General features: G+C 34.9%; 1 protein-coding gene and 1 long non-coding RNA gene across 5 annotated transcripts; one reads left to right on the top strand and one right to left on the bottom strand.

Moving 5' to 3' along the window:
- Positions 1–26171: 26171 nt before the first annotated feature.
- Positions 26172–130809, bottom strand: Sp1 (transcription factor Sp8). 4 transcript variants are annotated; one of them, XM_089634375.1, is made up of 3 exons: positions 130424–130809; positions 118476–118571; positions 26172–28197 (listed from the first exon to the last, which is right to left on the bottom strand). In XM_089634375.1, the coding sequence occupies exons 1-3, from the start codon at positions 130502–130504 to the stop codon at positions 26950–26952; spliced, it is 1425 nt and encodes a 474-aa protein (XP_089490501.1). In that variant the 5' UTR covers positions 130505–130809; the 3' UTR covers positions 26172–26949. The 4 variants fall into 4 exon arrangements, with proteins under 4 accessions (XP_089490501.1, XP_089490502.1, XP_089490503.1 ...); XM_089634376.1 differs by lacking the exon at positions 118476–118571; XM_089634377.1 differs by lacking the exon at positions 118476–118571 and having other exon boundaries at positions 26172–28194.
- On the top strand, positions 52887–54097 carry LOC149421401 (uncharacterized). Its single transcript, XR_016302498.1, has 3 exons — positions 52887–53014; positions 53259–53405; positions 53590–54097. It is a non-coding gene; the product is annotated as an uncharacterized LOC149421401 (long non-coding RNA).
- Positions 130810–144179: the final 13370 nt, after the last annotated feature.

Genomic DNA, 144179 nt, shown 5'->3' with positions numbered 1-144179 from the left:
CCCAAAAGATTTTATTTTTTACAAGATTTTTTTTATCCATATTATAAAATGTGTATTTCTTTTGTTTTTTTTATAATTTTTTTTTTAATCTTGACAAGTAAAGTCAGATTTCGTATTTTTTGTAAGGGTTTAAACTTTTTCCTTTGTCAAGAAAACATTGTTTACTAACTAGATTTACTAATATAATATCCCATGATTTTCAACGCCATTTTCCAATTATATTATAAAAGAAAATACTCTTCAAAACATGCCTCAAGATGGCAGAAACAACTTCGTACAATCATCATTATTATTTCCTAGATTACTAACGCCATCTATGTAAAAGTAGCGATAACAACGCGCCCCCTTTAGAAAAACTAGGCACTAGAGAAGAAAAAATATTCTCTTTTCTTAAACATTTTTTGAATAGATTGTAATGCTTATAACATCTTGATCAAAGCCTTCTAACTTGTCATGGTATTTGTAGATAGAATATGAATGCCAGCTTCCTTTGACTGTGGCGCAATTAGAATTAGCATTGAATTCAACTCGGAGCGCCGCCGTCGGTTTTGAATAAACCGAATAAGCTTTGACAGAATTCGGGCGCCGCGACGCGTGTCACTACGAATTACATTATTCAACGGATCACCAAAACGTGGATCTAATCGAAGCTACTCGCTACAGAATGTTTTGGTATACTCTAATTTTTTTTAAATCATTTTACGATCTTTTAATTTGTCTATCGCATTAAGTAACTAATTGACTAACTAACTAACCATCACGCCGTTTCCCCGCAGGGGTAGGCAGAGAGGACGGACCGCCAAACAACTTACTCTTGGCACACACATCTTGCTTTATTCACATTCGTACATACTCTTCTATTATTCTGACTCTTGATATGGCCCGACTCAAGTATCTGATTTACTCTGACTTCTGCTACCATTCGCATTTGCGTCATTTATTATACAGTGCCAATTGCGTTCAGTCCTACATTAATGAAGTTACCTGCATTTACCCTCCATTCAATATCTCTGTCAACCTTCCCATCTTTCGTAAACATACTTCCTAAATACACAAACTCATCCACCTGCTCCAAGTATTCCTCATACACAACTATATTGCACACTGTTTTTGTACTTGCTCTTTCAAACACCATGACTTTAGACTTATTTACATTCATCATTAACTCATTCTTCGTACATACATCTTTCATCCTAGACACGAGAGACTGTAGATCTAAGTATGTTAGATAGATTTCAAAAATATTTAAATATTAGAGAAAAAATAAGCTCAAATCGAATAAAATACAAGGTTGTAGTTGGGCCTACGTTTTTTATTAATTCTGTTTTTCATTTACCTGTAACTAACTTAATAATAACGACGGATCAAAACTTCTGAATCAAAATGCCATAAACATAGTTAGTAAGAATTGAAGAGTTATTATCTACCGTTTGTTTTACTAATGTTTTAGGGAATGGATTTCTCGAAGGATTTACGCTTTACTTGGGATTCTCCGTCAACTCCGACACATTACGAGTCATTTATTTCCCAACACAATTTGTCACTTTAAAAAAGCAGACGTCATATTTTTAAGACCGGAGCGTGTCTGCTTTGACTCCTCACGCAGTATTTGTATTTTGATTTCTTAATTAAGTATTTTTAGAATTGTTTTGAGTGGCGTAATTTATGTATTTACATTTCGTCGGCGATATTTAGTGTTTAGTTTCCAGTGGGGTAGCTTGTTAACGTTGAAATGATTTTTTAATGATTGTTGTTTCCTGAAATTATTTTGTAGTCAAATGATGAAAATACTAATATTATGCTAAAAATGTTATTATTTTTGTCGTTTTAAAACCAAAATAATATGTTTGGTAGGTATATTCCGAAAGCAGGTGGTAAGGCTTAGAAATTTTGCGAGTAAGTTAATTAAACTAATTTTTCTGTAAAGGACACGTGATTTATGTTAGAACAAATTTTTTTTTTTTCTTTAATAAGAATTAAACTTCGATATTTTTTTTACCTATTTAGAAAATTCTTTCTAATGTAACTAAAATATTTAAAAAAAAGCTCTTTTTTATATAAACCTCTCACAGAAGTCCATGAGGACAAATGTTTCACATGAGTGCATGCGTAATTTGTAATTTTTTAAATTTTATATTGTACAAGAGACTCAAAGTGTCTAGAGCCAGCGAGACTATGGGATATGTGATATACCAATAATGATATGTTGTGAGGCTGAAGGTGGTGGAGAGGTGAAGGAGATGGTAAAGATGGTGGGTAAGTGGTGGCTATTCAGATCTGGTTACCAAATACGGCTAAAGCCATTTCAAGCAACGTTTCAATTCTGAATGGTGGTTTTACACAAGGGCGATACTGTATGTATCTTCCAGTCTGGAACGTACCGCTATTATGCTATATCTTTTAAAATGGGTAAATTTCGAAATAACACAAATAAAATCATCATCTAATGATTGTTATGTTTTACCAGCGGTGTTTATTCGAAGTGTAATAACACTAATAACCATTGTCAAACCCCGATTTGTTATTTGCGCTAACAAAAACTGTATAAAGAAGCGATGCTAGCAATCCACAATGGAGTGCTGGTATCTACCCTGATGTATGGCAGTACGGCGTGGGACTGGAGAGGAAAGATGAAAGTAGATAGAATGCTGTAGAAATAAGATCAGTGTGCTAATACCATACATGTTGTGAGAAATGTGGAAATCCTCAAATAATTCAAGGCTGATATAAGCTTAATGAGCAAGATTAAGAAAGGAACGCTCAGATGCTTTGGGTATGTAGATCGAATGATCGAAGAAAGGAGACGATATATGACGCAAATGTGATGGTAGCCGAAATCGGAGGCGCTCGAGGATTACACGGCACGATCAAGTGAATCTGGAGTCGGGCTATGTCAAGAGTCAGCATAATAGAAGAGTATGTATGAGACAATGCATGAATGTGTACCAAGACAGAGTTGTTTGGCGGTCCATCCTTTCTGCCTCTCCCTGCGGGGAATCGGCGTGATGGTTAGTTTGTTAATTAGTTATTGTGATTAGGTATCTTAGAAGGTGAATTCTTAGTTGGGTTATTATCCGCCCTAGTTAGGTTTTTACGGTTTAAGTACCTACTGTTAAAAATATTATAAAATTAAATAAAAAGTGATTCAATTCATCAAATTTCTTTCATGTTCACTTCTTTCATCCCGCATGCTGTTATTTCACGCATGCCTGCACCGCGGGTAACACGCCGCAAGCCGACACCAACAGCGAGAGAGCGAGGAATGAGGAGTGTGGAGTGATGAGTGATGGTCCATCATCTCACACGCGTCCGCAGCATCAGGCGGGTGCCAGAGGAGGAACGGTCGCAGATGGCGGGGGAAATGGACCGCGGGACTTTGATCTGCCAGTGAGCTACAGGCTAGAGCAAGCGCCACGGGAACACGGCGACACTTCATTTGGCGGGTAAGTTATGAAGATTCGGCGACTTAATGTGTGAATAATGTAATGATTAAATCATTTTATCGTTGCGGTTGTTGGTTACTTGAATATTTTATTTTATTTTTTGTGACAACACTAGAGAGAGCTGTTGCTTGGCAAATTTAGGTATCTGTTTCAACATTACATGAATATTCTGCATATGCGAAAACTCAAAGCTACTCAATTACTCAATTCTTCAATCCTTCCTTCTTCATAGTTCTGTCTCCCGTTTATTTTTACATTATCACTGGTCGACATTTATTTTTTTATGTGCTGTCCCTTAAGCATAGCTAATTTTTTTTATATGTATTTAGTATCCATAAACACGAAATGAAACAAAAAAAAAATTAATAGGTCAGGTTTTTTTATTATTCAACAAAGTTTTTTTACATAATTCTTCCATAGTATGACGGGTACCTACTTACTTAACAAAATTTCAAAACTAATTCAATTTAATTTTTTTTGCTCCTGATTTGCGCTTGTGAGTATTTCGAGAGTCTCTCTGCAGGGTTCAGCAAAAGTCTGCTAGCATAGATGGACTCCACTTTCCTTGGTATCAATTTTCCATATCCGCAATGTCCTGGTGAAATCGTTCGCAGTGCTCGTCACTGACATCTCCCATATTTTCGGGGAAAAAATTCAAATGAGAGTGAAGGAAGTGTATTTTTAGTGACATGTTACATCCCATATTTTTATAGACTATGAGCATTTCAGATACAATGCTGATATAGTCTTCACTTTTATGACTTCCAAGAAAGTTCTCGACAACATTCTTGAAGGCTGACCAAGCGGCTAGCTCAACTGGTCTCAACACTGTTATAAAATTCGGATCAGTCAAGACCTCCCTTATTTGTGGTCCCACAAATATTCCTTCTTTAATTTTTGCGTCGCTGACCTTAGGAAACTTTTGCTTTAAGTAAATCATGCCATTTCCATCCTTAGAGAAGCCTTTTGAAAAAATTTCACCAAACCCAATTTAACGTGTAAGGGTGTAAGTAAGATATCTTTAGATTTTACTAAGGGAGCATGTTGAACATTCTTCGTGCCAGGTTTAAGGTGCTTTCTAGTAGACCAGTCCTTCTTGGCATAATGGTTTTTCCTGTCTCTGCTGTCCCACTTGCACAGAAAACAACAATACTTTGTGTATCTCGCTTGCAGTCCTAGTAGGAGCCCTATTATTTTTAGATCACCACATATTTTTCATTCGTATTTTACAAATTTATTTTTTGTTAACAGCAGCTTCATGTTGTCATAGTTCTCTTTCATGTTTGCAGCATGACCAAATAGAATGGATGGTCAAAAATCAAAAAATTAATGATAACTCACGAATAAAAATGAATTAATACACATTTTTATTAAAACTTAAAACCCATAAAAACCTGACGTGATAGAAAAAAACTAATCACATATCTGAAATCAGCGTGAAATTTCCTGTCAGATTTAGCTACTTTCGTTAAAGGGACAAAAAATGTGTTGACCAGTGTTATCTGTCTTATAAATTAGTAAAAATATTAAACAGTTAAGCATTTCTAAGCTATTTAAGATCATTTCTTAAAAAAAATTAAGAAACGGACGCTCCAGTGGTTCGGGCATATAGAGTGAATAAACGAAGAAAAAAATAAGGATAATATATAACGCAAATGTGAACGGTATAAAAAGTCGGGGACGCCAGAGGAAGACATGGCACGATCAAGAGAATCAAATACTTGAGTTGGATCATGTCAAGAGTCAGAATAATAGAAGAGTATGTATGAGACGATGTATCAATATTAAATGTACTTTACTTATTCTTAATTGGGTTGACAGTGCGAAATAGGATTTACTAATAAGCCTTATTTTTTTTGCTTTATGTTTATGTTGTACAATAAAGGATTTTTGTTTTAATTTGGAGGCTCTTTTTAAATAGAGAAAGGAGATCAAGTTCTGGGAAGGGAAGGGGTATGAGGGGTGGTTAGGAGTCTGGGGGATAGAGTGTCCAAGAGTGACAGACGTATGAATCCATCCCTCCTACTGTGGTGCCAGGCGATGGGCCGAGAGAGTCCGGCTGAAGAGGTCAAAGGATCTTCCTCAACCGATCTTCTCACTCGCCACCAAGACCTAGACAACCCCCCCCCCCCGGTGTTAAGATATAAACTCCTCCCAAATTGAAAACCCACTTTCTGGAAAGTCAAAGGACCTGGAAGTCTGCACGAACGATCGATTAAGCCCTATGTCTATACGATGTTGACTAAATTTGTCATCTATGGTCAGTTAGCGATATTTGCGAACACGGTCAACGATAGACAATAGACAATTTTTAGCGCAACCTATATAGTATCTGGCTTCGGTTAACTGTCAATACACACATATTTTAAATATTATCATTCGTTATTCAAAATTGCTGGCTTATTAACGAACGGAGTTGATCTAGCAAACCTCCTAATCACTCGAGTGCTCTCGTCAATGTTCAACTGGAATATGAGTTGAGTGATTGGCGTTGGAGTTGGAATTTTTCGACCACTATGCACTACGACATGTAATATTTTAAATTGAGCCGCTATCAATAACAACCCTTACGTAGATGGCGATAAGGTTTAAATTCCCGTTTATCACCATCCGCCTGTTTTGATTTATGCAAGAAAAAAACATGGCCAAAAAGTGCCTTTTATTTTATTTTGGGCATAAATATTTAATTTTTTTTCGATCATTTTATAAATAATTTAATTTGCCACATTATACAATAAAATCATAACCGAAAATGGGTTCTTAAGTGGGAGATTTTGAACTTTAAAGCAATTTTCAAAGGCCTTTACATTATTTTTTTCTGGGCTTATAAAAAGACTTATCTAAAAAATACTCGATTATTTCAAAGGCCAAGATGTATTCTACTCGCAGTATTTAATTGAAGCATCTGAAACATTTCGAAGCGACCAAATTTTCAAACCAAAAACACATGATTTATCATTAGTACGTATAGCATTGCCTTAAATAATTAACTCCCTGTTTTGTTTCAAATAATAAATTCAAATTGCCAATGAATACTGTTAGTATTTCAATTCAAAATTTCATTGTCAATATCAGTCTGGCTATCAACAGCGCAACCGTGCTCGGGATATCGGTAGTTACACCTATCGATGCGATATTGTAAAGTTATTGATTTCATTGTGCTAGACCCAACGTTTTATTTCCCCAACATGTTATTATCGTGCAAAAACTTTAAAACATTTAGTTATATAAAGCGTTGTGTGTTTCTGGCTGCGCTCTGCAATGATGCTGTGATCTCCGTCTCCGGCCAACACTTGCAGCGTATGACATCTCCACGCCAAATAAATCACCCAGTAATGAAATACGGTGAGACCAGATACCGGAGAGCGTTTAGTTTGGTCGCTGCTGAAAGCGGAAGTTCTTTTTTAATAACACCTCTGCTCTCTGCTTAGCAAGATCATTAAGACGTTAGTTACAGTCATTTGGTGGTTTGATGTTTCAATCACAAACTTGTGCTCGCTATTATTATATTATAATTATAATTAATAAAACACGACTTATTTCTACGAAGATAAATATACGATTCTGATCAAGTGTTTATATCACACACATCTCTATATACCCTGGGACTTTTTCATGTGAGTACATTGAGAAAAATGAGTGTTGGTAATTTATCAAGAATCTCTTCAAGTTATTGATGATCCGGTTAAAAATTGGATTGCAGGCTTTAAATGAATGAATTAACAGGTTTCCTGATAAGCTTTTAGTGTGCTGCGAATGTATTATAACGATATGAAATGTACTAAAAATTTATCAGAAAACCTGTTAATTCTTTCATTTAAAGCCTGCAATATCAAAGATAAAGAAGGATAACATAGCAATTGCAGTAATTTAATATAGTGTAGAGTCACGTGGGGTAACCGTGCGCAATTTTTACATTGAGATTTTTGTATTAAAAAGCTTTTGGTATTTTACTATTTTTTTTGTTTATTAATATGATCGATTATTAAGGCATCTCAAACAACAATAAAAACCTCAAATGGTTCATAAATCAAACAGTTATATAAAAAAGTTTACATGCATGTCGATTGCGTACACTTACCCCGTGTGCGGGGTAAGTATACGCATACCGTAGGGTAAGTGTTCGCACCGCAAAGAGTTACCCCCCATTGCAATTATCACACTTAAATTGCCCCTTATCGTAGTCTGTGCAGTTCTCATGCCACCATGCTTTACACACAATACATTCTATCCAATCTTCTGTTGGTAGATCTCGATATTTCTCCTTGCATTGTGGGCAGAAATAGTCCTTAGAAGCCTGTTTTTGTGCGCTCTTTAAACAGTTATACACGCTGGAATTTCCCGCCTTACGCTTTGTGGTGATTCTTTGTGGTTTGGCTTTCTTGAAAAGAGGTGGTCGTCCGATTTCCGTGGTTTTAAATATTGGTTTTCGGACGATTTTTGCATCTGCATCTGTCTGCTTCTGCTGAAGTTTCTTTTTATAGGGACTTGAGCTAATTATTTCAGACTTGCAAGCATTTTTCAGTTTGCGTAAAACCGCCGAACTTGAACAACGTTAAACCCAATAGCTCTCGCAATACTTGTGGGAGTAGTCTGTTTTAAAGCTAAAACAGGGTTACGTTTTAGAAATCCATACACCCAATCCTTGCCAGCCGTTTTTGTAATGTTGTCAAATCTGTTCTCGATCTTGTTGATTTCAGCATACTCGTAAACAATTGTTCTCATTGTCTGCAAGTCAGGCCGTAGAACATTTTGTCAGTTTTTTTACAATAATCAACGATTTCGGCCTGAAAATAAATAAATAATTATTAGATCAATAGTTTCACAAAAAAATGATATCTGCACGATAAATTGAGTATCTATTTATCTAAAAATCTACCTCTTTAACTGGTATAAATGTCGGATGATATCTCCCCATTGAAGTTGCTATTAATTTTAGTTTTAGGCGTTTACGCAGAGTGGCTTCACTGATCCCAACAATATCTGCAGCAGCCCGCTGACTCTTCCCCTCTTCCATAAGCCTTTTTGCAGTTTCTTTTTGCTCTTGAGTGCAAACTGACCTCTCCGGGTGCTTTCTCACGTACACACGTGGCATATTTCACTGTAAAAAAATAACGAGAGTTGAAATATTATGCTATAAAATCAATTTTGTCTATCGGGGTAAGTGTTCGCACCCGTCCAACTGCGAACGCTTACCCCAGCACACTTACCCCATCACACCAAAATTCAATAAACTTTAAAAATCAGATTAGTGGTTGTCTTTATTAGAATTTTCACTTTGCACCCGTCAAACCAACAATATTTCACTAAAAATTATAATAGACCACGTCGCTCTGACACAGCTGGTTACACAATAGCACACATCGGTAACAGAGATGAAAAATTTAAGAAAAGCACGAAAAAAAGTAATTTGCCTACCAGTTTTTATTGACAAATCAGCATCCACTGTACACATGTCCTGCTTCGGCGCGATCCAGAAGGCTACTGAATTAAGGAACGCGCGGGCGCTTAACAGGCACAATCTTGTCGGAAACATCACTGCGAACACTTACACTCCGCGTACGGTTACCCCACGTGACTCTACTGTGTCCTGTGTCCTGTGTCCTGTGTCCTGTGTCCTGTGTCATGTGTCCTGGTGTTCTGTGCGTGCAAAATCGTATCTTCTGCAAGCTTAAACTTCCCATCAAAACACTTTTTGTCTGTATAGTATATTTTCTACAACTGTTTGTAAATAATTAGATGGAGTTTAGGAAATCAAATTTGTACAGCGCCCGTGAGGCAATTTTTATTTTTATTCTATTTTATTTTTTTCTAAAAAATACAAATAAATCCGGGTTAAATCTTCCCCACAGGAAAATTTAAACCCTTCCACACACTTTTCCACAAATGATCATCTAGTCAATCCACATTATGCAAGTGCATTATATAAGCATAATAAATACAAAACAATACAAGATCAACAACACGTCGACTCACCAGAGATCAAATGGGAAAATAATTCACTTATACAAATTATTATTAAGTTCTTTATCAAAATCAGACGAAAAATTCATTATGATGTACCCATTTGAGGTCGTAACAGCACTAAAATATCATCCCATTCTGTCTTCCTCCTTCAAAGTTCCTAGAATGAGTGTACACATCGGTACAGTAGGTACAGCGTATAAACGTATGGCTGCTATAGAATATGGTAAGTAGGCAAGTTGTGGAGGGGAAGCCCGACTCATAATGTCCCCTAATAGATTCCAGATGCTAACCAGGCCACATTAGAGGACAGATAAAAAGCTCCTCCATATAATCCCGGCCCCTGATGATATTTTTGCGCGTCAAAAAAAAGCTCTATAAGAGACAATATAAAAATACAGCTTAGTTGTGATTTTTTGTCACAGTGGCTGGATCGGCCCTTTTAGTATAAAGTGGTAGGCATAGGTACGAAAGTACAGTTCTAATATTGATCCTGTTTGGATGCGTGGGGATAACATTTACCTTAGCCTAATCCAAAAAAATTCTCTTAAATTTCGATACTATGAATTAGTTAAAACTAATTAAAATATTATTCGGTCGTTTGCAATCATAAGGGAATACTTTAAAAATAATGTCAACGTCTTTATTTGGAGAATCTTGCCATTTGAAAGAAATTAGGTAGGAACCTACCTTATATTTATTTATATAAATACATTGACTAATGTAACTACTAGGTATATTGAACACTGAATGATTAGATTGTGTAATAAATTTATGACCTAATGAAAATTAATATTCATGCATTATTTTGTAAATAGTACAAAAACACTGTTTATGAGGATGAAAACGATGTACATATTTTTACCATATTATTAGATTATACACCAATATATCATGGAGAATATTATAAATTTGAGGTACGTCAAAAGGCAGTTGCTGAACTGTCTGTAAGTGATGTTCAAAATGTCGATGGTCAAAGCAGAATGGTTAAGCAGTTGAGTCGTTCTGTTAATTGGCGTGTTTCAATAGACAGAAGTTCTCGCTTTCAGAGCATAAAAAAGTACATATGATCTTCCATGAGTATACTTGTTAGGCAGATACAAGTTAACCTCTTTCAGCATGGGTGAATTAAGAATAGTTCCAGAGATTAACTTGTAAAATAACTTTAAAAAATTCGGCGGTATTCTAATGTGTTGAAATCAAGCATTCATGGTAAGAACAAGGATAGATACAGGAATAATAATAATAATTACATTTTTTTAAAGTTTCTTATTTCAGTTAAAAGAAAATTACATTTTCACTTATGTAACTAGAAACAACTATAATAAATAAACTTTTTAATCTTATTACAAATAATTACATTATTCACATTCAGTGTTTTGTTTTGAGTATGTGCATCTACAGGTACCGCATAAACACCTTTTGTACTTTTTCTATTTTTAGGTTATGGTTTTATTCAGAAGGTGCCCAAATAATGGAGTTATATTCCAGGATACTGCGAACAAGTGCTTCATGTGTGTTCTCCGTGCAAAAGCAGTGCATCATGCAAAAGGAAGGTGGTCCGCTCTCTGGGTCGAATGGTTTTTAACCATTATCTTATAACATAATATAAGATAGATAGGTACCTAAACAAAACAACAAATTTTTCCATCTACCTGACTTATGTTGGTATAGTACAGCTATACTGAAGATTGTTTAATAATCACCAAAAACACTTGACTATTCGCATGAGTTAACGTCAAAAACTCGTTTTAGTAGAACCACTGTTTACCATAAACGAATTGAGGAATAATAATGCTACCTAAATATTATTAAAGTTGAAAAAATTACCTTTTTTATAAAGAGGTAAATCAATAAAAAAAATAGCGAAATATGTGGATGTGTACTACGAGGTGCCGTATAAAATTTCTTAAATATAATATAACCTTTAAGGTAATATAATATAACTTGAAAATCAACTAAAATTGATGAATTGTTCAAATTTTATGAAACTACCCGTCCTTATTGATAAATAATGATTTTGACTTTCACAGTAACACTTATAAAAATTAACATTTTTTATATTGTTACAATTAGTGTGAGTTCAATAAAAGTAAATTTTTAAAGCAAACTTACGAAGACTGGCCATAAATTAACAACACACGTACATCTGGATGTACGTGTGTTGTTAGTTGGATGCTGGGATCCAACTAATAACTCATAATCGCTAAACCTTTCTTCTCGAGGGCACGTGATACATGAACGTCATGCACAATGTCACCCGCACTGTCCGAAGACACATCATTCTACGGTACTTACTGGATAATAGTTTTGTGAGTATAATATGTTTTTGGAAAATAAAATTAAAACGAATTAGGAGTCTGGCTATTACTGCGAACCTCTGAAAACACTGAAAACAGTGGTTTATTTGAGTTTATTAGTGTTATTTTCCGTCGTTAAGTCCGCATCGTTTTCTAAGACAGTGGAACCCGCCTGCCCGCGCCCGCCCAATGTTTATCATTCGTTTGCGCAAACTATGAAACATAATACGACGGGGCCATAAATCACCCGAATATTATTTCCCTTACAATGTCTCAGCATATTTACGACCGAATTTTGGGCGAATATCGCATGCGAATGTCGGCATTGTTTTTCTAGGAAATGTTTTATCACTGCGGCTGCTCAAAGAGGCCCGGGAATGAATAACACGTGTGGCGACCAATATGCTAACATTTCTAATTCAACACTAAATAGTTACCTAGTAGGTACCTACCTGCTCACACAGATTTATATCTAAAGTATATGTGTGTACACGTAACTACACATAAAACAGAACGCTGAATCTAGGATAAAATCACGGTGAGCTCGTGATTTCATTAATTTTGCACAGCTTTTTCTGTCCATGTAATAACGTAATTTCTATCGTGAGTTAAGGGGCTTTGAAATATGACTCAAGACGAAACAAGACACAAAATAGTAAGATGTTTAATTTTTGTGTTTGTGTTGGTCTATGCCGTCTATGGCACCCCTAAATAGAGTATGTTGTGAAGTTGAGTAGATTGGGGAGGAAAAGGGGATGGGGAAGAGGAAAGTTGGGAAGTACCTGACTATTCAGAGCAGTTCACCAAACACGGATAAAGCCATTTGAAGCAACATTTCGATTCTGAATGTTCTTTTGTCACTTGCGCCCTTGAGGTGATTTTGCACAAAAACGGTGCTATATAAATCATCCAAATATTATTATTAGAGTGATACAGATAGTATCTAGCAATCTGGTTGTTTTATAAATCTTACGGGAATTGAATCACAATTCTAATTCTATTGACAATGTATTATATTTTAATGATAAACTAATGTTTGTAAGACAAGGTTTTATGCATAGCATAAAGGATAACAAATCATTATAAGCAATAATTAGTCGCCTGAAATATCAATACAAATTGAAAATATCTCCCGAGTAAAAATAAATGCCGCCAACGGGAATTGAACCCATGCCTTCTGATTTCCGTTCATGTGCTCTGAAACCACTGCTCTATGTCTTAGTTTTTTATTTCCAACTTGTTTGCTTATTTCCAACCCACAAACTAATTCAATATGTACTAGTACCTCAATCAACAATTACTGCTTATTATATTTTTCCACCTGTAAACAACCAACTTTATTTTTGTGGGGAAGGCTTTGTTAATGCTAAATTTCTCACTAGATGGCGTCGAGACAAATTATATCTTCATTTGTTGATGAAATATTTATGACTTGTCAAATATTATTATTTTTTAAAAGTAGTAATTGTTGAATGAGATACTAGTACATATTGAATTAGTTGGCGGTTGGTTACTATTAAAAAATAATAATATTTGACAAGTCAAAAATATTTCACCAACAAATGAAGATATAATATGTCTCGACGCTATCTAGTAGGAAATTTAGCATTAACAAAGCCTTTCCTACAAACATAAAGTTGGTTGTTTACAGATGGAAAAAATATTATAAGCAGTAATTGTTGTACTGTGGTACGAGTACAGATTGAATTAGTTATTGCTTATAATTATTTGTTTTGATGGTTTGAAACAATCTTTCTGAGCAATTCAGATCTGGGCACAAAGTACAAAATCACAGAACTCAAAATCAGTCGGAATTAAGACAGATTTGTATTTATCTCTCATTTAACCAGACTGAGACTCGAGTATGGTTTTATTTTTGCTCCTTTCGTTGTGAAAAGGGAGACCAGAGTTATGAAGGGTAATTTATAAGCTGAGAGACGACAGCTTGTGGAAAGCTGATATAATATAATGCGCTCCGTTCCTGACCAAATGTTCAATTAACTCGGTTAGCTGGTTCAGATTATTATTTACATAGGTCTGAATGCTTGAGATAATAATTATTTGCTTCTCGAAAACAATTTGTCTGCTTCAAGACTCTCAGTCCTGCATACACCAGGAATAGAAATATTAATATCATCGATTAAACAAATTAATATTATACGTGCCTTCGTAATAATATTATGGTTTGTATACAAACTGCAGGGCAGGATCGAGAGAGGCAGGTTGAGGGTGACACAATGAGCACAGATTCATACGAAAACCTGAAACCTTTTTCCTTACTAGAACTTGCTCTCCTTTCTTTCCTCAGGGACTCCGTGTAACATTGAACACGATACGTAATAACAAAAAATAAAAGCAAGGATTTAAATTAATAACTTTGGATAGAACATATTATATAATAATATAACAATGTAACACAAAACAAATGATAACACACTGCACTTTCATTGGACCTCGTACTTATGATCTTTTACCGAAAAATATTCAAGTGATTACTAAACTTCCTCAACATTTAAAAGAGTTAAAATTATGGCTTTTCGATAAAGCAGTTGAACCTTTTTTTATTTAATTTGTATCAATTTATGTTTCTCATAAAATATTCACCGTATATATCACCATAAATAAATATCACCATACTAAACTCTTATAACGTCACTGTTTATACAAACCGCTTAGACAAAATGTAATCTTGTTTTTGTTTTATATGCCCACAGTTTGTTTATTTCTAGGTACAATAATATAATAACTTAAATATATTACCCACGCACAGGTTGCGCCTTAGTGGATTCCCATTATTCGTATTGATTTATATAATATTGTATATAATTAATGTAAAAATTGGGAAAAATAAAGGAAAAAAATATATAAAAATAAAAATAAAAAATACTTCCTCCTAGTAGCTTGTAGCATCTCCATCTCTCAACCCGGTGAGCATCCAACGCGGTGCTTGGCTTTGAGCCGAGAGATTCCGGCTGGAGAGGTCAAATGGTCTCTGGTGGGCAGAAGCATCTTCCACCAAGACCCGGACAAATCTCACCCTACTAAGTGGCTTTAGTTTAGTTTTAGTCTTGAGCGATGACGTAGCATAAAAGCATTCATGACTTTACGATTTTGGTTGAGAGCAGTTCCACAAAGCTGTGTTCTGGGCTGCAGCCAGCAGAATTTCCCCGATGAAAGCTAACCTCCAATACGAGAAGGCACGAGAAGAATAAAAAAATATATAAAATTCCTAAGGATCGTTCACATTTCTGAATAATACTCGCAATCATGTGACAAAAATGTAGTAAAACCCACCTAGTGAAAGGTTTATTTTAGCAGAAGGGTTGTCGACCCTTCGCTAATAAGCAGTGCCTGATATCACAATGCACAATAGTGGGTGGTGATGAAACTAAGGGACTTTCATCCCTCCGTGGAGAGTAAATAAATAATTCATGGGGCCATTTAGATAAAGCTGTATCCAACATACCATGAGACATCATCTTGATGGAGAATTGAGTTGCCATTTGTCACAGCGGATTATTTTTCTAGCTTTTTCCATGGTTTCCATTGATAATTATTTTGAATTATTAATTAGGTTATAATTTTTCTTGGGTTTACATGACTTTCCACCTTCCGAAACAGCAAAATTTCCCCTGCCCTTATTCTCTCCATATTCGCAATAGGCTTTCTGTAAATGTACGCGTATTTGTAGTAGCAGGTTGTGGCAGCATTAAATTAAGTAGTAGGATATTTACATCGGTTTACAATGTAAACACGACAACTACGATTACATAATTATTCAGAGTGTATCGACACTATTTGGGGGGCGGTTTTTGGAACTACCGACCCCGGGAACCATTCTTTGGATAGCCAACACTTCTGCAATAGGTCACCACAAGTGTTCCATTACGTTTGGTGATGTAGCAGGAGTGTCCGGATTTGTGATGTGAGGTTTGTCCAGATCTTGGTAGTGGATGCATCTGACCACCAGTTGCGTGGCCAGATCGGGAGAGCCTGGTTGAGAGAGACCCAGATTCTCTCGACCCATCGCCTTGAACACAGTGGGAGGGATGGATTCGTAGGTCACTTCTAGACACACTGACACGCAGATTCTTACCCATCCTTCATACCTGATTCTTTCCCAGAACATCCTCTCCTTCCTTCTCTTAAATCTTAGGTAAGAAATTGACATATATTTGACGTGGGAATCGAACCAACGGTCTTTCTTTGATCTCGTGGATAGTAACTAAAATTTTGTGGCTTAACTTCTAAACAATGTAATCTATTGTATCAACGAGAATCAAATCAATTACCAGGATAAATAATACAACAGAACACACCATTATCTCCGTAAAGTGATTATAAGATTAGACCTCCCTCAACAAGGCTTGGAATCCACTTGGTCCATTATTAATACTTTGCGGGATGATTTGATAAAGTTCAGCGAGCCCCCAAGTGTATCCAAACAAAACCCATATAAACATAAACTATAAACCGAGGGATCTAATTCAATTTGTCGCCACCGAGTCGTTCTGCTATCGTTCGTAAGGACTTAATGAATAAATATTCCGTAGGGTGTTCCGTACTCTGGGAGTAAAGATGAATCTCGTTAGATTTTTATAAGGGGCCTTTATGATAATCTGCTTTATTGTACCACATTTGTATGGAGGATGTTTGGCTTTGAACGTATAGTATTTACTTATCTGATATGATCATATTCTTTATACAGTTTTTCAGATATATAATAATGAATATGGAGTATTGGTATTAGACTTTTGTGTTCTGAATTATATTTAATTTGGGTAATTGACGGCAACGTGGAATTGGATACTGGACGCGTATTTTGAAGGTATATACCAGCGGTCTTCAAACTGCGGAACAAGGATGTGCGCTACTTTGAAAGTGTCAGGCGAGCTACTTATATGTATTCCTTCTTTATGATTTTCTCGTATTTTTGTTTATCGTACCATACATAATATTATTATATTACTTCAAATAAATTAGAACATCACAAAGGTATACCCAAACGCACCCATGGTAATTAGTTCTAGCGCTGTTTTTTTTAATTAAAAGAAAATATTGTTTAAAAAAAAGGAAATAATATAATATAATAAGAAAGAAATAACATTGAAAAGAGGAAAATCACTATTTAAAAAAAAATATATATTTATATTTTTCCAATTATACATATATAGACACAATATTGTGCTACCTATTTTTTGGTTCTATTTTCATCTTTGATGTTTTTTTTATTAATTATGTATACATACATAAATTTCTTATGTCTATGATTAGAAAAATAATTTTATATATTATGTACCAATCCTAAATTTAAAAAACATTGTTATTGAACCTTTTGGCATACTGCTAGCGGTTTAACGGGAGTCTAATGTAATTATTTTGTAATACTTGAAAAAAATATATAAAGACATTAAAGTGCTTTATTTTTGGGGTTTTATGCCGTGTTACGCTACCTCCTGCTTTAGCCAACGTTACGGAGAGCATTGCAGTGTCCATTATCAGGGCAGATGTGTAAAGATTGTTGTGTAAAGTGTGTGCTTAGGTATGTAGATGTGATACCGTGAAGCCAACTCCAATTCTCTAAGAGCTGGTAATAAATATAGTTTTAGATGGTTTTTTGCGTTTAGTTTTGGTGTAGCCGTCAATTACTGGATACCAAGAACTACTGAGCTTAACCCCGTCGTCTTTATTAATTATTAATACTAACGGGATTTTTGTGAATTTCAATTGCCTTCGTAATTAGGCGTGCTATATGCGTTTTAATCTCTTCCCAGGACTTCAGAAACAAGTCCATAGTAATGGCCGGTTTCAATTAAATGCTCGGCAATTGCCGATTTGTCAGGATATCCGAGTTTACATGCTCGAAAGTGTTCTGATATATCCTTTTTGAGATCGTTCATCCATCTATTACTGCCCAATTCATAAGTAAATATGAGTGAATAATATAATCATTATATAATGCTTTAATAATTAATCTCTTGACTGTAATTATGAACTTCAAACGAATACACAACATTACAAACATTTGTATTTATACTAAAGTATATTCTAGATCTCACAACTCCAAACTGAAAACTAATGATAATTTGAGGAGAGCCTTATTTACGAGTGCGCAGGGGTTGTGATTTGTGGTTTGTTGTGTGTCTACTGTGACCATAAAGATGCTTTGATTAATAATCTGGGTAGTTTATTACACATACATTCTCCCCTCGCCACCAGATCGAGCTAGGGGATGAATTGAGGGTGGCTTGGTCTATCCCTAATGGGGTGGGCCGGGGGGAGGCGGAAGTTTAAAATTTATTGCCGAATTAGTCGCTAAAAGGTTTTCGTGCGTTTCCATCGGGGAAATTGTTAATCGTTAGTCGTAATGTCTCATCCGAGAGCACGCTGTAATTTTATATTTAGGTCGTTAAGGATAAATTGAAAAATCTCCTTCAATATCGGAAGCGGTCGTTAGGACGGGAATGGGCTACATGTACACAAGTAATCTGAAACTGTTCATAATAATTTTTAAATAAGTATCATCAAGTTGATTGGTAATTAAGCTGTACGGACATATTTTTGTTTTTAATGTGCGTTTTATATGGTCGTATCTGGGTACAAAAGATAAATCTAACATGTTCAATTTTTTAATTTTTTTTGTTTTTTACATACTACCTAATACCTAATAGTATACTCACAGTCCTCCCTCACTATGGATTTACGTTTCGAGGCAAACTATATAGGTTGTTGTGTTAGTATTAACCACTCGAGTGATTTTCGGCATATTCGGCACGTCATAATTTGCCATTTTTATTTACGTTTTGTAAAACACTTTGAATTTTCTCAAATATTCTCACTTATAAAAGTTATCATTGATTTAACTCTGATATAATGCTTTACTATTTTATCAATAGATATCTAAATTTTGCCGTTTAATTCTTATTGAACTGAAGTTTTTTTCGAACGCGGCTGTCAAAATGATGCAAACGATTGTTTTATTTAATTTTTAACACATATTTACACATTTGTCATTGAATTACCCATCTTTCTAACTTGTTTTTAACTCATGTGAAGTGGTTTGTATTCAATATTTATCTAATCAATGTGGGAATTCTTTGCTACCTGTCTTTTACAGTGTAAAATGTCATATAAATGGCTGTCTGTATAAAACTTTTTATCAAAGTAAAATTATTCTCACTGAAAATTGTAAACAGTGAACGAATGTTTCTAAAGAAATACCAATTTTTTGTCGTGAAAGTATTTAATATCCCAATTTAGTGAATTCAATTTTGACGGTTCGCGAACCCAAGTTGACACAATGTTTCTTTAAAATATTTTTTCATGAATAGCTGTTTATGATTCAAAATTGAGTCTTCTAATATATATTTGTATTTGTGATTATTAAGTAGCCATAAACAATATACAGAAATAGGAAATATTTAAAGTTTACCTAGATAAGTGTTAAGTACGGCAATTTTAAAAGAACCAATATACAGAAATCGCGTACTTATAAAGTTTTTGATTTCTTAATAATTTTTTTATATATACTAAAATGTGTATTCATTGGCTATGTAGCACTACAATCAGTTTATATGTCTCCATATTAAAATTCAGAGTTGTGATTTTATAATGAGGGTGGGAAATTCCCAAGCCGAGAGCTTAAGAGGAATCTACAAGCCAAAAATGTGTATATTCTTGCTATACCTTATATCGTAGGTAATAAGCATTAAAATCGCTTGACAAACGGAGTATAGAAAGGTTCGATTTCAAGCAAAAATCTGGTTTTTATTTATTTTGTAAATAATTTTATAAGAAAGAAAAAAAGTTAATCAAATGAAACTGTCACAGATAATCTTGGCTATAGGACTGTATTTTTTTAAAGTTGTTTCCATTATGCGTTCATACATTTCTATTGGAAAAAGATTTTTTTAGTAGTTTGCATTTATATTTTTTACTGAGCAATTTATTTTTTTATTTGTAATCTAATCAAGCGAAGCGATAGGAAAAACCTTCAATTTATCTAACACATATTTTTTGGTATTCATAATGTACACCAATTCGTTATAAAGATTAATCAAAATAGTGATTTGGCATTAAGGTGACCATGTTCGTAAATCTCACCTTCGTGTACAATGATTTCCTAACAGTCATGTTTGTACCTCATCTTCATGTTTGTTAATTTCTCGATATTCATTTGTATTCCTCACCTTCTTGTTTACTGGTTATTTGCTCTGTTCCGGAAACGATTAGTTTTTTTATTCTATTTATTTCTTCCGAGTTAGGTAGGTAAAACATATTTTATTTAGTCTAAGAAATTATAATTGGTATTTATACCCTATTTTTAAATGTCTTTTTAAAGGTGTTTTTTTTGGTTTTACTGAGGATTGAATCTTCCTACACAGGCAATCTTCCTGCACGTGCGTATGCGTGATTGCCACCAAGGATGAGAAGAATGCATTGTCATCAACAACGAGTCTTTCTGTCCAGTTTCATCTCGATCGGATATCGGGAATTGGATTAATTTTCGCTTCCAAATTTGCATTCATTCATTAACGATAAAGTGAAATTCATGGGATCACTATCAGATTTCAACTGTGCACAATATTGCTTTATAACGATTTAGCTATCTTTAGTAACCAGATCAGAATAGCCAGGTTCTCCTCTACCATTTTTTCTTAGCTTTCTTCTTCCTTCTTTTCCACACTACCGTATATTAATACGTACTAATGCAGGATCAATAAGACTCCGAATTTTGAAGTAGAATGCTTCGAAATCAGCAATCGTACGTTGATCAAAAACCACCACACCAAAGCATTTTTATATTTCAGTACATGTAAGTATTCTTGAAAATGAAGCCAACGCGTAAAATATTTTTAAATAAAGTTTTAATTATGTAAATTGAAAATCTCAACGTGTGTTACTTTTGAAATAAAATGAAAGTAACGCAAATTTCCATTTGATTGCAACTGGTTTCAATGTCCTCCCTCAAGTGACAATAAAACTTTCATCAACATCAATGGGCAAACATTTGCCTTTACGAGGGATGATTCTCTTTCATCCCCGGCTTACACGATACCGCATCTAGGATATTATCCAACAGGGCCACAGGGGTGACAGGGAGACGGGGTGACAGGGTGTAGTTACCACTCTGTACGGCGCGGGCGAGTGGAGCTATCATTCTCTGCAGCGAGGGATTTAGGGGAGGGTTTTCGAGCTTCATGGAGGGTACAAAAACGTTATTGTATGTTGTTAAGTTAACATTTTTTAATCAAGACCAAATGTAGTCCTTTAAACCACTTATAAATCAGGCTGGGACTAACGAACCCGCTGTTTATGGTACACATTTGGTGGATATCTAACAATTTTTTTTTTTAAATAATAGGCAATATTTTTTTTCTTTATTCATCCAGTTCTGTCAACGAGAAGATATTAGATTACAAATTATTTATTTTGTTGTTAAAATTTCATTTTTTAAATACTTTTTTTTTTAAATTTCGTATTCTATGATTTTTCGCGAATTTTTCGTACAATTCTAAAATTTAAAAAACAATGTAATTCTTATTATTTTAAAAGGGTGGTGATCTTATGCCGCCGTTCTTACAATAGTTGATTGGTGTAATGGTCAGCATAGTTGCATTCCAAGCATTTGATCTGGGTTTGATTCTCGGCGAGGCATTTTTTAAAATTTAAAATTTTAAAATTTTTACTTTTGTTCTTTTGAAAGTAGCTGTAACTTTGTCGTTATCCATTATAAATAAATGAAACAAGATAATTTTGTTTGAACCACCATAAATTTATTTTTTAATGAACGCCGACCGGTTTCGGAACAACCGTCCTTCCTCAGGGCAAAATATATACTGAATTTTGCCCAGTATATATTTTGCCCTGAGGAAGGCATGGTTGTTTAGGAAACAGTAGAAAAAAAATATAAATAATGGTTTAAATAACGTCACCTTGTTGTATTTATTTTTACTTTTGTTTTTAAAAAACATTTTCATTTTAATATTCTGGTGGTCTTTCACGGGTCTGCACTATTTTATTATTTCGTTTGCTTTTATTTATACGAAATTGTTTATTAGATTGGATCCCATTAAAATCAGTAATTGTTTCAATAAATATATTGCCATAATTAGACCCAACAATTCAAAATCGCAATGATGAGCGATGCTTGAAATTGCTTCAGCTCTATCTGATAGGCAGATCCAATATATCCGTCACCGGCTCCTTTTTCCACTTCCCTAAATCCTTATTAATACCTATTTATTTGACTTATACCTCATTTTATCACCGCATATTTTTATTGGCTTATATGTATAATTGCATAATGTGCGGTGATAAAAAGAAGATAATGTTAGTGGTTCTTATTCGAAGTATGATACAGTTAAATATATACAAGGCGAGTCCTGGGTTCGACTCCTAGATGTGACCGCATCCTTTTCTGATTTAGAATAACTATTCCAAAAATAAAGATAACATCTGATTACACATAATTACTGTCCTCATTTGCCTTGTACCTACAATATTTCCTGCGTGTACCAATTGCAATGTAAATACAGATGCCCAATCCACATCAAGAAATACGTTCCTGAGTTTTTAGATTATTTTATTGTCATACCTTTTAAAAGGAAGCTACAGGCCAAAAATGTGTACATTTTTGGTATACCTTATATTGAAGGTAATAAGCATTAAAATTGCTTGACAAACAGAGTCTAGAAACGTTTGATTTTAAGCACAAAACTGGTTTTTATTTATTTTGTTAATAATTTTATAAGAAAACAAAAAAGTTAATCAAATTAAACTGTCACATATATCCTTACCTATAATACTGTATTTTTTTTAAGTTTTTTTCCTTTTCCTTTGCGCGTTCCATACATTTCTACTGAATTTTTTTATTTTTTGTAGTTAACATTTATATTTTTTATTGAGTAATTTATCGTTTTATTTGTATTCTACTCAAACGAAACGATAGAAAAACCTTTAATTTATCTAAAACACATTTTTTAGTTTTCATAATGTACACAAATTCGTTATAAAGATTAATCAAAATAGTGATTTAGCACTAAGCTTCGCCTTAATAACGAACACACCTTTTAAATTTTCAGAAAACCCTGATTTAACTTACCATGTTTCTTATTGAAGTACCTAGATGTGCTGATCCTGGATAGAAGTAAATCCTCACACAAACTACTTACAGTTTCTTCCCACAATATTTCCTGCATTTATAAGGCTACCAGGGTGGCAGGAAGCAGTGGGGGTGGGCGGGGAGAAGCACCGCCCGCTTTGATTACATACAAATGGTCTCTAGTTTTAATCAGTGGACCACCCGCGGCCAACGGCCGTACACACACCCTAATGATCGAAGCACAGAACCCTCCAACTGCTTCAAAGTAACTACAAGCTTGTGAAGTTGTATTGAACATTATTTTGAGCAATAAGTTGAAATGTTTAAAATTATATTGTGCTTTATACTAATGTATGATCATATTTACCTATTTATATGACTATATTTTTTTTGTATTAGGCAATTCACCCTAAAAAGAGTGCTATGTGCCGTTAAAGTTAAGGGAGATGGTTATAATTTTATGGGAAATCTATACGGGAATAGGAAATCCTAAATATTGAAGTCATTCAATTGTTGAGAGAAAGTAAATAAGGAATACTAAGGGGAGATTGGTGGGTGATTTTTATAAGTAAACGATAAATGCCTTTGAAAGATGAATGATTTTTACAATTAAAGAAAACATGATCAAGAGTCTCATTTTCCATGCCGCACTGGCAGAGTGGACTATCTAGGACCCGGATTTTAAACAAATGGGATGCAATGGAGCAATGACCAATTCTCATTCTCGAGATACAGGATATAAATCTTTTGGATTTTTTCTTGCCGTGGAACCAAGGTTTACTTGGAATATGATTTTGTATTCCAGCATAAAAAGCACCAGTTCGGATTTTCGTATTAGTCCAATTTTCTTCCCAGGAGCGAATCATGTTGGATTTAAGAATTGGGATGACGTATGACTATTTTATTTTTGATTTATATTTTAATTTTATGTTTAGGTACCTGCCTAATATTTTTTTTTCTTTGTTTTATCTTATTTCCATTTTAATAATTTTTTATTGTTTCCCTGTTTTACTGCATTTCATGTAATATGGCAGACTGGGATTGCACTATCCTCCCAGTCCTGCTGGATTAAAACTTAAATAAATAAAACAATAAAATTAATATATATTATTGTATTGTTTCATTGATATTGGTAGGGAAGGGTAGAAAGATATTATTTTACATGCCCACCAACTTATATAAATATCCCTGAAAGTTTATTCTTTTCAATGCAAAAAGTTGCCTTATCCGCTAATCTCCTGCTAAGGAGACGACTGTTCTACAAAATGGGCTGCTTGGTTAGGGTTATCCCGTCATTAGTTTATAAACTACATATATATTTTCAACTTCCCTCCATGTAACAAACTCTTTATCAATAACACTACTTTCTAATTATTGAAGACATTATAAGCATTCCTCAAACTAAATTTTAAAACAGAAAAATCATAAAAATATACGGTCGTATCTTGTACTTGAACCAAAACATTCTAGATCACAAGGCCGGAACACTGAATCAAATCAGTCTCAACTTGTATGGGAACCTCCAAAAAATGTTATTATTTTTTAAATTCAATTTTTTGATTAAGAATATAGAATAAATTTTGATTGAATTAAGAATAAATTGAAAAAAATTAAAAAAAACTTTTTTCTGTAAAATCCTATACAAGGAGGCTGCTTTGAATGAGTGCCCCAGCGTTGTTATCTAGAATCTAGGAGGTTTTGCTGGAACCCAGGTCCTTCGCCTTGCCGGGGAGCTCCTCTACCAATTGAGCTTATCCAATTTGAGTTTTTACTCATCAAATTATTCCAAAAATAAAAATAAAAACTGATTTTGTTTATCAATAAATTATTCACAATTAAAATTTATAAAATTGGAACCGTTTGTTTTAATTCAGACAAGCGATAAAGTAGCTACCTGTCATCAGAATTCTTTTATTATTAAAAATATACATAAATATATCTGTAACTCCGAGTTAATGAACTCAAAAACTTGGAATTGCTTTGAATCTAAGTATAATTTTCAATTTTTTACTGATTGTGGGAAGAATTTAGACAATCGATGAGTACCACAAGTATTATATTATTTAAAAATTCTGTAAGTATTTGAATTGCGTTTTTCCTTTGTTAAAGTTTTTGAAAGATTTCGTAATTTTTCAAGTTACTAACGGTGTTCATTCGAAAGGTAAAATTTATAATGGTCTCTGATACTAAAAATTATGGTTATTTGATAACTTGACCGTTTAAATATTTTATTTTATGCCTTTTAAGCCGTTAACAAAAATCTCCACAAGGGCGTTGTTCAAACATGTCTTCCTAGGTTCTGTATAATTATTTACTGACCTAGCAGGTCACTTAAGATAAACACAGAGGACACAAACACTGCAAGTTGCTATATTATATTCCATTACTTTTGATATCACATTTATTAGATATCCCTAATTTGTCAACACAAAAATTTGATTATATTATAAAATTAATTGTTTGTAATATTTTATATTTGATGTGTATTTTTTAAATCTTAAAAATCATAGAAAAATATTCTAAATTATTATAATATACACATGCCTTTGTGAGACTTTTTTGTTTACACTATTTTTTTCTGCTTCCTCGTATTTTTTTCTATTGTTTGCATTTTCATTTTACAACTGTTCCAACGTATTAATAATTATAACAACGCGTATTTGGTTTCGAGAGGCAGTCCTGTGGCAAATAGTTCCAGCTTCACAAATCCTATGATAAATTATTAATATCCCCTGGATTTTTCACGGACTAGTATTGAAATACTAATAATTTTGGTTATCCTAAACGGTTATCACTTTATGATGCCATTATTTATTTTATTAAAAAGACAAATAACTTAGTTTACATCTTTTTATTTTTTATATAAACAGCCTACATGTTTTGCGAACGATGTTCGCTTAGTCAGGAGTAAATGCATCTGGAGTAAATGCATAAATACATTAGGAGTAAATGCATCAGGAGTAAATGCATCAGGATTAAATACATTGGGAGTAAATGCAACCAGAGTAAATGCACCAGGAGTAAATGCATCAGTAAAGTGATGTAAACTAAGATATTTGATTTTTAATAAAATAATTTTGCATATAAGTGGCTAATGTGTAATTTAAAAAAATCTTTTCACCATTGCTTCTTTGATATCTGACTTTCCGTGACTTTTCCTTGCCCTTAATAAATTAAATAACTTCTTTTTTGTTAATTCTGCTCCTTACAAATTTCGGAGAATTTTTATTGATTTATGAATTCTTGGAAATGGAACAATAAACTATGCATAATAATAATAGTAGGGATTGCAGAAGAAAACAATTTATTCTTAAAGATGTCATTTTTAATAATATAAATGATTTTTTCACAAAAGCGTAAAATTATACAATTTATTTTTTGTTCTTTATATATGTACTTATAAGTTTATAGACAGAAATAATGTTTGTATTACAGACATACCGTTTTATAAATTTAATATAATATTGTACAATAATCTACAGATTTGCTTAGCATTGCAAAACTCATAAAATTTAGAATAGAAAATTAAAATATGATTAATAATAATATTTATTAACAACCGGATTAGTGTCGATGATCCAACTAAGACTTGTTATAAAACTCAATCACAGAATCCCATCGCTGTTTGCTTTTCCTTAAATACAATTAGTTGTATAGATTTATTTACAAACAGAGTTAAGTAGCATTTGACTTAAACTAAGTGTTTATTTATTGTACGTGTTAGGCCCCGTATTGTACAATAAGGGCGTGTTTAAATAACTTAATCTTCCCTCTTCCTTAGAACTTACAATTAGCATATCTTACATGTCACCTCTCATCTCCAACACCTCACTTCTAACTCCCACCAGGTGTGTCCGGGAGCACCAGGATCACTCCGGCCTAGAGGTATTTACGAATAGTCAATCACTAGATTTTGAATTTGATATGTTAAGTTTTCAATATTTACAAATAAAAAACACTAATAATCACAAATATTTGTTAGCAGTTGGTCGGTTGGTTGTTGGTTGGTTTGTTTGTCGCGTCTACAAGTAGGGGTAGTAGAAGGGCGGCTGCGGGTAGGGCAGGGGGGGCTGGGCGTAGTACTGGTAGGCGGCTAGGGGCGGTACTGCGGGTAGAGCAGGCCCGGCCCCCACCGGGCTCACGCCAGGCCCGGGGGCTTCACGTCCAGGGCCCCCAGGCCCCCCAGGCCAGACAGCTCCAGGCCCAGGGGAGGCGAGCGCGCCCCGCGGCCCCCGGGGCCCGGGCTGCCCGCCATCTCCCCCTGGCTGTTCTCCTCGCTGTCGCTGCACGACTCGCTGGAGCCCTTCTTGCTGCCGCCCCCGTTGTGGGTCTTGACGTGCTTGGCGAGGTGATCGGACCGCATGAAGCGCTTGTTGCACACGGGGCAGGCGAACCGTTTCTCCCCCGTGTGCGTGCGCAGGTGCCGCTGCAGTTCGTCCGATCTGGTGAACCTCTTGCCGCAAAACAGCCAATTGCACACGAAAGGGCGCTCGCCTGTGTGCCACCTCAGATGCGCCTTCAAGTGCGACGTTTTCCCATACACCTTACCGCATCCTGGTATGTGACAGCTGTGTATGTTCTTCTTGCGCAGGTGGACCCCCGCCGGGCCCAGGCGCTCGGCCTCCTGGCAGTTCGGGCAGTCGCACGTGGCGCGCCCGGTGTAGCGGCGCTGCGAGCGGGGCGAGGGCGCGGGGGGCAGCGCGGGGGCCGGCGCGGGGCCTGACGAGTGCAGCCCGAAGCCCTGCGAAGGCAGCATGGACTTGTACGTGTCCTGCAGGAGGTGCTGGCCGGAGGAGAGTAAGTGATGGGCCGTGTTGCCGGACAGAGAGTGTCCTAGAGAGGAGTAGTCTGACCCCGCGGCGTAGTTGGCGGCCATCTGGGCGGCGTGCATGTTGGCAGCGCCGCCCACGTCTAGCCAGCCTCCCGCCGCACCGTGCACGTCCCACCACCCGGCGCCGGCATTCACGTCTCCGCCCTTCAATACTCCGTGGTGACCTCCTCCAGTAACCGCATTGAAAGGCCAGGATTCGTAAGGGTGTCTGGAGTACATGGAACCTAGACCGTGAGGTTCCACTTTGCCTAGGAGAGCTTGATGGTCTGCGGGACCTCCCCCCGATCCGGGGAAGTATATATCACCGCCGTACGTGGTGGCGGAGGGTGCGGCACATGAGGCGGGCGGCCTAGAGTAGCAGGGGGCGGAGGAGGTGGGGGGCGCCGTGCGGGCCCCGGAGCCCGGGCCAGGTGAGCCTCCCTGAGGGCTCTTCTTCCAGGGATGGAATCCCTTGCCTACCGCGGCATCAGCCAGTGGAGGGGGGGACTTGCTGGAGAGCTTGTTGCACTGCGCCGCCAACATCGCAAGTGGCGTCCCTCGCAGGCTGGGGTGCTCCTGGGGACAAACAAAAGAGGATGGTTAGTTTAAACGCATCATTTCAAGAACGATTTGGGTTATAATTGGAAGCTATTAGTATTATTTATTAATGATCTCAGCTGACCACAAGTTCGATTTCCTGTGATCCTTTCTATAATTTTATGAATGAAACGATTACTTGCAAAATGAAACGATCCTTAATAGCATTTCCAAAAATATCAATTTGGTGTTAGAAAAGTTTAAGTGTCAGATATTAAGTTTGCCTATTATCTTATTAGCTATGTCTGCCATATTTAAGATATTGTTGATTCTGTGGATGCTGACTTTAATGGACCGTGGAGATCTATTGTTAAAGGGACCGAAGGGCCAGGGACACCGACAGACAATAAAGGCGGGCCGGTTGATCAATGAAAATTAAGCGGTTATTTAAAAAGATTTGCCGAGCTTCCTTCGAGAAGGTTAACGACTGCAAAAGCTCATCACAGAGTTTGTAAAAAATGCGTTTCGCCTGTTTTTGTGGCGCTTTGGTTGAAAATCGATTAGGTTTTGCCAACCGGACAGGAAATCGTTAGGGATCTAGAAAAAACAACAAAGCGATATACAAGAAAGCAAATAAACATTAGGTGTATGTTCAATTTTTACAGGCAAATATTAATGTGCAGGTAAAGTGCATTGTTATATAATTAATTTAGTTAGGGTGATCGATTAGTAAAAACCAATAATTCTGCTAAAGTTGACCGTGGTAACATTCGACTAGGGTTTAAATTAGTCCTGGGTCTATCGTGAATGATCCGCTCATTGAAACCCGTTCATTAAAACCCGCTCAAGAGCTTCCAAAGGCGTTTCGTAATATATAACTAATTAACCACAGCTCATTATAATTTTTTTTCTACAAGTTTCATTCTACGTTCATCTATTCTTAAATTTGTTCATTTGACGTTTATCCTTGATATTGGAAAACGTCGATTATTTTGTTGTTTGTACAAAGTTGGTTAGTTAAGCATAAGTGATTTATTAATATTTTCAGTAAATACCTATACATTAACAAAATCAATTGTATTAGGCTTGATTGCGGATTTTTTTCTGTTTTTCCCCTATTTTTCAACAGATGTCTGTTTCATAGTAAATATTAAAGATACCATAAAAAGTAGCTCTTCGTGAAATATACCTACTTGAGCGAACTTGATCTAATTAAGTACTGTATAGTTTTGCCATCAATTAGGAGTCCTGTAGGCGGAACTTTTAGAGAGATCGTCCACTCTACAGACTGCAGATCATCACCGTTCAGGTAGCCGCATTAAGGGAATAATTACCCCGTGATGACTGGCCCAGGAAATTGCCGTCTGGGCTTATTATTTGCGGGCCCTAGGACGGGGAACGGGGCGCCCGGCCCGGCCCTAATGGGATGGGCCCTGCGTAATTTGATTTCGTTATTATTAATAGGAAGTTTGCGCAATTTCGGCGTGTCCCTTTGCGCCAAGCCTTCGACATGAGACTGTGAAATTGGTCAAAGGCGGTCGACGGTAATGAAACAACCCATAACTACCGATGGCACCACAACACATTATTTTCTAAAGAAAGCAATTTGTGAAAAATTAAATTTTGATCATTTTAACGAGGTGAGGTTGGACCGGACGAAAGAGGCAGGTCTTTACTTAGCTGCATTAGCTACCAAAAAACAGTTTACTAACTGTAAATCTACTTTTCCTGATTTGCAGATATAGAAGCGAAGTCCTGTTTAATTAGACCGTTTCATTTCGTCTATCTGTAATTTGTTAGAACGTTCTTTAAATATGGTGCCCGTTTTAATGGTCAATAAAAGATTCTTTTTTCAAACGTGAAATCGTCGTGTTTATTTCAACTTTTTAATTCGCATTTTTTTTTCAATATTCTGGTACCTACCCACCTGCCTGAAGAAAATTTGAAAAAAGAATTGTCATTGAGATAACGTTTCTTTGGACAAATTGTATTTTTATTTGAAATAAAAAAGAATATTCCATAAAATATATGGTTGATAAAATCGTTGAAAAATTATATTTATTTATTGCTTCTCACTGTATGTACATAAATAATATTTTTTCTCATGAAAATCATCCTCATTAGGCCTAAGCTTGTATAGAGGTTAACTAGATGACTTTGCAATTGTAGCCTTGGAGGCTAAATTAAAAATTTTATCATTAAATTTTAGACGCTTTCTTAAATTGAGGATATTATCAATATTCAGAAAGGAAGACAATAAAATTTTAGACGTATAAAATCCAGATAGATTGCGTGGGTAGGTACTTTCAACTGAACATTTATCAGATATATACTATATAAGGCATTACAAGAGAAAATCAGCAAAATGATTCATACTTTTTTTGAATTTTATATTTATTCGACCTCTTTATTTATTTATTACGTATTTATTTTATTCGTGTACATAATATTACAACATTACAGGTAACATAACAACACCTAACAGTAGTTTTTTCTAACAGTACCGTAGATACATTTAAAATGCATGATGTACAAACAATCTTGTAAACTCTCTTGAAAGAATTCGTCGAATTTTTCATCCGCCATTTTGCTGTGTAAATGTGTATAACTAATTATATAACAGTCAAACGGTTATAATAGGAACGCTTCATTTCAGACTCATGGCCTTGGTCGTTTATCGGGTCAACCTGGGGGCGGACAGGGGGACAGGGGGTGGTAAAGTGGGCGGGAGGGAGGTCCGAGGGCGGCCGAGAGCAGCCGGAAGCCTTCAGCCAGCCCCGCCCACACTCGAGCTGGACCGGATACGGAAACTGGACAACTATTCTGAGCGGAAGCACGTGGCAAATCAATTCACCGGGGTTACTAATCTTGGTAAGATTTCTTGTTTTGACTGCGCCAATATTATTTATTATTGCAAAAGAGTACCTATATTATTTTTTTACAGTTTATAAATATGTGTAACGATAAACGGAGAAAAATGATCCTGTTAAAAAAGTGATAGCATGCCAATTTTCTGATAAAATCAAGAACACTTGTTCGTTTCCTAACACATATCACATTGGAATGTGACAATGTCAGTATGTCAATATCAATATCAGTATTTGTATGAACACGTGTTCCGCCATCCTCATAACACATTCGCTTTTAACTGTTACTTTGTAAGGAACTTCGTTCGATTCGTTAAAAGCCTGCAGTTCCGTTTTTAACAGGAAAAGGAATAATTTGAAGTTTTCTTCTTGTGGAAACAATTTTTATCAGTTTTTTGACTTCCAGTGAAATATGTAGGTATTATGTTTATCTTAAGAAAAAAATCCATTATTTCTAATAAAAAATTAAACACAGGTAACAAAAATAAGGATAAAAAAAAAAATTACACGTAAAACCGTAGGTTTTTTTACTATAATAAGTAGATACATCTATTTTCAATTTTCTATCTAGTTCAACCCATCTCTTCAGTCGGCTAGTGGCAAATTTTAAAGAAAAAACTTTGTTTGACTGAGGATTGAACCATTCTCCCCAGAAACTGGAGTCAACACCGCTAACACCTAAGCCAAATCCTAAATATCCATTATCCTAGCTATCCAGCTATCCAGCTATCCAGCTAATCCTAGCTATCCAGCTCCAACATTCATTTTGTATATGTCATTTTTAAATAACGCACCAATGCACCAACAACGAGTAAATCTACCGAGATTCAGTTCGATCAGAAGTCTGGAAGTGAGTTAGTTTCCGCTTTTAAGATTTGCATTCATTCATTAATTAAGTACCGAAAATAATATTGAAATACAAATAGAAATGAATAAAAGCGATTTGATCGATAAATTTTATCAAAAAATTAATAGCGAGGCCATAAAATCTATTTTAGTTAATTAAACAAGTTAAAAATTTAACGGTGGCTGGTTTTGTATAGACCCTTAGAACCCGTTTGGATCGCGGATCGGGTAAAGAAAAAAATAATCGATTCATAGCGCAGCCTCCGCACAAAGGGTGCCGCTCTCAAGTCAAATACAGAAGTCATTTACACATTAAAATAATAAGGGATGACTGGCGAAACAGGGTGCTGGGTGCTCTCTGTTCGGTCAATTAATGGCCCCGAGATAACAGATTTCATTTAGTGAATGTTGCACAGGTTGTCGGGGCTTAATGTGAGGGTGGGAAGTTAGGGGAAGAACGAAAGCGTGGTGTATTTATTATTGAGGCCATTCAGTATATGGCTGATCGGTGAATGATTAGATACGGTAGGAAATATTCGTATAAGCCAATTCCAGCAACATTAAACCATAAACTAAGAAACTCCGAAACTTTCCATATTCCCTTACAAAGAATCAACATAACCTTCTCCTGTGCAAGTTTGTTGACTAAATTATAGCATCCTCTCTAGTGGCAAGATTTCGGACACATTTAACGATATCCCCCGAATTTTCTCGATTCTCTTGTTTTCACTTAACTTCACCTGACCCAAAGTTTACTGTCTTTTGTTTTTTCGTTGTTGTACACACTAACAGCCTTACTAGTTAACGTATTTTAAATTAAACACATCTGATCAACAACCATTAATGTATCGTATACGAAAGATAATGATAAAAGAAAAAATTGTTATAAGATTCTTACTGCTCGGAGTCTTTATATATATATGGCTGATCGAGGAATGGTTTGAGACGCTATGAAATAAGAAAAGAGCAAAGGTAGCTCTAGCAAGTACCTGGTTGTTCGGGTAAGCCATTTCTAGCAATTACACTTTATACAAAACCATTCATATTTCGTTAACGGTGTTAATTTTAAAACACGTTTAAGGCTGTTATTTTTTTCTTCTTATTATTGTACATAGTTATTTGATGGTTAGTATTTATTCTTTGTTATTTTTTTACTTAGCCATCTGTCCGTTCTTTACACTAAAAATAAACATAGGCATGTCCCAAACCTTTACTTTCCCTCCATTCTCTCTCTACATTCTCCACCATCAACACCTCCCCCTGGAAGAAGCCATATTCTCAATGACTCCAAGCTGTTTGGTTTCTTGTGTGATATCACTTTAAATAATATTTTATAAGCAAGTTTTAAATTAATAATTTTTATATTTCACTTTAAACGTGGGAGAAAACGCCTATTTCTTAATAAATATCTACGTAAATATTTGTGCATTTGAAGTACGCCGCATTGCAAAAGGCCTAAACATTATTAACTCTTGACAGGCCAAAATTCCGAACAAAATATCCATAACCAAGTGGGTCTTCCGACGACCCCATGCATTTATCTATCTTATAGGCTTTTGAACTACAGAAACCATAATTATTCAGTCAATTATGAATGGTAACTTATGTATTTGCGCAGAAATACGTAAAATACTAAAATGATAATATGTTAAGTATTAAAACTAATATAACGAGGATAGAAATTTTGGGTACTTCCTACTCCCCCACTGGATGCGGGATAGTTAAGATAACAGCTAAATTTAATATTGTAATATCTAGTGTTGTAGGTACATATGAAGGTTAATAAATAAACTTTTAACAAATATATTTTTTTAAATAATATGCTGGTAGGTGGTAAGGTACTTGTATAATTTTAATTTTATTTTTTTTTAAATGTATAAATTCTTAAATTATAACATGGGGGCCTCAGCACGGGTAAACAACCCAGTGAGGCCAACATTACTAAATTGAAATATGAAATATTGTAAAAAAAAATGTATCAACAATAAAAAAAAAAAATAATAATATTTTCGGTTTATTGATATTTTCTATAATTAACGGTGAGATATTCTCTTTGCCTTAACTCCTTTATGTTGTACTTTCCACTAATTAAATAGTCACGGAATTATTAGAATTTCTATTTTTAAAATACACAAAAAAAAATTATTTCAAAATATTATATTATTGGTAGTTTCCTACTTTATCGCTTGTCACACAAGCCGTTACAATTTTGAAAATGCAAATTTGAGTTCACTGAAAGTGAATATATTAACGAAGGAATCACGCACATCACGGACAACCGAAATTAGTATGTTTGATGATAAATGTCTAGAAATTTTATACATCGATTTTATAGAAATCTGTAGTTATATCCCAGACTATGTCGGTCTATAATTAAACCTGTGCGGGATTTATCTTGGTGATGCAATTGATTCAGTATGAGTAAGTCGGTTCTTAATTAATATTGTTAATACTACTGGATTATTCACTCTGTGGTTTGTATAAACTACCAATCAGTATTTCCTCTCACACGGTGAACTATAAAGGTAACTGATAGTTTTAATGAACTATGCTTCTACATCGCGATAGCCTTGAAATCATATACCTAAAAATGATTTGATATTTTGAAACAAGTGATCGATCATTTATTAGATTTTATAATTGAATTAGAAGATGTCGTTAACAAAGTGATTTGTTGAGAGGATATGCTATTTTTTATTTATTTAATTTATTATACGACAGATTAATTATCATAGATTTTATCATTCATAACATTTGGGAAGATAGTAATACAAAAAAGTTTTAAAATTATTTAAAGGAGTAATTATGTACATCCACTGTTTTAGAAATTTTTACAATAGCACCATTCCTCTTGTCATCTTCCTGTGCTATAAAATCTGTTCTGCCGTGCGGTATCTTGAAAAAATCATGAGACGAATACGACACAAGTATTACAAGTTTTCAGGCATAAGCCATAGCATTCCAAGAGGAATAGGTCATCAATAGCGAGGACCGGATAAATCATCAAAATGATAATTCATCACATCTTTAAAAAGTTATATAAAGTCATGGAAAGTGATGAAATAAAAACTTTATTAATTGGTAAGTAGGTTAGATAGGTTAGGTTTAAATTTAATTTTTTTTCATCATTTCTAATGACTTTATATCACTTTTTAAAGGTGTTTTGAATTGTCACTGTGTTGAGTTATCATGGAACCATCAATAGCATATACGCGCTTTTCCCGTAAAATGTGTAGGTACAAAGGAACGACATACGACTCTGATATTAAACATACATGCGTCTAAGAAACAGTGATATCTATCTACAAAATGTCAATTTGCAAAAACTGTTCATATTTGATGAACAAAACTATTCATTGTTAACAAAAAAAGAACACTTAACTTCTGTTTAAAAATAGGCTGTTAAAACCGTCCTAACACCTCGTTCTCGTTACCATCATTATTTTCCACATAATAAATTGAGGAAAATCAAAGGGTTCTTTGGATTATATTTCACAAATGAATAAATAAAGTGGATCAATTTAGAAATCACCTGTGTTATTCATTTTACCGACAGAAACGGGCAAAATCCTTCCGTTGATTGGTTCGTTAATCATAAAAGGTGAAATCACCCTTCACTAGGGCTGCTGGTTGTTCTACGCCAATATTATTTTAAATAAAAAAAAGATTTATAAGTCAACGTTTGACCGATGAGAAATTATGTGATTGGACAATATTAGATATCTTCTGTAAGTTGTAAAATCTATACATAAATGTGGGTATCTAATTTTAAAAGAAATTAGTTCAAATCAACACGTGCTTCATTTACTAATTCTGTGAGAAGAAAAAAAAATTGGTCCCCTTCAATTTTGTTGGCCAAGTGAAAATTATATCTAAAAATACCAGTTATTCCAAAAACTATCGGTGCTTAGAGACAACAAGCCAATGTATATTTAACGTTTCGGCAAAAAAATATACGGTTTTTACTGTTAAGAAGAGTTAAAAAGTTAACCATGACGCGACAGAAAACACTATTTTATGGATTTTTATATTTATTCAGCTCGCAATTGAAAATATCCACTTTTGATATAATATTATTGTAAATTAGATAGTCTGTTCAAGCGAGAATTTTTTAGGTATATTTTTTTGCATTGATCCACTTTGCATAGGAATGAAGAGCGTATGGAGCGCGCAGCTATATTAAATTGAATCATATTTAGCTACTCCGGGCGTTGAATATTATTGTTAACTAATTTACACTGGAATAATAATAATTCATCTACATGTGATGTCTTCGTACACTCAATGAAACAATTGTAAAGTACATTAAAGTGGGTAGATGATGTGTAAATGTGTGCTATTTCTTATCAAATTAGAAATATGTATTATTTTTTTATGATCCTTGCCAGCAATAGGCATGACCCTTATGCCAGCTGATAGACTTTCTCACGGCGTGAGGCAATTCCTCTCCTTCGCAGTACTGACTGGGCAGTAGACAGTAGGCAGTAGGCAGTATAGGCTAAAGGCGGTAGGTAGTAGGTAGGTACCGGTCAGGCCTGAGGGCGTTATTAATATTCAAAGCTACCGGTCTGCGTTTAATATGTTTTGGTTCGTTTCTTAAATTGTGTTACGTTCTTATTGTCCTTTCACAAACACCAGACAACGATCCGGGGCTCCCACGTGATCTGACCATAGGTAAGTAACACCTTCACACTTCGCCAATATCTTTGAAAATAACAAATTAAAAAATGCACTATAATTTTGTTGAATTCACCGAAAAGCAGCTCGTAATGACCGTTTTTTTCTGTTCGGAGTGAATATCAAGTAAAAAGAATGTTTCAAATCAATATCTAATTAATTGAAATAGGGTGACATAAGGATACGAAATTATCTGTAACGTTGCAAACCAGAAACTAAAGCTGGTACCTACCTATACAGTGCATTTTTTGAGATGTTCAAACGAGTTGTTCTCAATAATGCTGTTGTGTCAAAGTTTCGAATAGCTTTACAGTTTCCTCCATCAGGATAATTTTCTAATATTTTGAGAAACACAGCGGTTTATCGATAAGAAATTAACAATAGTATTTCTAATATTTTAGAATCTGGTTTAAAACGGGATTGCAGGCTGTTTTTGTTTGCGACCTGCATTTGTCTTCATAATATATAATGACGAAATGCGAAAATATTATATTTTTTATGAACACGTGTTCCGGCATTGTGATAATACATTCCTCTTTTACTAATAGTTTAATAGGAAGCCTATCAATTCATTCGTTAAGGGCCTGCAGTCGTTAGTTTTCTCTGCGTATACACGTCATCATTTATCAGTTAAATTAATATAGTGGTTATTACAAGTTACCAGGTATTGGTTTAGTAAAAAAAACGGGAACAAATTATTCGGCCTGCATCCTGTTAGATTATAGCCAACCTCCGATAAGAAAGAGTACCGGAAGAAGTATTGCAAAATCATGTTATTATGTGTCAATATGTAATATCATCCAGCCACAATTCTAACAAAATGTAGTATTTTGGGTATTAAATTTAAACAGGCGTGGTCTGAATGTGTTGAATCCCTGGACGATATTTAGATGAGATTAATTAAACAGCCCGGCCCCGAAGTGTTATTTATTATCAATCCTCTCCCAGGGTTGTCCAAATAACTATTGATGACCGTCAAGTTGAAATACGAGCGTGTATTTTCCATTATCAGGGCTGAGATTTATGTGACAATCAATTATTAATATCTTGTTTTTTGTCTAGCTTCTGTTTGAAACTATACACTATTTAGCATTATTTTTGGTTTATTTAACACGAAGACTGTGTAAGAGTCATCGTAATTGAGTATACTAGAATGGATATCTAGAATCTTATTGGACAACTTTTTAACAAGATAATATATTGTTTCATTCAATTTAAAAGTTTAAATTCAAGATCTATGAAAGTTGTACCTTATTTGCTATCCAAGTACCTACTGTGAAACAACTTGCCCATGGTGAAATGGTAACAGAACTTTAAAATTTATGTTTGCATTTTAATGAATTCTTCAAATTTAAATTCAAAATTCAAAAAAATATTTATTGCACAAAAATACAGAGTACCTACAAAGGTTATGGCTTATAGGTTACATCCTATTTCTTCCAGCCAGCCCAACAAATACACATCGTATTACATAACCCAACAATTACATGTTAACAAAAAATGTATGTAAATAAAAAATAAAAAACAGATGTATTTAATTTATGTAAGGTATTCATTTAAGGTGTAGTGACGTTTTTTTAAAAGAAATTTTTTTAATGATGATTTAAATTTAAGTACCTATGTCAGTTATTTGTTTGATGCTACGTGGAAGGTTGTTATATAATTTAATGGCCATGTAGTGTGGTCCTTTTTGAAATATACATAGTTTTGTTTGCTTTTGGGATTAATAAGTTTACTGTTAACCTTGTAGCGTGTTTACGTGTTTTAAGTTTTTTTGTGGAAACTTTTCTGGAGATGATCGAACTAACGGGTGAAGGTTACGAAGGTGTTGAAATGTGCAAATATTTAGAAACCCCGGTTATAAGCCGTACTGCTGCATTAAATACTGATTGAAGTTTGTCAATTTGATATTTTGGAAGGCTGGCATAAATACCGTTGCAGTAATCGAGAAGTGAGACTACGTAAGAGTTGATAAGTAGTTTTGTTGCTTCTATAGGAGGGTCTGTGTTTAATAAAGTTAAAAAAATGTATTAATGTAAAATGAAGCAAAGGAAGTGGGCCAAGATGTCGCTGCGTGGTGTTTGTTAATTAAATTTCGTTGGTTTTTGAAGTATAAAAAATGTGAAAAACTTTGTCAGTGGTTTAAATATGGATAGACGCGCATTGGTGTAACTCTGTTTTATTTTACAGATAAAAAATATTGTCATTTACGAATCAATATAATGAACATGCTTGCTTTCTTCATTTCGATGGCAGTCTATAAAATAGTGAAGGTACAATTAGGTGAGTTATACGCGCACAGAAGCTATTTCACTTCTCAATGAAATTAATTTACAAACGAATAATAAATAAATTAATATTTTGGGCCGGACATCTCGTTGGAAGGTTTAATTAATATTATTTTGACGCCTATCTTTTATTCTACTCCCCAGGGCGGGTGAATAATTTACTGAAATAAGATAACGTCACTCAGCGTGTTATGAAGAGTAAAGAAGGAAGACTATTACACAATAAAAACATTAACTAATGATACGCATTTTAAATAAATATTACAACTGATGGAGTCCGTAGAGTAGCGGTATACGCATTTGATTTTGAGTCTAGAGGTTAAAAAAAAGTTAAAAGTGTACCTACCTGCAAAGAAAATAGAAAATAATAGCATGAGAACATAAAAGCAAAAATTCGGTTAAATATTGAGATGAACATACAAAAAAAAAACTTCATTATAATACAGGGTTTTTCAATAAGAGGTGTTATTTTTATATTCAATCGTAAAAGAATGGTTTCGTTGCTTGTGTGGCACGTAGCGCCGTCTTGTTGAAAGTAAACGTTGTCCAGATCAATACCATCCAATTCCGGCCATAAAAAATCATTAATCATCTCTCGATAGCGCAATCCATTCACCGTAACTGTTGCTCCAGCCTCATTTTCCTCAAACCGAACCAAACAGTCACACGTTGAGGATAGAGAGACTTTTCAACAATAACTCTTGGGTTTTCCGAGTCCCAGATGCGACAATTTTGCTTGTTGACGAAGCCACCGACGTGGAAATGGGCCTCATCACTCAAGATGATTTTCATTTGATTCACTCAACTGAATTTTAATAATTTCAATGCGTTGTTGAAGCGTGTATCGTTCCATTTTTATTAATGGCGTAGTTTCTACTTTTCAAATGTCAAAAATGACAGCTTCAAAAGTAAAATCTACCGAAATAGCGGGCTATTCAAAATAACACCTCTTATTAGAAAACCCTGTATTATAATGAAGTTCAAAATTGGATCAAATGCCAATAAAATAATAAACTGATTCACTTCTATACTGTAGGTGTAAATCTCCCTTCAAACATAACTGGTAAAACTTCCAGAGTAAATAATCAAATGAGCCAAGGGGTGGATGGAATCCCGGTTATTGCGTCTGCGTAGCACCCCCGACTGGCACCCCTGTGTCACCCCAACAGTCACCCCTCGGTACAGTGTATCCGTGACAGCTGGCAGGGGTTGGGGTGGGAGGGGTGGACACGCCCCCAGTCCTGATTGGCGGAACAACCCCGTGTTGCAGTATCGATTGTCACAATCTTACTTACAGCGGGCTGGAATCTCAGGGGGATGAAACGGTGCCATCCCCGACTGAGACAAGAATACACGACGATATTACTATTTACTTTAGCTCTTGCGTAGCTGTGTAACTTTGTTTCAAGTTTTATGACGGGTAGATAACCTCACTGTCTACATAACGACAGATAAGTGAACCAGTTTTATGTCATCCTAACGGCAGAATATCTGTTTCTAAGATATTAAAAGTGTTAGATAGATTGCAGAGTTTGTCTCTATCTTCAATTTTTAGATCACAACGTCGTTTAGGTAGGTATATCATGAGCTATGAAGCTTTTAAAAGCCTATTAAACTTTTTTACACAACTTTTTGTTTTTGGAAACTTGTATTACAACCGGAAAACTGGTGAATCACATTTGGAGTCCATTTTGTGATTTTTTCTTTGAGCTTTCGCTTTCGATTAAATCGAGCTCGATTTTGGAACTTTTTTGTTCAAAATCTAAAAAAAATCGGTCGCTAGGAGATTAAAAGGTGTGTATTTTGAAATGCGCCGAAGCGTAGACCTGACTCCAAACAGTTTTTAACTCTTTAGTTGCAGAAAAAAATGTTAAAAAAATCAATTCAGTTTTTTTAGGTTCTCGTGTGATGAACCAGTTTCCCGCTTGTACTAAAAGTGATTTTTTAATTATTGAAGAAAGGATTATATATCGATTTCGTCATAACATCAAACACCGTCGGTCTGTAATACAAAATTATGTCATTATATAGGTATGTATCACCTAACAACGCTACAGGTGTAGAATACAATTAATGAGGTAGGTACCTACCTACGTTTAAAAACGTGAATATTCTGTAACAACATTTGTGCGTCCGTAACGACCTCAACATTAAGTTGACGAGGAATAAACCGTAGAAGTGTCGAGTATAACGATCACTATCAGCTGACGGACTAGATGTGGATAGCGGGATGGCCCAAGGGTCGGAAGTCCCGAGGGCTTATGTAATAGACGAATTAAATGCAGGATGGATAGTGGACGGGGACCTTCGCTAGGAGCAACAGACCAACTAATGATAAAAATAGAGTTACAGTTTATTGAGCAAATTATTCTGTTACCTGCAAAGTTTTTAACGATATTTTAATAATATTACTGGAAAGAATTGGTAAAAATTTCCATATCTTCCTCGGACGTCACCGACTTCCAGCATTCAGAACTGTAAATTACATTCTTACTTTTAAAAAAAGTACATAATATCAACCGGTTGATTTTTTAACATTAAGTTTGCAAAATTTAATCATGAAATATCAAAATTCTGCTTAACGGGGTAAGAAAAGGGGGTGGTGGTATTTGAACAAAACTGTTGATTTGTTTAAAAAACAAACCAACACCCTTTACACTCTTTTGTATATATTTATGGATAGACACATGGATTAAGCCACTAATTTGAATTGAGAAAAATGAGTATTACTGATTTACTCAAATCCAGTTAAAAACGAGATTGCAGACCATTTCCTCTTAAGCTTTTAATACAATTCTAATGGACCGGATAACTCATCAAAATGACAATTCAACACACCTATAAAAAGTGCTATAAAGTTATGAAAACTTTATATCACTTTTTATAGGTGTGTTAACTTGTCATTTTGAGGAGTTATCACGTAACCATTGGAAGACCGAGTTAAAAGTTAATATATCTTAGAATATACTGCTACGTATACATACTCGTACGCGAGCCGAATTGCCGAACTGAACCTCAAGGAACGAAGCAACCGCAAATGGCGCGAAACGCCGCTTGCAGTTGATTCGTTCCTTACCGTAATTCGTGGCTCGGTTCGCGTTTCGGTTCGCAAATGTACACGTACCTACCATAATATATATCAGTAAGTTTTCTCCTTGCACCAGGACGTCTTGAAGAGCGGATTATATTACTACCTCCTTTTGCCCCAGCAATCCCAGCAAAACTGGATATAGAATTTGGTACCTACACCTACACGCCCGAAGAAAGTTAAAAAATAATTCTCATTGAGATAGTGATGTTTTTTTCAAACAAATTGTATTATGGTATGATTTGAGATATTCACGGCCGAAAGTATTATAGTGATTTGTTTTTGGGGTATTATGCCGCGTCACGCTACCTCCTTCTTTAGCCAACGTTTCGGACAGCATTGCAGTTTCCATCATCAGATTACACATCTGCCCTGATGATGGACACTGCAATGCTGTCCGAAACATTGGCTGAAGGAGGTATCACAACGCGGCATAATACCCCAAAAACAAATCACTATAATGGATATAGATAGTCCAGGTAAACATCTAATATCTTTGATACACCTGAACACTGTCTCGCCGCAGTTATTACAAATGTCGACACCGACCACAAAATGAGGTCCTTAATGTTCTCCTTTCCGTTTCGGTATTTTCCAATTATCAATATTTCTAGGTCCTGCTCCATTTCTCCAGTAAAAAATCCATTTAGGATTTAGGTGCACCTTGTATGAACACAGTTAGGATTGTTCAAAGAATTATAACTTTAATGGGCGGTTTCCTCGTTGTATAACAAGAATCGATTGATTTTCGCGGTAGCCAGAGGAACTGCTGCGCGGCCTTTTTCAAACAAAATATTATTTTTCGTTTGAGGCCAAAATACCAAACAAAAATGAATATATTTTTAAAAATAAAAAAGGTATGTAGGTAATAGGTAGCAAATATCTTGTAAGGATGTGAGCTTTTTTATTTATCTACATTTAAAATGATTAAAGAATACGATTTTACAAGCAACTTTGACAAAATTTTGTGAGTTAACAGTAATTATTTAAAAAAACCTACCTTCATGGATAAAACTAACTGATACAAAATATTGTTAATTTATTCAAAATTATTCGAATTTCTGTTAAAAGCGGGACTGCAGGTGTATCTTCCAGAATGCGACTATTACATATTGCTCAGTAAAATTTAACCTTCAAGCCAGTTCCCACAGTTCGTATTTTCAAGTTTAGTGTAGTTTCCCACATTTGCAGATTCGACCCTACAATAAAACAATTCATTGGCCTGGTATTTTTATAAACATATTGCCTTGTTTGTATCATTTATGATTTAAGAATTGGTGACATTTTACTGCAAGCGGCGGCAGTTTTCAAATAGAGCTGTTCGCCTTCGATTTTATGATGACCCTAGTTAAACCATTATGCCTAAAAATATTTGCCAATACCTTTCCCACCCCTGTCCCATAGTAATAAAAACCCCAAATAAAGTTTCATCTCCTTTAAAATAATTCCTTTAAAATATTTCTATTGTTTAAGTCACGTTTGTATCATTAAGAATAGTTTAGTGCATTTTATTTTATGTTAAGAATGTTGTTTGCCAACGAGCGGGTGGAACATCTTTATTTTGGTAAAATGTCCTTCAGAATTTAGTTTAAATACAGATACCTCCCAGAAAAAGGACAGTATTAGAGTATTCACATAACTGGTAGGTACAGACGTACCTACGCAGGACACAGTATTGCAGTGTTGCTATGACGAGTAGGTACAGACGTACCTACGCAGTCAGTCGTGAGATAATTACTAGGTTTATGTAAACCTAGGGAAAACTGAAGAATAGAGGAAACTAGACCTTTATTTCTTTCAGTTTAAGTTTTAGCAGAGGAAAATAAGATCCTCTGCAATTATATTGTGAATTAATAAATTTATATGTCAACAAGAAGAAGTGTTTTCCTGCATTCCATCTGACGGCGTGTTCTCGTACCACGATAGCAGAAACATATGGTCCTTCGAGCCGCATCGGGAACAGCAGCATCATGGAAGCGGGACAACACTCAAAGACGTCATCTGTCTGCGGCAGCAAGGCGGGAACCAGCAGGAGCTGGATGGAGGCTCAAATAAAAGCTTCAGCAACCAAGGTGCACATCACGAGACAAAAGGCCCGCCTACTTACGGAGATGGCTGAAGCAAAGATGGCCGCGGAAGCAAAGGCTTCCGAAGTAAAGATGGCTGCAGCAATGTCAGTCTTGGAAGCAGAGGAGCAACATGCGGCGCTCGTTTTAGAAGCTGCATCAAGGACTTCGCAACGGACTCTCAAGGATAGAGTCAATGACTGGGTGGACCAGTCACATCACAGTTCATCATCAGAACTTGGAGATCACGATGAACAGCCTCTTCGAGTTCAAATGGAGCAGCAACAGGAACTGCTCCATGATGGGCGGTTATCACTACAACCGCCCACAAGAACTGCACAGCAACAGCCCTTGGCAGGGCAGACTCTCCTGTCGCAAAGGGAGCCTTGGGTAGAGCAGGCTCATCCGCTGCAATTGGAACAGCGGTTGGAGCAGCACAAGGGTGGGCGGTACGCATTACTCCCACCAAAAGGATCCTCAGAGCAGCAGCCCTTGGCAGGGCAGACTCTCCCATCGCAATTGGAGCCTTGGGCAGAGCAGACTCTTCCGCTGCACTTGGGACAGCGGTTGGAGCAGCAGCAGCAGGGCGGGCGGTACGAGCTACTCCCACCCAGAGGAACATCGCATCAGCAGCCCTTGGTAGGGCAATCTCTTCAGCTGCAGTCGACGCAGCATCAGCAGCCAAGCAGTAGCTGCTGGGAGCTTCCTACATCAGAGCAGCCATTCAACTTAGCAGAACAACGCGACGGGCAACAGTGGCCAGAGTCGCTGGGCCGATTCCAGGGACCAACACCTGCTATAACTGAAGACCGTCTCGCGGAATCAATTGGTAAGGCAATGTCTTTATATAATACCAGGCCCAAAGTTAATGATCTTCCCACATTTAACGGCAATCCAATTGAATGGATTGCGTTGAAATTAATATTCCATCATACCACAGACTTCTTAAAAGTATCTGACAGCAAAAATTTATATACATTACAAAAAGCGTTAAAAGGAGAGGCGCGTGACGCGGTTTCTTCCCTTCTTATAATTTTTGGCGCAAAATCATCACCTTGTTCGGCGCAATTCGTAAAAAATAAAAACGCGAATCAATTTTTATCTCAGTATCCCCAGGCCTTCGAAGCAATAAAAACAAAACATTACATGAACGACTATTTAGATAGTGTAAATTCAGTAGAAAGTGCGAAGAAATTAATACAAAATATTACATACATACATGCTCAAGGCGGGTTTAAGGGTGGAGGTGAATGCGAAATTACCTACTACAACCATTTAGTCAGTCAGTAAGATATACATTTTTTACGGAATTTCTAGTTTTAATACATTACCTACTACACAATTTTTAGTCATAAGATTTACATTTTTTACGGAATTTCTAGTTTTAAGACATTACCTACTACACAATTTTTAGTCATAAGATTTACATATTCCACGGAATTTTTAGTTTTAAGAGTAGCATAAATATTTGTATTTTAGACATTTTAATAAATTTAACTGGTAATTTTCGTAGACAAGCAGTAGGTACCTAATAAAGATAACAGTCGCATTCTTTGCCTATTTTGTGAAGTATCTTCACGGGAGGAGGTATGTATCTTCCAGAATGCGACTATTACATATTGCTCAGTAAAATTTAACCTTCAAGCCAGTTCCCACAGTTCGTATTTTCAAGTTTAGTGTAGTTTCCCACATTTGCAGATTCGACCCTACAATAAAACAATTCATTGGCCTGGTATTTTTATAAACATATTGCCTTGTTTGTATCATTTATGATTTAAGAATTGGTGACATTTTACTGCAAGCGGCGGCAGTTTTCAAATAGAGCTGTTCGCCTTCGATTTTATGATGACCCTAGTTAAACCATTATGCCTAAAAATATTTGCCAATACCTTTCCCACCCCTGTCCCATAGTAATAAAAACCCCAAATAAAGTTTCATCTCCTTTAAAATAATTCCTTTAAAATATTTCTATTGTTTAAGTCACGTTTGTATCATTAAGAATAGTTTAGTGCATTTTATTTTATGTTAAGAATGTTGTTTGCCAACGAGCGGGTGGAACATCTTTATTTTGGTAAAATGTCCTTCAGAATTTAGTTTAAATACAGATACCTCCCAGAAAAAGGACAGTATTAGAGTATTCACATAACTGGTAGGTACAGACGTACCTACGCAGGACACAGTATTGCAGTGTTGCTATGACGAGTAGGTACAGACGTACCTACGCAGTCAGTCGTGAGATAATTACTAGGTTTATGTAAACCTAGGGAAAACTGAAGAATAGAGGAAACTAGACCTTTATTTCTTTCAGTTTAAGTTTTAGCAGAGGAAAATAAGATCCTCTGCAATTATATTGTGAATTAATAAATTTATATGTCAACAAGAAGAAGTGTTTTCCTGCATTCCATCTGACGGCGTGTTCTCGTACCACGATAGCAGAAACAGCAGGCTTTTAACGACCAAATTGTCAGATTTCCTAACAAACTCAGTAAAACACGAATGTGGTATGAGAATGTCGGAACACGTATTCATGAAAATTCTAATATCTTTCGTCATTATATTTATCGGGATAAGCGCAGCTGCGTGAACACGAGTTCCGATGTACTCTGAATATACTAACATTTTATTAGGAAATGGCCTGCCGTCACTTTTAAATAGGATTTTTAAAAATCAGCAATACTCATTTTTCTCGTGTACCCAGCCTAATAAAGAAAAAATAACTAAAACATGGGATGACGCTTAGGTGTTTTAGGCATGTAGAGCGAATGAGCGAAAAAAGGAGTCTAAGGAGAATATATGATGCTAATGTAAATGGTAGCATAAGTCGGGGACGCCCGAGGAAGAGATCCCACGACCAAGTGAATCAGATACTTGAGTCGGGCCATGTCAAGAGTCAGAATAATAGAAGAGTATGTGTGAATGTGAATGAGGCAAGAAGTGTGTGCCAAGACCGAGTTGTTTGGCGGACCGTCCTCTCTGCCTACTCCTGCGGGGAAAATGAAGTGATGGTTAGATAGTTAGTTGGTAGAAAAGAGTTTTTGTGGAAATTTTAATTTATTTAATATTTCATATGTTATAGTAGTCAGCCAAATTTTAAATAATAATAATAATTACCATTAACTCACAAATAAAATTGCCAAAGTTGCCTCTGAAATCAATAAAAATTGAATAATTTAATGGCCTCTATTATTTTATAATTTGAAACACACATCCTATTGTCATTCCTTTTGATTTAAAAAATTCTGTTTGATTCAGTATTTCGGCCTCAAATCCCATATTAAGCTTTGTATTAAAAAAGGCCGTTCAGTTTTTCCTCTTAATATGACGAATTTTATAATGGCTACACCTGAAGATTCATCGATTTCTAATGTCGATTAATATTCATTAATTCTTAGAAAATGAAAACACTCATCGATGTTTAAAATTAAATCGTTTTTGCTGAGCTATAGTGTAACAGATTATAATCGATCAAAGGTCGACACGAATAATTAAATTAAATCGAACAGGTAATTTTATAGAATGTATTTGAACGAAATTTGAACCAACTTCAACATAATTTTAAATGTTACATAAATATTTGAAAATAAGTTGATTTGAAGTTGATTCGAATAATTTTGAAAGGATCTACCTACCTAGGTACTCCATGTACTCCGAAAAAGGTGAAAGAAACGTTAATAATATTGAATAAAATTAAATAATATTCTAATTTCTAGTTGTCTGTACTGTGGGATAGTTAGTCCTGTGTGAAATTTGGTTCAAATACTCACCCAACTTAACAGTTTACAAATAAAACGTCATATATTATGTATTTGTTGCGGAATTTTCAAATATTCAATAAGTGTATAAAATACTATAGAAATTAAACAGGGGAGTAACTCTTAAGAAGGTTTATTTCACAAAATTTGAACAATTCATCAAATTTAAAAGTTGATTTGCAAATTCTGTGAAGGTTATATTCAATTTCTATTATTATATCATTATTGGCCAGTTGCTTCAAACAACTGAAATCACAACAAAACATGAATAGAACCTTCACAGAACATGAAAATCAACTTTGAAATTTGACGAATTGTTTAAATTCTGCTAAACAACCCGTCTTTAGAATAATTTGAAGGCGTAAATCTGATAAATTGGTTTTTGAATGGAGAGTTCTCTCAAATAATTTTGATAGAAGATCGGTTAAAAATTGTAACATTTTATATTAAAGCACCTTTTTTTCAGCTACAGTAGAAAAAAAGGATTTTAGTATCATCTTGGAAGGTCGGAAGGGTGTAAAGCTTTTAATCGCTCGATTCGTGCTTCGTATTTCAGTTGTCCTCTAAGAAACAAGTTCTCCATTTTAGCCCGCAGGCTTACTCCTAATGTCTTGTCCGGACCCCAATTTAATAATGTAATCAATAGTGACAGGGCCCCTCGTGAACAGTGGCAGTTCATTCCCTAGCCTTCCGGGTAATTCCTTACATAAGTCAGAACTTTTCTGTGTGGGGTATTTAAATAACGTGATGGTTTTGACTTGATGGATTGTGACTCTAACCCTGGGGGGAGCAACGGTCAGAATACATTTTTACAGCATACATAATATTTTATTGCTTATTTTTACAAATGTTATTTGTTCGCTGTCGAGCTTACACAAATATTTACATTGGTTCCGATGTATACCTAATAATAATATTTTGATGATTTGTGTAGCGCCGTTTTTTGTGAAAAATCACTTCAAGTGCACTATACAAATATCTAAATAATGTGTTTCTAAAATCTTATTATTAGCTATGAACTAAACAAACCATTATAAAAAAAAATTATGGTTAACAAATTACTTGTTTGTCGGTCAATAATACACAACTAAATTTAAAATGCATTTGACCGATGAACGTGATACTGTGTTCGAATGTGCAAGGGACGTACTAGACTGATTTTAACCAATGATTTCTGTTATTATTTGGAGTAAAAAAGTAAATTAAATTTCTTTCTTTCTTCAGTGACATTTTACGTTTTACTTAAAACATTGATAAAAATTAGGTATTGGACAGTTGTTGGGGTGAAGGGTTTGGCGGTTACCTGGCTAAGTGATCAGTTATGAAACGTGGAAGAATTTCGTTTTTAGTTAGAATTTTAAAAAAACACATCAAAACACAACAAAATTTTGTTTACATTACTTACTCCAAATAATGTCAGAAATCACTGGTTGGAGTAAATCAATTACGTCCCTCAACAACCTATAATTATTATTATTTTATCTGGATAGCGAGTTAAAAGTTAGTCCATACTTACCTGGAGGTCATTTGAGATTAACACTGTTTATTGTTTATAAGAGGAAATTAGATACAGTTTCATAATTTGGAACAAAGGTAATTATAAATGCTATTTTTATTGCAGGTATAGGTATTAATTCAGATATTTATGTTCTTTAAAGAACGTGTTTAGGAAAGGAAAAGCAGATTTTACTATGGGCGTTAAATTATGTTTTGTAAGGTTTATATATAGGTGTCAGAATACCTTGTTGATGATTACGAATAATCGTGCAGCTGAGTTTTGACTGGAGGTCAAAGGTAGGTCAGAAAGCTTTTAGATAGGTCATGGATTAAATGAGACATTGATGGAGTTAAATTAAATTGCACATTGAATAGCTTTTAAACTTTGAATGACGATTTATTAGGTTAAGTTTAGATACCTACTGAAATCAAAAGCACGAACATATTTTTAATTTACTTAAGCTGAAAATCGGTTTTGTTTGTTCTGCAATAGCTTTTTAAATTGGTAATTTCGTCATTTCAATTTTTGGAGAACTTGGAAACATAATCTGAGTTACTGTTTAAGCATGGTAATTGAAACTTTGGCGAAAACGGATAGTTACTACCAACAAGTGTATTTAAATTATTTAAAATATGACAATCGTGAAAATAACTCTGGAAACTCTGCTTATATAAGTGAAAGTGGTGTTAAAAATTTTGGATACTCTTTTTGAGTGATTTTCTAGGTGACAAAAATAACCCCATATTCCCTCCAGGTGTGTGTTTGTTGGGTGCGTGTTCCAGGAGCGGCCGCCAACCCGGCGCCACTTTCCATTACTCTGTGATGGCTTTTTCCCCGACAAAAAGTCGAATCATCAAAAATCCGGGAAGAGGTGCAATGCTAAGCGGTAATCAAGCAGGGACCGCGGTCTGCCCGACCCTCATTATGAACCACTGAGGAGACCGCCGTTTCTACCTTCTTCTGACTTGTGACTTGTGACGTATGAATGAAGCAGCACTTAAACTGATGAGTAACAAAACCGACTTAATAATAATTAATATTAATAGATTTTTTTATGTGATTACGGCACAGGAATCTTAACTGCTCCCAACCGTCCGGAGCCAGTGAGACTATTGCATCCGCAATTGGGTTATGTTGTGAAGCTGAAGGTAGTAGCGAGGGGGGCGAAATGTGGGTTTTTTTCACTTTAATGTAATAACCGTTTATTACGCGTAAACTATTTTTGTAATTTTTTGTACCTTACCACTGACACCACGGGCAGAAATCATAACAATCTGTATTCGTAAATGTAAATATGTATGTTAGTCGTAAATCTCTAGTTAAAGGCGATGCCATACGTAGTAATGCAAAATCATGTGTTTTTGGTTTGAAAATTTAGTCGCCTAGAAATGTTTCAGATTCTTTAATTAAATACTGCGAGTAGAATACATCTTGGCCTTTGAAATAATCGAGTATTTTTTAGATAAGTCTTTTTATAAGAAGAAAAAAAAAATGTAAAAGGCCTATTAAAACTGCTTTAAAGTTAAAAATCTCCGACTTACGAACCCATTTTCGGTTATGATTTTATTGTATAATGTGGAAAATTAAGTTATTTATAAAATGTCGAAAAAAAATTAAATATTTATGCCTGAACATCCACAAAATAAAATAAAAGGCACTTTTTGGCCATGTTTTTTTCTTGCATAAATCAAAACAGGCGGATTGTGTTAAGCGGGAATTTAAACTTTATCGCCATTTACGTAAGGGTTGTTATTGATAGCGGCTCAATTTAAAATATTACACGACGTAGTGCATCGCCTTTAGCCGTAGTTGTAAGTCGTATTATAGCGGTATTGTGTAAATACCCACTTGATCATATAAACATGTTTAAGTCATTAGTTAAAAGTCTTAGATATAAACCACTCGGCATTAATCTTAGTTATAAGCCACTAGTTATAAGTCTATATCTATGAAACTTAGTTATAAGCCAAAAGGAATAAGTTATAAGTCTAAGTGATCAATGCATAAATTAAATTGTTAAGCGCCCTTGAGGTGATTTTCTCACGAAAACGGCGCTATACAAATAATCCAATCATTGTTGTTATTATGAAGTAGATACCTGACTATTCAGATCTGGTCACCAAATATGGCTAACGCCATTTAAAGCAAGTTTCGACGCTAAATGGTGATCTTTCACCAGGGAGATACTGCACTGAAAAAAATGAGTTAGCTAAAGTGTTAAGCTAATTGAAGTTGTGTAACCATCGCCTAAAGTTCAGCTACTTTACCTAAAATACTTTATGTGCAGATACCGTCGTTGTTTAGTAAAATGTGCTTGAGCTAATACAACTAAACTTTAATAATAGCACACTAAAAGCATACTTACCTAAACAAAATAATCGGTTTGGTTAATCAAGCTAAAGTAATTTACTAAACCTATTTCACTTTAGTAACTTAAGTTTATGTGTTACTTCCCAAAGTATTTAGCTAAATTTAACTAAACATCTAGTTTGGTTAAATGTTTTGTTCATATAGCAAAACTGAGGTTGGAATATCTAAATTTGGTATTTTTACATAACAATTAGTTGCTTTGCACAAACTTAGGCAAAGTGCAACAAAACTTTAGTTAAAATCTCCCGAACTTTGGTAGATCTGTTTATCGCGCAGGTGTTCATTTACGACGCAGTTATCAGATCGCCACAGTTCGCACCATACGTGAATTGACTGTCGTTGCGCGCGTTGCGAATTTATTTTTGAATTGAATTGAATTTATGTTAACCGCTGTTCCTAGTTCCTAGTGATAATGGCAGACAAAACCGTGGAGGATTATTTTATTTCTTGGAATCTGGAGGCTTACATAGAAACATTTAAAGGTGAGTTTTCTTTTTTCATTTTTTTATTGATTTGGAATTTAGATCATGGAACTATGATATTATATATTATGATAATATCCATTCTATTTGATTTAGAAACTGGCACCTTCATTATTCCATGACTCAAGTACCCACGCAATAGATTTAGAAGATTTGTATTTATTATGTACCTAGCTTGAAGAGTGCGTGTTGACGCTACAACCAAGATTGTGTCAGGAGTCATGACACAAATTACAGAGAGTGGTATATAAAAAAAAATAATAATTGGATCACTTGTATAGCGCCGTTTTTGTGCAAAATCAACTCAAGGGCGCCTTTATTTCTTTGTTTGTTTCCGCCAGTATTATTTTGTATTGAACGAATGTTGTTTGAAACTGTAGTATTTTCTAAGTTACAATTTTACCCTAGCCAGAAACTAGAACCAACCAAACTAGCTTTGAAATCGTATATATTATATTTTAATAAATGTGTATTGCAAATTATTAATTCGGACATAACATTTTGAACATTGAATTCTGTTGTTTTTTTTTTGGGAGGGATATTTTTTTTTAAATACAGGGTTTACCACCCATTGTTAATGTTTACATTTGAAATTTTCATATAAATGAAATAATTTCATTATTAAAACTATTTTATCTCCGCTTGATTCATGATACAGGGTGTTCGGTATCTGCTGTTGTATAAATATACATTTTTTTAATGAATAATTTTCATTCCTTTGAAAAATAAATTTTTATTTTCTTGTTTTTTTTGAAATTTTTTGTATTATCTCGTCGTTTTTTTTCTTTATTTCAGACTCAAGCCACTCCTGATAATATCTCAAGATGATATTAAAGAATTGATTCCGACTGTAGGGCACCGGGCACTGCCTACAGCACACATTAATGCGCTCAAGGATGTTATTAATCCACCTGTCATAAGTGTAAGTTTTTAAAAGCAGTAATGATGACATATTGTTTACCTAGGCCTTTTTTGGCTAACCATTTGGAAATAGTTGTACCGGACGCGATTTTGATACAAAAATAATAGTATTTAAAATAATAATTCCTGTAATTAATGAATAAATCGACTGCCGGGGGGGTCAAGCAATTCCAAAGGGATAAAAACAAAGCTTGACCTCTTCACCCTTTCTTTCCCCTTTGTGTACATACCCGCTTTTTTTTCAGATTGAAGATATACCTTCAACTTCCAAACAAACAACGCCCATATATTATCAACACGATGACTTCCTTGTAAATGACATTTCCTTGTTGGAAAATAAAAACAAATCACAAAGAATAACGCAAGAAGCTTTTGAAGAGCAAATTTCGAATGTAAGTTAAATAATTTTAGTAAGTTTCAGATACCTAAGTAACTTAGGTTAATTGTTTTATACATTCCGATATATGTATTTTAGTAGTGGCAGCGTAGAAAAGCCATCCTGTGACTGATATTATGATGATTATAGAAGTGGTTATTAGTTATGTAATCAATATGCAATTTAATTTTGTTTTCCAGGACTTACGCAATCATCTCCTATCAATCAATGAACGGCAAGCACTTTTAATGCAGTTTGAGTCAAAGGGTCTGTTGGACAATTCTGCCAGACTGTGCAGTACTATTATAAGTAAGGAATTGCAGGGTAATCCAGATAGATCCATTACAAGCAAGAGATTTTATGAATTTGCTTTTCAAATCACCAAAGTCTTTAATAAAGAAAGCGCAGCTGTATATTTCACCCCATATGTGTGTTTTGGGCCTACCCAAAAAATTGCTGCTAAAGGTAAATTACTAGACACATACAGGCAGCGCCGAAAAGAATTTGCCAAATCAGGACACAAACATCTTTTACTATATTTAAAAAAAAATTATAATAAAAAATGATAATATAAATGTGTGTATGATCAAACGTGTTTTCTTTTTTGAGGCTTTGCTGGTAGCTGGAAACAATATTTTGAGAGACGATTCTTAACAAAATAACTTTTATATGAATGAGGTTTTTAATAAGTACTTTCTAGTCTTACAAAACATAATATTTATTTATTTTGGTTTCATCTCTCAAAAGGGTTGTAATAAACTACCTGCAACTCAAAGTATTTAACCCATGATTCTGAATTATGGGTATAATCCTTCGAGTTGATGGTGGTAACATTTACACCCTGTATTGTTTTCAGCTAAACTGCAAAGCTGCACTTCCTATTTAATTTAGATAATCTAACCAAAAAGCTAAGCTACAGTACCTAAAGCTAGCTAGCAGTAGAGAGCTAAAACACCTATATCGGTAGGGCTATTCCAACCGAAGTTTAGTTAATCAACCTAACCATTTTGTAATATTAACTAAATAATAAGGTTACTACATCTAAACAGTTCAGTTTTTCTAACCGAACACTACAAAATGGTTTAGGTATATAATTTTTAGTTTAGGTAACACAACTAAACACAAAGCTGTCTCAGCCGATTAGTTTAGCTAGAATACCTGAATCGTTAAGCTGTCATAAATACAGTTTAGGTAACACAACTAAACACAAAGCTGTCTCAACCGATTAGTTTAGCTAGAATATCTGAATTGTTAAGCTGTCATAAATACAGTTTAGGTAACACAACTAAACACAAAGCTGTCTCAACCGATTAGTTTAGCTAGAATATCTTAATCGTTAAGCTGTCATAAATACAGTTTAGGTAACACAACTAAACACAGAAAGCTGTCTCAACCGATTAGTTTAGCTAGAATATCTGAATCGTTAAGCTGTCATAAATAAACTGCTGTTTAGCAAACAGTAGCTAAAAGTTCGGCAGTCACCACAGCAACTAAACTGTTTAGTAGATAATTACTGAAAATTTGGTAAATCGTACCTAAACATTTCTTTCAGTGTGGAAGTATCTACCACTATGGAGCGTGCAACTAATATAATATAGGTATACTTTATCTATGGGATGTGTGGGATTGCACTTACCTCCCTATATTCCGTAATAAAGTCCATTATTATTATTAGAAGATGTTGTTTGTGTGATGATGGAGGATTTAGTGGGCCGAAGAATTGAGCCCACGACGCCTGGGTGGAAGCTGGGTACCCGATGCGTTTGACAACCCAGCCATAGACCGTTTGAATTTTGTTTTGTGAGCAATGGCGTTTTTGGTCTTTGTATTTTTCAGGTTAGATTTCCAATGCTCACATTGATCGTTAAATAGGATGGACGTTACAAATGGCTATTTCTCTCAATTTAAAATATTTATTATTAACTAGCTGATGCGTACCCGGCGTTCCTCGGGTTGAGCATCCCCGACTTCTTATATCTACCATGAAAATATTTTTTAAATACTCCTCGCACTAATAAGAACAAACTTTGAACTTTACAGCGAATTCGGATGAACGGTGTAAGATTGCGTACAGAACAAACAAAGAAACATCAATTTTTATACATATTGAAAATAGAAAAAAACTTGATATTATTATACTTATTAAAACAATTTGCATATTGGGTCAATTCCTAAATAAAATTTGCAGTTTGACCATCGATTGTTTATAATAATATGGCATATTCAACAATATTCCAATTGTTTCATAATTATTTTAAACGGTTTTACCAATACAAGAGAAATAAAAGTTGCCTAGAGAATAGTCGACTTTGATCTTTCGAATGAGGCCAAAAATCACGCCATCTTCTCGGAATTGCAATTTAAATTTATCACCGCAAACGACCTTCCGATTCGTTGTCGGCCATCTTGGACAATTTTTTTGCACGCTGGCAAAACGAAAATACGCGGGATTGTGCATTTGAATTTCGAACAACGCGACACTGATATTTCTCGTTGAATGAATTTACATTCTTTTTACATTGGCATTTCTATGTAGGTAGGTACTGACTCCCTTTGTATTTTATTTTTATGTGTTCCCTATTTTGAAAATGTTATTATAAAATGGGTGGGGTGGAAGGGTTAAGAGGAACGCCGGGAAGAATCTAGCTCTTAAGATAAACACAGCTAAAGCCACTTCAAGCAACATTTCAACTATTTGTGGGAAGAGATTTATTATATCTGACCATAAACAAAAATTGCATATTCATTGAGAATTTTGACGTAATAAGCTTCAAAAAGTCTTAAAAATGTGTATTATAAGAAGATTTTGCTCTTGAAAATGTTATCAAAATGTTGTTTTATATTCACTAAATAAATTAAGCTAGTTTAAATTAGATTGGATAACTGTTTAAAAGGCATTAATTTAAAAAATTGATATTCGAATACAATTTATTCTTCATTAAATTTGGTTTAAAATTAGTACCTACTTGTAATATGTAATAGTTTAATGCAATGTTCAAGTCATATTATTTCATAATAGACTGAGATTAGCGAAGTTCTGTTTTAACTCCACCGTTTTGCATTTCGTCTATTTGTAAATTTATTTGTACCTACGTTCCGTTTCCATTTCAAGATTGTAATCGTTTTAATGTTTCCGTAAAGATAATTTTTTCGACTGTGTTAAGTCGTGTTTATTTGGACTTTATTATTCGCATTTTTTTCAATAATTAGCTAATACCTACATGCCTGAAGAAAGTTAAAAAATAATTATCATTGAGATAGTGATGTTTCTTTGGACTTATTGTAAAATTTCTTAATTATAATTTAAAAAACGTCACACACGATATGCTTTATTATCAAATTGGTACGTATTAAGGAAATTTTGGGTTTAATTTATTAAATAAGAGAATTTTAGTAACAAACTTTTTTGGACGCGATGTCTACTGTTCAAAGCACTACAAACACGATAATATGGAAAGTAATTTATCATAATATAAATATTTATTTTTGGCCTTGTTAACAAAATCATTATAATTTAGTTACCTACATGCACGTATTTTATTAATAATAAAATAAATTGATCCATCCTCAAAGCTTTCATAAATCCGAAACAATAAAATCACGTTGTCCACCAACACGATAAAAACAAAACAACATGCATATTAAAACATCTGTCAGGTACGAGACCGATCCGAAAAAGATATCCCATTTTTTCTACGCGTAAGCAAAAAGCATATCCCATTTTTTCTACTCGCCAGCAAAAACATATCCCATTTTTTAAATGCGCCAGCAAAAAAGTGAACCTAATCTTCACAGCGATTACGAAAAGACAATAAAAGCATTAGATTTGTTTGCTCGCCGTAATAATATAATAACGAAATGTAGATGAAAGAACTTTCGGCGGGCGGAGTGTGACGAATGTATAAGCGGCGGATCATTCTAAATTTGAAATTCGTAAATATACCAACAATGGATTATAGCATTTTATAAATTAAAGATTTTAGGGTTGTTCGTGTGTTGCCATACATTTAAATAAATTGATGGATAGTTTATTGATTTTCAATAAATTCAACATTAGAACTGATGCAGAATGCATCATGATGAAAATGAATTATGATGAACACTTTTAAAATAATCTATTCAAATCGAGACAAGCGGTAAACTACCTATATACTATCAAACATACTAATTTCTGTTGTGTGTCTGTTTGCTGTGTAACTCTGGTTTAACGAACTCGGATTTGTTTTGAAATTAATTATTATTTTCAAAATTGGAACTGATTGTCCCACGCTTAATAAATTTTTATTTCACCAGGAAATTATTTTTATTCTATTTTTTAAAAGTGATTCCATTTATTTTGTTTAAATTTTTTAGGGTAAGACAGTCAAAGTATAAAGTCAGATTACGTAATTTTTCGAGTATCTTTGCTTTTTCCATTGCCGATTTATTAAAATCCTGTAAAAAATGGGACTACAGGCCATTTTCTAATAAACTTTTAGTAGATTCATAATATGACGGAACTCGTATTCATGTACCTGCGTTTGACCTGATATTATATAAAGGAAAAATGTGAAAATATTTGATTTATTGAGAACACGTGTTCCGATGTGTTTTACTAAAAGTTTATTAGGAAACTGGTATTTCATTCGTTAAAGGCCTGCAATCCCGTTTTGAACCGTATTACGAATAATTTGAAGAGATTCTTAATAAATTTGTAATATTTTATATCAGTAAGTTTTTTCCGTTTAAGATTTTCTAGATTAACTAACATAATATCCCATGATATTTCACTACTCTGCACTCTGCGGTAGTAATATAATATTTATGTAGTTTGTTAAATTTAATTATATGTATAAACTGTCATGAGTCACAATAACGACGTGGTGTGAAAAATTACGTTATTGTGTGAATAATTTGTAGAAGGTACGTAATTAGTTTTAATGTCTGATTTTCTATACACGAGGGAGATATTTGGTCGGACTGACCATTGTAATCCAATTTCACTGGTCGTACCAAAGAACCACTGAAGATATAAACAGATAGAAATGTGTTGTGGGCAAAAATAAAACCTTCAAACTAATATGGGAACAACGATAAAATATAGGTGAATTCATTGGAATTTTTTTTTCAATGATCGCTGCCCACTCCAAAACTGAATAATGGCTGGAAGTCTCCATCGACGAAAGCATTTTTTTTCTTAATACCCCATTAAGATGTAAAAATCATACGAAAATTAATTAAAAAAATTATTATTTGGAAAACATTTCACATATCTACCGTTCTAAATTCTTTCTGGAACAGATAATCACTTTTATTGGTCTGTCTATGGTCTAAAAGACGAAAGGTTTTTTGTGAAATTTCGGTAAATTACACTTCTAGGAATTTTCTGTTCAGCGTTGTATATATTGTAGATGGAACAAGTACACTTTGAGCAGTGTTGCGTTACTCGCACCAGTTATACTGACAGTAGTGATTTAATGAGCGCATCAATTATAAGTATGTATTATTTCGTGTTTTAGTGGTTTGCATTCCAGAAGTTTTTAATTAGGAATTTAACGCAAATATTTGGGATCAAAATATTAAATATTTTCGATTTGGTTGAGTTTAATTAATACATGTTTCTTTATGTATCTAGGTATTTACTTTTGAATGCCCTCAAGGAGCAGGTTCAAAAGCTTATTATTTTTATCGTAATTAATTTTTGGGTTGTCATGCCGTGTTGTCCTGTTTCCTTGTTTAGACAACGTTTCGAACTGTGTTGCAGTGTCTGCCGTGTCCATCATCAAGGCAGAGATGTAGATTTTGGAGTAGTGTTTGTTTTTGTATGTACACGGAGAGAAAACGATTTTTGCCCTCACGATAAATAAACAGGCCTTATTAAGAAAACAGCATTTTAAGAATGTTTTTTCGATTTTCCTTGTTGCTGTGCAAAAATTTTCGGATTTTCATATCATGATAATATATTCATAATTTACTAAAAGTTTATCAGGAAACTTGTTGCTTCATTTGAAAGGCCTGCAATCCCGTTTTTAATTATTTTAAAAGACTCTTAGCAAATGATAAATAACTCTTAATAAATTAGCAATGGTCATTTTTCGCCGTGTAGAAGTGATATACCATATTACAAGCGTTAATCCTCTTCATGTGGTTTTCTGGTGTAACCGTCTAATAGCGAAAGACAGTACAGTGGGTATTGTTCTGATTCAATAAAATTATTAAATTGTATGTATTATTAGATTAATATAGACCTAAAACTGAGAATACTCCTCATCAAGACCTATGTATGGAGTATCTTGATGTACCGCTGCGAAACATGGTGCCTATCCGAAATAGATAAACGGAGACTAGAGGCTTTTGAGATGTGGTCCTATAGAAGACTGTTAGGAATTTCCTGGAGAGACCATATTACAAATGAGGAGGTTCTCCAAAGAATCGAAGGAGGAAGGCACCTGCTCAGGACCTTGTCCGAAAGGCGTGCAAGATGGATCGGCCATGTTATACGACAAGAAGGCCTCTTGCATGTCATAATGGAGGGTATGACCGAGGGGACCAACTCTAGGGGACGAGAGTACCTGGAGGACCTGCTGGTGGACGTGCGCTGCTCATCATATGCAGAAGTCAAAAGAGCCGCACAAGACAGGGAAGAATGGAAAAGGAGATTAGATGAAATTGCTGCAAACCAATATCAGGATTGAAACCAGAGAGAGATTAGTGGATAACATTTTATAATTATTTTTTATCATCGGATTCAAAGAATTTCTAGTGGTATTTTTATGGAATAAATTGGATGCGTGCCGCCACTGAATTTCGCGGTGTCGCCTGTCAATTAAGCACTGTATCGTAATTACGCCGTCAATTTTCCCTTTGTCGGTGACCCAGGGGCGGCGGGCTGCGGAGTTAGGGGGGAGAGGAGGGAGATTAGCGAAGGGATGCTCCGAGAAACCAGAGATGAGGACACCCGATGCGGCCAATGTCGAGTGACATTTTAATGAATCAATGGAGGTCAAGTGACCGGGTTTGAGGAGAACACATTATCTAATTATGCGAATGTAATTATTTTGGTTATTAAACAAGAGAGGTAGGTACCCCTACAGATACAATTCTTTGGACGTACACCGAGACAAATTACTGATTGAATGTTGCTAATTTAATAAGAATTTCTAATTTTTTTTGTTAATCAGAACCTTAACAATTGAATGAACAGGTATCCTGATAAAATTTTAGTAAATTCGAATGTCACGAAGTCGTAGTTTACTAAAAGTAGAATATATTCATAGTTTACTAAATCTTACCAGGAAACCTATTAATTTATTCGTTAAGGGCCTGCTATCCCACCCTACCAAATGTGTAATAAAGAGGAAAACGCCCGTGGAAGACGTGGCATGATGAAGCAAACCAATCAATTTAGTCGGACCATGTCAAGACTCAGAACGACAGAAGGGTATGTATGAATGTTAATGAAGCAAAAAATGCGATAAAAATTTATTAAGCGGCCCAACATCTCTGCCTACCCGTGCATTACTATACTAGGTAGGCAGGACACAGAATAGGTGAGTACTAGGTGCTTATTATACGTTTAGCCTAAAAAATGTTCAATTTTCTAAATCAAAACATGAAATCTTCCAAAGCAATGTGTGACAGACCGTTCATTGAATAGTTATAACCACAATGCATCAGTCAAAATTATTATTGTCAATGACCGCTAAAGGCGCATTCATTTGACAGACTGAAGACAGCCTACAAACATCAATGTCTAACTTCACCATTATCAGGCTCCAATACCTCGAGTCCCCCCCTTAACGGAGGCACTACCCCGTGTAAAAATCCAATAAACAATTTGGCGTTATGGGGTTGTAATAGCCCGTGTTTCTCACGCTTTCGGTCTCCAGCCCCAGCGGTCCCAGCAGTCCCAGCAGTCTCAGCCCGGGCCCTAAACCAATTCATCAAATTTACTAAAAAGAGAATTAGCCCTGATCGATTGGGCAACCATTATTAGACGCCGAAGGGAGTGGAGACACCCCCCACCCCCTCTAACCATGGCAACAGCTGGTGGGGTAGGATATAGGATGGAAGGTGAGATGTAAATTGGATCAAAATGTGTTGCATTTTGTGTACGTTGATGCCTTATTTAATGGTGATTGGTGGTTGGATAAACGGGGTAGGTATGTAAATTATTTATAAGTTTTCATCGAAAGCAAAGAAAGAATATTTCAATATCTTGGTGATATCTTAAAGGAATGAAATTATAAAGGAAAACGCCGCACCTCGTAACTCAAAACGCTCGTATCTCTAGTTCTAGTAGCTCATAGAGTTTATAGAGCTCTCCGAGAGTATATAACTTCATTAATCTTCATTCACATTCTAAATCACAAGATGTTGAATGTGAATGGTGGAAGTCGGGGACGCCCGAGGAAGACGTTTGACAAGACAAGTGAACCTGGTCGCGTTTCTTGCCTTCCGGCTATCAGCGTAAACAAGTCCGCTCCGCTAGCAGTATACACAAAAGAGGAACAACGAGCACTCATCAGACTTCTCTGGTCGGAGGGGCTGATTTTGATAATTTTAACAGTTCATCTTCCTTCCTTTTCTTCCAATGCTATAGCCTGGTCATCTACCCAATATTGAGTGCCATACAACTATGTCTCCGAATAATTCAACAACACCGAATAATGATCAAATCGGTTGAAATATTGAACATAATGGCTCAGGCAACATTGTTTCATGGACTGTTCACGCATCACCGCTCCAATAAAAGCGAAACTAATTTTCCATTGATTGTGACCACGCGCCCTTGCTTGTTCTCCCCCATTCGGTTTACCATAACTTCTGGGTTACAAATGGTTACCCATAATAGCGGCGAGGTAGCGCGGGCAACGCCATGTGTAATGTTATGTGTGCATTATAAAATTACGGCGAGCGCGAAAATAACGCCATTAGTCGCTGCTGCGGACTAAAACGGAACTAGGGACTTGCATATGAAAAATACCAGGACTTTATGGCAGAACGAAGGTTCTTTTTTTGACTTGCTCCAAAACGACAGAATATATCACGGGGTTACTACCAAAAGTTGGTAACATATTTTGGAGTAAACTAGTTTTATCTTCATTATAAAATCATGGTTTTAAGAAATAATGTTAATGTTGATTTAAAAAAAATCTTTTTGGCATTGTTTATTAAACAAACGTGCTTATTTTTGTATGTGTTTTTAAAATATTTTTCTTGTCCATTGAAAAATATTAAAGAGTTTTATAAAAACTGACAAAAGAGGGGATCCAAACTTATTCCAGACATAGATTATAATACATAAAAGTGAAAATCATTGCTAAAAATGAAATAGGTAACCAACTTTTGGTAGTAACCCCGCCATAATAAGTTTTAAGTGACTAGTGTGGAAATTCGCAATGAATTCAATGCGTATGTAAGCGGAATGTATAATAATAAGAAAGGGATGCTCAGATTGTTTGGGAATGTAGAACGCACGAATGAAATAACGAGGGAAAGGAGAATATATGACTCGAATGTGAATTGTGGAAGAAGTCGAGGGCGCCCGTAAAAGACGTTGCACGATCAAGTGAACCAGATACTTGAGTCGGGCAATGTCAAGAGTCGGAAAAACGGAAGGGAGTGTGTGCCAAAACCGAGTTGTTTGGCTGTCTAACCTCTTTTGTAGTTATATCAAAAATGTGATCAACTAGAACTCCCAGTCGTCTGGGAATTAGATTTGAAGAAGAAAAAAGTGGATGAAAAAATGTAACCAACCTCCAAGCCTACATCCAAGGATATTACCGCTTCTGTCAGAGTTAAATTTGAGCCCACTTCACTAATTAATGTCTCCTTATTAGTCATCCGAAACCTTAATAATTACGCACATTGATGTGTTTATTACGATATGTTTAATTGGCGTAATAAATTATAGGCAATCGATCAACTATTCGCTTTCGAAATACTAACGATAAATGATATATTACGCCTTCAATGGAATACCTCCGCGTCATGTTTCTTCATTAATTCGTGAAACGCCTTTTGATAAAAATAGATTTCCATAATAATTCAAAATACTAATTTCGGTTGTGACTTTGTCTGTAACTCCAGTTCAATGAACTCTAAATCTTGGATTTGCTTTGATATAGTGTTGTAACTTATCGTAGGAACAATTCAAACAAGTGATAGTGCCTTTTAAGCATACCTATGTACAAACACAAAATTATTTTATTAATTAAATTATTATTCTGTATTATTTAAATATGTATTTCTTTTGTGTAACTTTTTAACAGATACCTGTTTGCTAACGGTGTTTATTCGAAATGTAAATATTGACCCTTAAATTGACGATGTCTGTTTTTAAAAGGCAATGATCCTGATGCAATTATTTCGTTTTCTTAAATACTTTCAGCTTCTCAAGTCCTACAATTATAAAATCCCGTGATTTTTCTATAATGTTTTAACCATAATCAATTTTAACTGTCAATTGAATTCATTTCGTTAGGACGAATGATGACTTAACAACGAATACAGAAGAAACAATTATAGCAATCTCAAAATAACTACATATTATTTAAAGAACACATACCTAGGTAAGTAACTACCTATTAAGTGAAATGTTATAATATGTATGTAATTATTTATAATAGGTAATAGCTGACGTAATGTCCACAGTACTGACAGTTCGCGTGATGGCTGAATTAAGCACCCGACTCAAATTGAGAATGATACACCTTTATTACGGAGTATATTAATTATAACAAAAACTTTGATAAACGAATAAATAAGTTAGTAGCATTACAGGTAATGGCCCTGCCTCCACCAACACCCGCCGGTGGGTACATCATCCAACAGTACCTAATGATGGTACCTGCCTCCACCTGACATGAGTTGATAGTGGTACACTGGTACAGCGATGGCGACCCATCAAATTTAATGACTTTTATTCGTGAACCAGAAACACGTGGTGAGTTTGGATCAGAACGAAGCGTTGTGGGTACACCCAAAATTACACATTGCATTTGAAAATTGTGGACATTTTGTTATGGAAAATATGACTCGTTTATTTTTGCTTAGTGTCTTAAAATACATTTATTTGACAGTCTCCGGGCTAGAGGGGTGGAATATGAAACTGGGGGTCATTTCGTTTAAATGTTTGATAGATGCATAACCACGAGTTGGCGATTTCTTGCCCTCATTTAAAAAAATATACACAGGGTTTTCCAATAAGACGTGTTATTTTGATATTTTTCCCGTAAAAGATCAATGGTTTCGTTGCTTGTGTGGCACGTAGCGCCGTCTTGTTGAAAGTAAACGTTGTCCAGATCAATACCATCCAATTCCAACAATAAAAAATCATTAATCATCACTCGATAGCGCAATCCATTCACCGTAACTGTTGCTCCAGCCTCATTTTCGAAAAAGTAAGGTCCAACGACTCCGCCGGACCATAAGCCGCACCAAACAGTCACACGTTGAGGATAGATAGGCTTTTCAACAATAACTCTTGGGTTTTCCGAGCCCCAGATGCGACAATTTTGCTTGTTGACGAAGCCACCGAGGTGGAAATGGGCCTCATCACTCAATATGATTTTTCGATGGAATTCCGGATCATTTTCACGCATTTCAAGGACCCGTTGTTGAAGCGTGTATCGTTCCATTTTTATCAAGTAGTTTCTACTTGTCAAATGTGAAAAAATGACAGCTTCAAAAGTAACATCTACCAAAATAGCGGGCTATTCAAAATAACACCTCTTATTAAAAAACCCTGTATTTCTGAACTTTAGCCAAATTAATACACCTATAATTTACCGTTTATCATAATCTATGGGATTTATGAGTAAAAATGGCATATTATGACGTGCGATCACTCAAGGCGTTTTGCAAACTCGGCATAATATACCAAAAATCACTCGATTAGTTATATTGATTAATAGAGTGACGATTCGTTACTGAGACAACGCGCGTGACTTCACTGAACTAGGTCCAGTGGACACACTTTAGTGGGCCGTTCAGATAGCTATTTCATTCTTGCATACATATTCTATAAATAGCTATCCTTTTTTATAAGCGGTGCTACATTTTTGTTGGATTAATATGAATAATATAACGTGTCTTGTATTTTTATAATTTCATTTGAACGATTTCGTAATATTTCTAGTTTACTAACACTCTAAAGATAAATTACGTATTTATATAAATATCATTAAAAAATAAAGGCGTTCCAATTAAATAGCCAAATCTGAACGTGTCTGAAATTAACTTAGGATTCTCAAAAGCACTCAAGTCTGCCGAACAGCGAATAGCCCAATAGCCCAACCTTGAAGATTGACAGAGTAAACAGGCTGAAGTTCCGAGACGCCAGTCCTACATCAGCAGTCTTCATCCTGCGCTGCGGTCATTATCTGATCTTTGTTTATGACTTATCTCATACAATACAAACCGCAGTGATCACACGAACAAAATGACCCGATGATGAAAAAATAATAGAGACTTTGTTAAAAAATTTCTTATATTATTTTATCTTTTTTACTTCTACCAGCATGTAGAATCAGCCCCCAAAGTTAGCGCTCTTTATCCCTGGACACTGTATATAAATTTTATTTTAGCCATTTGAACATCCAAGTTTTTTAAACGTCTAATTTATTATAAATTGATTAGATGCCATACTCTCACTGGCTCCAGACGATTGGAAGCAGTTGGGACTTTTCTGCTGTAATCACATATTTTTTTACGTGAAACATCCTTTGGCGCGCCCTAGGGAGTAAAACCGACTAATAAGTAACAAGAGTGGCAAAACAGGTCGACGCTCTTGCACGGAACGACGTTTCATTCGGCCAACCCCGTGATTCATCGGCTCTTTCCGCCCGGCCGCCAAAACTCTGTGCGGTATATTTGCTTCTATTCTCACCAAATTGGTAATAGATCTATCCTAAATGACGACGAATTTTAAATTTGTAATACAATCTATGTGCATATTTTGATAATGATAAAAAATTGACTTGTTTATTTTCATTTTCACTTCTTTCAATAAAAATTAATTTAGATCTTTCACGTCTGTAATTCGACCCGTGATGGCTATTATTATTATTTTTATAATAAATGTGGTTTTTGCGTTTTGTTTTGGTGAAGCTTTTCATCATTTGTGGGTAGTCCGAGTAGGTAGGTACACATTTAAATCAATTTAAAAAAGACAAGTCGAAATAATTCATAAGTGTTCTTGTCCCTCTACAGTCGGCGTGCGCACAAAGTGACTAGACCTGCGTGCAGTGGCGGGCGGGCGGGCGGGCGGCGCGGGCAGAGAGTGATGTGGGGTCCCGGGCAGCGTCCCGAGCCTCGCCTGTAATTGCCCCCGATGATTGTTTCTGCCGAAGTGGTCCCTGGTCTCGCTGTTAGCTGCTCGGACTCAGGGTCGCGCAGGACGACACGAAAACAACGGCGATGTGAACTAACAGGCAGCAATAATTATTGTGAATGAATTCTTGAATTTTTTTTGCCACTCAGATCTCGTAGAAATTGAAAGTAAGTTTTTGTATCCTAACAGTAGGTAATAACGCAAGGTATACCCACCCTTAACATCGCTTATTTTGTAGACCCCAAATTTAGTGTCCGCTTTCCTACAATTAAAAACCAAAATACTATTAATATTGCAATATCGGTTTATCGTAGCAACATTTTTTCCTCTATCTCACTTCTTGGATGAATAAAATGACCCCCACACGGCATACCCAAAAGCATACAGGCTGTTAGAGATAATGCAAGGTATACCCACCCTTAACATCACTTATTTTGTAGACCCCAAATTTAGTTATTATTTTTTTGGTAAATTAATGTTTAAGACAAGATTTTTTTATGCATAGCACAAAGGGTAACAATTATTTTACAAGCAATAATTATTCGCCTAAAATAAAGTTGGTTGTTTTCAGGTGAAAAAATGTAACAAGCAGTAATTTTTGAATGAAACACTAGTATATATTGAATTATTTCGCGGATAAGAGATAAGCCGCCATAGCTCAGTGGTCAGAGCTGTCGACCGGAAATCGAAGGGACACGGGTTCGAGTCCCGTTGGCGTCATGTATCTTTTATCAGGAGATTTTTCAATGTGGCGAATAATTATTGCTTGTAAAATAATTGTTACCCAAATTTAGTGTTCCCTTTCCTATATATACAATTAAAAGCCAAAAAACTATTAATATTGCAATATCGGTTTCTCGTAGCAACATTTTTTCCTCTATCTCACTTCTTGGATGAATAAAATGACCCCCCCCACACAGCATACCCAAAAGCATACAGGCTGTTAGAGAAATTATTTTACTCGTGGTCTCCTGTGTTGAGTTAATGTAAAAAATACCTATTTGGTTGGGATCATATCAAGAATCACAGAAGAAATCGTATGTTACAATCCATGCATATGAATGTAGCAAGTAGCAATACAGAGTTGTGTGGCAGTCCGTCCTCTCTGCTCACCCAGCTTTCAGGGTATAAAGCGGTGTGATGGATAGTTAGTTATTTTTATCGCACTATCGTTCTTCATCGTTTACGCGAGCCCTGCAGCCCGAGGCTGTGCCCCCTTGTCGTTAACGAATTAACCACCACATTAAAACACGATATAATCACTGGAGCAATTAGGCCCACCGCTGACCACGGGGCCCCCGTGGCACCCACCGGTCACCGGGCACCGCCATAAAGGTGTTTATTGCTCGCCAACTATGTTCGGTGGCAGACTGAATGATGGTCTTCCTTCCGTTTATTATCTGGATTTTGTACCTTATCTGGAAGATGATTTGCCAATAATTTGGGTAATCTTGTATTTTTCGAATCGATCTCGTTTAGGTATGCCGAAAATGGATTATAGGAACTATATCAATCGAATAACTTTCGTTAATTAATGATAAACGTAACGTACGGGCGCAAGCAAGCATTCGTCTTAATATTTTAAAGTATAACTTGCAAAACGTGTATTTTTATTAGATAATTATATTAACTCCATCGATGACTAACGTATGACCTTTCTCTGGGACTAGTATAACGCCATCAAACATAGGATAGATATTTACTCATATTTATGCTTCAGCAGCTTCGTAGAAATCTCCAATAATGTCATCCTGATGAAATCATTTTTAATTGGGTTATTAATGCACCAAACGTATTACATTGTCAAAAAAGGAAAAATCACAGAAAAATTGAAAGATTTCGATTGGTGTCAAAGTGTATGTTGATATCTTTGATTTCTTATAATTTTTTTTCGGATATTCGGCATTTTCCAAAAACATAGGGTACCTACTTAAGTAATAATTTAACAGCCGTACACATTGGTTATCTAATCTTTTACATAACCTTTTACATATAAAAAAACTACTACGTAGATACTACCAACGTGAAAGTCTGCATTCTTGACACATAAGTTCTAATTTTGAAAAAGGCAATTAAAATGATTTTCTGTCAAAATATAATATTATAGGAGTGCATTGAACCAGAGTTACGATCACAGACAGACTTATTTCGGATTTATTGAACAGTATTTTTATTATTGTCAACATTGGTAGGTTGGGTTAGGTTATGCAATGTGGTGTACGTTAGTGCGATTGATGCGATTTAGAATGATCTTTATAGAAATTGAACGATCAGCAAATTGGTATTCACCATGTCCATGTGTGTAATGTAAGATCAAGTACCGCGATTATATTCACATTACAGGCCGCTGCGATTCCTGTCAGTGATGTACGAGGGGGGCGAACGAACATGCAAACTATTGCACCGCACTGAACTGCACATGCCTGTTCCGACGAGGTACTGGAAAATTTAAGCAATAGGTATCTAAGGAATTCCGCAAGGAAAATATATGTACCTACATTGCATACCGTTGCGTGCAAGAAGCCAATTCTTTTTGTCTCCTAAGCAGGGGTGAATTATGTGGGGAGAAATGCCTACAAGACATCGTTTTGAGTTTTTTTTAGTTTCTACTTTTTTTATTATTGTACGACAGATAATTAATCCATTTAGCGTACAATCATCTCATTCTGACACTCTTAACATCTGGGATGACAAGTATACAAATAGGTAGTAAGGCGAATTCTTGTACGAATTGTTAAAGAGGAATTAAATACACTCACCGTTTCAGAAATTTTATTCAACAACAGCATTCCTCGTGTCATGCTTTGTTGTGCTAGAACATCTGTTCTGCCGTGTGGTACCTATATTGAACAAGTCATGGCGACGACTACGGATAAAGTTATTTGGTATTGGTCGATTATCTCTCTTTATATTTCGGAAAGGTCTAATAAGAAATATCTTCATCAAAGAAACTTGTTTTACACACTATTAAAAAGATATGGCTATCTACAATGATTGAATAATTATAATATTATATTAAAGAATAGTGTCCCGGAGAAGGTTTGTTATTTGAACAAATCTACTGTTTTATTCCGAGGTTGATGAAATTTTGCACACTTGGTCTTCAAAACAGGAAGAAGGTCAATGTCTATAGAAGATTTCAAAATATCATCCCACCCCTTTTGCCAGCCTTTAAAGCAGAATTTTTATTCTTCTTGATGAAAATTTGCACATTTAACTTTAAAAACAATAGTATAACAGCTTATACCTATCTGATTTTTTTTTTAATTTGCGTAAAGTCCGGGCAACGTCGGGACAATAACAGTGAGCAAGTAGATTAGTTTTCTGATAAGTGGTATACGAGTTCTATTATCGAGCAAAGACCAGATCCGAATAGTAATTACTACGCTATAATAATGGTAAATTGATAATTTGTATAGCGCCATTTTCAAGCATACTGGGGTGTACAAGTAAATATACTTGTAATGAAATAAAAACAATATTTTTTGTTTAAGACCACGAATTTTTATTAATTTTAAGACCGACCGGTTTCGCTACACTCGAGCATCGTTAGGGTACAAAATTAAACTTATTTACTTGTAATCTCGCGGTTTGTATTTATGTTTGGTTTCACAAAAATGTGCTTGAAGTAGGTTATGTAGGTAGGTACCTACAACCTACCTAACTAAAACACGCCCATCATTCGAAAACATATTTCACTCCCTAAAACGTTAATTGTTTAGGATGTTTTTTATCGTCTTAATGGTGGTCCTGTCCATTATCTGACACTCCTCACTTCTTAGTCACACATCACATTACTACCTAATTAACTCTGAAAAGACTTATTAGGACATAAAGTCTCTAAAATGACACTAAGCACAAAGTCCAGTCATTAAAGTTGCCTAAACACTAAAAACAGGTGATAAGTTACTCCCGAACACATTTTAACAAAGGCTTTGAGTAATAACAATACCAGTTACTATTCATGACGTATTTTTTTCTTGTTCGGCATGCTAAGAGGGTAAACTTTGTATTTGTTTTTCAGTTTTATTACAGAAAACCCGTGTTCCTGACTAATTTACTGCATAGATTTCACATTTACCCGCCCCTTGGGATTTACGAGGCGGTATAATATGTTACATTTTAAAAGTGTTGCGGGAATTCTTTTCTAGGTTAGGTCTGAATTAAAAATAGTGTCAAATTCCACAGATTCCAGAGATAAATTGGCTAGTAGATAGTGGAGTGTTGCTTGGATAAAAGATTATTTTTAAGGATTGATAATTATTACACTAGGTAGGTAACTAGGTATCAACCTAAGACGAAACTTGAAGTAATGTCATGCAGTGGGAGTGACTTTCTTGCTTTTGTGGGAGCAATCCTAAAAATATATAATATTTTTTCACCTAAATAAGGCTAATTTTAGTGACGTGGCGACAAACCGGCTTCACGGTAACCTAGAAATGTTATTACACATTAATACCAGTAAAAATAATTTTTACGTACCGGAACACATTGTAGTTGGCGTCGAAGGCGAATTTTTTTTCAATTCTCCCAAAAAACTCTTCATCCAGTTGATAAATGTAAGTATTAGTGTTGAATTATAAAAATATTTGCATAATATGTACCTATATCACAAAGCTTTGTTTAATTCATCGTAAGCAGTATGAAGCCTATTATTTAAAAAAATACTAATTTCTGTTGTGACTTTGGGAATTTGATGGAATTCAAGTGTCATCATTTTCGAAATGGAAAGTGTTTGTCTGGAGAGTTTTAGTAATAAACAAGTTCTGCTTTGTAATTATTATTAAGGGTGACAGCTGTTTCGCCTGAGTTTGAAACTGTTTGACGGTTGATTCTAAAAATTAAACTTGATAAGAATAAATAAGCAATAAAGTACCTACCCATAATATAATATTATTAACAGATTTTTTTTCAAACACTATTTTCAAAATTTTCTCGAGAGTATCATACTAACTCTTGATTTTTCCGTAGTCTGCGCAAGTGTTACATAATATTTCATAATCTAAATATGGTAACGACGTCTACTGCATCACAAAAGCGCGATCTTTTATGTTTTCGTTCTCTTTTCAAATTTCCCGCCTCGGTTAAATATTTTTTTATAGTCTATCAACTTTCCCGCCTTTTGTGCTGTCAATCCGTCATCGGGCGTTAATGGCGGCTTCGTGAATTCGGAGGGCTAATTAAATCTGTAACATTCCAATCCCGCCGCTACTGTGCCAGCAGGAACAAAGTGCGCTTGGATTGTATTGTCTTGGCATTGTGGCGATGGCGGGGCGTAATATTGACATGAAGACTCCTAGAACTGGTAGCGGGAGCTTCATCTTTTAAAAAATCGGTACTAAAATAAATCAATAAATAGTATTATACTACGATTATTATGAAGAGAATAAAAACATATCAGCATGATTCTTGATGACTAACCTAAACCTAACCTCACCTTTACACGTTGTTTCTTTATTTTTTTTAGCTCTACCAATCTTTCCGAATCGACGATAAAAATGTTCTAAGAATTAAAAAAATACGAGTAAATTACTTAATTACAAACCGTCATATTTCACGTAACATTTACATTATTTTATTTCGAATAAGGAATGACAATAATTTTTTCAAACATTCTGCGGGCAGATATCTACGTAGGTACCCATAATATTGAAGAAATTTGAAAAAAACGACGATTTCAATTTTTTTATAGTATCTTCACTGAACCATTAAAACGGCTACCATCTTGAAATGGAAACGGAACGTAAAAACAAATTTACAGACAGACGAAATGCAAAAGGGTCGAGAAAAACATGACTTTACTACGCTCAGCCAACTAATGTCTTTCATTGTTTTCTACCACTATAAACCGATAGAGGTGTTTGGTGGGCGTGTCTACCAAATGCAAGGTTTATTTTCTCTTACTTCAAATGAAATTATTGATTTTTTTTAAAATCCTGAAATTGATTAATGACGCGTCGACATTGGGAACACCGGCACAGCCTACGGGTCGCGTGATACGCACTCCGTCTCGTTCCAGCAGCTCTGCACAGATATGACAGAGTGCATGTCACGTGATCAGTGACGACGTGAGTAGAAAAATGTATTGTTTTTGTTTTATCTGTAGGTATATATATTCTTAACTTTACAATCATTAATCTAAATGCTTCTAACACGTGTAAGAATAGTAGTGCGTCATTTAGATATTGTATCTACTAATGAACCAAAAGATGCAAATAACGATTGTTACAAGCAATTGAAATACGTACAATGCAAACTACACAACCATTGTGTGGCTACTTATCCCATCTGACACATTACGCAATCTTCTAATTGTCTATGAAAAACCATAGATAGAGTATTTCCCTCGCCCGCTCGAGGCAATTACCCCTCCGAGTAGGTACCACCTAGCTCCTATGCCCGCCCCACAAGGCACAATAAACACAATTATTTTCTCAATTAATGCTAAGCGGCTATTATTAATTTGCCATGAAATGAAATGGTTTATTATACGCCATAGACGAAGGCGAGCCCACTCCTCCACAGATAAAATTTAGACACGTATCGTAATAGTAATAACGTGCACTTCAATTAAGACGAACGAACATTATATTAATTGACCTAAATTCTATTATAAACTGCACATCTGTGCATGAGAGTAAAGGCAATTTGAAATGAAGACAACATTTCTAAAATATGAATGGTATTTTATAATTTACTGCTGAAGTCCCCGGCGCTGCCCGGGCTGTAATCTAAGTTTTCGAAATTAGATTACGACAATGGTCTTCTTATTGTTTTGAAGGTTAAGTGTGCAAAAAATCATCAATCTCGGAATAACACTGTGGATTTGTATAAAAAACAAGACACTGTTTTTATATTGTAATATATAATAACTGAAGTTTTTCTAAATCAGATGAAGACGGTAATTTTATTTTGAACGTCAAGTGTGCAAATTTTCATCAAGATGTATAAAATTCTGCTTTCATAGGTTAGAAGAGGGGGGTGAGGGTGGTAGAAGTTTTTCTTACACTTATGATTAGGCGTGACTAACACACATAATCTTGAGTGTGTGAGTTATTTGGGTCAACTCTATTTCTGTGACCTATATAACTAACGCATCTATTTTGCGTACTAATTTTTCTACAGATTTCAGGAAACATCTGACAAATCATTGGTACGTACCCAAGAAAAGGGGCAAAAAACGCTGCACACACATCGAAATCTGAAAAGCGCCATTTTCATTATTATTGACATTGGCCCATATTACGGCAGATTAGCCGCGCCCTTCACACGTCACACATCAGGGGGGCCAACTACAAAAACTAAAAAAAAGCGCGCAAACAAACAACACAATGTGGCGGGGAAAATTCGATACTCCAAGCCGAACATAGACACCTTCGAGCGTGACCGACAACCGGAGCGGGTCGCGGTACCTACCCCAGGTTCACAGTCCGTTCCCACTCTAGTCAGTGGGTTTGAAAGCAATTTTTTTTTCCCGATATAAATATACTATTTAAATTTATTTATTTTATTTGTTCTTCATAAGACAAAATATTTATTATAGCCAGACTTATTGTCTGATGCCAATTTACCAAAAATACTTTTTATTATAAAAAACCTATATTTACCTAAAACTTGTTACCTGTGACTTATCGTGATTTGTTTTTGCGTTATTATGCCGTGGTGCGCATTTACTAAGATTTCCAGAGCAGATATTTAATATACTTATAATTCAGATGTGTAATTGTTACACGGAAGGAGGTAGCGTAACACGGCATAATACCCCAAAAATAAATCATGATATTAAGTACCTACTTATTATAGTATATTTTTACGAGTTGTTTATTTTGCACCGGACCGGTTTCATCTTCCAACGGGCATCTTCAGACTGGTACAATTTACTGTATGGTATATACCTATACAGGGTGTCCGGTAGATGGTGAATAAACTCAAATAGTATCGATATCAGAAATACGTTACTATTATTGCGTTACGTCTTAAACTTTAAATTTGTGTGTTTTTTTTGTTTTTTCCCACAAGTTCAACCCATCATTGATATTTCGAGTTTAACATCCAGGTTTGAAAATTTGTAAGAATTCTAATGACGTCAAAGCCCACCGTTCAAGATTTATTGCTGTTTCTGCAAACAGATTTTGAAAACATAAACTTTATAAAAGAACGAAGATGCCTATTTATGTTTTATTCGGAAACAAAAGGAGGTAGAAAGTTATCTATTCTTAGAAAAAATATATAATTTTCTTAAAAGTAAGAACCATTTTGATTGCGGTGTTCATTTATTAACTCTTCGATAACAGATTGGACATGAAAGCGGGCTCAATGGCGCCGACAGAGCTGAAAGAAAAAAAATCAAAAGGACCCGTCAGCTTTTGGCGGGAGATGTGACAGTTGACGGATGGCCGCTGAGAATCTATGTCAAAAATGTTGACGTTTTCAAGTAGGTACTTTTTTTCTTTTGCGTGTGCTTCGAAATTCATAATAAATTGGTTCTCTTTAAAAACGATGAAAATAAACTCACAGATCAAATAAATATGAATGGTAACAAAACATTTAAGGAAGTCGAGTTTTATTATAGGACATTTATTTTATTACTAACAGAATTACAACTAGGATGTAGGTACGGAGTTATATAAATGTATATTGTTCTTCGCTTCTTTACAATATTTTATGTCATTCTTTTAAATCATAACCTTAAAAGGTTGTTATTAATCTCGCTAAAAAAATTACTAAAACGGAATTGCATTTTGCTTTTCACTGTTTGTGCATGCTGTGTGGCAGTCGACAAACTTTCAAGGAATCAAACATGTGTACGAAGAAAAATGTTATTGCTAATTTACTAAGAATCTCTTCGAATTATTGGTAATCCATTTAAAACGGGATTGCAGGCTTTAAATAATAAATTAACAGGTTTCCTGATAAACTTTTAGTATATTATGAATATATTATCACGATGTCGGAGTATGTGTTCATGAAAATCCTAATATTTTCGCATTTCGTCATGATATATTATCTAGCCAAATGCGTGTGTGTGTGTTCCGATATGTTAGGAATTTACTAAAAGTTTAATTACATCAGATCTGGTTGTGTTACACATGGTCATTAAAACTTAATTGACACCCCTGCCATCGTTTCCATTAGTAAATTCCAGATGCCGACTAGGAACACAAGACAAAATGTAACATTCTTCTGCAATACATACACAAACAACTATCAGACACACTCACTAACCAATAGGATGCAAAATCGTTGCCTAGGTTGGGGGTACTATTGATATATTTACTGACTCTATTTATAGAACTAAGCGTAATCTATATCAGCACTTTGTTGTATCCTACAAATTACAATAGCGTTGGTAATGTCGATTTAGCGAAATGTCTTAAATATAGAACTGTTTATCAGGAAACGGCCTGCAATCCTGAGATTAATTCTAAGAGATTCTTAATAAATTTGCAATAGGTACTCTTTTTCTCCGTGTAGGAACGTTTAAAATACATGTATACAAGTTTCTACGTCAATACGCATATTATTTCTCCACCTTTTTAACACGAGCGTTTGCTCAAAGAAAAGGTGTGTTACTTTACTCTTTCTGATATTAAAAAAAACAACTTTGTAATATGTATACATTATAACTGTACCAATAAAAAAATTAAAAAAAAAAAATGTCACCCGGTTTCGGGTTTTCAGTCTCAATTTTCGCAAAACAATATGCTAATCTATTACTTATTGTGGCTCGCAAGCAATAATTTGCCGACCCCTGCTAAATAGTATATGATATCGGCATTGGTGTCGATATTGCAACGCACGCCTTCGTTTGATTCTCACCATTGCTCAACGCGTCTAATATAATATATTTAGAAGTTAAATGATTACATCGCTTTATATGTAAATTAAATCTCCTTTTATGAGTCAGTGAAAAAGCTGATTGATCGAACTTTTCAATATCGTAATTTCAATCAAGCGTGTTAGTAGTTATTAGATATGTACACTTGAATGAAAACTACGTAATATCTATAAAAAATCGATTTTATATTTTTTAGGGAAAACGAATTACGCTGATTTCGCAATATGAGACTCAAAAAGTGAGTATTTGTCCGTCTTACAACTATATTACGAAGGATACACGAGAGCCAAAGTTTGAAATTTCTCCAAGTCTCAGAAATATTAACTAACATGTCTCTGAAGTCTTATGGGCGTTTTACACGATGAATTTTTTCGACCCACCTCCACATGGATCGTCTTTTCATATGGATTCGGGAGAAAAAAAGACACGTTCTAATTCGGTACCGATTTTCGTACAGTTTAAAATGATGCCATTAGAGAAGAAATAAAATTTTGGGACTTTATTAAAAGATATAAAAATGGCAACACTTTGAACATAGGCAGAGATCACATTGGATCACATGAAAGCATCTGTCATTTGCCTTTGCCGCTCCCTCAACCCATCGTTAAAAATACCCGCGAAATTCACAATACCGAACGATAAAATAATTAAATAATCACTAATAAACAGATGTCATCATGTCATACTGTCTTATCAATATTTTAAACGTAAAACGAAATTAACATGCACATAATATAGTAACGCAAAACAATGATAGACGACAGATGTCAAATAAAGTCCGCCATTTTAAACTGTACCTACCTAAATCGGTAACGAAATAGAACGTGTCTTTTTTTCATCGCGAATCGATGTGAAAAGACGACCAGTAAGGAAACTGGACGAAAAAAAGCATACGAGAGTAGGGGACCAGAAATTTTACTAAGCACAATGCTAACTTGAGAGAAAAAGAGAAAAATCTAAATGATAATACATAATCAAAAAAGTAATGCTGAGGTGGTAAATATGTACACAATACTTATACATATATACAATACATATATATGATACAGGTTCTTATTGGTAAGTATGTTATTATTCACTATAATATTATCCAGAGCATTAGGTGGGAGATTGACAGTAATGTGATCATACAACGGTGTGCTCTTGACAGCTTCCCGCGGTGACGACACGGAGATCGGGAGGGGAAGGGGACTGGACTGAGATGAGTAATGGACCATCAATATTCCACATGAGGGACGGGTTGGGGTTGGAAACTACATGGCAAAACTAGCACATTCATCATGTGATACAGTTATAAAAAGACGAGATGCTAGCAGTTCAAAATGGAGTGCTAGTACCCTGATGTATGGCAGTGAGGCATGGAACTGGCAGAGAAAGGATGAAAGCAGACTGAATGTTGTAGAAATGAGATCCCTGAGGCATGGCTGTGGTAAAATCATGTATGTGGAAAAACTCACATAACGCAAGGCTGAGTAAGAATAACAACCTGCAAATCCTGATACAGGAGAAATATATTGGACTGTGCATTGATAAACACCTAACTTTTAAACAGTATATTCAAGATATTAAAGATAAAATCACCCCCTTAATTAGCGTATTCAGTTGGATATCATATTTGTTACCAAATAAAATTAAAAAAGGTCTATATTATAGCCTCGTACACTCACATTTAAACTACTTGATTGAAATCTGGGAAAATACATGTGAAACATATATAAATGAACTACAGGTAACACAAAACAAAGTAATCAAAAAGCTATTTCATTTCAAACCTAGAACATCAACAAAAAAATTATATATGGAAACAAAACTATTAAAATTAAGAAAATTATATGAATATAATACATGTCTCCTTATTTACAAAATAAATAATAAATTCATACATACAAATACAGAACTCATTAAAAAGTCCCAAGTACACACACACTTTACACGGCAACACGATAGAATACATTTAAACACCATACATACTAATTATGGCAAGCAATCCATTGGTTACGAGGGGAGCAACATATATAATTGCCTGCCAGACGAAATTAAAAATGAAAAAATATAGGTAGGTAAATTTTTAAAAAAAATGTTCATTTTTATGCTCCATCAACAAAACAATGAAAGAGAAGAATATCGGCGTGTAATATATTTATATGTATTATATATGTTATTTCTAGTTAAATAAATGAAAAATTTAATTTTCTTTTATCTAGAATAAAAAGTATTAAAAAAAAAAACAAAGAAATGTGGAAGAAGTCGGGAACGTCCGAAGAAGAGATGGGCAAGATCAGGTGAATCCAATACTTCCGAGTCGGGCAATGTCAAGGCAAAGATTCACATGAGAAGATGTATGAATCCCCTCTGCCATAGACATATGAATATTAGTAGACCTGCCCTAAGTGATTAAAAGCGTATTATCCCCACTCCCCATACCGGTTCCATTGGAGCCGGCTGTGCTCGCGTATGGCCTCAAGTGAAATTTGAAAACGTGACGTCATCATTCTTGTGCGAACTATGGTCGAGGCATCATCGGTTCATTTTACGAAATAACACGGCAAAATGTTGACTTGTACTATGAAAACTTGTAAAAATAGATGTGAAAAAGAGAATTAACCCAATAATGGTGCTGCCACACGCAAAGCTCACATCAACAGATAATATAAAGCACAATAGCGCTCGCCATACAATCCCATACAGACCCGACACACGTAAAAAGATAACGCGCTATAGGTGTGGTTCTGAACTTCGCTAACCGAATTTATTTTACGTAACCGCTCCCGACGCGATATTTGAAAAGTTATGCGTCCCCCTCTCCGCCGTAAAAAGGAGAGGGGGTCATTTCAATTGCGGAGCTACCGACTAAGTTCCGTGTTCCCTTTGACAGCCATGACATAAGCAGCCTAATAATGCATTTCTTATTTATTATGTTAGCTCATATCGTCATGTGTGCTAGTAAATTTAGAAACATAAAAAAAACTTTATTTGGCAAACATACTTAACATATATTTAAAATATAAATATAATCAATATTTGAATTTGAAGTACCTAAACAAATTTTCGCCCTTTCAAAATTAATCATATTTTTAACTCAGTATGTTTATATGGTAATATCATTCGGTTTTTTGATAAAGTTGGACGGCCTGATACCTACATAGAGAAGCTTCTAGTTTGTTCGTTTGTTGATTGTTTTCAATTGTTTTCCTGGGTAATCTGGTTTGCTCTCGTCAGCTCTCGTGCTCTCTTCTCGTTCCCTGCCCTGGTGTTGGTCCTTACCGCCTTTGCCTTCGACATTTTTGGAAATCGACGTGAGCTTATTTTACAATAATTTATTATATGTCGCTTTCGTCGATCGGCGTGCGAACTGCGAATTTCCTGATTCGACGGAGAGGTTATGTCAGGTTATGTGAAAATGCGCTATTTACGCGCAGATTGTTTAAAATCTAAAAAGTTTATAAATAGCATTTATAATTATATAGTTGGCGGCATCATCATCTGAGGATGAGCTGTCCAACAGATCCAGCAATAGGCGACAAGTATCATCCATTTCGAAAACGTGCTCAAGCTGTCAGTAAGTAAAGTTGTCACTTTGACATATGAAATTATGTTCCTCGGCCGCTCTCGAATTCAACTGACCCCTCTCCTACCATAGGAAGAAATATTTGATAGCGTCGTGTGTCGGTAGAAAAGATGATGCGCTGTACATTAACTTTTGATGTGAGCTTTGCGTGTGGCAGCACCTTAATTGTCGTATTACATTCCATATACAGGGTGTCCGGAAACTCGTAGTACAAGCGGGAAACTGGTGAATCTACATCACATTTGGAGTCGATTTTGTAGTATATTTTTTTTTTATTTGAGCTTTCGTTATCGAGTAAATCGAGTTTAAAATTTTTTTTTTTTTTCTTTTTTTAATCAATTTTTTATAAATTATTACTGAAGATCAAAGTACCCAACTAATTAAAACTATTTGAAAGTAAAACAAATGAAGAAACTCGGATTTGAAGCATTATTTTGAAATCACCCTTCATTTAACCTGGTGTAATCATAAAATATTTCTGCTCTGCAGGGTTAAAACATCTGTTATTCAACCCTAAACACCAGAAAAATCTTTAACCCTAAAATAGCCGAAAAATATTTTTTTTTGTTTTTTTTTTTTTTTTGAAAATGCTCAAATCAAAAAACTTTATGTTTTTTTGGGTTCCCCATGTGGTGTAGATTCTCCAGTTTCCCGCTTGTACTACGAGTTTCCGGACACCGTGTATAAGCATTATTTTACTTTATTTCAAGCATATTCACATCGTATAATATGAATCAGTTGTTACTATCACATCGAGAAACGTCTGGACGCGAAACACAAAGCTGGTTGGTTGCTGGGAAGTAAATTATGAACATTTATAAAAGTGTCTTAACTAAATACTTAAACGAAATATTCGACTCTGAAAATAGAACCGAATTTTTTTGCCGAATTTGGACTTCGCAAATTTGTTCATAACGTGGCGAGTAATTTGCGCTCCCATGTAAAAATGTCTATTCATTCAAAAGCAGATTTTACTTTTAAGAAGTAAATGGTGATATTATAATGCGAGATGCCTATTTACTGTCAGATTGATTTATTGACGAATCACAGTCAACTTCACTCCCTTCGTTCTTCAAGAGTTGATTTTACCCCTCGCCATTATCTTCTCGTCTATTAATTCCTATGTCTGTGCCCTCTGCCTACCCCTACGGGGAAACGGCGTGATGGTTAGATAGGTAGTTAGCTAGTAGATAATACCAACGAATTGTATGATCTCCAAACACCAAAAAAATACCATTTAATTGTGCACAATCGGACATCCTCCGAATAATAATCATAAATTGATTAATTGATTCCGAATCGTATCGACAAATGGCGTATCATCCTATTGATGCGCGTTGGGAAACCAGCGCCCCCGCAGCATTAGTGGCCGGGCGCCCCGGGGCGCTGGGTTACAGGGACGGGGGGCGTTGGGCCGGAGGGCGGAGGCCTAGCGGGGGGCCGCGCGCGCGGGCCCCACACCTAGGGACGCTGACTTGTGTAGGGCGCCGTGTGGAACACAGTGAGAGGCTCGATATGAAAATGAATTTCTATTTCAAATAAAAATTAATACCATAAATAAAGATTAAGTAGGTAGGTACCTACATAATGTAAGGTAAAATCAAATCGTATTTTAGATATTGTTAACTAGAATGAGGCAAGAAGTGATGAGTGCCAAGACCGATTTGTTTGGCGGTCCGTCCTCTCTACCTACCCGTGCGGGGAAACGGCGTGATGGTTAGTTAGTTAGTTCTGAAGCAACTATTTTTAATATTTTAAATAATTTACATCACGATTTACTGAGTTTTGAGATTTTACGATGGCGTAATTTTTCAAGTTTACGCTCGGTGAACATTCAAAAGTCCTGATATTCTCTAAAATTGATAATGTTGGTTTTAAATATCCCAAAGCCTACACGGAGAAAATTGATCTTGTTAAAAAAGTTACAGCATGCCAACTTCCTGAAAAAATATTAGTCATTCAGAATGTATTGAGAACACGTGTTCTTTTCCTAATAGATATCATGACAGAATGCTGCAATATAAGTATATCATCAGCATTTGTACGAACACATGTTCCGCCGTCCTCATAAAATATTTGCTTTTGACTGATTCTTTGTTATTAACTCTTTCAATTCATTCGTTATAGGCCTGCAGTCCCATTTTTAACAGAAAAACGAATCATTTGACCAGATTTTTAATAAATTAATAGTATTTCCTATCAGTAAGATTTCTTCGCACACAATATTAAAAGATCTGTACTACTGTTGTTTAACCTGTAATATAGTATTATTTCGTTCCCACAAGAATAAAATAAATAAATCAATTACAGATATCACAATGCACACCTTTTGATCAGAGGAAGAACACAAAGCAAGGAAACAATCGATTCGAACTCTGGGTGTGATTGTGTCTCGGGCCTAGGAGTGTGGAGTGTGGCAATAATGTGATTGAATCTGACATCCCGCGGTTCCGGGCCGGGGTCCCGCCGCGCCCCTGTTAGATCCGATGTGATACACTTAACTAGATGTGACCACAGGTGAGTGATATTCTTAAATAGGTGGCTATATCATGGTAGGATTAAAGAGATGCGAGGATGTGTTGATTAAAAGGGTTAAGGCGAAGCACTACGAAGTATTGCAAAATCGTATGTTTTCCCCCCCTGTTCGGTTATGGTTTAATTATATAATGTGACAAATTAAGTTATTTATAAAATGATCATAAAACATTTAAATATTTGGGTCTGAACTTTAATGCTATAATTTTTTCTCGCATAGAAGTCAAAATAGGCGGCAGGTGTTAAGCGGGAATTTAAACCTTATCGCTTAATCTACACCACATTTGGAGTCGATTGTGTAGTATTTTTTTAAATTTTGTAATAAGAAATTGTCAATATCACCTTAGTTAGAAATTAGAACTTGGAGACCACCATTGAGAATAGAAATTACTTAATAGGCATTACTGCAGCTATGATTTTATTTTCCTTCTTCTTTTGGCATTACAATACTCCCTAGGTCTGGGATGTATTAGACCCACTGGCTCCGAGCAGTTGCGATTGTCATTGTTGTTACTTACATTATGTCATCGTTTTTCCTCACCCTCTATAGATCAACAATTTTACAGTGACTAGGCATTTTGCAGCTATAAGGACGGCATAATTTAAATTCATTGAAAACGCGGCGACAGCAACTTGTGAAAGTCATTTCTCGTAACTCGTAACAGATTTGTACCTGGCCTTGTCTATGAATAAAGTTTGTCCATGGTCCATAGTGATGCAGGCCTTATTCGGCTTTATTTGGGAGATGTAATCTATACAGATATTGATACTATTAATAATAATCGAATTAATAATCATCAGATCTCTTCATAAAACAGACTCCGTGGTTTGAGTGCGTATGATCTTCGGCTACGATCCGGAGGTCGCGGGTTCAAATCCCAAGATGCGTTAGTAAATTTCATATGATTAACTTGTGTTATTTGACAATTTATTAATTTAAAATCACATTTAGTTTATTTGTGGCAGGTTCCAGAGTGGTAGATACTTTCAGTATCGCCCTGATGAAAACCACCATTCAGAATCGAAACGTTGCTTGCAATGGCTTTAGACGTGTTTGGTGACCAGATCAGAAAAGCCAGGTACTTCACCACCTTCCTGCTCACAATCCAAGAGTTGGGACTTTTGTGCGGTACTGTTATAAAACAAAAATAAATTTAAAAGTAGAATGTTAAGTAGTGTCAGTATTGCGATGGTGAAATACCAACAGTCAGAAACCAATCGTTGCTTGAAAAAGCTCTCTTTTGATATCTCCTTATATATAGACTTAGTACTTATATTTATTTCATTTATCATCTTAAAAGCTGTTCGCAAAAGCACTGAGCAAGTAAAGCATGCAAAAAACATCCCCGCTTACATCCTCTTCATTCCGGACGATAAAGCTCAATTTACATATCCTATCTCATAGGAACTGGTACCTAAGTAGCTACTTTAGATCTGGGCACGCGTGCCTGTATAATCCATCCTTTATATCCGTCGACGTTCTTCCGGCAGAGAATCTCTTTTTCCCTTTTTCCGCAAAAAGCATCCCATTTTTTCCTAAATAATAATATACAGCCGGGCATTCTGTATTTCGGCGGCGATAAAAAGAAGCGAAACAGTTTTTCTTCGCTAGCAGGAGAAGGATGCGGAGTGGGTGGGGGGGGGGGGAGGTGGTCCCCTCTCCACGCACCATTTGGCGGCTCATATATCTTCCTAACTGCTTCCTTCGCCCGACACTCCCCATCACACCCCCTACCCCTGCAATCACACATCACATCGGGACAAACAATTCCTACATTATTTATTATTTTACAACAATCTCATTTTTAAATGCATATTGATTATTTTTTTACATTAGCTCCACACTGGAGGCCCTGAGGAACATATTTTCCCTCAGAGTCATTTTTGGAGATGCTGTGTGGGGGTGAGAGGAAGGAGCGGAAAATCAGGAAAGAAAAAGGGTAAGAGGTTCGGGTAGGAACTTGGGGGTCAGTGTATCCAGGAATCTGGGGATCAAGGAGTGAACAGTATAAATCCATGCCTTCTACTGCGGTGCAAAGCGATGGATTGAGAGAGAGTCCGGCTGGAGAGGTCAAAAGGTCTCACTAAACCAGACTCTTCAAATCCGCCCCGCCACACAGTAGGTGGGCAGACGCATCTACCGCCAATACCTAGACAATGCTCACCCCATGAAACCGGGCACCCCTGCTAAGTCACCAAACACGGCGAACTGCTTGAATTTACCCATCGCAGAAATGTCGGTTATCCAATTATAGCCATGCTTAAGGCCTGCAATCCCATTTTTAACAGGAATTATCAAAAATTTTAACAGATTTTTAATAACTCAGCAATAGTCATTTTTCTCGGTGTATATAATATATTTGTACAGCGCCCTTGGTGTGATTTTTCACACAAATTACGCTTTTGTAATAAAAATAAGATTATCTTTTATAGAACTAACAGTGGCCACCATATTATGTCCTAAGAAGATACTACACACAATAATAACTGATACTCAAATAAGCACATGTAATACCTACATATGCATCGATAATAAGTGGTGGTTCCTCGCCAAGGCAATACTGAAATGATTCTCCGCTCCGTGGTAAAAATTCTAGTAAAGGTTTATTTACTGGTACTCATAATGACTGCCTTACTAGCTTAATGGTATACGCATTTTACTTTGGTACATGGGGTCCTAAATGGGTGTTATAATGTTGATAGTTAAACTTAATGAACCTTACTTTAATGGTTTTAAAACTGTCTAAAGAAGCATTCCAGATAATAAATAAATAGATTCCTGCAACTATTTTCAACAGTGTGATTAATGCGGTCATGTCGGTAAAACAAAAAAGCTAACGATTGTAGAGATGATTATGTCAAATGAGCTTTTGGTTGTAACGCCGGACCAATTTCAAAACCGCTGGTGTTGAAAACGTTGAGACTTGAAACAAACAGAACAAATAGATGATTCTCCAGAGGTATTAGGTAATTGGGTGTGAAGCTGTGAGTGAATAAATAAACGAATAATCAAATACGTGTCTTATTAGATGTCAACTCTATAGCTTTATTGCTGAGAGTTTGTCTACTGAGAGACGGGAGCTTCAGAGCTTTGCAGAAGAAATGAGCTTTTTCGTGCGCGCTTTGGTCACGATTCGTTCAGTGGTTATTTATGGCCGACACGTCTATTGCAGGCGTCTGCGTCGCAGATCTATCACTTCGTCTTCTTCTTGTTTACTACGCTAATGTGATTAATATATTATTGCATAAAAACGGTTATTTTGACAGTTATTAATTTAAAACGGCGATAATTAATTTCAATCTTTAATTTTTCAAAATTGAAGTGTTGATAAATATTTGTAGATTCAATACTCGAGTGTGTAGATTTAAGTTATTGATATTTATTTCTTCGATAGTTTTAAAATTTTAAATTATGTTTAAAATCGTTAATTTTTATAATCCTGACAAAGAAGTTATTAGCTTTGAAACATGTAGATTAATATTAATTAAAATTTGTGTAAATAAAGTATTTCATTTTCATATAATATTGAAATTTAGTTAATGTAGTTTTAAGATCTCTTCATAGGTGGCAGTAGTAACTCCACGTGACACAACATGTCGGCCATACCCGAATGGTTACGAGCAGAGCCGATGCTTGCCGATACAAAGTTAATGAAATAAATGAAGAACAAATAAAAACCTGTTATGCAGGAATGTTAAATTAGCACAGCTTTATACTTCAATTGTGGCGTATAAAAAAAAACATCAGCTAATATAGCATAAGAGTTACCAATGGTGCATATCTATTTATAACAGAATTTTACCCTGAAACCGTCGTATAATTATTTAAATAAAAAATAATCCAAAAAGCTATACATTTAAACAGCACAGGACTGTTTTTTAAGTAATATTTTGTAATCTCATATTATTTAATCACTATACATTACTGTCGCTTAACCTCAGCATTAAAACTATTTCCTAATGAACAATATTCATTAAAGCCAGCTTTGAGCACAAAGCTGAAATGCCACGAGGAATTCTTACTCTGACAAATTTAACGACCCATGTTTATTTATATTCCGCGGTAAAGATTTATCTAAATAAGTGCTCGTCTTATTATCTGTCACCACTCTCATCTTCACATTAAACTTTCAGCAGCTATAGTAAAACGGATGCTGGAGATACATATCAAACATACTAATTTCGGTTGTCGGTGCATCGGTGAATGCGTGATTTGAAATGCGTAATGCATAAAAGTATTCAAGTTCAACTTTTAATTGGAACAGATAAATAAGATATCATAATCAGGCAAGCGACAAAGAAGGTGCAAACATTATTAGTATTAGAACTTCTTTTGTTTAAATTTTTGACATATATCGCTATTTTCACAATTTTATTAACAGTGTTAATTCGAATGGGAAATTTCTGAGGTCTCTCTAATTATAAATTCTTTCACGGGTTCGCGCTAGTATTACATTCAATTTTAAATCTGATAAGGTCACTTAATTTCTGAAAATTATGCATTAAAGGAAACATATTTTCATTTCAAAATCTACAACGATTATCTTCCTAACTATAACGCATTTTCTCCGGAGCAGCATGTTCTCGTAAGCAAAGAGGATGGAATGCCACACAAATCTGTATTGGCTTCATTAATGTTCATACATCGTCTTGTAAATAGGTACTTTTCTGGTAGTCCGACTCTTGACATGACTGAACTGAAGAACCTATTTGAATCACTTGATCTCGCCACGTCTTCCTGAGACATCCCCGACGTATTTTATCATTTACTTGCGCATAATTTTTTGATCTTCTGACATTAAATTTAAAGCGATAAATAGTGATATTAACATATCCTTACCTTTTTTTACATTACACAGGAGGTCCCGATGACAAAAATTCCCTCAGGGCCTATTTCATCTTTGGGGATGCTGTTTACTCACCTACTGCGTGAGCAAACACAACCGCCGCCAAGACCTAGACAAACCTCACCCCATAAATCCCGACACCCCTGCTAAGTCACCAAACGTAGCAAACTACCGAAGGTGACCATTTGGCAGGAGGGGTTGGTTATCCAAAAACCCGCTTCCCAAATTGAAAATCTAACATGCCCATTAGGTACAATAAAAAAGGTATAAATGTTTTTGCTTTCACTTAATTGATTTTACAAAGATGTCGTATGATTATTAAATAAATAAACTTATTTATAATTTATTATGGGCCTCCAATAAGAAGACAAATGTACCAGGAGTCAAGAAGTGTTAAGGAGTAACACGTGACCCGTTCTAGGTTCTCGAATTCCTGTGGCGGTACGTTAATTTCCTGAACGGAGCAAATTCTGAATTCCTGGAAGTATTTATTAGTCTCCCAACCGTGAACTTTTTTTGTTTCGAGTTTCAAGTTTCGAAAGTCTCCACTGAAACTTAACCTTTGGAGAGAGAATATTTCAGCCATACGGTTGTAATTTATTAAGACACATTACAATCGTTTTAAAATCGGAAGAAATATATAATATGTTCTTTATCTTTGAACGAGGAGCAAGGTGTAACGTTTGAATGCAATATTTATATATTCTCTAGAATGGTTGGAGAAATATAAGCGTAAGGATTTGAATAGGTACCTACATATGGCATAATCAAAATAATTATTTAGGTAGGTACTAAATTGAAACAATGTATGAATACAGATGAAGTAAAAGGTATGAGCCAAGCAAGAGTTCTAATGGTTAGTAGTAGTTTTTAAGTAATTAAGTTTATTTTAACGTTGAATAACATGAGCATTATGATATCATCTGCTAAATAATGAAACATAAGTAAACATTTAAAAACACGGCCGAGTGACGAATGGCTAAGTACCTACTCGTAGGTAAAAGCGACAAAAGTTCGCGCCAGCCTTTTGCCGACGGAGAAACTATTTTTCATACAATACAGGCACCGATAGCCAAATTGTTGATAGCTGGGATAAATAATTAACCTAACGCTTTTCCACCGTACACAAATAAATGTAGACCATTCTATTTACATTTAACAAAATCTAGTTAACAACAAATCCTATGAATAGAGTCTTTCAAATCGATGTCCATTACATTACGAATATTGTTGAAAACGTCCATTATTTTCACAAAAGGGAAACACACATTTCATAAGCCTTCTGTTATTGAAGGGTGTCCCTATAGCCAGCTTACAGGGATAATCCTTCGCGAAGTGTCAACAAGTTTTATGTCACAAACAAGGGCTCAGCCCCGACCCTACGGGCCTTGTAGCACATTCATTACAGTGTAGTGGATTCTACGGAGTACCCCAGGGATCAATGAATGGTCCTGTCATGTGATGGATTAGTACAAGATGCTGTGTTGAGATGCGAGAGATTAGTGCTATTAGTAATGACGAGGCAGGTAGTTCATTTAAAATATTCGTGTTGTGATTGAATTGAACATGTCACTTGACATGATAGATCGAATGAGAGATAAATAGATATACGTTGTACCGTGTTCATTCAATAAATATAAGAATGGCTCATTCATTGATTCTTGAATCGTTTAGGTACACATTTACACAAGTTTATTCTTAGTACCTAAATATAATCATTCGTGTTGTATGGTAGGTATGTAGCAATTTATTTCAAGCCTACCTAGAGCTAGAGTTGCAACATAAATATGATTTTAAAAATATGTAAACATTGAGATGATTTTAGATTTCAAGGATTTAAAAAAAAATACTTCTAATTAGGTACCTAATATATTTTACTGAATGCTTTATCGATAGTAGTAGGTACCTACAACTTGTACACAAAGGTGAAACAAAAGGCTTTTTTCAACTTTTAATCCATCCTTTTCCGCTGTTCTAAATAAACAAATATCGAGTTACTGCTCTTTTGCAAACACACAAAATAAACTATTGTACAACTTATAGGTTTTGACACCTCCAAGCCTCTACTTGAGATGTTTTGTTGGCAACAACGGCCCCGGTGATATCATTCAACCAACAAAGATCGGACATCCAAAACGGTGACATGTTTTTCGTTCATCTCTTTGCAACTCCATTGTGCGGATTTTGATAAGCTTACATATCCGTTTTCGAGTTGGTACGTCAACAGTTCTTTGTTCGCATTGTGTTGTAAACGGAAATGGACAACTTGCGAAGAGAGAGAGAGAAATACTCAACTTATATGGCGTGTGAAGAACTCTTGAGGCAGATTGAAGAATGCAAATCTTGTAGAAAAAGCGCAATTTGAGATCTTAATCGGGATAAACGTCAAATTTATTGTATGCACGAATGAAGTTGTATGAATGGAGTAACAATTTTTCCAAGAATTTTTAGATCTTCTTGTCTAATTGAATCTAATATTTCCAAGATTTAAATTTTAAATTTGTAAGTTATGCATAGGGTTTATCAATAGCGGGTATTCTGACTACCTACTGCAAATATAAATTTGAAAAATCTAATTGCTTTTCATTGGTAGAAAAACTTTTATTTATCACCTACAAATTTACACATAGAAAAAACAATTATAAAAAACTTTGAAATGGTTTTTTGCATATTTTTACTTGCAAAGGGTTTTGTTGACACTGAACACAATGGTTAAATTATTGAAGTCAATATTAGCGATTTTTAAATGAAAATTTAGAACAGAAAAATCAGTAAAAGATACGATAGAAATTTAATAATTAAATATTATAGTTTTTCTCTCTTTTGTTAAACCCCTTTGATGAGATTTCCAATTTAAAAATATACTCGGGTTTATCAAAGTCATTTAATAAGAGGCATAATTTGAACAAATTGATTTGCACCAAAAACTGTAAATTCTAAAAGCGGTGGTAATCCCTCTTCAAAACGTCATGTCAACCCCGTGTACGGCCATTGTGAACAAACTGCCAAATACCCCGCTATTATTATCAACGTCGCTCTGTCGACACAAAGAATTAACTGTTCCAACGTGGAAATATTGTCGCCAAACACGTGTCGCTCAAATTTGTCGCCAATTTTAAATCGGCTAATAAATCACGGACGGAAATATTCAGATTTTCTGTCGGAGGGTGCAAACATTTCTGGTCTCGTTTAGAAATACCTACCTACACAAATCTATGACGAAAAATGTTCTAAATATTCTTTTTTCGAATCATGTTTTAACTCGAAGAACGAAAAAAACCTTTAATAAACAAAATTATGGGTCGGTAGGAACTACCACTACCAAGCCAAAGATCAGGCTAAACCCTTATTACCTTTTAGGTTGGCCACTCTCACCATGGCTTGCCTTTGTCTTTCACTAAATATATTCTGCCCTACAAGGAGCACGGGACCGCTCTTTTGTGGTGGATGGCTTTAATTCGCCCTTCTGTTAGGTGCCTACCCTTAATCTAGCTCCAAGGGAGTGCATTATGCGCTGCTCACTTTGTGGACCTCTCGGGGATTTATTGCAAGGGATGGGGTGCGGATTAGGACATGTTTAGAGAGCCTAATGGCGGGGAGAGGGAATCCAAATGAGAATCATGACGTTAAAAGCTGGATTTACCTACCTATAGTTTGCTGATCTATCTAGTTAGGTAAGTTGGAATGTAGGTAGGTAGGTAGGCACATCTTAGAACTAAACATATTAATGAAACATGGATACCCGATATCTTTTTGTTAATGCTGTTTTAATGAATAAAATTTCACAATTTACTACCGACGGAAACAAAAATTTGATCAAATACCTATCATAGGTGATTATTACAAGTAAGTTCACACTTAGGGCTTTTGCGAAAGTTAGATAGGAAGGTTTTGTTAATTGTTGAAAACACAAAAGCATTCAGGATATGGGTAGTTACTTTTAAAAAAATGTTAGGAGAACACTTTGACCCATCAAGCGGCAAGTCTCTATAAATTCATTATTCACACACTGTAAAACCGCTTCCTTTGTGCCCATCAAATGCGACACAAAATTACACTTCGAACAACACAAAAGCCATCATCACATCATCCAATCTTTGGGTGCTGAAAATGGACTTGTTGACAGGATCTCGGAAACATCCTCCATAAATAGAAGATCAGCGATAAAGATAAAGGAAGAGAAGACCAAAGGCGCAACCCAGAAAAGAGCAAAGCCAACACAAGCGGCACAGCAAGGCTTTTGTAAAGGTTCTGTACTTGGCCCTATTGGGCCGATACAAAGGGCCTTTGTTGGTTTTGGGTGTTTAGCGGTGCCCTTTGTACGACACTCCACAGGGTGTCCGGATCCTTGGAGCTAGACGGTCCGGGGATGCTCACAACCCTCAGCCGAGAGAGTACTTTTAAGTTTAGCATTATCCTGTTACCAAATCCGTCGCGAATTTATTGGAGAGCGGAACTAAAACGTCCTTAGCGATTTGAATGGAAAGAGCAGCAGAATACATTTTGAAGCACTCGGTAAATTTTGTTTCTTTTGCACATTTATCTTTTAAGAGTCACATTTTTTTCGTATATATTTTCCTAACCGTCGCACTTTTAATAGGCATACATTATGGAAATTACGCTTCATTTCAACTTAATTAATACTAGGAACAACAAAGTACGTCGGCTAGATGGTAAATGATGATGCATTATAATTCAATTAAAATTTTGCTTATAAAACGATCCGTTTGCCGCCATTTTGGACTTTTTTATATTTCGTTTCAATCTAAATATCTACCCATAAATTACTTAATTTTTGTTCATGTAAATAGTTATTTATTGGAATAATCGTTGAAACAAAGTTAATTCCATAATCTGTGATAGGGAATTAGTTAAGTTAGCCTTTTCAGCATTCATTAATGTAACATGTTTTGAAGCTTTAAAACTCATCTACATAGGTTAAGTCAAAATTTAGAAGACACCTAATAGGTTTCGTGTCCGTTGTACAGGTATGTAGTTTGTGTATTATCTAATAGGTAGGTACTTACAATTGATTTAATATTGGTCATGGCCGGCACTTGAGAATACAATCCCGCCGGACTCATGTCGGTAATCATGATGGCAGCTTCACACTATTGGGATGACATCCGGTCTGAAGTTCACACCGGAACACCGAAAAGCTTTTTATTTCCCAATGAAATAAGATCACTTCTAAACAATGTGGTAAAGCCAAAAAGTCATTTTGCGAGCTTTTATCATAAGTCCAATAAGAATTTTTTTTATCACTGATCACTAATATTTTTTTTAATAAATGTGTGTGATTGATTCGTTGAACAAAAAGTTTAAATAAAACGATTGTCTACATTGTCCGTATTGTGACAGCTGATGTTGTCGCGATAACAAACGTTCCGCACGCCTCCTCGGATAGTACTGATTGATAGCGCCGTCACTGGTCGTGGGTGCGGGTCGGCAGGGGTGTCGCGCGGGGAGCCGCGGTCCGGGGGCGGGCCCGGCCAATGGCGGGCCGCCCCGCCCCTGCCGGCCGGGAGGGGCGCTCAAACCGGTTCGCGGCAATCGACCGGGAGGGGGGCGGATTAGGTCATACTTCCCGACAAGAGATGGATGAGCTTTGAATGGGTTGTTGGTTGATTCGAAGACGGTTTAAATAAAAATATACTGACAGTAAATATATTTGCGTACTTAGCGCAAACGACACGTAGGTATGTACGAGTATTTATCATCGTGAATTTGTAGAATTTTCGTATTGAAATCAAATAAGAATTTTATCTAAAAAGTTTAGGTAATTGCGAAATGTTTCGATTGAAAACAAACACGTTATTTTTTTTTTTGGAATTACCTTTTTTAATACATGTTGAAGGTTTTTTTTTATAAATATGATGTGCCATTGAAGAAGAAGATTATATCTACTAATAAATCTAAAATAAAAATGAAACAGAACAAGAAAAATAAAAAGGTAACGATCTCAACTGGGAATCGAACCCAGGATCTTTAAAAACAACGGAAGGAAAGCCTCTAAACGCTCGGACATTGAGACCTAATTGTTGACATTAAATTAGGTCCCAATGTCTAAGTGGTTAAAGGCGTTGTCCCGTTAATAACTCTGTCTTAATCGAATCCAGGATCTCTATCCTGTGCTTGATTCCCAGTTGGGACCGTTACCTTTTTTTATTTTTCTATGTCTTGTTCTGTTTCACGTTCCGTTTAGATCATACCTATTATCTTCTTCTTTAATAATTATTTAATCTTAAACAAAATCCTATCTTGATAAATGCACAGCAAGGGGAAATAAAATGGTAAATGGAAATTAATGTCGCCATTTCCAAAAACGTGAAATAGGTATACCTAGGTATATATTTTTTAAACAATATTTAGGCAACAGTGAAAAAGTAACAGCTTCAATTTTATAAACTAACGTAAGTAACTAAGGGCCAATTCATAAAATTTCAAAGTTGATATTGAGGTTCTGTTAAAGTTCTCTTTCAGTTCTGTAATTAATTGTATTGTAAAAATCTGGTCCATAATGTAATAATAACTTGAATATATATTTTTTTATTTTTTACCCATTTGGCCAAATAATATGAAAATTGAGTTCTGTGAAACAAGGAATAATAACAATTTGACAATTCAATTTATAAGAATACTACAGGATAATTATAAGATGTACCTAAAGCAAAAAAAAAAATAAACAGAATATTTGCTTAAAACTGTACATAGCACATGTGTGCCCTTGGCCATCGATGTAGGTATTAAATAAATATATACCTATGTACCTAAGCTTGGACTACGAGGTAGGTACCTATGTAACTACCTACCTGGACAGGATTCAAATTTTTGGATTACCGATTAGGTACCTACCTACCGATTTTAGTTTCCACAAGTGTTTTACTAAGATTACGCACCTAATTGAATAAGGCAGGTGAATTCCCAACTTGAAATATAAATAAGAAATTAAATATATAGTAGGTACCTACTTACCTATAGATATATTATTGAATTTAAAAATCGAATACTGTAAATCATTCACAATGAAAATTCGCTATCGATTGAAGATGTTTTATTAATTAGGCATTTTTAATATTTACCTAAGTAGGTAGCCAAAACATAGATAGGTAGATTATAATTTCCGATAGTTTAATGTAAAAATCAATCTTCTCCGTACTTCGTAGGTAAAAATCGTAAAAATCGACGAGCAAACAGAACCGAATGATTCGCCACAATTTGGCTCCCGTTCAACTTGAATCCCTAAACAATACACTCCATAAAATGATCCTTGGTCTATTGGCGGCTCCCGAGTGACTTGCAACTATACCAATGTCTGCCACCATCTCCTTGAGGACCGGCTCTTAGTCCCACTTACCGCTAATAGCCCCGGGTAGGTACCGTCCCAATGCAATCACCGGGTCACTTAATGGTCCACTCTGGCGCTACCACCAAAACTTCTTCTCCAGTGCTTACCTCATCGCCAGGACTTGAGATTGAGACAAAAAATTAACGGATTGAAGGGTTGGGTTGGCTACTCATTTGCTTCGAGGATCTCTGTGAGATGAACCAAAACATAAATATAAAAAAATATGACAGATAGGTTCTCTGTACCTATACAATATATCTACATATCAGCTACCATTAATATTTGTGTAATCTTTCGTTATAAACTCTTCGACTTAACATCCAACCAACATGACATATACACAGAGAAACATTCATGATTCCGAATATTGATAATTTATTAAGAATCTCTTCAAATTAATGATTGATAATCCGGTTAAAAACGAGATTGCAGGTCTTTAACAAATTAATAAACAGGTCTTCTGATGTAATTTTAGTAGTTTTCGAATACATTAGCATAATGTCGGAACCCGTGCTCGAATACATTTTTATAAAAGAATACAGCTGATGTATCAATCAAAAATATGTTTGTCTATTCTTATATGCCTATACAGTATTCACTGTATTCAGTATACTTCGTCTCCCGGTGATGGAACCTTTGGTCCCGAGACATGTCGATAATTTTTTGATTAAAATAACGTTAACGCAAACGAAAATTTGAAACAGAAAAATTACAAAAATATACGGTCGCATCTAAGACTCGAACCCGAAACCTAGGCCTTACAACGCCCCGGCAAGGCCAAGATCCTGGATTCAAGTCCTAAATGCGAACTTATCTTTTTCTGATTTTTCTCTTTCAAAATCGCTAATATTATCTTCAATAAATAAATATTACAATTTGAGGTTTTACTCATTAAGTTATTCCAACATATGTATATACATCTATCGTATACTGTTTAAAAGATTTCTGTTAAAAGGTATTTCTTCAGAAGGACAATATTATCGCAACAATTTTAATTAAATACCTTCCTCACATTTCCTATGTTGTAAAGTGCTGTGTAGAAAATCCCTACCTACCGCGTAGGCGAAATAAATATCCAACATTAATTTTTATGTTTTTCCAAAATTTTTCCAAAAACTTGTTCAGAGAGAACATTTTTATACGGCGTTTTCCCACCTTTATATTCAGCAGCCGGTGCGCCTGTTAACCTCAGGCTGCCCATTAATAAGGGTGAGAAAGCTTTACAGCAAAAGGAGTAGAGGTCGGATTTATACCGGGCTGAGGCTGCGTTCTGCGGGAAGGCAAAGTAGCCTACCTACACTGTAGTAAGACAACAAGGAGAGAATTAACGCAATTTTATTTACGTTATAGTGTGGTAAGCAACCAAAACGCGCCAAAATATTATAATGCCTATTTTAATTTGATAGGAAACGATGTTCATCCCAATGGCAACTCACTGAAAAGCTACGAAAATGAAGGTAAGTTTCTAATTCATGGAAAGATTAACCTAGAATATAACGTGCCCAAAATGTTCAACATGTTACTAGTAACATAAAAAAATTGTTAATTTTCAAATAGATTCAGAAATGTGCTGAAAAGATTGCTCATAAGTAGAAATACTTTATACTAATCATAATTATCATTATCAATCAATAGTTGTTGTTTATTAGCGTGTAGATTTAGCGTTATTTTAGACAATGTGTGCCATTAATAATAATCTGAATATCTTAGGTATTAGTTTTAACAATTTTATTTTTTATTTTCCAATTTTAAGTCCGGGTTAAATCTTCCCCATGGGAAAAACTAAACCCTTCCACACACTTTTCCACAAATGATCATCTTGTCAATCAAAATTATGCAAGTGCATTATATAAGCAAAATAAATACAAAACAATACAAGAACAACACGTCAACTCACCAGAGATGAAATGGGAAAATAATTCACCGACTCCAGATATTTTCATATCAGAGGGTTCGGCTCGGTAGAACTTCTAACAGGGCCTATAAATCCTTCTGATCCCTTAAAATAAATATTTTTAAAAAATTTCGTTATCCTACATGTATTTAAAATGATAATAGGTATTATGTACACATATTTACATTGAACATGTAGGTACATCCTGTTAACAAACTGCTTAATTGTAATTTAACGGGATAATACTTTAAAGAAAAATAAAATAAGAAAAATTATCATAGATCAGTAAGTTGGCACAAACATACCCAGATGGGCGATGAATTCATTTCGTTAAGGGTAAACGTAAAGTACGTTATAATCTACGAGTTCATAGATGGCGTGCATTTAATTATTTTATGAAAATACACCTTTTTCAAGTTATGCTTTAAAATATTAAGATACATTTTATTATTGTTTCCTCCTTTTGTATTGGTGATTTAATAAGATATCTAATTGAGTTTTTATACCGACAAAAATATTGATTCGTATTTTCGTGAAATAATTATATTCACTCTATCTATGAACGCATACAAACGTACGTTACGTTTACCCTTAAGAAAAAAAAATGGTGGGCGATTAACTTTTGAAGAGGTTTTATTTCTTGTTAACCAAATGCTAAATTGCCTAGAGAATAGATATTTTGTTGTGTAGATAATTAAATATGGCTAAATCATAACTGTACCTACACCTACCTTAATATATGTACTAGAAACTAAAAACGCTCACTTTGAATTGTGCATGCTCAACCGAGATGTTTAATTATTAATAATTAAGATGTTTAATTAATTATTTTGTTTTCTGGGTTACAAAATATATGCACAGATTTGCCTCTTATTAAAATTTGATAGTATTTTGTGTATTGTATTTTCATAACATACAGGTAGGTAATTTACAAATAATCGTTTGATATGAACTAAAGCCCCAGGCAAAGGGTAGGTTGGTAAGGTGTCTACGGAAGGGAGGTAGGTACCCAATAAGTGGCTACGGGCGTATATCCACGTAGATAAAGGAAAAGCCTGTGAAGCCTGTGTAGGAACTCTATAGTGGGATCCCTGTAATATTATTTTAACATAGCAACCTTCCTGTAATAAATTGAAGGTGGTGGAAAGCAGGTAGCTGCTTTTATTTGGAAAACTGAAAAGGTGTTTTAATTATAATCGTGTACCTACACGGAGAAAAATGAGTGCGACTGATTTATTTAAATCCTGTTAAAAACGTGATGGCATTCCTGTAGTCCATTCAGAATATATCGGAACACGTGTTCATGCAACTGCGTTTTTCCCGATAAATATAATAATGAAATGCAACAATTTTTTTATTTTTATGAACACGTTTTCCGCCGTCCGATTTTTAATAAATTAGCAATAATTTCTATCAGTAAGTTTTCTATTAAAAAATTCTTCTCGTCCAACTCGTGGACAGTTTTCTATAAAATATCTTTTCTAGAAAATAATATTACTAGAAAATATCTACTATAAAAATGATAACCGAGAGATTGCTCGCACTGAAATCAGTTTATTTTGTAAAAGATTTCGTTTGCATTTGACAAAATTCCCGAGTTACCGCTTAGGGATATCGGGTCGATGGGATGTGACATTGTCCACAAACATGTTTTAGATTTATTTGTAATTTTTACTAATATGTAAATTTGAATTATCTACAAAAAATATTGTTGCATCACCTTTGAGCTGGGTTTCACAAACTGTGTAATACACTTGTGAATACCCTAAAGTTATTTGACATAAGTAGGTAGGTAGTTAAACATTCTTCAAAAAATATCAACATTTTATTAATCTCACGATACGCTGCCAAAATATGTAATATTTTAATGTTTAACTTTTCACCGCCCGAGGCCCGTCCGGTGTCCCAGTACATCCCAAAAATTCCGCCCTGCGTCGACTCACTCCGCCTCTCCCGCCCCATGCCGCCCACCCCGCCCAACACCGCCCCGTGCCGCCCTGCACCGCCCTAGGGACGCTGCCCTAGTAATATGATAAAGACCCGTTAGTTCATGCACTCCCGGCATGAAAAGATCAGCTCCATAATAGAATGTGAAGAATTGTGAAGCGTGCAATTTTTATATTCAATGTTATCGAATATTCGACCAATTCAGGTGGTTTGTTTTTTGTAATAGTACCTAGAGTAGTAGAAATAATGTATCTAGGGACAATCTTTTTGAGCATCAAATCAGTGGCACAGTTCACATATTGTTTTGGTACGGGGGAAAACTTACTCATATAAAATATTGCTAATTTCTCTTCAAATTATTCGTATTCGGGTTGTAAACGGGACTGCAGGCCTTTAACGAATGAAATGACAGATTTCATAGTAATCAGAGATTATTGTTAATCGTTATGGCGATGTCGCAACACGTGTTCATATAAAATTCTAATAAGTTCGCATTTCGTCACTGTGGACTGTCGAGATAAACGCAGGTGCATGAACACGCATTCAGACGTATTAATGTACTAAAATTTTAATTCAAAACGGCATGCTATCCCGTTTTTAACAAGATTTTAATACTCATTTTTCTTCGGGTAGTAGCAAACCTTTTTTAATCCTTATTTTTTTACTTAAAAGCATTGTCAATTGATTGAAATAGTAGTGAATTGTTTTAACGATCCACAGAATATTTTTGAAAACGAATAGGTACCTATTTATGTGTGCAAAGGGAGGAAGAGAATGCAACCTTTGGTTCTTGTCCTGTTTTTCAAATGCGTAATACCCATTGAATAATAATTAACCTTCTCAGATCAAATGAAATCTTCAGATTAAATTTTCTCCTCGTAACATATCTGCGCTACAAAACAACCCCTTAAAATGGACATCACTGCTGACGATGCCGCTCAAGTGGTGGCACTACTGCAATCAGGGATGCGACAGTGTGATGTTGCTAGGCAACTAAACTCAAGCCGTTTTGCCGTTCGATGGGTTTTCCAACGCTTTCAAAAGACTAGTGGCTTCATCCGGAGGTGTGGATCAGGGCGACGACGCTGCATATACTAAAGAGACGATAGTTTTGTTGTCTCATAAGATTTTGTAATAGATGCGATTTTTGTGATGCCGAGTATATATCTACCTTCAGGATGTCCGGGTATAAAGTTCATTGATTTGAGAGGTAATATACGTGATGGTAAAGTAAAAAAGAATAAAAAAAAATTTAATTCCATTACTTTATAAACATATTTTGTCCATGTAAGATTTTTTTTCATGCAAACAATTCCAATTTTTTTACCTGGAGACTAGGTACATAAAAGCGTTGGACTTTCGAAAAGAGTTATTTATCTTTTTTACATATAACCCTAATATTGTATATCTAATTAAGTGAGCCAAATCGATTTTTTTTTCTTTCACTTTAGCTAGCACATGGTTTTGGAAGGTATTAATTATTTTTAATTTAAAACTTAAATAAATTGGTCGTACACGGAGAAAAATTACTGATTAAAAATATTGATGATTTATTAAGAATTATTTGTTATCCAGTTAAAAACGAGATTGCATGCCCTTAACGAATAATTGATAGGTTTCCCGATAAACATTAGTAAAATACCAATAAATTTTCACGATGACGGAACAAGTGTTCATAAAAATATTATCGCATTTCGTCATTATATATTATTAAAACAGACACAGGTGTATGAAAACGTGTTCCGATACTATTTAGAATTTACTAAAATATTATCAGGAATTGTCACGCAGTCCCGTTTTTAACCGGATGAACAAAAATTATAAGAGGTTTTTAATAAATTAGCAATACTTTTGTTCTCCTTGCACGAATAGGATGCATGAGGTTTGGTCATCATACATCATGCGTAATAATGTAGTCAGACGTTCCGCTTAGCTGTAAAAAGTACGCTATGTATACATATACCTACATAATTTCTAAAATTATTAAAACAGAATCACAGTTTCTACGAGAGGTGAAGGTGCCATCGTTAATACATTATTGGTGTAGGTACAAAATCAATTGAAGTTTTTTTTGTGTCGGCGGTCCTGACTGCTGACTGTGGTGTTCTGGCTCGTGTCCGCTGTACCATCCATCTGTCAATGATGCTGCAAGTCATCCCATCTCCTTTGTGGTGTAAACTGTCATCGTGTTGATGATATCTCAGACACTAAAAAAACTCTATTCGACTGTAACAAATTGTTTTCGTCATTGTACCGCCGACCCCGGCTGATTTGCATACAATGTGGGGTCCCGGCTCTTCGGCAGTATTGATTCGATGGCCTGATAAAAAACCATTTGTGAAATATAGAATATTAATGCCCACGTGGGTATCTTGTATCTAGTATCCGTTGGACGAAAGAGATTGTATTGAATCTGCCGCTATCGATAAATGTTGTAAGGTGGATCTATACAACCTGCTGGTGAACTTATGCTTTGTGCTTGGAGATTATGAAACATAAAACCGAAACAAATTGTCATGAAATCGCTTCGTTCTCATAATGTTAAACAACTCTGCTCACACTCGATAATGATTTGATAAGCTTTGGAGGATTAACCTGAAATCTATTGTATTTACGGATCCTTCCATTTAATCTCAAAATTTTATCATAACTGTATATACTTATTTGCAAATAAAATAACGTAATGACTTCAAAGTCCAGCCTAGATTGTAAGTAATTTATTAATTCGGGAGTATTTTTTAATTATTGAAAACCGCTTGCGCGACAATTTTTCAGTCACCGGCTTTAAGGCGATGCCATACATAGTAATGCAAAATCATGTGTTTTTGGTTTGAAAATTTGGTCGCCTATAAATGTTTCAGATGCTTTAATTAAATACTGCGAGTAGAATACATCTTGGCCTTTGAAATAATCGAGTATTTTTTAGATCAGTCTTTTTATAAGCCCATAAAAAAATAATGTATAAGACCTATGAAAACTGCTTTAAAGTTCAAAATCTCCTACTTACGAACCCATTTTCGGTTACGATTTTATTGTATAGTGTAGCAAATTAAGTTATTTATAAAATGATCGAAAAAAAATTTAATATTTATGCCTGAACATTCACAAAATAAATATGTTTTTTTCTTGTATAAATCAAAACAGGTGGATGGTGTTAAGCGGGAATTTAAACCTTATCGCCATCTACGTAAGGGTTGTTATTGATAGCGGCTCAATTTAAAATATTACACGACGTAGTGCATCGCCTTAAAAAGAGTCAACGTTGCTAATACTGTTCAAAAGTACATAAATGTACTTTGTATAATCTAGCCTATTAACTTGTGATCTTTTAATAATAAACACACCAAACTTTGTAACATACATTAATACACTTTGTACATTAAGATTGTAGGTATTACGACCTCCATAACGGAGGACTGGCATTGCCCAAAGGTCGTCTAGTCATAACCCAAATATATACATAATTTACCATAAAAATGTTATAAATTGATTTAAACATTTTATCACAGCAGTAAAAAAAATATTTTTGTCCAGAACGGAGATAATTTCAATGTCAACATTTTGAGATCCCTTCCGAGGGTTGAATTTTAATAATATTGTCTCATTGGCTCTATGTAGTGGGACGTTTGTATAGTCCTTTTATCGGATTTTTGAAGGATTTTAGACATGTTTTTATTAAAAGGCTTTAGATATTCCTTTTTTGTTTATTAAGGTATCTCAAAGAAAAATCCTCATAAGGTCTATAAATCAAAAAGTTAACATTCTGGTCGATCGCGTACACTTGACCCATATGTGGGGTAAGTATACGCACACCATAGTGTAAGTTCGAGGGTTGAGTTTTAATAATATTGTTTCATTGGTTCTATGTAGTGGGACGTTTGTATGGTCCTTTTATCGGATTTTTGAAGGATTTTAGAGATGTTTTTATCAAAAGTCCTTAGATATTTCATTCCTTTTTTGTTTATTAAGGTATCTCAAAGAAAAAGTCCTCATGACGTCTATAAATCAAAAAGTTAACATTCTGGTCGATTGCGTACACTTGACCCATATGTGGGGTAAGTATACGCACATCGTAGTGTAAGTGTACGCAATGTACTTTCTGCGTTTTTTGTCCGAATTCCCTGTGCATTCTAAAATACCTATATATAATATTTCACTGTAGAAATTAAATAGGAGATGAAATATTAATATGCTTCAAATTTTTTTATGTATTAGGGTAAATGTAAGCATACACATAACTACTTACGCTTACTCCTGCATACTTGACCCACCACACAAAAAAAAAACGGATTAATGGTTATATGCATGAAAACTGACTCTCCCACCTGCGAAACTACATAGCATTATGTTATCAAAAAATATTGTCATATACCACACCGTTCTGACACAATAGCACACATCGGTAGTAGGGGCCAAACAATTAAGAAACCCATGACAAATACGATTTGCTTCAAGGTGACTCAAATAACTACAGAATTGAGGAAAAAGCACAGGGTAAGCGTGCACGAATTTGTCCAAAAACACTGCCGCGTACACTTACCAACCGCGTATTCAAAATAATAAACCGTGTATACCAGAATAGTATAAAGAATTATTGAATCGGACACTGACTAGATATCAAATAATGAAGTGGAAAAGCGGTACAGATTCGTGGCTTTTGGAAAATTTTTATAAGGAGGATAGGTATTTGTAATTAAGCGGAGAGTGTGGCTAGTCGCCATTGGCTGTATGTTATATTGAGAGTGATTGCTATTATTCACACGAGGGCGGATCTAATTCCATTAAAGCCTAATCGAATTTCGGCGTAACACTAGATTAATCTGATCGCGTCGTAAAACTGGGAGAGGCCCTGCCCAGCCGGAGCAAATCTCCGGGGCTGTTTTTTAGCCAAACAGCCTTCGCATGGCGGCCGGACACGCGATGTAGGGCTGGAGCCAGAAGGGTGATAGGCGGAAAAACACTGATTATATTTAGGGGATGGTGGATACTTGAGCCATTAAATATTATTAGAAAGATTCAAACATACTAATATTGGTTTTCTGTGATGTGCGTTAGTTATTAGTTATTATTTAATCTTGTTCAATGAACTCAATTTTGCTCTGAATTCATGTGTCATTTTCAAAACTAGAACCGATTGTTTGAAGAATTCAGACAGGCGATAAAGTACCTACCTATGATATATTTGTTTACGTTTTTTTTATTTGTTACAATACTTAATATATTTTAAAATATTATTTGATAATGTTTTGTTTTGTTGATTTTTGTGTTGTCTTTTTTTTCCTTTTCTCTTCTTTTCCTTTTGGTACCCAAAACGTTCTGTGTAAAAAAATACCCATGTATCTCTAAGGACGGGTTATTTCATTTAATTAATTTAATTTGAACAATTAATCGAACCAATAATTGATAGAACCTTCACAGAACTCGAAAATCAACTTTGAAATTTGATGAATTATTCAAATTCTGCGAAAGAACCCGTCCAAAGTGTTATTTTTTTGATAAATCAATAATACAATAATTCTGTTGGCTGTTCGTTAGTTATTTCTGTGTGAAATCTGGTTCAACGAATTCAAATTTCCTTCGAATTTAAGTTTAAATTTTCAAAATTAAAACTGATGTTTCAAACATAATTCTGTAAAATAGGAACATACACTACATAACAGAAAATGAATTTTAGTAACATCTTTGGTTTAATAACGAAAAGCGCCCACTTATATTGTACACAGGTTCCTATTTTTATAATTTTGTGATAATCTACTGTTACCAGCTCTGTACCGTTTATGTTAAGTATGTTATGTTTATGTTATGTTATGCTTATGCTATGTTTATGTTATGTTATATTTATGTTATGTTATGTTTATGTTATGTTTGGTTTATTTATGTTACGTTATGTTATGTTATGTTGTTTTATCAATGTTGTTTTGTCAATCATGTCAATTTTATCCTGTAATTTGTTGTATTTATTAATAAGAAAAATGTTGTAATGTATGGCCAAGATCACTCTTAATGGGTGAAAGCCAAAATAAAGAATAAAAAAAAAAAAAATTATACTCGTAATTGGTATTTTATAATCACTGAGCAAGTACCTAAGTAAATGATTTTGTTAAGGTGAGTGCAACTACAAGATTACATCTACCTATGGCATTTGTTAACAACGTCCTTGGAATGCAAAGATGAAATGCACAATTCAATATGGTAGGTGTCAATCTTTCTATTTCTGAGACTATATAATCTGTTTCACGTTCAAAAAATATGTCTCATATAAAAATCATTTGTTTAAAAATTTACGTAAACTTTTGTACAATTATAATAGCACTTTAAGGGTAGAATTTATTATCATAATACTTGGCGTGTTTATTGTGTGTCTATCTTTCGGGGAGGGTGGGTGGGGAGGGCGGGAAGAGTGCCATGGGCGGGATTCCTTAGGGCGGCAGAATGGGGTAGCCGCCCATACTAACATGCTTGCGTTTCATTTCATTATGCATTAAAATTCCAGGTTCAGACAACGAATTACATATATTATTTCAGCGTCCATTTAACTTACTAATTAAAAGGTACTCACAGATTGGAAGTAATTTATCTGGTTAGCGTTAGATATTGTTATGGCTGTTGTAGATATGTAGTTACTACTTCTTAAAAACAGGCTTTTAATTGTTGCTAAGATAGAAAACGTTACGATTAGCTGTTAAATCATTAAGATACAAGGTCATTTTCAATGTTCAAGCAATATACGACATTGTGCGTACCATACATCAGCGGCGTGCGTTGCTATGTGACTCAAGGTACACGGAGAAAAATGAGTACCTATTGCTAATTAAGAATCTTAATAATTAATATATTTAACTAGGTGACTTTTTATTTTATAAAAATCCTCTTATTTCCACATTTCGTCGGTGCCGGTGCATCAACACGTGTTCAGTTTATTTATTTATGCTGGGTTTTACAGATGTTCTCACTTACGTGAGAACAAAAATTCTACACACTTAATTAATTTACAGACAAAAATCTACAAGTGCATAAAAATTACGTACTGTAACGTACAGGTAAAAATGCAATTAAATACAGGTTACGTACAATTAAAAAACCAAACAAATAATAATATACAATTATACATAAGCTCTAATAAAATGACACATAATACTAGGAGAGACAAGAGACACGAGAATTACAGTGATAAATAATATAATTATTTAGCAGCAGTAGTACATTTTTGCTCTGATGTATTAGAAATTTACTAAGTATATCAGGAAACGGCCTACAATCCCGTTTAAAACTGGATTACCTATAATATTAAAAGATTTTTGACAAATTAGGAATACTCATTTTTCTCCGTGCACAAATTCTTAGCTGCTTCCTTGAAATTTAGGGAATTATTTTATTTTTCAACTATGTTTAAATTTCTCTTTATAAGTACGTTGTTTTTCTTAGGGAAGGAACATTTTCTCATATTGTATTCACTGCACGCCACTGCTACGCATATGATTGCAATTAAAATGAGTCGTATAAGTGTTTTTTTGTCACAAATTGTAATCAAGCTTAATTTGCAGAACTTTAGGTTATTCTTTAAAATATAATAATATTATTGAAATCAAAAGAAAAAGAACAAAAAACACTTACATCGTAATTGTAATTCGATTTAAAAAAGATTTTAGACATTAAGTAAGTACCCTACTATTTATTTATATGTGGTTTTTAAGGCGATGCCATACGTAGTAATTCAAAATCTAGTGTTTTTGGTTTGAAAATTTGGTCGCCTAGAAATGTTTCAGATGCTTTAATTAAATACTGCGAGTAGAATACATCTTGGCCTTTGAAATAGTCGAGCATTTTTTAGATAAGTCTTTTTATAAGCCCAGAAAAAAATAATGTAAAGGCCTATGAAAACTGCTTTAAAGTTCAAAATCTCCTACTTACGAACCCATTTTCGGTTATGATTTTATTGTATAATGTGGTAAAAGTTATTTATAAAATGATCGAAAAAAAAAACATTTATGCCTGAACATGAACAAAATAAAATAAAAGGCACTTTTTGGCCATGTTTTTTTCTAGCATAAATCAAAACAGTCGGATTGTGTTAAGAGGGAATTTAAACCTTATCGCCATCTACGTAAGGGTTGTTATTGATAGCGGCTCAATTTAAAATTTTATGAGTAAAAATACTGCAACCTCAAATGGGAGATGTTAGAAAAAGGTAATATAAAGTAATTTTACGAACTAAGCCAATATATTTTAGTTAAGTATACACATAAAATAAATAATTTTATTGGTGCATCCACAACCAACCAAATGTCAAGATATTTATAATGCCCAAATTTCAATCACACAAAGCGTTACATTATTACATTGATCAGATTTTGTCTTTAACTGCTTCGATAATTCGAGTTTGATTTCTGATAATGGGTGTGCCCGTGGAGGAATTTGTTTCCTGCCTTGTACCTCGTAGCCAACAACCTTTCAATTGAATATTGAATGTGCCATAAAACACGGACGATCTTGACCTTTGGGCCCGGCATTGCCATTGTTGTGTTAGGAGGAACACAACATAACACCAACACCATGACTAATAACGCCTTAACACTAACACCAACATCTAACACTGTAATAGCTAATAGTATGCCCAGGAAATTTCGGAGCCACGGGCCACGGACCATTTTGGGCTGAGAGATAGTCAACTAGGTGCTGTGATATGAGATGTTGAGATAAATTCGATTGTTATGTGGTGAATGAGTGCTGGCATGACTTTCATTTCATTCATTAAAATGTATGCCTTCAAGTATATATTATGAGTACCTAATACATATTATGTTCCAAGTTGATATTGTAATGGTGAACTGAAAGAGATCTCAAATGTTACAAATTTATGTGATTTTTATATAATTATATATCTTTTTAACATTATTTCCACACATATACGTGTCCGATGGTAAAGTGCATATACTTCGGGAGGTGATTCTACATGATGGTAGATGTTAAAAATATTACTAACTTTTTTCGAAATTCCGTTTTTGTCCCCATATTAATATATATATTTTCTCCATACGAAAAATTCAACTTTTGTAACTGAAAAGTTAAAATTTTGAAAAAAGTTTTTAATCTTTTTTACTTGTACCATCATGTATAATCATATTCCGAAGATTGTGCACTTTACCCCCGGACATCATGTATAGTCCGGTCAGTGGTTGAGTGGGCATAGCGCTTGGGTCTCACCCGAGCGTCGCGTGTTCGATTCCTCGGCTGGCTAAGTCCTCCATCACAACACAAGCAACATTTTCTGCTTTCTGTGGTGGTAGTAGGAGATTTTCAAACATTGTTGGGTTATTCGTAACCCGGGAATGTTTGTCTTTCTTTTAAAAAAAAAAAAAAAAAAAAATAGGTCATTATGTCACCTTTGAGAATGCTGTGTGGAGGGTCTTGTGAGGAAAGGAAGGAGTGAATCTGGCAAATCATTCCACAGCCGAGATGTTGAACTCAAGAACATATCGAAGAAACGAACTGTTCGCATGTAAAAATGCGTCAAGTTAGGCGAACGATTGGTGTGTTTTCCGACTGTGCAACGGTGCCGAAGGAATCGATGGTACTTGTTCCTCAGAGCATCTTCTATAAAAATACCAGTAGAACAAGGGTAACATTCCCGTGCTTGCCCTGAACGTTGAAATCCAAGGGTTTTTTCGGGGGTTTTGGGTTTCTAGTCCAGAGCTATTTACCAAATTCAACAGTGCGGCGCACTTGCGATTTATACAAGGTTTGCAGTTGTGTACTGTTACAATATCTATGTACAGTACGCCCATCATCTTCTGAGCGACTAACTAAACTCTGGCTTCTACCTATTAGTTCTGTTTATAGTTATTTTTATTGCGTTATACAAAAAAATTGTATTTTTAGTCAAATGTTGTCAAGAGATATTGTGTTTTCCCAAATTAGTACGCCAAGTATAAATGTATCTTGACAAAGTGTAAGATCGTTACCTGAAATCATAATGTATTCAAATCCGATCGATTTATTATGCATACAATTTTTCGATTGCTTAATTTGCATTTTCTATACATAAAATGTCGGCCAAATAATATGCCATTAAGTTAGATGTGTCAATAAGAGCCTTGGAATATAAACTAAATAATAACAATAGCATGTCAAATAGATACCTGAAAATGCATTATATGACACTGCATAAAAATTGCACATCACGATTATTAATATTGTGAATTGTGCATGTTGACTGTAATTACAGTTTAAGATATTCAAGTTCTTCTTTGTCTATCAGAAGAGAAAAATACGTAGAAACTAGAAGGGAGAATAGATGATTTAAGGCGAAGCACTACGAAGTAATAAGTAATGCAAAATCATGTTTTTTTAAATGTGAAAATTTGTCTTTAGAACTGCTTCAATGTTAAAAATCTCCTAAATACAAAAACCTTTTTGGCTGTGGTTTTATTGTAAAATTTGGTAAATTAAGTTCTTTAGAAAACATTTGAATACTTGTGATAGGATTTTTTTTTCTTGCATAAATCAAAACCGGTGGTAAAGTAGTAATTTAAACCTTATAGCCCTGTAAATAAATAGTGTTATTGTTAGCGGCTCGATTCCAAATTTTACAGGACGTGATGTATCGCCTTAATGAATCCAAGAAAATAGTGCGAAATTTGCATCAAAGAGAAGGACTTGTAGTTTTTCAGTGAGTTAATATTCATGGCGTGATCGCAACAAGTTGATGTATCTAATTCTCTTCAGAGATTATAAAATACTACAGTTAATTATGGATCAATCTGAATCTGACAGGTGGGAGTAACATATTTTTCTACTTTGAGAATTTATTAAAATCTTTGTATCGTATTTTACTGTTCACCCTACCAGTTTTTCAGGATGTTTAGTTTTAGTAAGGACGGTTATTGGATACCGCCATTATAAGAGTCATTATTTAAAATTTGAAACACAAAAACAATCTTTAAATAATTCTCACATCTCATTTGATTCATCATTGGTTCCGTTGCTGAAAATATTATCGAAGAAGTTCTTCAGAAAAAAAATTGCGTAACTACACGTTCTTAAAAATAATGAATTAGTGCAATAAATTATACATACAAAGTAAATACAATTTTTTTAAATCTACTTCACCTCTTATTTATGAGCGTTACTCTTTGTGAATTATTTGTAGTAAAAATAATTTTAACAGAATCATTCCAATAAATCATGCTTTTTCACGATCATCGTCAATGAAGATACCGGCGCTTCATGATCATGTTTTTTGTTATTGCCAGACGTAATTCAATGGGATTTCCCTGAACTAAAAAAACACTTAGCAACAAAAATATTCAATACAATTTGCAACTGTGAAACGAAGCAATGAATTAAATTTTCATTGGAAAAATGTTACGTCATATAAAAATACAGTTTTTGTAAATGTTATTTTTTTTATAACACCGCACAAGAGTCCCAACAGATCCCAGCCGTCTGGAGTCAGTGAGACTATGGCATCCCCAATTGGGGTACGTTCTGTGGCAAAAGGTATTGTGGAAGGAAAGGAAACGAGGAGGAGAAAGGTAGGGAAATACATAGTTATTCAGATCTGGTCATCAAAGCCATTTCAAGCAAGGTTTCAATTCTGAATGATGGTTTTATACCATGGCGATACTGAAAGTATCTTCCACTCAGGAGCGTGCCCCAAGTATGCACTATATTATTTTAAGTAATATAGAGCTATAAACGAATGCATTTTTTTTGTCTTGACTTGACATTATCTTTATTGTTTATGTGCTCTATTTTTGTCATAGCAGTATTTTTTTAATAATCCTGTATTGTAACATTTATCCTTGAATTAAATTCGTGCAATGTGAAATATGTTGCAATTGGACATGGTCCCTTAGTAAATAAATAAATAAATGAACGAATCGTGAAATAACACAACTTCATAAAACAAATTTTACTAGCGCACGCTGGGATTTATTTATTTATATTTATATTTTAAATGCATATTTACAGAATAAAAAATTCCAATAACAAAGATACATTATATAGATACACAATCATAATTGCCTAATTAGCGATTTAAATATATTAATGCTCAGGTGGTAAATGTCGATGACTTTGTATAAGAGGCTAGTGAGTTTAGAAGGACTATCATTCTTCCGAGAGGCATTGCTAATGGTAAGTTAGTCCTACATCTCGGAAGAATAAATGGTTTGTGCCTACGCGCTCTTGCGAAGTTATCAGGGACGTAAAATAAAATTTAATTGAAATTTTCTGGATTGTTGATGTGACCGTTCAACAAGTTATAGGCCATCATCAGCAACGCAGCTTTCCGCCCGAACCCGCGACCTTTGGATTAATAGTCGAGTGTTTTACTCCTTTGCTCACGATCAAATTTGAGGACTTTTTGATTCTGGGTTCATCTTATTAACAAAATTGGCCTTAATTTTGACATATGTACATATTGTACACTTTTCACCCTTGTCTTATAATATCTCTACGTTGATTTTTTCTAAGCAACACTAAGGCAAAGAGATTAATAAAAAAAACTGCTTTTAACTTTGTTAACTACTTTTTTTGCAATTATTTTTCAGACATTATACCCATTTGAAATATTACATATTGTCAATTATTATTAATTCTTTGTTATGAATTATGAATACCAGGCTCACATACAAAACAAGAGGTGATTGCAACAAGTATCTATGGTTACAAGTTTCACTTGGAGCAGCCTCCTAAGTGTTAATTGAATAAGATAAAAAAGGCTTATATCATGGCGACTGGGCATAAAGCAGCCCGACCAGAAATAACGATACTTGTATTTTTTATCGTATCAGAAATGATTCGTGATTATATTATTATTATAATTATGTACCCGTTCGAGTTACGTAATCGTCCAAATATTTTCTCCGACGGAACCCGAACCTGAATGCTCGGGTATTATCGAATTATGTCATTGGTATTATTGGATTCGTTGTTGTGTTCTGATTTAATTTCCAATACGTCATTACATATATCTGTAAAGAAAGTAGTAAAATTGTCAAAGTCATCATGTGTTGCAGTTTTGGGTTGCGCCACTTTTGATCCGGATGACGTGTTGAGCTGATTTTTATGTTGACCTTGAGACAGGATTACTTACTCCGGTGAGAAAGATTAATTATTTATTGTTTTTGTGTTTAATTCGTAGAACTCCATTTAATTTTTTTATAAATTTAATTTAGATTAAATTTGATAATATTATTATTAAGTTCTGCAAGTGTTTTAGTTTTTTATTATTGTGACAGCTGTTTCGGCTTACAAGGCTTACAATAATAATATTATCAAATTTAATCTAAATTAAATTTATAAAAAAAAAAAAAGATTAATTAATTTGTCTTATCGTGCGCAAATATTAGCAATGTTACGGACCTCAGAGATAAATGTGACTATATTTTAACGCGAGTCACCGTGACCATTAACTGTGGATGTTGACAGCATAATATCTCCTAGTATATTTTGATGGCCTCCGTAGTCAAGAGGTAAGGCTGTTATGAAAATATTTAGAAACATAACAATTATAATTAGGTACTAATTATTATTTTGATTTTTGTCTATGGTTATTTTGACAGCCATAAATCGGCGCAAAATAACGGGAAAAGGTTATTCTTGCAAGGTTCGACACTTTCCAACGGAGCCCAGTTGGGCGAGGACTCAGTTGAAACGTCAAGTGCCAAGTTTATATGGAGCAATTTAAAAAACCGCTAGGAGTAAGTACGCGACGAATCTTAAAAGTAAAATCAGGCATCCGATCCTGAGATACGCGGAGTAATGGTTAAATGTAAAAAAAACCCGCGCCGAAATATGCGCAATGTTGGTCGACAATTTTAAAACCCGCGTGAATTAAACGAGTGCCAAAGTGCACCGGGCCGTGTGTTCCGTTTGGGATGTAATCCACGTTTAAAGAGACAATCCTCTCTCGCTTCGTACATGCAAACCTTGAGTACGCTGAGGAATACTAGATCGTTCGGATGAGTATTGTATTTGGGTGCGTGAACGCCGCCTACCGCCATTCACACGCGCGCCTTGAAAGGATCCGCAATAATCGGGTGGATGGACACCGGAGACTGGTTTCCTGGCTGGAGACTGGACGAGAGACGGAGCTGGTGGGCCGGTCGCCAGCGCCGAAGCAGACGTACCCCTGGGAGGAAGGCATCTCCACTCATCCGCGTTTAGATAGTTAGATAGGATAGAATCGGTCTGATAGGGGGTAAGTCTTTTAAAATCCCTTGCTTAGTGTTTACCCTGTTATCATGAAATAGAGTTCAACTTATATGTACAGAAACTTGTCTTTTACTCTGATTTACTTGTGAATAAGCCCCATATGCTCACCACCCTGAGAAGGGTTCTTATGTCTCACCGCAGAGCTAGGCATATCTTGCCCCCGGCAAGATTTGGCGTCCAAAGGTTCCGGATCGGAACCAAAGCCGACCACTGTGATGATGACCAATCCTTATATGCACCCATTTAACAAGAGGTGTTGACCGGCTACTACCCCTAGCCTCACAAATTAGGTACAACCCCACACACCAGCGTATCAAGGCTCTCGGCTAACAATCCGAGGGTTGCGGGTCCAAATCGATTGATTCGTGTTATTTCACAATTTAAACATTTTAAATGATATAAAGTATATTTGCTTAACTTTCCAGACGGGAAGATACTCTCAGAATCGCCCTGGGGTGAGACAACCATTCAGAATTGAAACGTTGCTTGAAATAGCTTTAACCATGTTTGGTGACTAGATCTAAATAGCCAGGTACTTCCCCATCTCTTTTCTATTATCTTCAGCTTCACAACACACTACAATTTGAGGATGCCATAGTCTCCCGGGCTCCAAACGGTTAGGATCATTTGGGGCTATTGCGTGCGGTATTAAAGAAAATTAAAATCAGGTTAATTTTCACAGTAGACAACAATTGTCGTGGCAACAATGGTCTATCATTAGCAACACTTTTTTCAGGCTGTCAATGGCTAGAAAGGCGTCTTTACAAAAAATCACCCCAAGTCAACTGTGAAGAGATGGGCAATATGGAATATGTTTGATGGCCAATACCTTTATGTATTTACAGACAAAAAAACCGATTGCTATAATCAATTGTAATCCTGTTTTCTGTCGCTAAACAATAATATAAAATTATTTTAATAGTGGACTTATTGTAGATACGTCTACAATGGATTACTATAACATCATATATAGTTAGATTTAGATCTATATAAAATCTTCTGATTTCAAAATTTATTCTTATTAGTGCCAGGAGTGTTTAGAGAGTAGTTTGAACTGTAAAAGAAGTCGGGATACTGGGAAAGACTTCACGCATTATCTTTGCACTGAAATGATATACAGAGTTGAATTAAAATCGACTTGGTTTTTTAACAGTAACAATGTGGATTTAATCACACTACAAGAAGTGAAAAATATAAAAATTTGGTGATTCCCGACAAAGACTTGAATCAAATAATTATTCGGGGTAAAATGAGATTTAATAATAATAATATTTGGCTAATTTATATAGCGCCATTTTCGTGAGAAATCACCTCAAGGGCGCTGTACAAATATATTTCTTAAATAGTTAATACTAGAACTACTGACTTATCTCTAAGACTTATATCTAGTGACTTACGACTAAGGCCTATAACTACAATCTTAATGACCTATATACGAGTATTTTCATATTTAGCAACTTACAACTAAAATTAATATTAACAATCTAATCTTAGTAACGCCAGAAGAAGAAGGAAGTTCTATTATATTAGGGTGTTTTTATTGTTAGCTGGATATATATGTTAAATGAATAAAATCAATTGTCAATCTTAAACGCATTTAGATAATTCATCTGCCAACAATTAAACCGATTGACTTGTAATGTTCCCGCTGATATTGTCCATTGTCCATTGGTAGGTAAGTCAATAGCAAAATTGAATGAACGGAATCGCGAGATAATGTAACAATTACGGTATAAAAAAAAGAAAAAATATATATATATTTGGATAGAATGACGGATTTATGGAAATGAGTGTCTGAAAAAGTGAGTTTTTGAAAGAAGAAATTGAATAGTTATAGGAGATGCCCGAAGAAGACATGGCACGATAAAATGAAACAAATACTTACTACAATACAATAATATTTTTTCCAACTTAACAATGCACCCAGTTGACAGGCACATTAGAATTCACAAATTTACCTCAGACCATTCATAAGTCCCCGATCAACGCCGGGTAAATGTCAGCCAACATCTTATAAATACAGTTATGAAAATGAAAATGAGTGATTGAAATTATATTTAAGTTTTTATGGAGTGGCAAATCTTTAAAATGTTGAATGGTTGAGAAAGTCGTGTGTCCCATCTCCACTCTTATTTAGTTCATCAATAGATTAAACGCGCTGCCTCTGCGGTCAGACATGACTACTCGTATAATTTCTGATAGAAAGAGAATAGAAACATGTGATTCAAAGTGTGAATATAATTTAATTGCGAGCATAACCATAACCATAACTATAACTAGGCACCAATACGTCTACTTACTTTTAATGGTGGGTTATTCAACACAACTATATCGGCAGTCTATAGTTCAATAGAACATGCGGTTGTTAATACTGTAACCATGCAATACTTTTTTAGAATCAAAAGAAAATGTTTTGGAATTATTATTACTTGTTGTTGAAGAAATATCAATTGATGACAGTTGATTTACACTCCAGAGACTAACAATTGGATTCAAATATAGGTACAACATCCCTTTATTGCCTCTTCCCCTATTTTGGAAGTTTTACACTATTCCTGTTTTCGTCCAGTTTCCACGTGGATATGGATGGAATTTTTATATACAACTTACTTACATATTTTTACCAAGGGCGGGTATGTAAGATGTACATTAGGGGAGGGGGGGTTTATAGGGTTAAACCCGCTTCCCTCCCTCACCATAGTATTGCGTAGGAAAAAGAGAATTTTTGTCAAATACAACAATATTATTTACACCATCTCATTTATCAACTTGATGTACTTAGTAAGTTGTCGTTCCAATTATGTACAAAACAATAAGTTTTGGTCCCAATTATGTACACAACAATAAGTTGCGGTCCCAATCATGTACACAACAATAAGTCGCCCCAAAAAACATTATAATAAATTTTCCACCCCCTCCTCGCCCTTGGGGTCGAACCACCCATCTACTATAACCACGTCACTGTCTTTTACCCATCTTATTTGTCAATTACTTTTTTTTTAATTGTTTAAATGGAATTAATTATTGTTACGCCAACCATTAATGTATGTTAGATTGCCGGTGTGACTAATATGTGCCTTTAATTTTTATCAAAATTTACACTTTTATTCCTAGATTAATGAATTTTCTCAGGTTGACCTTCAAAAAAATGCCTTAAAACCATACCATCCCCTTTATTCACCCGTTAAAGCAGTATTTTGATACAAACCTACTGAAAATTTTGAATACATGGCGTTTAAAATAAGAGGAAAATTACTTTCTACATCTGGCGTCAACTCAGCGTAAATCCCGGGCGACGCCGGGGACTTAAGCTAGCCCGACTTGATAAAGTGTATAAAATATTGGATAAAATCACGCTAAAGTATATCTCTGTCTTTATATTCGGGTAGGTAGATACACAACTTCCAGCACAGTAAAGTACGATATTTAAAATGGCACAGGGATTCTCAATTCTCATCGGGGGCCTTATCGTCGGGGAACAATGTATCGATTGTTCCGTATCGCTCCAGGGCGGGCGAGGGGCGGGCCGCGGACAAAGGCCCCCGCCCACGCGGCCGCCCAGCGCTCGGGGCCCCTGCACAGGCAAGTGCGCACACTTCGATGCCCGACGGTTGGATAGCCCTGCTCTCATTACAATGGAATGGAACATAATGATAATATCCGCAGTTCAATTGAATTTAACGATTCTATTTAATCTGAATCTCGTGGTTTATGGATATGATTGACCCATACTTGAACATATTTCTTCGTGAGGAATTTTATCAGGAATCACAATTGCAAGGAGAATTAAGTCTTTCGTATTGAATATAATAATGACAAATGACATGTAAAAAAACAACACTTAAACAAAATCCAAATATCCAGAGTATTAAGCTTGTTTATTGCGGTGCGCACCTTCAAAGAATATTTATAAATTATCACATCTACAAACGTTGCCATCAATCAAGTTTCTGTTAAAGAGAAGGTAGTTAATAGATCCTTTGGTTTAATCCGACGTCAAGCGGACAGAATGCTGCAAGATCATTTAAGAAAATAAATTTTTAAGATATGGAAAATGCCGATAGTGGTAATAATTCTAACGAGATTTCAAAAGAAATATTGCTGTAAAATGCCAAACGGGAAAAATTTAGAGGTATTGTTTTTCATTAAATCGTAAAAAGTAACGTAATAATTTAATCAAATCACGTCCGAAGCCTGCGGGACTGTGAAATCCTCATGATGGGTATATATTGTGAGACTGAAGGGAGTGGGGAGGGGAATGAGTCGGGAAGGAGGAGGGTTCGGAAGTACCTGGCTAGTTTAGTCGATTGCAATTCGTGACCTGTTATTGATTTAAACTTTGTTCTTTTCATATCTCCACACAAATTCTTCCTTTTTTAAATTTTGTTCTCTTCATCTCTCTACACAAATTCTTCCTTTCTTAAATTTTGTTCCTTCATCTCTCCACACAAATTCATCCTTTTTAAATTTTGTTCTCTTCATCTCTCCACACAAATTCTTCCTTTCTTAATTTGTTTCTTTTCATCTCTCCATAAACTGTATTTTTATTTAGTAGTTTTTGCTAGTATTGTTCATATAATTTTCATCCGGACGAAATTACCAAGACATATTAAGGACATGCGTAATAGGTACCTTAACTATTTATAATTTAATATGGAGTACCTTATAAATTAATAATATTCAGATCCGTTAACCATAAACGGCTGATACTATAGGAATCAACATTTCGATATTGAATCGAGGTATATATAAACAGCGCAATAGTGGAATAAATTTCTAGATTTTATTGCCAAACTGTACATCACTGTAGTATAGCTAAAAGATGGTTAACTTAGTGGTCAACCAATTTAAGGTAATGTGTAATGATTGTACAATTTACACGCATGCAAATAAATAAAATAAAAACATGTTTTTCCCGTCTAACAGAAGAGGAATATGAAAAAATAAAAATAATTAATAATAATGAGTAAAACCTCAAATTGTAATATTTAATTATTGAAGACAATGTTAGAATTTTTTCAACAAAAATATGAAACAGAAATAATCAGAAAAAAGATACCGTCGCATCTAAGACTTGAACCCAGCAGCATTGTGATGTATCTATCTGTCTTACAAAGTCAATGCCCAGCAGCCAATAAAAATGTGCTGTGAGAGAGGAACGCTAAGTCCAGTGACTCGATTCTCAACGAAGTCCACTAGAACAACGAGTGGTTCGACCCACTAGTTGTTGGATTGAAACGAATTTTGACGTTTGGCCTATGTAAGTACGTACCTTCGACTAGACTCATGAATAAGAATGTCGAGCAATGTATGTACTTTCGACGGCTTTTGCGAGCGGCCTGGATTGGAGAATCGATACCCTGGGTTCAAGTCCTAGATGCGACCGCAACTTTTTCTGTTGTTTTCTTCAATAATAAAAAAAAATGTTATACTCGTAGTTTTGTAAGTTTAAAGTGTATGTACCTAGTGGCGGTAAGCAGGTATTCGTACTTAGGGGTGGTTATTGTTTGTTATGTGGTTAAGGGTGTACACAAGTAAGGCTTAAGTGTTGAGGGAGTGAATTGACAGAATTACCCAATTCAACGAGTCCTGTGCCTCCATGAATCGCCTTTGCGCCAGGTCCAGCTTGGAAGGTTCCATTTTGATCAATCGATCTGCCTCGGTACTCACCTGCAACAATACAAATCACCATTATTATCAAATTAGTACTAAGTTTACAAGAATAGGAAGGTAAGAAGATTATTTATCATCCCTCATTTTCGAGACTTTTAATTGAAATTTATGTGTATAGAGTATCACATATACACGGAGAAATATGAGTACTACTAATTTATTGAGAGTTTCTTCAAATTATTGGTAATTCAGTTATGAACGTTTCCTGATAAGCCTTTAGTAAAAACATAATATATCGAAACACGTGTTCATGCATCTGCATTTGCCTTGATAATATATAATGACGAAATTCGAAAATCTTATGTTATTTTTTATCTTATTGTATATTTTTTTTAAACTAAAAGTTTACCCGGAAACCTGTTAATTCATTGTTTGTAGTGCAGTGTCTCGGCAAGGCGAAGTCCTGGGTTCAAGTCCCAGATGCCACCGTATATTTTTCTGCTTCAAAATTTTATTTAAAATCACTAATGTTATCTTCAATAATTATATTACAATTTGAGGTCTTACTCATCAAGTTATTTCAAAAATAAAAAAACTACTTTATAAATGTTTATAATTGGGAGTCGTATAATATATAATTTCTTAATTTATAATTTAAAAGCTTTATTCTTTCTGATTTCATTTTAAAATTGTAAAATTTAAAAAAAAAATGGCACTTTAATAAGCGTAATGGTGTTGACAAGCACTAGTTTTAAATTCAGGGATTTCTAAGTTGACAAAGATCTTGGTCAGTTACTTATTTTATTGAAAATTGTTGAATTGAAATAATCATTTTACTTATGTATGTACCTACTGTTTAGTTTTAACAGATGTGTAGTTGTAAATATCGATAGTTTTTGTAGGACGACCTTCAAAATTAACCTCTGTATTTTTCTAAAGGTAAGATGTAATTTTTGAAAGTCCATTGTAATTGTAACACTTTAACTCACTGGGAAAGCATAGTTAATTTTTATTGAGAGCTTAGGTATCAAATTATTTATTTTGACTTAATGAAAGTCTCGGGGGTCTCATTTCCACGGCATTCATTCTATTTCCATCCCTCCTCAGGCTAGGTGCCAGCTTTCCATCGTGGATTGATTTGCTTCTTTGGATAATTTTTTGGTCAGTTTTGGTCACTTCTTCCTTCCATCATTATTTACTTCTCGCAAAATTTTTTTGGATTTCTCTGTGCTACTGACTATCGGTAAAGAGCTATAACCTACAAATCAATAAAATATATTTGACTTTTGTGAGCTGCAGGTTGTTACATCGATCAGAACTATTATAAATTAGACAGACAGTAAATCCTTTTCGGCATCCTTTGCTGTTTTTGCGTGCAATATACGATATATCTTACGATAATCAACCGAAAGTGTCTAAAAAAGTGAATTCGAGCATACAAATTTGAAAATAAGTGCAGTTTTGTGCGGGCTATAACGGTGTTCTTTTATCCTCTCGGTATTCCATCGGAAAATATTACAAGTGCAATTTTTACAAGTGATATTCTAGCGAATAACAATAATATTGTTAAAACCGGGTAGTTTAAGTAGCTGCATGACGATTCGTTGAAAGTGAGCTCACTTTGTTTACCTTTTACCAGTGCTAGCCGATTTGCGGAAAACAGGCGCATCTTTACCAATTCCCATTATACAAATAAAGTGCTAGTCCGATTGCAGACAAATAGGCGTTATCTATTCCAAAAGCGAAAATGCCATTCAGTGAACCCGAAAACGACAAGATACTCCCTGAAGAGAGGATAAAGAATGCTCGAGGCATACAAAAGGATATCAATAATTTATTGGCGTCTAACATCCTAACAAAAGATCAACGGACGACCATAAAGAACGGCGTAAGTTGCTTAATAGATTACGTAGTGGAAATGGCAGATCATTTCTCCCAAATTCACTCCGAAACACCTTTAAAAAATGTCATGAGAAGCATCGAATTGCTCTCCAATGATATTAATAAAATCAATAAAAAGCTGGACCAAACCCCTCAAGCTACAACGTACGCGACTATTGCAGCTAGGCAGAAGACAACCCTTCAGAATCATGCCCTAGTAATAAGCTCCGACGACCCACAGAAAAAATCAGCCGACATTGAAAAACTCATCAAAAATCACGTAGATGTTCGCACTCTGGGGATCGGTGTTGCACGCATGCGAAAATCGAATAACAGCGACAAATTAATCTTCAATATGGCCTCCCTGGAAGATAAAAATAAATTTAAAGAAGAATTAAATAAAGGGCTACAAGGCAAAATAAATATAGCAGAAGGAAAAAAATTGAATCCTATGGTTATAATTAGAGGCCTTATCAAGGGAGCTACTAATGATGACCTAATGCATTCCCTGGAGAAACAAAATAATGGGATAGGTATAGATTTCTCGCAAAAAATATTAATTAAATACAAAAAAAATCATAGGAATGCACTTCTTTGCAATACAGTATTAGAACTATCGCCAAAAAACTGGAAAAGCTTGATAGAAGCTGGCCATATCAATGTGGGATACCAACGTTTAAAAGTGGAGGATCAGTCACCATTGGTCCAATGCTATAAATGTATGGGTTTCGGACACACCCAATTGTTCTGCAAGGAAGAAACGGCCTGTGTTCACTGCGGGGGCAACCACAAATTCGAGGCCTGCCCTAACAAAAAAGAGCAGCCTACATGTGCCAACTGTAATAATGTAAGTCATAACGATCACAGAGCCACCAGCTCAGAATGTCCAATATGGAAGATGATGGATAAACGTGTTAGGGAAAAAGTAGACTACGCCGGAATTTGTTGAAAAAAGCTGCTGACCAATCAATCATACAAAGGAAGTACCAATCGGTGGATGACTATATACCTATAAAAAATAGCTTGAGAGTCCTGTACATTAATGCCAGAAGTATTCGAAACAAAGTAGACGAAATAGAAGAAACGCTCAAAAGGATACCGGATACTGTGCACGTCTTAGTTGTCACCGAAACATGGCTGGGAGATGGAGAAGGATTATTGTTCAACATCGATGGCTACCAGGGTAATTTTGCTTCCCGGACTACTGGAAGAGGATGAGGAGTGGCGATATATACTCACAAAACATTTAACTGTGAAGTTATTGAAAAGTGGTCAAATGAAAACTCTTTTTTAGGAGTTAGGGTTCAATATAAACATTTTAAACCATTAAATATATATGGTATATACAGGAAACCTAACAACAATATAAATGATTTTCTAGTATCTCTTGAATCTATATTACAAAAAAGTAGCCTAGATACACTCATCTTGGGGAATTTCAACATTAATGTTCTTAAAAAAAATGACACAACAAAAAAATACATCAACACTTTATTTTCATATAATTATTTCATATGTAATAATACACATCCCACGAGAGTTACGGAAACCAGCAGTTCTCTTTTAGACCATATTATATCAAATAGAGAAAACATATCTTCAACGACCTCCAATATTGATAACCAGATAAGTGATCACAGTATAATGATGTTAGACTACCAAAACTCTTTGAAACACCACTCTAACAACAGAATACCACCAAACATAAACATCAGTATCAATAAGAGGGCTCTGAGAACATATTTTGAAACCCAACCGTTTTCTCACAACACTACCAATATAACCGAAAATTTTAATCAATTTTTTAAATATATCAAAACAGCGATTGACACTTGCAAATTTAAGCCAAGGTTACGAATAGGAAACCCTAAGCAAGGTAATACACCATGGTTTGACAAAAAATTAGATCTTCTTATTAGAGAAAGAAATACTTATTACAAACAGTGGAAAAAAGATCCGCTAAACAGTCTTCTTATATCACTTAAAAATAAGTCGAGAAATTCGGTAACTAATTACAGACGTTTCGCCAAAACAAAATATTACACAGATATTTTTAAAGAAAACATACATAATCCAAGACAAACTTGGAAAACAATAAATTCAATCATAACTAACAGTCCAAAGAACTTGACAAATAAAATTGAAACTCTTACCATCAATAATATAGACATAAATGACCCGAAGCAGATATGTACAGCGTTTAATGACTTCTTTACATCGGTTGGTGAAAATCTAGCTGCGAGCATCCCATCTCATTCAGATGACGTAAATACAATAAACGTGGAACCAAAGCCATTACAGTCCCTCTACATGACCAATACAAACAAACTAGAAGTTTTAAAAATTATATCAAAACTAAAAACTAATGCATCTCCAGGGGTCGATGGTATGACAACTAACTTACTCGGATTCTGTAAAGAAAAATTAGCGGATCATCTTGTTATTCTCATTAATCAATCATTAGCGAGTGGACTGTTTCCGGATCAATTAAAGCTAGCAAAAATCGTTCCAATTCACAAAGAAGACTGCAAAAAAAATCCATCTAATTATCGTCCAATATCAATACTCCCAGTCTTTTCCAAAGTATTTGAACATGTAATCAAAAATAGACTAACAAAATATCTCACAACTAATAATATTCTCACGCCTCAACAATATGGGTTCAGAAAATTCTCCAACACGAAATGTGCTGCCTTTGATTTTATACTAACTCTTCAAAAACACTTAGATCAAGGAAAATATGCAGCGGGCATTTTCATAGACCTCAAAAAAGCGTTCGATACGGTTGATCATAAGATTCTGTTAGAAAAGCTTGAATATCTGGGCATCGTGGGCAAAAATCTAAAACTTTTATCTAGTTATCTTACGGGTAGGTGCTCTTCGGTTGTTATTGGAAAAGAATCAAGTGATCATAGAAATATAACATGTGGTGTACCACAGGGCTCGATTCTCGGGCCTTTATTATTCTTGATTTATATAAATGATATTGCAAAATGGGGGTTGAAAGGTACCCTTCAACTTTATGCTGATGACACAATATTATTCTATCATAATACTAATTTAAACGAAATGGAAAAAGACATGGAAAGGGATTTGGGTCATCTAGCCGAGTGGTTGAGAATCAATAAACTTAGCCTTAACATTAAAAAGACTCACTATGTGCTATTCGGGAATAGGAAAGGACAACGCCTAAACATTTCCTTGGGAATAAACAAACTGGAACAAACAGATGTCGCGAAGTATCTAGGACTTTTAATTGACTCACGGCTTACATGGAAAAACCATTTTGACCATGTTAAATCAAAGATTGCTCCGGTGACCGGTGTAATGTACAGACTACGTAGATTGCTTCCCACAGCCATACTGCGATCATTGTACTATGCTATGATTCACTCCCACTTGGCATATCTTTCGAGTATCTGGGGCTTTGCTACCAAAAAAATGATATCGGAGGTGCAAATAATCCAAAATAGAGCCATGCGTAACATTTTTGGCTTGCCTTGGGATATACCTGTTAAAGATATTTACCGTCACGCACTTGTTTTGCCATTTAAGATGGTTCCTAGCTTTGAGATAACAAACACCATTTTAAATATTATTCAGTGTAACACCCACACAAATATAAAACTGAACTATAACAACGATGTTCACCAATATAATACACGACAACACAACAAACTACATATATCAAAAATACACTCAACAAAGTTCGGACTGAAATCATTAGAATATATTGCCTACACTAACTATAACAAATTGCCTGAAGAATTAAGACAGGTATATGCCTCTAACAAATCTCGAAACGATATATTGAAATCCTATTTTTTCAAATGTTATTTGGAAAACGAGTCATAAGTAGGTACAAACTCTGTTTCTGATAGCCGTCCTAATTATCTCCAAATACCAAACTTTGTACATCCAGAGATGATGAGCTTTTATAATCTTCTCATGTATTTTGAATGTAAAACATCCTGTATTAGGTATGTTTATTTTTGGCCCCGTACTTTTTAATGTATTTTCCTGATTTTGTTTTTATGCATTTATATAGTCCATCATTGAGGATACTTTTTCAACTTTTTGACACCAACAGTACATAAATCAAATGAGTGATTATAAAAATTCATAAAGTCTTATAAGACAATTTTTTTTGTAACATATCTGTAAAGTGATTCTTCATATGTTGTGTCTGTATGTTGCTTCTGTGAAATGTTTTGTAAATGTTTTCTTCATACATTGTGTCTGCACATTGGGTTGGGTTGGTTATTTTTAATTTTTAATTTTTAATCTAATTTTTCTGTACAAAACGCTTTTTTTAATTTTTTTTACTCTTCTATTTGAAAACTACCAATTGGCGATCCCTTAATGAGTTCAATAACTCTTGGGAATACAACATCGTTTTGTTGTATGTTTAAAAAAAAAAAAAAAAAAAAAAAAAAAAAAAAAAAAAAATATAACCACAGCATAAGCTGCGTTTTCGTCTGCTGTTTTGACTTCTGCAGTAAAAAAATTGAATAAATCAATCAAGCTCATTTTAATTACAACGAAACCCATTTAATTTTTGTGAGGTCTGTTCTGTTCTTATGCCGAATCCGAAATCCCACCGTTCGTAAGTTATAAGTTATGTTGTAAGTCTTATTGTTGATATAATGTCTGTTTCTACCCGGACGGCAGAACGGAGTAGAGGTAAGAGGCAGAGGGTGGGAGCGAACCAGGCTCGAAAGGCAAAGGGAGAAGGGAACAACCCTATAATTATCCCGGGTTCACTAATTACAATCTGGCGCCAAGTCCGCCCGCGCCGGACCAATATGGCGGAGGGTTCCAGTTCTAGAAACTAGATGGCACTGTCTGTTCTGGTTCCTTATTCACTAATTGCTCTCGAATCTCGACGTGCGACCTTGTTATAGGTTAGAATAACTTATGACCACCGCGGATTCAAGCAACTGCGATGCAAATGGAATGAGTTTATAGTCAAAAGTATCAAGATAATTTAATACTTTATATTTACGAGAGATGGGAAGGCTAACTTAACTTGACTTATATTGAACGAAGGGTAAATGCGAAGCTAGCAGTCCGTAATGGAGTGCTAATACCTACCCTGATGTATGGCAGTGAGACGTGGAACCGGCAGAGAATGGCTGAAAGTATACTGAATGCTGTATAAATGGGATCCCTGAGGCGTATATGTGGTAAAATCATGTATGATCATGTAAAAAATGTGGAGATCCGCAAAAATTGGAAGGCTGATGATGTAAGCGTAAAGATTAAGATTAAGAAATGGACGCTTAGATGGTTAGGGCATGTAGAGCGAATAAAGGAAGAAAGAAGTGTAAGGAGAATATATGACGAAAAATGTAAATAGTAGAAGAAGTCGCGGACGCCCGAGGAAGACATGGCATGATCAAGTGAATCAGATACTTGAGTTGGGCTATGTCAAGAGTCAGAATAATAGAAGAGACGATGAATGAATGTGAATGATGCAAGGAGTGTGGTGTGGCCGAGTTTTTCAGCGGTCCGTCCTCTCGTGTTAGGTGTGTACTTAAAACTCCAGTTAAAAAATTCAAATTTCGTTTTTTTAGCTTAACAGGACTTTATGAAAAATGGACGAAAAATTGGAGACTTTTAAGAAAATAATTCGAATATAAAAAAAAATTCTTCACGTTGATCCCCCGAATCGGATGAACACTTATTTCCATAATGTGAGTTGGCATCGTGTCTGTGTCCCACTCAGGCGACGTGCGTTCAATTCCTCGGCTGGCGTGGTAGTAGGAGATTTACAAATTATTGTCAAGTTATTAACCCGAGAATGTATTTCTTTATTTTAAAATACATCTATTTGAAATTCACTTTGTTTTCGGGAATGAATGGATGCAAGTCTTGGAAGTGGAAATTAACCCACTTTTCGACATCGGATCGAGCTAAAACTCGACAGATAGACTCGTTGTCGAAGACAATGCATTTGGTGCTTTTGGTGGCAATCACGTACACACACGCGGACATTTACGCATTTCTGAAATCGGATGACATTACAGCAGTTAATATACGAAATAAATGTCGGTCCTACCCGACATTTGGCAAGGTTGTTAGCGCGGATGACTCCAGTCACTTGGAAGGGAGGTGCAACCTCAATCAAATAAAATATTTTTAAAGTTTTAAAATACATTTTAAAACAGATTAATTTTTTAAATATTAATTATTTTGTTGAAAATCACATGAATAAACTTTTGTAAAGGATAGTGGTGTGACTTTTACAAACCTCTAAGCTAAACTTGCATGCTAAAAATATTGTTTTGCGTTTTTAATGAAACATAAAATTATATCTCGATAAGTGTGATTCATGAGTTAGGTTCTTGAGTTAATAGAATGGTTAATGAGAATTGCTCATTTATTAATATTATTCGTAATCCGGTTAAAAACGGGATTGCAGACTGTTTCCTGATATCTACACTTTTAGTAAAATCCTAATATATCGAAACACGCGTTCATGCACCTGCATTTGCCATGATAATATATATTGACGAAATTCGACAAAATTATGATTTTTATGAACACGTGTTCCGACATCGTGATAATGCATTCCTTTTTTACTAAAAGCTTTACGGGAAACCTATGAATTCATTCTATATACTAGTCAAGTTTTTACCAGACTTTTATCCTAAATTCGATATTACGTAATATTAGAAGTCGGGGTTTATTTCAGCGCAAATTCTGGTACTAACTACCATATGAATTCCTCATTACCCAAAATACTTATGGAGGGATATAATTATACCAAGTCAGTGGACATCCTTGACTTATCACTTAAGGCGATGCACTACGTACTAATGCAAAATCATGTGTTTTTGGTTTGAAAATTTGGTCGCCTAGAAATGTTTCAGATGCTTTAATTAAATACTGCGAGTATAATACATCTTGGTCTTTAAAATAATCGAGTATTTTTTAGATAAGTCTTTTTATAAGCCTAGAAAAAAATAATGTATAAGGCCTATGAAAACTGCTTTAAAGTTCAAAATCTCCTACTTACGAACCCATTTTCGGTTATAATTTTATTGTATAATGAGGCAAATTAAGTTATTTATAAAATAATCGGAAAAAATTAAATATTTATGCCTGAACATCCACAAAATAAAATAAAGGCACTTTTTGGCCATTTTTTTTTCTTGCATAAATAAAAATAGGCGGATGGTGTTAAGCGGGAATTTAAACCTTATCGCCATCTACGTAAGGGCTGTTATTGATAGCGGCTCCATTTAAAATATTACACGACGTAGTGCATCGCCTTAACAAATGCAAAAGATTGTTCCTTAGGAAGCTAACTTGTGTATAATAAATATGTAATTTTTACCATTCATATTTACAATCCTCTAAAAAGGGCGTTAATGAAGTAATAAAAATCTATGCGTGCATATATTGCATAATTCGGATAATACGTCAAACGAAATGATTATCAGGACTGTTGATTTACAGTGTAAGATTGCAAGAATAGGTAGGTATGAAAATAAGAAAATAATTTATTTTTTTTTGTGAAAATAATTCATAGGTAATTTTTTATGGACAGGCAGATAGACTTTCATAAAATCATATAAATTGTGCTGGATCAACTTAATTACACAATAGATACTCGTAGTAGGGATTCCCCTGCTAGTTTTCACGCAAAACCGTAAATAGGCATGGAATAAAATATAGACAACTTTTTGACAAGATTTTGGCAATGACATTGTTATTACCTTTTAACAAAACCCCTTGTAAATAGGTATTCTAGATATATACCTAATAGTTAATAAAATTCTGTATTTTAGGAGTTTGAGTACGTGTATTGTACCTATGTATTTGAATTTTTTATAGGTAAATGAAATTCCGATGACAAGTTTTCTAAAGAAAAAAAAGGTTTATTTTGTGTGAACAGGCAAACTGGCATAACCATGATATAACCCACACGTTATGGGCATTTTACACAATGCTATGTTTCGTTCAGTTTCCATATGGATTCTGGATGAAAAAAAGGACGTCACGATTTAATTTGGTAACGATATTTGTACAGCTTATGTCGTTTGCCATTGTTTTGCGTAAGTATGTTATGTTGCTTGTTTATTTCCTTTAACTTTTAAAATATTGATTTTAAAAAGGCTATAACATCTCTTTATTACTGATTGTGAACGTGTATTGTTGTTTGCTGTTAAGAATTTGGAGTAATTTTGTTACGGAAACGGCGAAGGCAAATGAGAGATGCTTCCATGTGATCTATGGTTATGTGCAAGATGTTGCCATTTTTTGACGTAATATGGTACCGTCCAAAATAATATTTCTTTTCTAATGGCAGCTATCAGAATGAAAACCATGATCCTGTAAAACAAAATCATATAGGTCCAAATATACCTAGTTTCCATATGGGTGTGATAAGGGGATCTTTTAAAACGCCCATCACGTTGGAGTGTGCCGTGTCTTGCTGGGAAGTCCCCAACTTCTACCATTCGCTCTAATATATAATCGCATCTTTCATATCACTATTGCTAATACTTTAATTTATTTTGAATCTCATCAAACTCAATTGGTTGTTTGGTACCTACAGTTGGATGCCATATTAATAAAGACAGTACCAATATTTCCTGATTTTTATGTTAACTTTGTCTCTACTTCTAAATAACTTGGATATGATTGGCCATTCCTTCGTTATTTTTGTTGCTGGTATCACCACGAGAAGTGGCAACACTCGCAAAGTGCCACATCCCTCGAAAATTTAATACCTATACAGACTACTATAAATACGCCGGACTTTATTAATAAAGCATTTTATTATTGCAAGGGCTTTCATATAACTTGATTTGTTGAATAATACGTATATGAAATACAATTTAAAGAAAGTCTAACGATTAATTCTGTTTTTCGAATCAACTGTTATTTGAATGGGGATTTTTTCAAATAAATGTCGAGCATTTAACTACAGGCAAAAATTATCATATTAAATAAAACACAAAAATTAAAAATTCCAGTTTCGGTTGTGCCTCTGTCTATAACTCTGGTTCAAAGAACTTTTGATATGAATTTAAGCTTCATTTTTAAAATTGGAATTGTTTATTTGGAGAATCCAGAAAAGGGATAGATTGATTTAATATTTTAACAGAAAATTATTTTAAATACCATTTTAAAAATGGAACTGATATTTTCGAGAGTTCAGACTATCCCCATTGATATTTTGTATTATGTAGATGAGACACAAAGCGAAAAAATTGGTTCCACTTTTTTAGTTCCAATTAGTCCAATTTAACTATATAGTCGAACCACAGGAAACTACCGAATCCGGTCCCCGCGCAATGCTACTCATATTAAATATTTTTCAAATAAAATTGTATACAACAAGGACATACACTAACATAAAACAAGGACGTGCAATGAAATCAGGCTACCAAAAAAGGACAAGGCGAATACTCAGAATAATATACTATATTAAGGGATGAAATACTATAATGCGCTGCCGGAAAACTTAAGTCTGCACCAATTGGAAAATTCAAGATGTTGTGTAGGAGCCACAACAAGCAAGAAAAAATATAGTATATTTATATGTAACAAATTATTTAGTAATTTGTAAGCTTAAATTTACAAATTACTAAAAAAAATAATATCTGATGAGATATTAATATGCAATAGCATCTCCATATCAATCTCGTGATTTTTCACGGTACTGCGCTAAAATAATAAAATTATTGATGTTATGTTAAAATTTATTGAAAGAACAGTGCGTAAAATCATTTCAATTTAAAATATGATATACAGTCATTAAAAGCGATGAAAAAACTAACATTTGAACCTAATCTACACAGCCTAGTTTTTGTTTAATCACTTTTTATGACTTTCAATCACTTTTGAAAGATGTGTTGAATTGTCATTTTGATGGTTTCTAATCACCTGCAAAATTTAAGAAAAAAGTGTGAGAAAGATTCAAAAGTCTTTACTTTTGTCTCCTGGCAAGAGCTGGAAAATGTGAGACAGACAGATCAGATCAGAATTACTTTGTAATGGAAAAAAAAACAAACCTCAGACGTGTACATATTTCCAGCGGGAACATAGGGCAAGCAACGCCCATCTCGTTGCTGTTGATAATAGGCACAATTCATTTTTAGTTAATTTTCCAATAAGTATAAAAAATTACAAAAATACTTCTCCATCATCAACATCCGTAAAATCACTCACAAACAACTTAACTTTATATTATTTGTTTCAGGTCTCTAAAAAATACGCACACGAAAATGTTAAAAATAATCACTTGGATTAAAAACAAAAATAACACGCAAATCACTTATTTTCAAATTCGAAAACAGAACGGCGTTCCAAATCTACGGTGGCCATCTTGTGACAAATTCGTATTCGAAATTCGAATTCGAAAAGCCCGCGGACACGCTCGCCAATTAAACCCGCGAGGGAAACTTCTCGACTAACAATAATGAAATTGTTCGACGCTGCCATGCGGGCGGCGCGCGGGGAGGGCGGGAGAGGTGTGCGGGGAGGGTAGGGCGGGGGAGGAGACTGGGGAGAGACGGGGGGAGGAGGGGCGCCCACAAGTACCAAACTCTTACTTTATGATAGGTCGTGTGTACGTACCCATACAGTACCCATGCATTTAATTCATTACATCGTATGTTTCAAACTTTCCATCCCAGATATTTTGCAAGAGATTTGATCAATCTTTAAGGTTGATATTTAAAATTCCCAATGAAGTAACAAATTAGGTACTAGTCATACTAACCGGTTTCGCCCGATACTTTCGAAAGCCGCTTTTTTAACAATCCAACTAAATGGCCACTTATCTTATTTTAGGTTAGCTAAGATAAGTTAAATTTCAAAGCTATGTGACTAATGCTGGAGGTTAAGTTTTGAACTCCAAATACTTGTATCTAAAAAAAATTTCTATCTCTAGAAATCTCTAGATTTTACCAGATAAACTTAAGAACAAAACAAAAGTATAAGATTTGCCTAATATTTTCAGACATGACCCATCAATATCCATAAAAATGATTTCTTTCTTTGTGCCTCATAGACTCAAAAACTACTCGACAGATTTCACTGAAGTTTTCAAAGTTTGTTTTTATTAGTCCCAGGAGTGTTTAGAGAGTGGTTTGAGTGATAAAAATAGTCGGTGGCGCCCGATGTACAATAACCTATTAACTATGCACTGGAACTAACTCCAAACCATGTATAACCCCCGAGCATCGCCGGATTCACGTCAGCTAGTACCTTTATACATTTAGTAACGTCTTACGGCAACGAAATTAAAATTAGTAAATTCGACGACAAAATTATAAACATAAATATTAATTGTCTTTTTAATTACATTTTAATTGAACTTCACGTGGAGAGCGTCTTTTTAAATAATTTAATTACTAAAAACACGAGTTCAATTACCAATCTCAAACATTTATCACTAAAATGGCCCTTATTTTTTTATTGCGTGGTAATTAAAAATTATCTATGGCAATAATTTTATTTTTCTTCACCTGGTAACTCTGCAGCGACTCCTCCCCGCATTTCCATTGGCCGAGAGCAGCGGAGCCTATCCAATCAACGGCGATTAAAACGAGTTTTCCAACTTTAAATCCTAATGAACGCGTACGACCTTTTTACGGGCACCATATTGATTGAATTTAACGGGTTACATGATGCGATATAAAGGCAATTATGTGTCCTGGGCTTCGATTAACCTATACTTATTACTATTTTACCCCTTTACGTGAAAGTTAATTAACGAAACTGATTAAGTGCATGATTTAAAGTAACTAAATGATATGATTTTCCAGAGAAAAATTAAAGGAAAATAGGTGAAAATGATTTGACATACAAATAAAATGTTTAGTTATTATTAACACCCAAAATTCCCAACTCATAACTTGTGATCGAAAGGGTTAAATCTAATTTGATTGAATATTATTTTATGTACAAACTATATGCGAAGGTATTATAGTGATTTGTTTTTGGGGTATTATGCCGTGTTGCGCTACCTCCTTCTTTAGCCAACGTTTCGGACAGCATTGCAATGTCCATCATCAGGACAAATGTGTAATCAGGATGATGATTGACACTGTAATCCTGTCCGAAACGTTGGCTAAAGAAAGAGATAGTGCAACACGGCGTAGTACCCCAAAAACAAATCACTTTACCTAATACTTTTGGCCGTGAAAATCTTAAATCATACCTATATGCGTGGGTGTTAATTTATTGTATTGTAGTCTGACTCTTGACATGGTCCGACTCAAGTATCTGGTACACTTGATCGTGCCATGTACTCCTCGGGCGTCCACAACTTCTTCTAACATCCACTTTTACGTTATACGTTCTCCTTACACTACTGTTTTTCGTTAATTCGCTCTGCATGCCCAAAAAATCTGAGCGTCCCTTTCTTAATCTTACTCGTTATGTTTGCATCAGGCTTCCATTCTTTGCGGATATCCACATTTCTCACACGATCATACTTGGTTTTACGCCTCATGGATCTCATTTCTAGAGCATTCAGTCCTAAGGCCCGTTAGTAAGAGTTCAAAGATGGTTTGAAAGGGAGATATGTAAATACGAATGTTAGAGGGAGAGCAATAATAATAAAAAAACGATAATAATTAAGTAAAAATGCTGAAAATATTTAATAAAATACGACTCGTTTTAAATAGAGCAAAAATCTCTAGAAACATGCTTAAGTTGCATTCAAAGATACACTATGAATTTTTTCATGCCTATAACATTTTAAATAACAGAACAAAATGTGTTTTTAATAATTTTCGTAGCCACTTTGCGATTTTTTTATATTGAGGGAATTTCATATAATTATCGTTTCGACATAACAATGTATAGACATTATCTTCGAAAATATTATATATTTTTTTGGTACTTAAAAACTTAAAGAGAAACTTGTTATAAATCGGTGGAAATTGGATATGTTTTAATTTAATAATGGTTGCAGTCCAAAAAGAAAACTAAACGCCCCAGGGGAATGTAGATATAATAAAATGCTGAAATATTGAATTTTGGTAACTTAAAATTTTCAAAAATGAATAGATTCAAATACGTCTAAAGATATGCGTAATTGACTTTTGTTATACGGACGTATATCCTCTCTGCATACGTTACCAGTGAGGAAGTATTACAGAAATAATCCTTTGGGGGATCAAGTGTCCGAGAGATCAACTCTCGGAGGGGTAAACTGTCAGGGGATCAAGCATCATGGAATCATTTCAAATCAGAAAAGGTCTGCAAAATCTTAGGTTTAACTGTTTATTGTATCGTAAAAGTTAAGTGGTCTAAAAATACACCCGCAATTTGATACCAATTGCAAAAAGGTTTATTTGAAATCCAACTACCCAAAATCATTAGAAATATCCTTTAAAAAGATTGCACAATTGGTCCGTTAGGTACTCGTATTGAAGTAGACAAAGCACGAGCCATATTTAGTGTCAATCATGGGGTTTGAGGGATGACTCCTCCCACGCAGCTGTCAGTAGACCCTCACCTGGCCCAGTTAGCAGTAGTTGGTAGTTGGTGAAGGGTGCTCCGCCACCCTCGGGGGCTCCGGCCCCGCCCGGGACCACCCTCTTCCGGTGTTCTCGGGTTACCAGCGGAAGAGGCCCCATTTTTCAATGGGGCTCGCGCGCGATACAATGAAAAGATTTGTAAGAATCTGTTGACGTAATGAGTCAAATGAGACGAACATATGTATTCTCTGAAATAGCACCCTTATCTGTATTTTATTTATTTATTTAGTATTTATTTATTTGTTAAGACATACACAGTACAATTAGATACAATTAGATATTTTTAGTTATTACATAGTTGTAGTACCTATTACGTATGTCCATAAAATATCATTACGTAATTTCGCCTGAGATTGTTATAAAAGGAAGGAAGTGTGTGGATAATAATAAAAATAATAAATGAATTGAAAACAAGAATTATAATAAGCTCACGAATTGTAATTGACTGTTTAAATAGGAGTTTTGAAAAATGATGTGAAAATATTTTTGAAATATGTCATGCTAAGAAATTTAATAAGTTAGTTTTGTATGTTAGAAAGGAATCATGAAAGATGTCTAAATGTAGTAATTTTTCGTAATTGGTGTATGTTGTGATTGCGCGAGTAATAACTGAATTATTTGCTGCATTGGTATTGTTGACTTCAATATGAAATAGTGTAGTGTGCCTGGTACGCCTCGTTGGAAAATTTAAACCAATGACGGATAGCAATTCGGGACTATCTATTTTATTATTTAGCAGATTATGTAGAAACAACAGGTCTGACAATGTGCGTCTTTTTTGTAAAGTTAACATATTATTTGTAGTATTGTTGTGTTTCTTGAGTAAATGTTTCGAAAATTTATTCTGTATACTTTCTACTAAATCTATGTATACCTTATATTAAGGATTCCATATTGTGGAAGCATACTCCAGTGGACTGACCAATGAACTAAACAACATTTTCAGAGTCTTAGCACTTTTGAAAACTTTGCATATTCTTAATAAGAAACCTAGCATTCTGTAGGATTTTGAAATAATATGTTCAATGTGCTTGTCAAAAATTAATTTGCTATCTAAGTAAACACCTAGATCTTTACACGTAGACATAGGTTGTAAAGGTTTGTTATTCAAGTTGTATGGATAGATGATTTTGTTTTTATTTCTAGTAAATGTAATCGAGTGACACTTAGATATGTTTAAGGACAGTAAATTTGATTCACAATATATGTACAAATTATCAAGATCGCTTTGCAATTCCATACAATCGGATAAACACTGTATAGCTTTATAAATTTTCATGTCATCCGCGTATAAAACAAAGTAACTATTTTTAAAGCAAACGTAAATGTCATTTATATAAATATTAAATAAGAGTGGTCCAAGATGCGACCCCTGGGGCACACCTGAGACGATTTAATATATTTAATTTTTATTCGTAGTTATTTTTAAGCCATTGATAAAAAAAAACGATGTAAATCCAAATATGTCATTTTTATTGCACAGGGGATCAACGTGCAACTGAATTGAACTGTTTTTAAGAATCTCGAGCTTAAAATTTACAGTAAGAAACTTAAAACTGTTTTCACCAATTAGAGCGATCGCAAAGTTTGCTAACTACGTAATCAACATACTAATTTCGGTTATATGTGCTGCGCGTTGTAGTCCTGCGAGAAATCTGATTCAATGAAATCAAATTTGCTTTGAATTTACACTAATTATGTAAATAATTCAGACAAGTATAAAGTACCTACCTACACCTATAATGTAATATTTTTAACAGAAAAATAATATTGCTTTAATTTTTTGTATCACTCATTTTTAAATAAAGTAACGATATTAGCCCGAAACGATTTGTAGGTGCCTCTTTAACAAAATACGTAAAGCTTGTTAATCTATACAATCTTTATATTCATGTTTCTATCCAGGAAAACAGATGACTGTAGATGAAGGAAGGAGTAAATTTTATTTTTCAGATGTGTATGAAGTTATCTCCTTTCTGCTTTCCCCTGTGATAAATGGATGATATTTTGTTGGAAATAAACGAGAATTTACAAGACGAAAACGTCCCTCATACTCTTATCCTCAAATCTAGGCTTTTCTAAGGATTACATAAACGGCCTTCGAGGTCGAGGGGTAAAGCTCTTGATTAGCCTGCCTGAGATCGCGGGTTCAAATCCTGACGTGCGCAAGTAAATTTTATTTTTATGTAATTAGTGTTATTTCGCAATTTACTTATGGCATATTTGCTTCACGTTCCAGAGTAAAAGATACTCTCATTATCGCCCTGGTGTAAGATCTCCATTCAGAAATGAAACGTTGCTTGAAATGGCTTTGGCCGTGTTTGGTGACCCGATATGAATAACCAGGTACTTCCCCACCTTCCTCTATCCCATCTCCTTCTCCTCCTTACTATCTTCAGCCTCGTAATGTATCTCTATTGGGGGTACCATAGTCTCATTTGCTGAGGCATAGTGGTGTATGGAGTTCTCGATATTTAGTTCGTTAGATTCCTATTCTACGAAAAGTTTTTATTGGGATTTTTAAAATAAGTTTTCCAAAGTTTTTTAATAGATAGATATGTACCTTCTTATAGTGTGGTATTTGAACCTTATTTAGTAGTCCTACAGACAATATACGACCCTAAGAACTTAGCACCAATATTTTAAATCTAAAAAAAATTATACCCATAATAAAGTAACAAAACAGGCTGCGATCACAAAGCTCGCATAAATCCAAACTATCCGCTGTGTTCGATAAAGGCCAACAAACGAACGCAATAAAAGCATTCAACTCTTTCAACGCGATAAAGCGATACACATTGTTCCGTATTCATATACCAACCACTGCGATCCATCGCATCGGTCTGGCGTTCAGACTGTTCGATGTAGGACTGTTCACGTTCTGGGTTGGCAGTGTTCAAGCCCATTGTAGCTACCAGATGCAAACCTAACACCATACACCCAATGGGTGGGAAATACTGTACACTGTAGGAACTCAACAACGAGCAGCGTAGTCAGGATCTCCGGTAATGAAACACCCCTTCCGGTGACCCATTCAAAGCTCTTTTGTGTCCTGATTGCAAAAAAAGAGGCGTAGTCGACAAACGATGATTTTGAGCTTTGAATGAATTCACGTTGCGCAGGTAGTCTGCTTGGAACACTGGAGATAAGGGAGAGCTTTATTTCTCCATTTGGATGTCTGCTTTATATTGATAATAAAAATGATGGCGACAATCACTTGATATTTCCGTCTCTGCGTTATGAATGGTGATGGAAGGATCATTATGTCTCAGTGAAAGGGTATGTAAAAATGAAATTGATATTTTATCCAGTCTTATCTCTTTATTAGCCTTTTTCTTAAAGATAGATGGATGTGAACCGAACAGGTAACTATTGAAGTATTTATTACCCAAGTAATTCATCAAATTTCAAATATTATTAATAATAAAATTTGGACGATTTAAATAGCGCCATTTTTGTGAAAAAAAAATCGAAGTTCATATTCAAGTTCTGTGAAAGTCCTATTTAAGTCCTGTTACTATCCAATTACCGTGAAACAACCGGCCCATGATAAAATAATAACAGAATTCAAATGCAAATTTCACAGAACTTGAATTTTATCTTTGAAATTTTATGCATATTTATTCAAATTCTGTGAAACAACTCGTCCTTAATGTTATAGAGATATTAACCCCTTACTAATATACATGTCTAAAATTTTACAAAATTGATTAAAACCCATTATTTACTCTACATTAAAGGGTTTTTTGATGAGTTAAATTTAAAAAAAAACACGTTTTTCAGTAAGGCCATTAATCCCTTCCATTTCAGATTAAAAACATAATGTTGGCTTAATGTGTTTTGTATATTTACACAAAATTTATAAATTTATATTAATATTGACGACACAACATTGCAATAATGTAATATTAATAAATAATACAAACAAAAAACCTACACCAGTTTCAGATATCTGTTGTGGACTGTAAACGCGATTTTTTAACAATTTATAATAATACGAAAATAAAATACTGTGTGCACATCACTTATAATTAATAATAATCTACGTGTTTCAAAGCCAATGATTTCTTCGTCAGGATAATGAGTATATGAGTAAACAAATAGGTAAATATAGACAAATATATTATAATGAAACGTGATTAATTAGTTTTTAATAAAAATAAATAAATATTATATAAAATAAATAAAGTTATCATTAAAAAGTTAATTATTACATTAAAAATAGTTTTGTATTAAATTTTTTTTTTTTAATTATTGTTATTTATACATATTAGTTACTCCTTTATTATTTTATGTTTAATTATAAATGTTTTCCATTTATATTTTACGAAAATTTTTGCTAAATACATAAATGTAATAATTTACTTTTTATGATTTATTATTTAATTTATTATATACTTATATTTTGTTTGTTAATAACTAATTAATCACCACCATCATACTATTTTTTGTCTGTATGCACTTATTTGTCAATGCTTCTCTATTTAATATTCGTTAATTTTCATTATGCTGACGAAGATGCCATTGGTTTTGAAACTTGTAGATTATCACCAATTAAAAGCGGTGTAAACGAAGTTTTCATTTAGGTACATATAATCAAAATGACCCCACAAAGTAATTTTACAACTGTTAAAGAAAATGAAATTTATATTTTATTTACTATCTGTGTCTGCCAGTGTCCGAGGATGTTTTAGGATTTATTACAAACTGTTTTTGTATCCTCCCTTTGGACGAGTTGTGATGGACGCTATATTGAACTTCTATTTAAATTTATAAGGTTCATTTTATAGATCGATTCAACAAAAATGTATTAATCAAGGTTCACTCAAATTATTTAAAAACCGTGTTGAGTGTTGAAATAATTCACAAAACGTGGGTACCTAGTATATTTAAACAATACTTATTACACTGTGTTCGCAATATTTTTTAACTAACTTTATCGTCGTTGGATAAAGTTTGTTAGCGACAACGCGTAAACATTAAAATACGTGATAAAATCGTGTCGCCGAGGGAAATTTCAAAATTAAAGTTTTTACGACCCAGAATCATGAAAGCCTCTGCGTTGGAGCCTCCATTGGAGGCTTTATTCCCAGAGGTGACTTGTACATACTCTACAGTGTTCATGGGTCCCTAACACGGAAGGTCACCAGAGGACCTCTGTGGTAATTAATCAACACCATTACACTAATTGCTAGGTTTACCATTTCGACAGAAACAAAAAATGTTTGCGGTACAACCAACATGTCAAAACGATATTATTCACAGCGCTGTATACGATTTTACGAACAACTTTAGTGATTAATCTTCTAAGAACTAATAAAATTGGAAAATATTGTTAATTGGTAAAAGCTTTGCAACGATTAAAATTTTAAGCACATATTTTCGTGTGTACGATTTGAAATAGGCTTGGCTTTTGACACAAAAATTTTCTTAGTAAGGTTGTCAGTTTTGAAATAATATGTTTTTTTATTTTTATTTTAAGTACAATAATAACTTAAAATACATATTCTAAAACATCATTTGATGAACAAACAAACATTAGGAAGACGATGTAAAGACAACTTGAAACTAAATACAAAAGTTTAAAAACTACAGGCCGCCTCAGAACAGGAAATCCTAGTGAGGAGGACTGTGAAAAAAAAGAATTTATATCTATATTATACTTTATACCTAAATCATGTTCAAACTTTGCAATTAAAACAAATTTAAAAAAGATGGGCCTCTGTAGGTACTCCCCTTTAACAATAATGCATACATTATTATGTAAGTAATAAAATGAATTGTTAATTGTTTTTGTCTTTAATTCGTAGTAGGTACTCCATTTATTTATATTTTTTAATTTAATTAAAATCAAATTAAATAATGTATTCTCCAAGTATTATGATTTTTTTTTGGCGTTTAAGGCCATTTTCAAACTGTAGTTTGGCTACGTTAAGACGACTTAATTATATGATTCTACTTGTATTTTATGATTACCGGTTAAACCGATTCACTGAAAGTACAAAAATTGAACGCCGAAACAGCTGTCACAATAATAAAAAATAAAAAAATACTTAATAATAACATTATTGATTTTAATAAAATAAAAAAAAAATAAAAAAAAGATAAAAATGTTAACATCTAAACAGCTGACATTAAGCCTACATCATTTAATTGTCACAGACAAATGTCCTACATAAGTTTTTTTGGGCTTCGAACTGTATTGCGATAATTTCACTTTTCATCACACCCCTAATTATAAGAAGGTAAGTAGGTAGTTAGTAATACATATAAAGAACCTTATTCTCTTTGTTACTGAATTCAGCGTATAAAAAATATTGCATAATATATAATTCCATATAAATATTTTTATAACACAGTTTTATTGCGCATTAATTCATCTAACTAATAAATAAGAAGGAACGCATGAGAAATATTACAAAATAATCGTTTCCCAAAGAAGTACACAATGACATTATTCTAAAAGCATTTACTGTTGTGAACGAACACATAATACATTGTGTTAATAAAAGACGGTGAATACACAAACTCACAACATGTTTCCATTGTGGCATTGTGGGGAACAAAGCGCCAAGGGGAATCCGGCAGATTTATGGAGTAAGTGGGATTATCGCCGACAAAAGGCGAAAAGCTCTTGGCGAAGCTTTTGCTCTCAGCCGAGGGATAAGAATTTCTCCGACAGCCGGGGAAATTATAAATCAACATTTTTCTTGCATCGCATCGCCCGAAACAGTTAGTTCTCCGCTTTAATGGGAGAATTGATTGTTTTGTGGGAATATTCCTGCAAAAAGTTTACCGCGAGATTTGGGTTTGTAACCCAGTACCTTCCTACTTTATTGCTTACGGGAGTCAGCAGCATTTATAGGTATGGTAGTGTGCTCTAAGAGTGCGCGGTTCATAAGAGTACTCAGCGGCCATATCAGTGAATGCGCGATGTTGGCTGAAAGATTTAATACCATTTTGATAGCTTGGGAAATATGCATTATTCTGATTTTGAGATTTCATATTTACGCAATCTTCTTAAAATATTTGTTAATTTTCAAAACGTTGTATGACGCGAAAATACTACTGTTGTAACGAATTTTTCTTGTGAATGCGACTGAATTCCGAAGCAATTTTCTGATAGCTTATACAGTATTTATATTTATTCTATTATATTATTTTTTTTTGTATATAGTTCACATAAGTTATGTTAACACCTCACTAGGAGAACCTGTACTGAGGTGTATTAGGAAAGTGTTATCATCCCGTCATAAGTAAAAAGACGTCATCGTCTTTGAGGTGCTCAAGGAGGATACTGTGGTTTCAGCCATAATAATAATAATAATAACAATATTTGATGATTTGTATAGCGCCGTTTTTGTCCAAAATCACCTCAAGGGCGCTGTACTAGTATATAATACATTTCTACTATGTTATTACTAACTCTATATGGAGATAATATACAGTACAATACTTATCTGGTAGGTCACTTGAGATTAACACGTAGTTAAAATTAACTAATTGTTTATTAGCGAAATTTAGATGCAAGATTTAGGAGGTAATTGTAAAATTGGATATAACTGGACTCTCTCTCAGCCCACAGCTGAATAGCGGCAGTAATGTATACATAAAAGGCTAATAGTTGTTACATCATAAAGTTACTTATTACATAGATATAGTTTCGTGAAAAGAAAAGGATACTACATGAAGCGTACTTAAAGACAGAGTTAAGACGAAATATTACAAGGTAACATAAAAAATGGTATATCAGGGTGTATCGCATGAGTACGCGTGGTGTGAATTTGCAAGAATGCGCATGTACTCACTTTATCATATTTTCTCACTTTATATACAAATGACATGTGTTATTGTTTAGACTAGCGCGCACTCTTGTGATTCACAGTGCATACACTTGCATCAAGAGGGTTTGCAAGAGTTCATATAGAAGTGCTATTATTATTATTTTTTTTTATATTAACTCCACACAGGAGGCCTTGAAGAAAATAATTTCCCTCAGGGCCTATGTCATCTTTGGAGATGCTGTGTGGAGGGTCTTACTGAGGAGAGGAAGGAGTGAACATGGGTCTTGAAGAGTCCCATGTTATAGGAGGGAGGAAACACAGAGGCCGGCAGTTCGTTCCACAGCCGAGCTGTTGAACTTAAGAACGAATCGTAGAAGCGACCCGTTCTCATGTGACATATGTCAACTGTGTACAAATGTTGGGCGCGCGTTTGGCGTGTATCCCGACTACGCACCGGTGCCGAAGGGATCAATGACGCTAGTTCCTCAGAGCATCTTCCATTGTAATACCGATAGAACAAGGACAGCATACCTACCTGACGCCTGTGCTCTAAAGATTGCAGTCCGTTTGTTAAGATTGGGGAATCTATCAAACGGACCGCCCGTTTTTGCACAGAGTCAAGGGTTTTTTTCAGGTATTTAGGGGCTCCGGACCAGAGATGGCTGCCAAATTCGACAGTAGGGCGCACTTGAGATTTGTACAGGGTCAGCAGTTGTGTATTATTAAAGTATCTGCGGGCCCTGTACAGTACGCCCAGCTTCCGAGAGGCCAACTTTACTCTGGCTTCGATGGAGCCCCCGTACCTGAGCTGGTCACTTATAGTTATACCAAGCATATCAATCGAAGGCCTGTTCGGAAGATTGCTTCCGTTGAAGGAGACTAGATTATCATTTGGATCCCTTTTAGACGTAATCAGACAGGATTGGGTCTTTGAAACATTAAATTCGACGAGATTATTTTTACACTTCAAAGCCCTCCGAGCCGTTGGAGTTTGTGTGCCCTTTGGGGGCTTGTCAAACAAAAAACTATCATGAACTGTACTGTCATCCGCGTAACAATGAATCGGTGCACATGTCAAAAGGTCATTGATGTGCAACAAAAACAAAGTCGGAGACAGAACCGATCCCTGTGGGACGCCAGCATTTATGGAGTGCGAGGAAGAGGTGAAACCGTCAGCAACCGCCTGAATCGACCTATCCCTTAAAAAGTCAGCAATCCACGTACACAGGGATGCGGGAAGTCCGTAAGAATGCAATTTGTTGACAAGTCCTCGGTGCCAGACCCGGTCAAAGGCCTTGGATATGTCTAGTGCGACCGTTTGGGTCTCACCGTGACGTTATATATTATACCAAAAAAAGAAAAATATCAATACATTGTTCTTATTCTCAGACATTTGCACATATTTTTAAACGTGCGTAATCTTAGAGTAGCTTACCCTACTAAAGCATTCATATTTGACAATAACAATAATATATTGATAATTGAACGTAGTGCCATTTTGGTATGGGGTTAAAAAATCGCAACCTTAGAAATAGGGAATTGAAATATCACATCCGGAGACTGAGAATGTAGATGGACATCGCAACCAAAAAAGTATGCTTCTCTTACTTGATATATCAAGTCTTGATATATCGTCGAATTTAATCTTTCAACCAATATTTTCTCTAAAATCGTAAGATTTGTAAGCGGGTACCTAAACACCCACCTACGTAATTATAAATCACATAATGATATATTGAAACATTTAAATTTTTTTTTGCAGTTATTTTATTTTTTGACCGTTACCGGTTTCAGCAATACGATTTTCCTCAAACTTTTTATTTATTTTCAAGGCTCCCACGGCCAAAGGGACCTAAAAGGGGTAGGGCAGGGCGCGGCCTTAATCCTCGGGGGTTCCCGTAATTCAATAACCGTACATAAATAACAATAACGGCCAGAAAAATGTAATAATAATAATGATAATGGTGTTACTGGTGCACAAAGAGGGCGCTATGTTTGGGGAGTTCCCGTTGTTTCGTTCGGGAGAGAAAATTACAGGTTGCGCCCTTAAAGGCAGATTTCAGCGTGCGCCAACAGCAGCAGGGCACGTGGGCCGTGGCACACATTTGGCGCAGATTAGGCGCGAGATTTAAAAATGGAATTAATTGATTCCAAACAAAGGAACGAGTGCATCTAACTGAAATTGTAATTATGTAACGGCTTTTGTAATGTTATGGGTTGACATAAAAAAGGTGTAACTGCTCGCGTTGTGAAAGGAAAAGTTGTTAAGAACTAGAAAGGTTTTGACGGCCTCCGTGGTCGAAGGGACTAGCTATCCGGAGGTCGTAGGTTCAAATCCCGGCGTGCGCAAGTAAACTTTATTTAATTAAATTTTGTCATGAACAATTTATTCATTTAAAATAATGTATAGTATATTTGTGCCACGTTCCAGAGAGGAAGATACTCGAAATTGAAACGTTGCTTGAAATGGCTTTAGTCATGTTTAGTGGCCA

This window comes from Hesperophylax consimilis, chromosome 8 (genome assembly GCF_061612785.1).
Source record: "Hesperophylax consimilis isolate HC1 chromosome 8, BYU_Hcon_1.0, whole genome shotgun sequence".
Lineage (NCBI taxonomy): Eukaryota > Metazoa > Arthropoda > Insecta > Trichoptera > Limnephilidae > Hesperophylax > Hesperophylax consimilis.
Note: the sequence above shows the minus strand (reverse complement) of the source record. Positions and strands in the feature narration are given on the sequence as shown.

Bases quoted from the DNA above. Each gene is read 5' to 3' on its own strand.
- Sp1 (XM_089634375.1), bottom strand. From the start codon at position 130,504: ATGAATTGTGCCTATTATCAACAGCAACGAGATGGGCGTTGCTTGCCC. The intron at 118,572-130,423 runs GTTTGTTTTTTT...GTATTGTTGCAG, and splicing joins GAAATATGTACACGTCTGAG to GTGAGTACCGAGGCAGATCG. The intron at 28,198-118,475 runs GTAATTCTGTCA...GTTTGTCCCCAG, and splicing joins CACAGGACTCGTTGAATTGG to GAGCACCCCAGCCTGCGAGG.